Here is a 144,179-nt window from a genome sequence, read left to right on the forward strand (position 1 = left end):
TCAGTCCGAAATAGACACCAGCAATGTAGAGATCAGCACCTACGGCTACAATGGATTACAATGATTTGTCACTTAATCCTTGTTGAAAACAGCATGGGTACAGCTTACTTGTGAAGGAGACACGACTCCAGACCATTTTTGTGTTTTACAAAAACGAAATGTTCCTCCAGCCATGACAGACGCTGTCGTCATGATAACGAGAACAGCCGGGGAACAGCCCCAGCCTGCAGCTCGATACGCACATTAGCTCCAATAGGGAGAGGACTGCCAGGCGCCGTCTCCATGACGACGCTTTAAGTACCAGGAACTATGTTGCGCTCAAACTCATTTGCCTGTTGAGCGCGGCCGTATTGACAGATACATTTTCCAGCTGAGCCCCCACATTCCGAATTAAAGGTAAGACGTAGGCCAGATAACAGCACGAACCTTCAGGCAAACAGTCCCTAAAGTCGCGATCATGCTGCAGCAGATTTAGCTCAGTTGATACAAAGTACAGAGTTTCGGAGCCCAGGGAGCAAAGGATGTATATGTATACATCCCGCCTCCGTAATTTTCAATATATCTGGACCAGCTGCATGTAGCTTGAGCACACTGTTTGTGCAACAATTTAGTTATCCTGGCAACTTGCTTATGTCGTTTTTTATGGCAATACCATTTTGCAAGTCTCAATCTCTGGCCCTCATTACGACCCTGGCGGAAAGTGACTGACCGGACCGCCACAGCGTAAATAGCGTTTCCGCCATTGCACGATGGAGCAAAGTGCGGCTCATTCCGACCCATCGGGCACGAGCACCACGCCATGGCGGAAGTGCAAAGTCCGCGATGGCGGAAATGACCCCAAAACGGCCCACACCGCCGCCGTACGGCGCCCTAGGTGCAATACCGCCACCCATCTTAGCGGACACCGCAGTGAGCGCCAACCGGAAAGTACGGTGACCGTAAATATACGGAAACGGAAGTAAAAACATGGGCCCGGAACGGGAAACATCCCGCCGTACACCTATAAAACCACAAAATCCACACAACCACTAAAAACACTACCCTGAGACACACCCCAACCCGTCATCCACCCTAGCGAAACCAAGAAAAATGGGAAAAGTAGCGAAGAAAGCGTGCGACCGCAAGCGGCAGGTCCACTTCTCCCGTGAGGAACTCACCGTGCTAACAGAGACCCTCCAGAAGAATGCCGCCGCCGTCTTCTCCACGCAAATGACCAGGACGGCACTTGCGAACAAGAAGGCCATATGGGCTCTGGTGGCACAGCGGGTAAGTGCGGTGGGGACCGCACCCCGCAACCCACAGCAATGCAGAAAGCGATGGGACGACCTGCGGATACGCGTCCGTAGCATACTTTCTGCCAACCGCAACATTGCCACAGCCACCGGGGGAGGATCGGAATCACCCATCAAGTTGACCCCCTGGGAAGAAATCTGTGCCTCCACCATTGGAATGGAGAGCATAGAGGGAGTCGGAGGGATGGAGAAAGGAGTGCAGACATCCGAAGAATCAGGTAGGTGGCCCAAATGAAACAAAGCTAAATCCACAATGTCCAATCATGTGAAGTACCATGTGTCCACATAGTGCAACAGAAACACATGTCCAGGAGAACGTCCACACACATTGGCCTGATAGCGCACTTTAAAACTCACAATAAATACATAAATAATTAAAAACCCCAAAAACACCCACTACACGTGCAGCAGGCACACCCTAACTGCAGGCTGCCAAACAACTGCACCCTCACTCCACACACAAATGAAAGCACCTCCAAGGCCCCGACCCAAATCACCCTCAGGTACCACCCCAATGCATGTGATACAATGCCATTCCAATTCCCACAGACCCATAAATAACCCTCGCCCTCCTTTACTCCACCACAGGGTCCGATCCAAACGACGAGCTTCAGGACACCCCTACCAGCACACCTGCAAAGAGGGCCAAGACCAACGGCCAAAGACCCTCCACCTCAGCTGCACGCATCAAGACACGGCAGCAGCACAAATCAGGTGGCAGCACAGAGGAGGGAACATCAACAGGCACCCCAGCAGCCAGCATGCCCACAACAGCAGCACCACAGGTCCCCCCAATGGATGCCACAGAAGGCACTGCCTCTGGTGGCAGCAGCACCATAGGTGACACCCCATTGATGGCAGCATGCACCGACACAGAAGACGGGGATGTCGAAGTCAGATCCATCCATGACCTGTCCCAATCCCCCTGTCTGTCCCATCCCGTACAACATGAGGATACCACGCAGGGGCACCCACAAGACGACGACTGGCCATCCCCCACAAGCCCTGTGGCAGGGCAACATGAGGCGAACAGCCACTCTGTGACACCACCGCAAATGGCCATGGCCCAGCAGAGGCAACAGTCCCTCGACCAGTTAATCGTGCAACAGCAGCAACTGGCCACGCTCCTCAAGGACCATGCCGATGAATGTGGGGGCACTGAGGCAGACATAGAAACATCAACTGAGACAGAAATGGAGAGAAGTACAGAGACACTAAGGGCACAAATGGAGAGTAGCACCGAGAGCCTGAGAGTCCAAATGGAGAGTAGCACCGAGAGCCTGAGAGTCCAAATGGAGAGAAGCACCGAGAGCCTGAGGGGGGAACTGCATGCGACGTCCAAAGACGTATGTGCCGAACTTGCCGCAGTGCGCCGTGTGCTCACTGAGCTCTCACAAACCCTTAGGGACATGCATGGACGTGAGCAGGCAGAGACATCATCCGTTGCAAGTTCCGTCCAGGGCAGCCCCCAACGTAGATCTGGGAGGAACCTGCGCTCCACAGGCAGGGGTGCCCCTGATACCCGCAGAGGGGGCTTGCAATAGCGACTGCCCACTAACAATGAGCTTCTTTGGACACTGGTGTTCGGGGGGGAGGTAGGAGGGTGGAGGGGGTGTGTTGGGCTCACTTGGGTGGCGGGTCGATAGGGTGTTTAACATGATATCACATATGCCATAAACAATGCACGATCAACCAATGAGATGTTTGGACAATGATCTTTGTGTACTAGGCCATCATAGGCGTACAGTCCATATTGTGCATGTACCAGACACACACAGTGCCACGAGTACCGTGTCCATGTATCAGCCACCAGGCGTGAGTGCTAGAAGCATGCATCAATGAGATGCTGACGAATGTCACGGCCCTCCTGTGCCTCGCAGACTCCTTGAGGTGCTGCCACATCCCCACCCTCATCATGACCATCTTCAGGTGCTTGCAGTTCTGCGTCAGGGGGCATGGGCACATTTCTACGTACGCACATGTTGTGGAGCATGACACATGCCATGACCATCTTTGCAACCTTCTCATGGCGGTACAGGAGTGCCCCGCCAGACCTGCTGAGGCAGCGGAAACGAGTCTTCAGTAGGCCGAATGCCTGTTCAATGACTACACGGGTACGTGAGTGGGCATGGTTGTAGTCCTCCTCATGCTGGTCCCGTGGGTTCCGGACTGGTGTGAGGAGCCATCTCTTCAGTGGATATCCAGCATCACCTGTATGTGGACGATAAACGTATAATGTGGAATGCCATTGCTACGTACGCACACACCCCCGCCCCCTTCCTGCCAGGTCATTGCCGAATCACATACCCCACATCATCATGCATGAAATGAGACTCACCGAGTAGCCAGGATCTGTTCCCTGCGTGTCGCTCCATGTAGCGTGGTATTGTAGAGTTCCTCAAGACCATAGAATCATGGGTTGATCCAGGGAATCGGGCACAACAATGTGTAATGATCCTGTTGGAGTCACACACCATTTGTACATTCAGAGAATGAAATTGTTTTCGGTTGCGGTACTGGGCCTCCATGGCATGTGGGACGACCAATTCCACATGGGTGCAGTCGATGGCACCAAGGCAACCCGGTATGCCGGCAAGTGCATGGAATCCCACTTTTGTGTTGGTAATTTCCTGCTCCGAGCGTGGTAGAGAGATGTAGTCGTCTGCGTGCTGCAGGAGGGCATCGAGCACTTGCAATAGTGTCCGTGAGAACAGTGGCTGAGAAATGCCATGCAACTGTCCGACTGTGTGCTGGTAGGTGCCTGTGGCCAGGAAGTGGAGTACAGACACCACCTTCAGTAGGGGTGGGATGGCGGTTGGGCTATCTATCATGCTGACAAGGTCAGCCTGTGTCATGTCCACAATGGCGGCTATGGTGTCCCGGTCCAAACGGTAGAGGGTGTGGATCTGCTCATCAGTGAGGTTGAACGGATGTGCTCGGAGGCGTGGGATTGCGGGCTGCCTGCGTGGTGGTAGTGGCTGTGCTGGCGGCCCTTGCTGGCCCTGCCTTGGCCTCCTCCTCCTGCGTCTCCTCCGTGCGGCCGGTTGTAGTTGGTGTTCGTCTTCTTCTTGGAGTTGGAGTACTTGCAGTGCTATCAGGTCCCCCAGGGCCAACATCGCGAGTCCTGCCGGTAGCATTTCGGAGTGGGTGTGGTTGTGGGAGGAGACTGGGTGTGCAATTTATGTGTTTTCAGGCTGTATGGCCTCCACCTGTGGTGATTCATTCCACCTGTGCAAGCTGCTCTCCCCTTTGGCCGAGCACGTCCCGCACACAACGCTGCAATTCGAGGAATGGCATCTTGCTATTGCAATCATGTATTTGTACCCGATGGCCGTGTAACATTGGTTGATATGTTCATTCGGCTATGGTCCCATTGTTTCACATACAATCTTTGCAGTCGCGAACAGACTTGTGAAGGGTCAGTGGAACGTAGTACTCGAGTAACGGTGGGCCCTCATGCATCACTGTACCGAGTTGCACCGACGGGCGGGGCGTCCCATTTGTGAGTGAAGGCAGTTGCCATTTTCACACACAGCCGCACTAGATGGATTAATTTGTGATTTCAAGCGGCCACAGATGCCTTTTCGACGTGATGTTGCAAATGAGGAATTCGAAGGGCGGCGCTTTCGGTTATCAGCTAGCGGCGAGGAGATGCCCACAGGTCTGACTGCAAATATAACGTTCTATTGTTCAATGTCCTTGAGACAGGGGCCATGGCGAGGATGCAATGATTGATATGAATAGTTTGGGATGCGCAATAGCGATGTGGGCGATGAGGCCGGACGTTCCCAAATACATGTTACTTCACAACACTGGAATTACGGGCTGGGGCACTGTGGATTTTGCAGGCTGCATAACGCACAGACTCAATGGATATTTCTAATGTTATGTGAGTAAATATTCAGGCGTTTTTATACCGGGATGAGGGAATGATGAATGGATGCATGGGCAGATGATTTGATACAGAGTTTGCCATGTACAGGGCTTCTTGGAATCTGTCCGCCTCCCCTGCGCTATGTGATGCAGGGCTGCCATAGTGGGACCATCGTCTATCTGGCCTTGTTGAGCCCTCCCTGTCTCGACACGCCTTCAGACACTTGTGTCCATGCACGTTAACAATCCCATGAGATGGATTCTGTTTTCACAGACGCATGCACAGGTACACTCGTTTGTGATGGTGTTTACACCTCGATATAGATAGTTATGAGTCGCAAGTGGTTTTGGGGTGGTGATGATCCTTTGGAGAGGGCTAGCATGCATATGGCTGTGGATTTAGTGTGATCATTGAAGTGAGTTGTTCGAATGTAGTTCTGATGGCCATTCTGTTCTTTTTCTTTTCTTTTGGTTGACAGGTATCTCCTCCCCTTTTGCCACTGCCATCTGTATGCCACTCCTGCAGATGGCTTTTACTCCCGACACCTGCTGCTTCGTGTTAATCAGTGGAGCAGCATTACGATCTTATGGGACAATCGCCAATGGGCCACATGCCCTTACGCAGTACTAGTGGCTCGGAGCAACATTTCGGCCTTTCAGCTGGACTAGTGCCTCCCCATTGGGACGGCCCTGCGGTTCTGTGCGCTTCCATGTTGCCTTTTCGTACGTGAATGTGGCTCTGTGTACCATGATGGAACAGGGCGTCACACAAGTAGTAGCTGGTCATTTCTTGCGGATGCAGCCCACAATGGTGAAATGTGTTTTGGAGTTCATGGCCTAATGGCTGTGTGGGCTTGGTGATTTTGTTGTGCATTAAATTTCTATTCTGATATGGGCCGTGTAGCGTTCTTCTTTGCAAGTGATGTGGCATATTCCTATTTGGGGAGCGATGTATTGTGAGGAGATCTGCATTGGGTTCCAGCTTCGGAGTATAGTTGCGTGGTACTGTGCTGGGCACGTTTGCCTACGAAGCCCAGTGAGGTCAGGGATGAGGGCTGCCAATATGACTGTTTGAATGATGTCCTGCTCAGGGGCGGGGGATTAGGTTTTGTGTAACAGATGCCGGTCAGCCAGGTGGACTGGTGGAATGATGTGATTTTCGGAATATTGCTGGTCACAGGTGCCTGTGTTTGCGTGCGTTTCTTGGTGGGGGACTGTGGTCATGTCCATTGGAATGGCTTCTGTATTCGTGCCATCTGTGCCCTGCAGCTCCCATTGGCCCCTCTTGTGAATCTTTTGTTCGTTGGCATGCATGGGTGACTTGTACATTTCACTGGTTGCATTGTGACTTCATTGCACCTACGGGGAGTTGTACTATGTGGGCAGGGAGCGGTGTACAGGCACTCAGTGGGACCGTTTACGGTTGATTCGCGATGCCGTACTTCTCACCATGGCGGAATGGTACTTTCCGCCGTGCTTGATGGCGTTAGGTACATGTCCGCTAGGGTCGGAATTCGCGTACCCTTGCGCCATGGTGGTATTTACGGTTTGGCATGGCGCGCGCGCGCGTACTTGGTGCAGTTAGCGTTGGCGTTCACTACGGTGTCGCTAATGGCATCGTACTTTGCGGTGACGGCTCATAGTCGCACCGAGCGCTATTCGATGGCGGTATTGCATTTCCGCCATCGTTTTTCGATTTCCGCCAGGGTCGTAATGAGGGCCTCTGTCTTCTTTACCAGGAGCAGAGACCGCAAGACTCTCCATCAATTGGAGTCCACATCATTCTGCATGAGTCCCGGGAATCATCACTACAGGTAACAAACGGGACTGGCACAACACATGCAATTGCCCACAGCACCACAGATTGCGGGCATGTCCCACAACAATTCTTTGGTTTGTTTCCCCTAGGTATTGATGCACACCATATTTACCTCCCATGTCATGGAGAGGACCTACTAAAATTCATCCATCCATTAGCATCGGCCTGATGGTAATCAGACATGGGCTTCTACATTCTCAGGTAAACTAACAAAACAGTAACACCATCTGTTTACACCACTCCTTGAACTATTTTGGTATCCTTCTCACGGCATGATCTCTCCCCTTTAGGAACCACCCAGGGTCTTCACGGCACATCCAGACTAGACTTTAGGTAGCCACGCAAGGCTCCATCTTCTATCTAATCTATCGTGATTGTCTCCTTTAACTGACCAGCTCTCCATTGAAGGCACGAGCCGTCACTTGGGATCCAAATCCCGGCAAGTAAAAAAAATGGCCGGTGACTAAAGTTCTAATGTATGGCACCAATGCTTAGTAGTCACAGGCATTGATTGAGAGGTCCCACCTACAGTGTTTTTATGTACTTTATTACAGGGTCTTCAAATTGATGCCCTGATGAAGGCGGCCTTAACAATTACTGTGACCGCCAAAACGTGAAGAGTGCAGGGAACCAGAATTCACCACATGGGCCCCTCCTTCCCCTTTAAACTTTGTTTGTCATTTATTATCACGTTAGCAAATAAATCTTTTACACTAAGACCCTGACATAGGATTCACGCAGCCACAGGACTAGGAGGATAAATGGAAATCCTCTAACTACTAATGAGCATTCCATGCACTGGAACAGTCCTTGTAACTGCTGAATTATTGATTCTATGTCACCTTTAAGCATCAAATTGATGTACTGCTGGATGTAAGAATGAAATATGATTACAGAAATTAATCATCCAGCTATATACCACTTTTTAATTTGAGTTCAGACATGTACCAGGAACATCAATGAATCTTAATTGATGGGATACCTTTGACATTGATTCATGTTGTGTTGTGCATTGATATTTGATTTATATTTGACCTCTGTCTTTCTTTGTTTTCTTAGAACAAAAAAAAGAAAAAAACTTTTGAACTGCATGAAAAAGGTCAATTTTAACCTTCAATGTTCGTACATTTAAAGTTAAGCGAGTTTCCTCCTTCAGATTAATCGTCCATAGACCTCCACAAATAAGGAGCCTGGACAATGGGAAATTAAATTGGACATCCATAGTATTCCGGATTGTCTTTACTCTAGGTACGGTACAAGCATATTGAACATGAAAAGAGGACTGCCATTTATTGTGAGCAAAGCCCTGCAGGATTTGTAGTTAAAATATACAGCACTGGGGGTTAAATTGCTGAATTATTTTGTTGGTTCACAATGGTGTTTGGAAAAGCAGAGGATGCCAAGGTTGAGAAAGGAGGGAAGATGCAATAGGGAACTGAAACTGCAAAAACTGCCTTTGCAGGGTTTCAGCCTAGATATGAATAGTTCGTTTTTGTTGATGACATAGTAAAACACACAAAGCTTGATCGACGGGTGACGGGTGCACGCAGTAACATTACCAAGGATACTATAGCAAGATGAACACACCATGCCCCCCATTGTAGAAGAGGTTTAGTGTGCACACAGAAATCACAGTAGCAAGATGAATAAATAAGAGAAGTAGGCCTTGCATATTGGCCCACACCACAATAAGGTAACAATTCGTATTCAATTATATCATGCAACTGCAAACAACAGTGTGTGCCGCCTGGGAGGACATGACAAACTGTCCAAAGTTAGCAAAATGTCTGGAAGATTGGGGCCCGGCGTGAGAAAGCGAGATGAGAGTACATTTATTATCTGCCCACAGCAACTTTTCGATCTCGCCCTGCACACTGAAATATAATTGGGTTGCTGTGGGCAAATGCAACATCCAAGGCTGTATGAGTAACCACTGGCCAATGGCTTACCATTTGTGTAGTAGTATCGGCGCATTGTGATGCCAGCCAATCTAAGATTGTCCTGATGATGTTTATGAAGTGGCGTCTAAGCTAGAGGGAAGAACCATGGGCAGATCCAGAGAGTAGGGACCGACCAATGAACTTTTATGATAAATAGAATGATATAGGTATTTGCTTCCTAACATCCAATTAGCAGGTTGCAGTAGTGTTTTCTTTAGAATTATGACAACGGCTCTCATTAAGAGTGAGCTGGTCTGGAGATAAAGGTGCCAGACCAGCTCACTTCGAGTCTTTGAGTCCACCCACTACCGGCATATTTTTCACTGAAGCACCTGCACTGTTACTATCGGTGCAGGTGCTTCAGAGTTCCCATATTATTGAATTCCTTTGGGACTCCAACGGAATGGGAACTTACTGTTCTTCTGCTGCCTGTGATATCCCGTACCACTGAGATATCAGGCGTCATAAACGGTAAGGTGAGTCTGCCGGTAACCCGCCAGTAGCACTGGCAGGTTACCGGCAGACTCATAATGAGGGCCAATGAACTGTGTTTGGTTTAAAACCCTTGATATAACAGAGGTTTTTTGAGAACATCTTGTACCTTCTACCAGCTGAATTACTTTATGAATAAAGTAATTAAACCTGATTCTTCATGCACTTTAGCCCACTCCATTATGTTTGGATTAGTGAGTGTTTGGAAGTGTGAATTCAATTACACAAACTGCTGATTAGCCGCAAGCAAAGTGGTGAAACACTTGTTGAGGTTATCAATCACGTTTACATTGGATATTGAAAATAGGTTAAGAATTATGTTTACTTTGAAGGACATATACTATATTTCATTTATGGATTAAAGAGCTTATCGCTCTTGTTCTCTGGGATGATGATTTTCCAAATGATCGAAAATCAACCCTGTTTCCTGATCCTATACTAGGTGCAACTGTCTACCCATGGTGCTCATAAATTCAGGTTATAGTAATGTCTGCATTTCCTTAACACTCCTTTTGCTCATCTGTCAACACGTAGATGCTTGTTTTGTTCCTCACAACGTACAATGTATCTATTTGAGAGATAACAAAAGAGAGAGAGAGAGCGGTGGCTTTGGTACCTAGTGAAATGGGATGTATGCAAATGGCCTAGGGTAAGAGTACAGGGTGCAGGATCTTGGCCTCTTCCCTATGGATAACGTACTCACACATTTCTTTCACCAAACCCATAGAAAGCAGATTGGCACTCAGGAACCAAGCACTACAGACCTGCACCCAGCAACAGGTTTTGCATCTGCCTTTCCCACTGATGAAACACACACCCTTTTATCTTACAGAGCCAAGTGCAGTGAGGACACCAATAGTGGCAGACAGGTGCTATATTGAGACCACTTATATTACATTACATACCAGAAAGCCAAAAGAAGCTCCTCGCCTGAAGCCAGCAGTACCATTTAAAACCATGTTTATGGATCGCATTGGCCCCTTGGAACAGTTAAATACAAATACTTGTTAATTGTAGCATGCTTATGTACTAGATTCACCTGGATCATTCCCCATGGGAAAGCTGACCTTAAAGAAGTCATAAAGTGTTTACAATCTAGTAGCTTTGATAATACCCAAAACATTTCAAGCCGACAATGGTCCAGCCTTTTCAGGCAAAGCCTTAAGAGTACTCCTTTCATGCTCGGGATGTACCTTGTAATTCTCAAACCTGGTTCGACCAGAATCAAATGGGATTTTGAGGAGTGAATGAGATTATCCTACATAAATCCGTGCCTCTGTGGTTAACTAGGCAGATCACTTGACCTTAGTAATAAGAGGGGTAGATAATTTATCAGGCCAATCACAATGTGGCTGCAAAACACCATATGGAATGGCACGTGGCATGACAATGCACTTGTCTGACTTATACAATCCTTCCCACACCAGGCCTCACCTGCTTGTTGCCATATTACTGGGACATTCTTCGAAGGTGGAGAAAGATTAAAAGAACATAACTAAGGAGGGGACCTGGGTTTTTGAGAAACCCCATGTTGCAGATATTTTTATTCCTAACTACAGGTTATCACATTTGTGGATACAAGAACATCTGTCCAACCAGCTCTGCCCCCCAAAAAGAAACATGTCAGGTTTCAATTGACCACCTGAAACCAGCTCCAGATGGTTACTCCGCTGTGCCCAAAAGTGAAAATCGTCCCTCTTGAACAACATGAACAGAATGCAAGAGATGGCGGGGACTAATTAATGATGATATATAAAAAGGAAGAAACATCCCATTTTGGCTGTCTTATTGACACACTAACAGAGATGTTTCCAGACCTAAACAAAGGTACATTATTTTCACATACCATTAGCAGTTTGAGCAAAGGATGCAAGATAACTGTTGTGAGTATTGCTCTGTTTTATTTTTTCTTGCTGTGGGTGAGTCTCATACATTTTGTAAATTTGTTTTACCACTGTTTGAGGTGGTACCTGGGGGACTGGTGATTTCGATGGTGGAGCGGGACGCCACATGGGTACCCATGGTAGGAAGACCAGTAGGGCTGGTGAGCCTGTAGGAGGTGCAGGATGCCATGCCTGTGCAGGGCCCATCCATGAGGGTGCATGACGCTGCACTCAAACAGGCCACAGCAGCAGGCTCACTGCTGCCACAGGAAATGAAGGAAACGACATGGGCAGCACAGTAGTCAACGTCGATAAAGGTGCCAGAGCCACGGAAAGGATGAGTGCAGCATGGGATGGGCAAGGAAAGTGTCATGGAGGTCCGTTACTGGGCAGGAATTGGAGAAAAAGGAGGGCAGAGCTAATGTAAACCAGGAGGGGATAATCAAACAAGTGATGACAGGCATGGATTGGTTAAGAACAGACCAATCCTTTATCAGAACTGCTGTACTTGATACAATGTGTCATTCTGGCTTTATACTATTTAGGAAGAAGATGCTGCTGAAGATAGGGCATAACACTACTGGGCTTATTAAGTTAAGAGACCAGAGGAGGAACAGATTGAGGGTTGTTCAGAGTCTTCCCTATCCCAAGACCAGAAGGGAACTCCTCAGAGCTACTGGTGAAGTAACCTAGCAAAGATTGGAGGAAGGTACACTACTGAAGCAAGTAATAAAAGCCTTTAAATCACAACCTTGGTGTCTGAGACTCTCTATTCCCACACACTGGAACATTTGCTACAATTGTATCAAATCATCCTGTAAGCAGTCTAGTTACTTTGACACCAACCTACCCACATTCAGTACACAATAGGCAGTTGCAGGAGAGGGTCCATGCAATCATAGGCATACACCCACTTCCTTTGGGTCAGTTCTGGGTAAAACAATGCAGAACATATAGTGGGCCTACCTTGGAAACTCTGGTGCACACACTATCAGTGATAGATGAATCAAGAATGTTTTCTCCTAGAGTCCCTGTTTCAGAAATACATACAGATATATTAATGGTTAGACTTGAGATTTTTCTTTAAGTAGCTCTGTTAAATCCTGGTGATGACATGAAAGAGTTGCAGATAATGGGTGAACCTACATGTTTTTCTAAATATTTTGACACTGGTTTTACAAAATACCCCAGTACAGTGAATTAACAAGACCCTCTGGGACATTGTGCAGTTCCATTTCCAGATTCTGAATTTAAAGCACAGTTTCCCTATATAACACTGTAACCTCATCAACATGGCGTATACAGTTATAACAACAAGTGTCATTTTACTGCACCACCAAATGATGGTATTTTAAGAACGTTTTATGCCTCTGATTAAGCGGTAGGGACAGTCCACAAACAGATGCAAGAGAATTACAAAGAAAATCCAGTTGCTTACTTTGACAAGACTTTGTCAGAAAGCAAAATAAACTATTCAGTCCTTGAAAAGGAACGGTTAGCAATAAAAATGGCTGCCAAGAATAGAGACACTTCTTGTGCACGCCAAGTACCACAGAAATCAGGACCAACCACTGCAATTTACAGATCTTCGACTGCAAAAGTAGAAGACAAGTCCGATGGGCTTGCTTTTTTTGCCAATTTGATTTCAAACTCACTTACATCCCAGGATCCAAGTACAATGTTGTAGATATACTTACAAGAAAAGAAACCGATGAACACAGAGACCAAAGGACTCCTGAAAAGATGTTCCTGCTTACTAAGTTTGTTATGACGGTTGAAACGTTTCTGGAAAGAGGAAAGATGGCTACTACCTTGGCTCATACTAGCTTCGTCCACAAACTCCAGGATAGTATGGAGACTAAAGACAGGTTTTTGTTTTGTAACAAGAAATTGTACATACCCCTTGGAACTCTGAGTACCAAAATTGTTTTGCTCTGCCATGACAGCTATCTCGCCGGTCACCGTGGTATCGAGACAATCTTCGTTAACCACAAGGACTTGGCAAAGAATAACCACCGATTTTATTGTGGAACCACTCGTATCGGAAGAGATGCAACACCATAATGGTGACAATTGATACCTACGCCAAGATGGTCCATTTACCCCTCTCCCAAAACTACACTTCCTACAGCTACAGAAATGAGCCATATTTTCTTGAGAGATGTATTCCGTCTTCACAGCCTTCCTGAAGTAATTGTGTCTGATAGTGGGTCGCACTATATATTATACTTTTGGACCGCCTTGTGTAACAAACTGGGGATAAAGAGATGCACTGTGGCACCTACATATAAAATGGAGACCAAGTTTGGTTATCATCTCACTACTTACCCAGACATCTGTCCCATGGGTAATTTGCTCCTCTCCACTATGGACCATTTAAAGATATGGCTTACATTAACCCTGTGGCGCCTTTAAGTGCCATCTACCATTACCTTTAAACAAATATATCCCATATTCCATACGTGGCTTCCAAAACCGTATATTCCTCATGTCCAACATCAAGAAAATAAGAGAATACTGACACCAGTGATGATCAATGAACAAGAGGAATAAGAGGCTAAGCAAATTTGCGATTTGAGATATCAAGGCGTACTTCAATATTTCATAAGTCGGTAATGATACCCTGCCAGTGAACGTTACTGGGAACCGGCATCACACATAGATGCCCCGAGAATAATCTGTTCCTTTCATCCGAAACATCCATGGAAACCTGGGGCATGCTGTCAGCATGCACCATACTGGAGACACTTCCTGTCCACATTCTCTGTTAGTAGAACACAATAGCGTTCTAGTTGTTTCCACACTTCCAAGTATGCCGGACTATGCCGACGTCATTATGAGTGGCTCCTCAGTAAGGCTGTGCGTCACAAATCTATTTGCACCTGACATATGTTCCCGGTGTATTCCATTCCCTATAACCTTCTTCTGTTCTTCCTCACTGTACTTGCCACCTCTTGTGACTTCTTTTCTGGCTCCTTTTCTGTGTTCCCCCACACCTCCTTCCTTGCCGCTTAATTTCGCTATGCCTGAAGCTCCAGTACCATCCTATTGACTAAGGAGTTCAGTCTACCCCACTGGAGGTTTTCCTCCCGTTGTTTTATTTTTTTCCCGGTTATTGGTCTCAATAAGCAGCCAGGCTACCCCTATTACCATCCAGAGGGAGTGTCCTGGCTGCCCGAGGGGCAGACCTATTCTCTTACAGAACAAAGACTGCATCAATCCTCCAAAGAAACTTGTTGCAGAGACCTCCCTAGTAAGGGCATTCAATGGAGAAGCTTTGGGCTCTGGAAGGTGAGTGATACTGGGGACAGCCCAGGAGTGTGAATACTGAACCCCAAAGAAATCAACTTGTAAAAACTGCTTTTTGGTCATTTGGCCCTAATTTACATAAAGTCTGCTAAGTAAAGAGACTTTATGAGGCTTACAGGGGACGCCTATTGATTGACGACAGGATTAACATAGTTGCCGGAAGCCTTACTCGCACATGTCAGGTACAACCTGAACTATGCAGGAGAGAAATCCATGAGGGACTTTTTCTTTTGTTTTTCTGACATCCTGATCCAGGGGTCTTGCGCCTGTATTAAAGGGATTCTGGTCAAGTTGTCCAAAGTTGGCCAACACTGGGAACTTGCAAAGGAGAAGTGATAGGGTGAGGAATCCCTTGGGTTAATCTAGTTTATTTTACCTTACTTGTAAAACCTTTAATTTAATTTTCATACCGATTTCTCATTCACTGTATACCCCACTTACACCTTACTGCACCTGTATAGTGGTGTTTTCAATGGCTTTGCAACTCCTCTGTCTATTGTTTATCTATGTATTGATGATTTTAAAGGAAGTACAGTTCATTGGCAGTTCCAAAATGTAAAAAATCTGCAATTGTAAGCCTGTTGCAGATTGGTTATAGAAAAGGTTTGGATACAATATTAAGTGCCCTTGCGCTGAGGGTCTGCTTATCTGACATAGAATCATATTCTGGGCGTACTTTATACATTGCAGTAATCAACCTGTCCTCCGCGTTTGACAACGTTGACATCTCCAGGTTATGGTCGAAGTTGTCAAGATCCATCTTTGCTAAGGATGATCCAACTGTTGTATTCCGACAACACCACCAGAGTCAGATTGAACACAGTGGGCGAGCTATGTAGGAAAATTCTGTTGAAAAAAGGAGTGTGCCCGAGGTGTGTGTTAGCCCCCATCCTATTCAATCTGTACTTGGCCGTCTTGTGGGACACTAGTGAAGAGGGGGGAAGATTTGTTCCAATGTGGTCAGTGCTGAAATTGAGGTGTATTGCATTTCCAGATTACATCCTGCTAATGGACTACACTCTGGCCAGACTTCAATAGCAACTTCTTGGGGTGGAAAAATTACCTCAAAACAAACTCTTTGCAGATCACCACAGGGAAATCCTACGTCATGGTGAGTACAACTAAAAGGAAGTGTAAAGAGTACTCCTGTAAATTGAATAACGTATTAATCCAGAGAGTTGTCTCAATCCGCTCCTTGGGTTTTGAGATCGCAGTCAAGAACCAACGCGAAAAACAAATAGCCAGAATGGAAGAAAGGATTTCTTTGTGTATGTCACTGTTGAAGATGATAAAACCTTTTTTATCTTCTAGAGACAAACATTTTGAAACATGTTCTGGGTCTCCTAATTTCAGTACCAATAAGTATCATCAGACTGGAATTGGGTCTCACGTCCTGGTAGTCCCAGTACATCAGAAGGAGTGTATCCCAGGTTGATACACTAGAGGGAGCCGGTGAACACTCCATTGGGTTTTACTTAAAGGCCTTATTGTTGAAAGACGCAAATCCATTCTTGAAAAAATTAAGAAAAAGATGGGATAACTTCCGCACCATGGTTGATCTAAATGTTTCTGAATACAAGGTGGTCTTTAAGAACAAAATCAAAAATGGGCTAGATCAACAGACTTGTTCCATCTAGGTCACCTGAACTTGTACGTGGGCAATTAACTTTTTCACTTACCACCAAAACATCTAAGAGCGTATCTGTTGAAATTACCGTGCCCTAAATGTCGTGATTGGTACTTAAAATTCCGGCTTAACTGTCTTCCTGCATTAGATGTTATTGGCCCTAGGGTAGCAGTTTTGAGGAGAACTGCGCACCTCTAGAATGTGTGGATCAGATTCCATCTAGGCACTATTCCATTTGGTGATGCTGTGTCCTGCTTTCCTTAATCACAGGGTTCGCAGTTTTGAGCGGTTCATACATTCAACATCCGAGGACCTGATCCAAAACTTATGGCACAGATTGATGACAAGCTCTCAACTTTCATTGTTGATAGCCTTAGTTAAAATGCTAAAAGACATTTTCTTGGACATCAACAAGGTAACAGAGCAGAAAATCTTAATTAAAATATGTGAAAATGAATTGGTGAATTCTATCTAGAATTTGAATGGCGTAGCAATAAGGTATTGATGTCCTCCATTTGTGAATTCTATCATGTGATTCATTGGTTTTACATTTTGATATACAGTGTGATGTCTAGTTTGAATATGTTTGTAGGAGATTTGTGTAAATGTACATTGTGTACAGCGAACACAAATAAAAAAATAAATAAAATAATACATTGTATTTCACCAGGACACTTAAAATTACCATTAATCTGAATATTGAAGCTGCCCCGGTAAGATTGCGAAAGCTCCATGACAGATGTTTTCACCTCCAGCTATCTTGGTGGGTATGGAGGTGAATATCAAATGGATGATGTCCACCAGTTGAGTTACATCTGCCCAGACACTTACTTTACTTCTATTGACACATTTATTCACTCAGAGGAATGATAGATAAGATCTCCTTAAATAAGCTGAAGCCCTTCAAGTGCTGGGTGGTTTGCGATTTCCTGACTTCAGGGTGTAATGGTATGCAATAAGACATTGGGCCTCATTACGACCTCGGCAGTAGCCATGCCGCTATTGGCTGCCGCCGAAATCGCGTCCGGGTTCCCAGAATGGGGAATTACCATTCCGATGGCCATTCCTACCTCCAGGAACCCGGGCCCGGACCTTCCCCATTCCCATATCAGCCCCCATAGGGCTGAATGGGAATGGGAGAGGGAGCAAACAACAGTCTGATTACGAGTGGCCCGTTGTTTGCTCCCTCTACCCCTCGCGGGACCCGGTAACGATGCCTGGTTTTACCAGGCGTTCTTACCGGGTCCCGCGAGGGGACCTCGTAATGTGGCAGAACGGGTTTAACGGGTCTGCATCCTTTTGCAGAGCCCGTTAACCCGTTCCGCCAGGGTCGTAATGAGGCCCATTGTGCTTTCATCAAGTCCTTGTATGTTATGTCATTTGAGATTTGTATAGCGCCTACTGCCATTGTTTTGGCCCGAAAGTGCTGAGGGGTGGAGGCCTTTTGGAAGACTGTGGTCACTGCAAGCATGAAAATGAAACAAGCATTACATTGCATGCGTATAGCATATATAATTGGGTGTCTACTCAACTACTAGCAGAGATGACTAGTTTAAAACATTATAAATTACTATGTTCAGACGCAGAGATGTCTGCTCTGTCAGTGAATATGTGACAGCTGGACCAAATTATTTGTGGGACCCAGCTTCATTCCATGTGTTGGAGTGCAAGAGGGGAAATGGGTATTATAAATAGTCTATCAAACCCTAGGGAAACTCTCTACAGTTGAAGGCTCATCTACACACAGAAGACATGCACACTGCATAACATACACCATAAGTAACACCTTTCATCTTGTTACCTCCTCCCAGCCTCTGTTGGCCTGCCATAGCTGTGCTACTTCTGCTGCCTCCTTCCTGCCTCTCAACCTTTGTTCAAGTTCACGGAAAACATCCTTTCCACAAACTGGTGTGCCTTGATTTCGCTGAACACTCTGCACCCAGGTTTCCAGGCCAGCGCTTGCGCTGTCTCCACTTCACGTTAATCTGGGAAAGCTGTATGGTGGCATGGGGAGTTGGTCTCCGAGGTCAGTCTATATAGAGGAAGGGCACCGGGGTTGGTCCCTGCGTCATCCGAGCAGGCATACGCAGTCTGGATCGCAGAGGAAGTGTGGAAAGCCAAGTTGCAAGACCATGAAGCCAGCAGCGACGAGACCAGTTACTTGATAGATTGAGATACCCGCAAGCCACTGATACCATGAAAGCAGTACAGGAGCTACGGGATGAACTACAAGCTTTGAAATTGAAGTTTAGCAGCCCTGAAACAGAAGAATACCCTGCAATGTGGTGCCTTACATCGGGATCCAGCAGCAGCTTCTGCGGAAAGCACTGTGGCTAATGGGTCATCACTGAAGAATGCCGGGAACCCTTGTAAATTGACAGAGTTCTGCAATCATTGTAAGGTATAGGTAATGTCCCGTCTGCAACATTTTCACCATGACAAGTCGAAGATCGGATTCATCCTGAGTAACCTGACTGACAGTGCACTTGCCTGGGCTGCCCCGTACATCTCTGCTAAAAGCCCCATTCTGGATGATTTTGTGGAGTTCAAAAATGCCTTTTTGGCAGTTTTTAAGTAACCCAACCTTGCTGCTCAGAATCAATTAATGCATCTAAAACAAGGACACTCAGATCTTGTGACCTACCTAAGCCGGTTTCAACAATTAGCTGCCGACTCACAGTAGCCAGAGGTCACACAGTGGACACTGTTTCGAAGAGGCCTCAGAGAAGAGTATAAAGATGAATTAGTGCACTCCTCGGAACCGAAGACACTACAAAGGTTAATTGATCATGTGATCCGGAATGACCATCACTTAGCTGCTAGACACAATGAAAGGAAGAGATCAGGTGAGGACGTTTTTCATTCGGTCCCGTTAGCCCGCCCAGTGTCAAAACAAAACAGAGACATCACAGAGTTACCTATACAGCTGGCCACCTTGAGAGGACCCTTGTCTGAGGCCGATCCGAATAGCTGTCAACTTCACGGTCTATGTATCTATTGTGGCGGAAATGGCCACTTCCTCAGGACCTCTCATTTACAACCTGCTAAACCGGTAGGGAACTAGAGGGCTTGTTGCAGCAACAGAAGGTATCATCAAGCTCAGTCATCAATCAAGAAAACCTTCTGGTTTCCCCCATCTTAGCCATGTCTCCATCAACTCTCTTTTCTCTTGATGTTCGCTTACTCAGAACCATAGATACCATCTCCACTACTGCCTTACTCGACTATGGGGCATCCGACAAATTACCTTGATTAGACGTTCACTTGCAAATCACCTATATCATTAGTTTCTAAAACTGCTGCTTATTTGATTGAAGCAATAGACCGATCTCAATTGGCTTTTTGGACTGGTCCTACAGCACACAGCTCCTGTTCCGTAACTGTATTGAAATGACAATCTCCTTTTTATACCATCATACTGGGATTACCCTGGCTCTGTTGTCACAATCTGTCTATTAACTGGTCTTCCTTATCCTTACGATTTAGGGACTCATAATGTGCTGTACCTTTACAGAAAACATCAGGAAAGCCCCCATTCGAAGCACCTTCTCCGGTTGGAGGATGTGCTCAACAGAAAATACCGAAGGAATATCTCAGTTTTGCTCACGTCTTCTCTCATCCTGAACTTATTCCTCTAGCTCCTCACTGAGTGCATGACTGTGAGATCAATCTCCTTCCAGACAAACCCATTCTTTATGGACGTGTGCATTCCCGGGCCACCCAAAAATTAAGATGGTATCTGGATGACTGCCTCCAAAAGGGATACATTTCTCCATCCAAGTCACCAGCAGGAGCCCCTTGTTTTTTGTGCCCAAAAAGGGCATGCTTCGCCCTTGCATTGACTACCACTTACTACTGCGACATTCTGGAATCCCTACACGCTCAGTGACTTTTTTTTTTAAATTAGACCTACATGGTGCCTACCACGTAGTGCGGATCATAGATGGCGATAAGTGGAAAACAGCATTTAAAACACCATTGTGACATTTTGAGTACCATGTAATGCCATTTGGCCTTTGCAATGCCCCTGCCGTTTTCCAATGTTTTATGGACTCAGTGTTTTCCGATCTAATCAGCATCTCTGTGTGGGTCTACTTGGATGACATCTTGATTTTTTCACCATCACGTACTGAACACATACGTCATGTTTCCGAGGTTCTGTCATGCTTGGCTGCCAACCATCTGAATGCCAAAGAAGGGAAATGTGTTTTTCATCAAGAACAAATTGAATTCTTGGGATACATACTCAGTCCCTCTGGGAACTACATGGACCGACATAAAGTCATTGCAGTTTTGGACTGGGCTGTTCCTAGAGATGCAAACGGCATGCAACAGTTTTAGGGTTTACCTCATTTTTATCAACGTTTTATCCCATGTTATTCACATCTTACGGCTGACATCACCGGTCTTCTTAGTTCCAAGAAAAGCTTCCAATCGGATGATACCGCCAACAAGGCCTTCTTGGCTCTAAAAACTGCCTTCACCAAAGCACCCATTCTTCAACATCTGGATTGTAAGAGGATTCAATTCAACACTACAGCTAAGTCACTGCCTAGTCTGGGATACTGAATGGAAACCCTTATTGATATATCTTTATGTCCAGTTCATGCGTTCTGGATGACTACCCCGATATAACACCCCTCTCTTGGAATCCCCCTGACCCCACTGAGCCAAGAAGTAGTTCTGTTTTGCAAGTTTAAAAGGTTTATTTGATAATTTAAACAATAGATATATATATCACACTTTATACTAATTTAATAATTGAATATCACACCTAATATGAGCAGTAATCAATAATGGATAGTCTGGTACTGGCACACTTGTGAATAGGAACAGAAGAATAAGGTGGTAGAGAATGCTTTATATAAGTTCAGATGGATGTAATGTTGAATGAAAATGCAATACAGAAAATACTCAATATGATTTCAACAAAACAATGTAATCACTTTTCTCCGGCGATCCCCTCCCCCCTTTATGCAATGCAAGGAAATGGAAGGAAAGCACACAGTTCTCAGAAATGCAATCAAATGTAATTCAGTTCACCCCAGCAAGCCTAGACTACAGAAGTTTACAACACAGGCCCAAAACGCTTTTTATATGTGCTGGCAATGAAGTGAAAAATATGCTAAAATGCTTTTAATTCCCTCTAGAGGTTCAGGGTGAGTGAAACATACTTGGGATGAGTTCAGGCTCACTTTAGCAAGGATCTAGGAGTAACTAGCAGGTTAAACGAATTTTTGGCAACTGAAAGCAAGAAAACTGCTGTTTTCACACGTTGAGAAATTTGCAAATCGCGGCAAAATTCGCGAGTGCGTTTTTCACGATTGCGGCAAAACTATCGTTTTGGGGTCCTAGGACAGCCTAGGATCTCAGCTTCCAGATGAAAGTTACTGCAAGTCTCTAGGACAAACGGTCACGGAGATATGAGCGATTAAATAAAGGTCGTTTTTCAGATTTGAAATTTTAAAGTTCAAAAAGACAAGTGCAGCTTGCAACTAGAAAATGACAGGTGACAGCTTTACAAATGACGGGTGACAGTTAGGAGACAGTTCTACTTAGATTAAAATAGGATTGAATTATATTATTTTAACTAAGAGATTGGTTCTGCACAGTTCTACTAGGTACTCACACTATATTCTTGAATTAGAATGGGCCTCGCCACGGATCTGGTCAGGTTTTAGATTGGACTCTGGTCTGGTCTCTGCACTTCACAGTGATCTGGGTCAGCTCTCTCTCTAGCCTCTCTGGATTCTGGAGATTGATGGATTTGAAGTCTGGATCTTTCTGCACAGCTTTCTCTAGAGATTGATGGAGGTAAAGTATGGATTTTCCCGGCAGAGCGTCCCGCAGCAAATGGATTTGAAGGTCCCTATCTGTCCTGTCTGTCTGCTTTTATGTGTTTTGAAAATGGGTGTGTGTGCAGCATCACTAGGCTCTACCCCTCTCCACTTGTCATTGGCCACTTCATCCTATTCCACTTGATTGGGGGAATGAAATGAAGTGTCATCATGATGAGGTCTGTTTATGGTACAGAGAACCCACCCCTGTCAAATTACACACAATCTATATTTTGACCCAAAAGACATATTTCATAGCTACACAGTGGTTTGAAATTACATGCACCCATCATGCATCACAGGAGGTATACCCTGTCCAAATCTGCTCTTCCTGGGAGCTTGCATTCAGAAATGGCGACATTTGCACTTTTTAACTGGTTTCGCAATATCGGACATTAACCCAAATTTACACACATGTGCGCAAGGAGTATGGACATTAGTTGATGAAGTGTCAGATTTTTCACATGCACACATTTTGAGTAATATCCTCTTTTCCGCTAAAACCCCCCTGAACATACCACCGGGTCCTAACACGTCTTAAAATGTGGGCAGAAAAATCACAAGAATTATGGTATCATTTAAATAATTTTCACAAGTCCGCTCTATGAATGATCCATCTTTTTCTAAAACCATATTCTGGCTATAGGGGTGTGTCTTTTCAGGTCACATGGTACAGAAACCGGTCTTTCCAGTTTCTGCCAAGCTCAGAGACCCTGCCCCTCCCAGCTTCTGCCAAGAGGAAGCTGTTTTACGACATCTGCAATAAACCATCTGCCTGGGTGAAGGGGGTTGCATTGTTCAGAGCTCCTGTATTCTGTGGGGGCTCCCCTTAATTCAATTATCAGAGAGATGGCATATCCTTAGTGTGGCCAGCAGGAAACAGCCAGGCCTTGGAAGTTACTTGTGAATCGAATTTCACTCCTGATGGGGGTAGTTGCCAGGCAAAATTGGAATCTCTTTAAGCCAGTTTTTAGCCAGATGTCATTTCTGTTCCCCAGTTTTCTGCATTCAAATAACTAACAATTTTTTTACATATGCAGCTAGAATGCTGATTCTAAGTTTAAAACTATGCCATTTAAACAATTGCAGCCTATGTGACACTCAAAAGTAGGTCACTCATTTCTTTTAAACATTTAGATTTTTAGTGTCTTTCAGTCCAAATTTACTTAAACTGCTGAAATCCACAGCTCAGCCAGTCTTGTGATGAACATTGTTTTAGGCTCATCCTCTTTCCAGATTTTGTATGCCCACAAGACTTTATTCTGCCAGATGTCCGCTGGTGTTCAGTGAGATTTTTGGATGTGTTGCAAATAGGCATTTTGAGCTGGCATTCAGAGAAACAAAAGGTGATTTTAAAGTGTGGTTTTTCTTTTGGCACACATTTCACTCATGGCACCCCGGCCCATCCTGCTCGCACTGGTGGGTGGCAAGTTAGGCAACCATTTTAGTGTGCACAACTGCGCGGTTTTCATAGATTCTGGCGCACATGTGGGCTTTTTCGGCCATCTTGGATTTCCTAAGCCCACAGCACCAAATGTTGTAGCCTAATAGTCCAAACGTGGGTCAGAACACCCAACAGGATGAAACACGTTTGTTTATCCTTAAAGCAGATGCTTGATACAACGCTATCGGGCGGTTCTGTTGCAGCTGGATCCTGTAACTATACTGGAACATCCCATTGCATGTTTCTCCAAGAAACTAACACCTGGTGAAAAAAGCTATTCAGGAATCGAGAAAAAAAATCCTGGCCATTAATGAGGCGTTCCAAGAGTGGAGACATAATTTGTTGGGAGGTTTGCACCAATTGGTAGTACGTACAGGTCATCGGAATCTACAATTCCTTCGGACTCTCCTTTGTACTAATAGTCATCAAACACGTTAGACAATCTTTTTTTCAGAATTCGACTTTGTTATCACCTACATTCTGAGTGCCCAGATCCTGAAGGCCGATGCTCACTCTTGGCTATATGTTCTTGAATCCATTGTCTCTGGACAACGAAAACCCATCTTACCTGCGAAGCACTTTGTGAATACGATTGAGTCTTACCTGCAACAAATTAGGAACATCATTTCTCTTGCTCCAGAAACTGCTAGACTTCAGCAGCATCCCTTGATTCATTCTTCTGATGGGTTGCTGTTCCGGAACGACCGTCTGTATATACCCCCTAAAATCCTTTGTTCTAGTCTTTTGTCTTGTTTCCATGATTCCTAGATTGTCGGTCACAGAGGCATCAAGACTACCATATAGATGGTCCCACGACTGTTCTGGTGGCCTGGAATACATCATCAGGTACCAGAGCATGTCTTTCAGTGTCCGGTCTGTGCCCAAAGTTAAACCAGCAGAAGACACCTGGTGGCCCGCCTTTAACCGCTGGAGAAACCGCCTTACCCCTGGCACACCATGGCCACTGATTTCATTGTTGAACTCCTGGTGTCCAAAGGAAATACTTTTGTGATGTCATCCTGGACTGCTTCACTAAACTGGCACACTTTGTCCCTTTACCGGTGATCTCTATAGCTACTCATATGGCCCATGTTTTTCTCCATGAGGTGTATCGATTGCATGGGCTTCTGGAAAAAAATCATATCAGTCAGAGGACCCCAATTCATCTCCCGCTTTTGGAACGCTCTCTGCAGTCTACTGGGTATCCATCATGCCCTAAGCTCTGGATACCATCCGCAAAGTAATGGCCAGACGAAGAGACAATCAGACCTTGGAACAATACTTACATTGCTACGCGTACCCCTTGCAGTCTAATTGAGCCAACTATTTGGGCACTGCTGAGGTGGCTTACAATAACGCCTGTCATTCCTTCATCAAGACTAGACCATTCTATTGCACCTATGGTTAGCACCCCAAGATTCTGCCCTTGTCTCTTCCTGTACAGAGCACGGTTCCATCAGCTGATGGCTTGGTTCTATGCCTGTCTCATGTCCAGAAACAGGTTGTACAGGAGCTCCAGAGGTTGTGATATGTACAGAAGACCTGCTATTAGATCGGGGACCTGGTCTGGCTCTCCAGCAGAGATTGCTGTTTCGGTATTTGCCTGTCAAGTTGGATCCCCGGTTTATGGGAACTTTTTGTATTTTGAAATTTCACCTGCGGCTTTCCGATTATCCTTACCTGCTGCTTGGTGCGTGCACCCTGTTTTCCACGTCTCTCTGTTGAAACCATACCTGAAGGACTTCTATGGACATTCTCCTTTGTGTCCCCACCCTCTGGAAGTCAACAGTTTGCCTGAATATGAAGTGCAGGAGGTCTGTGACTCCAAGTTTTGTCTGGGTTGTCTGTTTTACCTGATTGACTGGTGGGGCTATGCTGCATGTGACCCCTCCTGAGAGCCTGCATCGGCTGTCCATGCTCCCTGTTTGGTCCAGCATTTTCACCTGTGTTTTACTTGGAAGCCTAGTACCCTGGGACGGGCACAAGGTTTCATGCCCCGGGCCTGTCACAATCACAGCATGCAGCGCGTTACCTGGAGGATGTACCCTTGTTGGCAGCTGTGGCGTAGGGGTACCAGCTGGGGGCACGGATAGGCGGGCGGTATGGGTCAGTGTTCCAAAGGCAGACTTTGCTCCGGCATGTCCATAATGAGCGCCACCATGTTGTCTTGTCCGTGCACATGCGAAGTAGCCCGTTTGGGCTCCCGATGTCATCTGCGCTTATGCAGCATTCCCCGTTGCCATTGGGGATGGTGCCGCTGCCATGAACGCTATGCAGGAGCAGTGGGCTTTGTGGTCTTGTGACTTGGCTTTCCACACTTTCTCTGCGATCCAGACTGCGTCCGGCTGCTAGGATGAAGCAGGGACAAACCCCTGTCCCCTTTCCCTACAGAGAGTGACATAGAAAGGACTCATAGAGAGGACTTTAAAGCCTGCTTAGTCTCCTCACAGACACACCTCAATACGCTCCATTTGGTTTAAGTTTTCATTCCATATGTCGTGTCCTGGAGAGTTCGTCTCGCCACCTTGTTCTGCTCAGCCTAGACTTTCTCTAATTTTGCCGATCCTTCCATCCCTCCTGGCTTACCTTTCATCTTGTTACCTCCGCCAAGCCTCTGTTGCCCTGCCTTACCTGTGCTGCTGCCTCCTCCCAGCCTCTGTTCCCCTGCCGTACCTGTGCTACTTCTGCTGCCTCCTTTCTGCCTCTCAACCTTTGTTCAAGTAGATGGACAACATCCTGTCCACAAACTGGTGTGCCCTGATTTCACTGAACACTCTACACGCAGTCATCCGAGCCAGAGCTAGTGCTGTCTCCACGTCACGTTAATCCGGGAAAGCTGTATCGTGGCATAGGGAGCTGGTCTCTAAGTCCTCTCTTTGTCAGTCTCTGTAGGGGAAGGGGACGGGGGTTGGTCCCTGCTTCATCCTAGCAGCCTGATGCAGTCGGGATCGCAGAGCAAGTGTGGAAAGCCAAGTCGCAAGACCACAAAGCCAGCAGCGATGAGACCAGGTACTTGACAGTTGCCAGATGAGGGGGAAGCCTTAGGTCGTCTGCAAACTCAGTAAATTATCATAAGCAACAGCTAAGGGTTATGGGAGCCACAAAATGCTGGTTAGAGAAAGGGCTACTTGAAATTTGGGACCACAGTCACCCATTTTGCCTTGCTTAGCATGTTGGTTGGCAGGCTGAGAGATGCCTCAAGTTAACTCTACCATGCTCAGGTGCTGTGCTCAGTGGCCTCCTGGGAATTCTGCCCATCAGGGTAGGGCCCTTCTTGGGGAGGACAAGAAAGTGTTTGCCAGGCGTTCATCAGGGATTGGTTTGAGCAGCGGCTAGAATCCCTGGTCATTTAGCCCAGAGGTTTACCTTGCTGTCTACCTCAAGCCCCAAACTCTTCTCGCACAGTTCCCAGTGAAAATACCACCTCCACCACCAACAGACACAACCTCATCAGGTTTTGACTTGGCACCATGACTTCGGTATTAGTGATGCTGCAACCCTGCAGGGGATTCTTCATGATGAAACACAGAGCAGAAAAGATTCAGGGGAGTGTGGGGTGTGAACTGTTCAAAACGGTCCCGCACCCTGGCCTAAAAAAAGCAGGATGGAGCGGCATAGTAGCCGAAGGTTGGTGAATAGCAGTGTGATTGTAGTTACAGATAGGGATTTTGGGCCTGGCGGATATGATGGACTTTCCAATAAGTCTGCAATATTGAGTTTGCAGTCTATCTGGGTCCATACTAGCTAGGCGTCTTAGGGGGTTTTCCTTACTTGTGCCACAAATAAACCGATATAGCTATATTCAGACCAAGGGGAGAACAGTAACACCTGTTTATTGAGCAGGTGACATGGGTCCCTCTCCCTTTGGAATGCTCTTATAGTGGAGCTATTCACTAAAGCGGTTACCCACATAATTTGTTGACATGCACGAATGGCCATTCGCGATTTTATAAAATTCCCCACCCTCCAATCCATTCCATACAGCCCCCTCTGTTACCCTGGATGACACAATCCCAAAGTTAAGCTAGATGGTCATATTGTTTTCTAGTAGGGCTAGATTCTTAGGGGAATTACAAAAATCTAGCAACAAAGACAGGATGGAAAGCTGATATCCTATGCCCAACACAGTCGCACATACAGCTTCCTTTCAGGATTATTTTAATGTTTTTGCAGTTAACCTTGGCAATCAGGCAGGGAGATACTATAAATAGCGTCTCCAACAGACACTTAGTGCTATCTATTTCCACCAACCTTATGGAGTCATGCAACCCACGGCTGAAACTTACTCCCACGTCACTATATTTCAAATATTTCCTGCTGCCATGTCCCGCCCCAGTAAGGAAATAGACTAAGAAGGCTTGGAAGGTTGATCTTAAGCATACCCTTTGGGACAGAGGTTTCCTATTCCACAGAACTCCAGTTACCCCAGTGAAAATATGCAGGAAGCATCATAGTACTGACAATAAATGTTGGTCGTATGATGTGGGAACACGAACATATTTTATATTTTTGCTGCCCTGTAGTGAATGCCTTTAGTCTCATATACAACCCAAAGTGGATGCAATTTTCAAACCCAATCGTCGGGGCTGGGCTTGAGGCTGATGAAATGTTGTCACATGAGCGACATGCATGCATGTGGGAGTTTCGTGAACAGTGGTTGAGGGGTCTGAAAGGAATAGTGGATGTGCCATCTTGTTTTCCCTTCTCCACTGTACCAGGGTCCTTTCCTACAATAAACTTGATTGTTGAACTTACACTGGCTCCTGTCCTCCTTGTAAGATTAGCAACGAGTGGAAAGTGGCGTGACGTCCTCCAAGCCTTTCTGCAGTGAACACTCCTGCACTGCCACAACACTGTGCTAAGCCCTTAGCATGGGCAGTAGGCTCACCTCAGTGGGAAGTGGCGCTTGGGCCAGGCCACTATCTTCCTTTTACTATGCACCAGGGACACCAGACACGGTGAAGGAGGCAGACTTAACTATAAAGTATGGAAAATGCAAAGGGTGCAAGAGGTCAATATGCCCGGGACATGTGATAAGTGCTACCAGTATCCACCTAAGGTAATCTTAGCAGATAGGATAGCAGGTGCCTTACTGCCAAAGATGACTTATGGCCCTTCCAAGGCTTAGCAGAATGCCACTCTAAATGTGTTAAAGACATTGGCCCTCATTACAAGTCAGGCGTTAACCCTTAACGCCTGATTCACACTTTAATGCCTGCTTTTTGCAGGCGTTAAAGTCCAAGGCGCTAAGCGACCTTGGTGCTAATTACGGCACCGTAATTTACGGTGCCGTAATTAGCGCCTTCCCCATCCCCATTATGCCCTATGGGGCAAAAATGGGAATGGGGAAGGGCAAATGGTGAATGGGGAATTACCGCCCCACTCACCTTGGAATGGGGCGGTAATTCTGCCATCCACCATGGTGGAATCCGGCATGGACCATGGTGCTAATAGCTAATAGCACCATGGTCCACCGCCTGACTCGTAATGAGGGCCATTTTGTCCAAATGTGCAACCCTAGCGATAGATAAGCACGAGATATATGTATGGTCGGATTAGTTTGAAACTGCCTTTGCCACGATTATGAAAGATATTGTGGAGGCACCAACACCTTAGGTTTTTTCTGTGGGGTACATCCATTTGTTGTTAAGATTGATCACAAGCCCCAAGTTCATGTTCTCCCTATGTGAGGTGGATGATTCCCTTCCTCTAGGATCAAAGAGTGGACATTGGCCCCAAAGGATTACAATACAGCGCCATACAGACCAGAGCAAAAAACATAGTGGCAGATAGTTTATCCTTCCAAATAGTTTGTGTTAATGGCTGTTCTTTATCCAACCTTACACAATGAAGTAAAAGAAAAACGATTTGCATAAGTAGTCATAAAATTCACCATACAAGTTCAACATAACAAGTTAATTACATGCTACATTAAAAACATATCAGTAGTAGAGGGAGCCCCCTTTAGTCTCATGCTAAATTTTGACAGGTGGACATGCCCCCTGTTTCCGGTCTTAGTCCTGTCCCCTTTGGATGTGCTTTGATATAAACTTAATATAAATTTGATATAAAAATGACATAAAAATATTTGATATTGATGTTATATCAAATGTATATTTTTATAGCAAGTGTTTTCTAATTAATATTAGTTTTGGTATAAGTGAATATCAATTTTATTTCAAATCAATATAAAGATGGGAGTAGCGCTCGACAATGTTGCTCGGTTGAGCGCCGAGAGCGAACTGAGCTTTGAAGATTGGGACTGTAAATCTAGGGTTTTGCAGAGTAACGTGTTGCTAACATTACAGAGGGGTTCCGCTCTGGGGTGATATGAAGCGGATATACATTTTACATCAAATTGATAAGCCCCCCCCCACCATCATTTTTGATAGCAATTTTATTGAACCCCAATCTTTTTTATATGCATTTTACATATTTTAAGAAAGCTTTCCAGGGACTATTTAGGAAACGACAATTATGAACAGCTACAGTTACAATGAGGGGACAACACCCCTGGAAGCCCCAGGGGTTATGACGATAGTCATATTTCTTATTGTTTAATGGTGTATGATGGGATGGAAGATGCCCAGGATTTAATGACTGACTATGAACACGAAGTGGGTTTTTTTATGACGACAATGTGGTTTTAGAGCAACCAGCCACGGCCAATGTGGGCTCCGAAAACAGGGACTGTGAATATAGAGTTTTTCAGGCAGTGAAGATGCCAGAGACTGATCTAACCCCCCAGGGACTTGATGAAGAACAGGGTCCTGTGTGTTGGGTTGAGGAGACCATCCTGTACCAGAGACTATCAATAGTTATTGTGTTTGATGCACAAACCAACTTGAAAACCCGGTGGGTTTCTACAATCACCTATGTAAGGAATGTGTTTTGCTAATATAGAACGGTAGCGTTAAAGACAATGGGCCTCATTACATGGATGGCGGTAAGGATTTACCGGTACCGGTAAAATACCGGTACCGGTAAATCCTTACCGCCTAACTATGAGGTCCCTTTGCGGGTTGGGGGATTTATCGCCTGCTTTTTGCAGGCGTTAAAAACCAACCCACAAATGGACCGAGGGAGCTAATTACGGTACCGCAATTTGCGGTACCGTAATTAGCGCCTTCCCCATTCCCATTATGCCCTATGGGGCAAAAATGGGAATGGGAAAGGGCAATGGTGGAAGGGGGAATTACCACCCCGCCAACCTTGGAATGGGGCGGTAATTCCCCTTTCCGCCAAGGCGGTGCCGGTATTTTACGGGCATGAACCATGGCGCTAATACCGCCATGGTTCTCCGCCATCCGTGTATGAGGCCCAATGTTGTTATTCATTGTGCCTCCTGTTCAAAACGAATTGGGAGCCCGCGGGATAACAGTCTATATAAGAAATGTATATCGCTGATGGAGATCGATACGGACACTCCTGCTCTCTCCCGAGTTGATATTCAAGTGATACAAGGGTTTACAGACATAGTGGCTGGGGCGTGTTTAATACAACACTTTTACAGATGGTACTACAGACATAAAATGTATGATCCTCAGCAGGATGCTCACGAATGTTTGAAGATATCTTACTCATGATTATTCGCTATGTAAAATATGTTATGTGTTGAGCCCTAAACGACCAGTAGATTTGCTGCGCTTGATGCCGCAGCTGACATAAATAAGCATTGGTATGGGGACTGAACAATGTGTGTCTAAAACATTATGGGGTATAGAATCAGCGAATAACCCCCTTTTGAAAATGAAGCAGTTTAGATGTGTGTGTCCGACGGCTGTTAGATACATCATTGAGAAAACAGTTCCCAAGTTGCCGGGGATAAAGGATATTTAATTGAACACCTAATGGAATGTTGACATGTTGTCTTATGAAGACGGTGGAGTGCAATGTATCTGAGCAGTAATTGTATGTACTACGGAGCATATAGCAGGACTGATTGTTCTAGCATTTTAATGCCAATACATTTTGAATAAGATACATGTTTTAAATGTTAATGCAAATCTGTTGTTTATAAAACCTGGTTGCATATTTATGTTGAGTGGTTATCGGTGAACATGTCTGGTCTGAAGTTGTCAAAAATATATTGTGATGAAGGAGGTGTTAGTAGTTACTGCGGGGTTGACAGCCTGGTCCGTAAACTGCAAACCAATGGTGAGAAGGTGTAATGGGGAGGGGGCAACACGTTGCTATCAGGGGACGAGGCCTACACACTACACAAGCTGGCCCGAAAATATTTTAAATGGCGAATGACCGTGATATCTGATGTCTACCAACAATGGCAGACAGATATTATGGATTCGAGCCAGTTCAGCAAAGACAACAACGGGTTCCCCTTCACTCTAGCTCTCATCAACATTCTATCCAAATACGCCTATGTTAAGGCTTTAAAGAACAAGATGGGTCACAGCGTGGTAAAGGCTTTTAAACACATATTTAACAAAGGCTGAGCCCCTGCTAAACTACAGATGGACGCTGGTAAGGAGTTTTTAAATAAGCCACTACAGAGACTTCTAAAGCAACACAGAGTGCATCACTTCGTAACTGTCAGGAATCGAACTCGCATGCAGGGGCTCATTAGGGGTCCTACCAGCATTACTTCCTCTGCAGCAGATTTGCCAACAGAAAATAATATGACTCCTAAAAAATGCAGTTTGACCACATCCAATCGGTTGCAACGGAGAGCTCCATTTTTAATTTGCTACCTGTTGCCATGGTAACGTGTCCAGCCATTCCCAAAACGTCATAACGCCGGCAGGAAATCACGTGATACTGGTACACGTGACAATGGGCGAATAAAGCCTGCCCCGTGCACAATCCGGTGCCGCTGATTGAAGTGCTATGCATTTTGTTTTGCTGTGTTTTGATTTCATTCTCGACCTTTGCCTTGTTCACTGGATTGTCTTGCTCAACCCTCAAGTCCTGGTTCCTTGATCTGGTTCTCTCCACATAATCTGCCAGGCCCATTTCCACATTGCGGACTGCCTTGCATCCCGATTTGAATACCTGCTGCTGCCCGTACGATCTCCGACCCATTTCTGCCTTACGGACTCCCTTTGCTACATGATTTAAATACTTGCCGCTACCCGCCCAAGCTTAGACTCATTTCCGCATTATGGACTGCCTTGCTATTCCCTGTTGTCTCTGCCACTACCTGCAATTTTGGGACCAATTACAACCACCCACTCACCTGGAACAATCCGTTGGGTTCCACTGATCAGGTTTGTTTACCTTCACGATTGATGGTGGGTTGTACCCAATACCTTACATGGTATTGATTGTTCTTTTCTCCAGTTGGCGACTCGTGGGTGTCTGTCTCCTCTTCCAATTATTCGATCCCTCTGTCTGTTAGTATTACACAGCAGAAGGGTACAAAGGTCACAAGAATTCTTCAGCGACTTCCGATTTCATTGTTCAGTGCTCCCACCAGTCTGGTTGCCAGATCAGTGGTGAGTCCTAACAGTAACCCACTGCAAAGTTAAAGCCTCTATTGTAGAACATTTTACACGGCTCTGGCAATTTTTCATGGCTAAAAAACATCTGTATATATGTGGAGGTGTTACCCACTTTTATAAATGTGTATAACAACACGTATCCTAGATCTATTAAAACCACCCCCGCTGAAGCAATGCCACAAGAATTCCCTAGAGGTCTGGAAAAAACTGTACAGTGAAAGACTTTTTAAAAAGGCGACACTTATGACTCTTAAAAAGGGGATCATGTGCAGATCTCAAAACACAAGCCCGTCTTTACAAAGGGCTATGAGTAGAACTACAACAACAAGATCTTTATCATAGATGGAGTGACTCAAATGCAGGGCATCTATATATACACACTACACATATACACACAACGTGTTTTTACAGGGAGGAGATCAAGAAAGACAGTAAAGACAAACAGCGAGTTTATAGAATCAAAAAAGTCATAAAAAGTAAAGGTCATGGAGCCAGGAAACAGTATCTAGTCAAATGGCTTGGGCGGCCTGACAAATTCAACAGTTGGGTGCCCGCCGGACCCCTTGAGGCCACGGGTGTGTAACAGGGTGGCATGGATTCTGCACCTTTCAATATTATGCTCCGCAGCAATCCATCAGCAGAGACATTCCCAGGGAACACAATATCCAACTTTACCGTGAAGCTGGCCAAACCTGTATATTTGCATGGGCAATGGAAGGTGGCGCTCACTGAAGTTCAGTAGGTCCAATCATGGGACACTTTAGCCCTAGGGGAAGCCACGTTTATCATAAAACGAACAAAGCCTCAGAGGCTCTGGCCGGGCGGGTTCCCAGAGGGACATTTACCAAACATACAGGAACTTGTCAGAGTCATCAACAAAGTTGTATCAATCATACCAGAGTACAGTGATATGAAGCTACACCTAGAACTGCACCAGCGGAACTTGTTTTTACAGGATCCGGACGCATCGGTTAGGTTTTCAACAGCAGGAAGATTGCACAACATATTGGGAAGCGTGCAGCACATTTGAAGTAAAGAACCATGGGTCAATACCTGTGCTAACATTAACAGGGGTTTTGAATAGCTTACTGCTTTACAGCGATGTTGAGGGGTATCAAAGGGTGGAGGATAGCTATGCCCCACTGCAAAGAACCGTGGCGATTAAAGGGAATAAAAACAATATTTTGAACATTCAATACAACAAACATGATTACGTTCCCGTATTTAAAAAATAATTCAACACCATCAAAATACAGATAAGGGACGACCAGTGGAGTTTGTATCATCTAAATACAGGAAGGTCTGGCTGCAGTTGCACTTCAGGCCCCTCCGGCTGAAAGACTAATAAACCAACGTTAAAATGGCTGTGATGAAGATCTATGGAGATCCTGTGGCCTGTATGGAATATCACATGAACCAGGCTGGTTACCCCTGTAATGTATGGTGCGAGGCTTGGTGGAATCTTCAGAAGCGGTATCTTTAGAAGTCTTTTTAGATGTGCAATGCCATTCCTACGTCTCAGCTTTGAATAGGCTAAACAGCACGTGTCGGCCAGCATGACAACGGCAGTTACTAAGCGTCTCGCCAAATACAGAAAAAGGGCCAGCACAGATCAGGACTCATTTATAAACCACACAGGAGCGTTAAGAAGAAGTGGTCAGCATCCCTGCTGCGCGGTCCCCCGAAACCCACCAAGAAAAGCAGATCAAAGACTGACGCGGACAGTCGAGTAAGAAGAAGAAGCGTGTTATCTCTAGAATACACAAGGGTGGTGATATCTTTTAAAGAACAATGGTCTTCTAACACTGAGCCTCCGGGGAATGTGTAAAATTGGAGCTTGATCTCTTCACCGTACTCGCGACCCAAACAAGCATTGATAACAGTTTCTACATGGAGATATCCCCTCTGGCGGCTCTATCGCTGCTGGCCCCCACGGAGTCGACCAACATCTATCTGGTTTTGAACGACACGCTGCTGCATCTAACTTGTAAAATAACAATGGCGGATGGGGCCGTCATCGAGGGTACTGCACGGGCGGGCATGATCTCCTACTCGATAGCCACCATGTTCAACCAGGTGTACGTGACGTTGGGTGATCGAATGATAACGCAGAGTGATAATATGTATGCCTACCGTGCCTACATAGAGAGCCTATTAAATCATGGCCATGATGTCCTGGATAAGCAGCTCTTAGCCGGTGTTAGGGAGAATTCTCATTTATGGCTAATTTCCCTTACCTAGTGAGTCGCTCAACAGCTTTGCTGGATTTCTGGGGTTTATTTTTTTCCACCTGGTAAGAGTGTGAGCCTTTTTCCCACTTACAGTGTATTTTTTGTGTGTGTTGTACCTTTTGTGCTCATGGGCTATGGAGTGTCACCTACTGCCTAGGCATCATCCTGTTACTTGTGTGTCACACAGCACCTTTAGTGCAGTGACACAGGGATGTCTTTTTGACTTCCCTTGTGAACTCCATTTCTGGGGATGACTACTGTCCCCCAGAAACATGTAAAGTCACCATTGGCTTTACTAGTCTTTTAAAATACAGATCCAGTACAAACCATCTTACAATGGAGTACTGGAGGGGAATATCTTTCCCCTGTCCTTCTGTAACTCAAGGGGCACTTTTGTGTCCCCCTTCCTGACTCGACATGGCTGGTGGCAGTGGTAACTATCATTTTTACGCAGATTCCTGTGTTAATGTTCTGGTTGTGGTGACAGACCCGAACATAAAACCCGCTACCCCATATTGTATTTATCATGGGTCCTAGCATGGTTTTCTGCCATTTTGTGTTGGAAAGGTCCTTCTTGTTGTTTGCTTTTCGCGCCTAACCAGGTTTGGTTTCTTTGTTCGCCGTCCTTTGGCGGGCTTCTGCACAGAAGCCCTCCTTTGGTGTCTGGGTGTCTAGGTGGGCCGAATGTGAGCGAGGGCTTTAGTAACCCCCTGCACAGGGTCTCCTTGGAGACCCAAGTCGCACTCTGTGTCGATTGGCCGAGGTGGTTGTCCGGGCCCGACAACCCCCCTGCTGTGTGATTGACAGCCAGGCTGTGTGAATGGGGGATTTTGGCATAAAAGGCAGGACTCTTGGGCTGGAGGTCAGAGTCGCCACTGGAACTACAAGAACCGAAGAGACGCGGAGAAGAAGACGGCTGCTGCAACTCCTGGATCCCGGTGAAGCCCTGCGCTATCTACCCTTCGAAGACAGAGAAGATCCAGTCCAGAGTCTTCTTCCCTTGAGCCTGGTGAGATCAAGCAGCTCACCTTCAACAGCCAGAGAATCCTCTTCTGGGTCAAAATCGCTGCACAGAGCTGTAGTGGTCAGGATAGCCATCAGAAGAGCTCTCTCCTGTTTTTAAGGAGCGTACCATTGTTGCTTTGCTGCTGCTGGCTTCATCCCTGGGTAGTGCAGATCGCTCCAGACGTCCTCCTTCTTGTCCCCATGACTGAAGCTTCAGGAACCGTGAGTCTGCAGGAACTACCAGGAACAACTGCCGTAGCACCAGCTTTCTTCATCCGAATAAGGTACTGTGTCCATTTGGTCGTTCTCTTGTCAGGCTTTATCTTTAATCAGGATGTTGTCTGCGGAAGCTGCTGAACCCCCGCAGTCCCCTTTGGATGCTAACCTCTTAATTGGTAACAAACAGTTCATTTGAGAGCATCCCCAAGGGAAAGGGGGAAAATGGGACAAAATAATAAACTTCAGGTTTTGCTCAGCTTCTTTATATCTCTTAACCTGTAGATAAAATAACAACAAATACATGTTAGTCACTAACCTTTCTTTTCCTAGGCTCTGACTTCTCTTTATCGAATTGAGTAAATAAGCACACCACCATACCTGAATATCCTCTATTGATAACTTAGCTGAAGTGTTTGTTTTCTTATTGAAGAAAAAATAGAGTCTCTGATGCTCTTACTAACTTCTTCAATTCAGAATTGGAAAACTATCTTTAGCTCACTCTCTCAGTTCCATGAATTAATCTTCTAGCAGTTCAAATTCCAAAACACACACATACGCCCATCTGGAAATGCTAGGTCCGTCTTTTGTGTGAATCTCTAGCTTTAACACAAATTCCAAATATGACACTCTGGCTTCTTCCTTTTAGAATTGTTTGTGGAAAGAAAGGAGTCTTCACTAATTGGATCTTTTGCTTGCGTAAAAATATCGCTCTTCAATGAAGCGTTCACTTGACTAGAGTTATGCGCATGCGTGAAGATATTCCTTTTCCTTCTAAAATGGTGTGCGCATAGGAACAGAAAATAGAGTTCAAAAATGGCATATGCGCATGCGTAGTAGATCCGTATTTCTCCATCCTTAATTTTATTTGTTCAAGTAGGAAAGAGGAAATTACTGAGCTCTGGACACTGATCCTTGGAGAGACAGCTTAATGAGGTACGTGCGCCAGGTTAGAATGTTTAGTAAATAAAACATAACGTTTCAGGATCGCGTATCTATAACACTGTCACTTGCGCAGACAATGTAAGATTTCTAGCGCTAGCCCGACGTTAAAAGAAAGCACTGTTACCGTAAGAAGGAACAGTGCTCAATAATTTTTATACGGCCGAAAAAACACACAACGCTGAAAAGATGAACAGGCTTCCACATACCAACTTGCCACGCGCTAAATATGTTGCGCAGTTCATTAAATAAGAGTACTGTTCAAGACATCCAAAAAAGTCTTAAAATAACAAAACTACTCTTTAAACAAAGAATAAGAAAACATGAACTAGTTAATAAATTATATAGAAATATAACTCCTTGAATTTCACAAAGTTCAGTTAAAAATTATAAAGTCACTTAACTTGCTTCTTTCTTTTACCGGAACGTTTCTGACTTTCTTCTTAAATTCTACAACACTTTCCTGATGCAAATAACAAATCCTAGGCACAAGGGCCTAGCTAAAGTTTCTAAATCTTCAGAGCTTCAAATATAAGACCTTCCTGCTGGGCTGCTGACAATGAAAGGCAGTTTAGAATGTTCTAACAATGCCTTTCTTTTACTTCTGACCAATCACTGATCCTTTTGGAAGTCTCCATTTTGGCTTGGGAAGCTCTCCACACTCTGCACTAAACGTTAAGGCCCAAACCATAATTTATATTAATCATACACTCATTCCACCACATTCAACCAAACCCCCTGAAACCGGACACACTCCGTCCGACCTTGAGGAATCAGGGTGAACCCTTTTCCTTTCCGAAGGCTTGTCCTTTCTTCCTTCCATCTTATAACTTTTGCTTCCCTTGACAATATCCAGTACTCTTGGCAAACTTTAATCGTGAACTATTGTAACCGTGTGATCCTCGACAACAGAGCCCCTGCTCCATTTGACACTGGCGCAGGCCTACTGACTTTTATCTGCCTCTTAGAAAACATCCTCTGATTCTATTGCCTTGACAAAAGTATTGCCTATGATTTGTATCTACTATTCCCTTGTTTTAATTGTATGTGCTAAGTGTGCTTGACTTTGGGTGTATTTCTTCTTGCGAGTACGCTTTATTTTCGTAAGATCGAACTGTCATTACTGTCAAAAAGGGATCGTGTATTAACCCACGGTAACGTCTTTGGTTCGAAACACTGGTTTGTCAAATTCTAATGTACTTACCTTGAATTAATCTGAACAAGAGGAATCAATTGTGTGTAGTATATTTAGAGTGTGGTTTTATTTAATAGAAGTGAAGTGTTTTGTGAACAGATGATTTATAAATAAATGTACTTATATTTTTTAACCAGAAACCTTGAGTCAGTGTTTGTTTGAGTCACAGTAATTGTAGTCCTTTGTGTAATCTCTATTACTGCTCATTTGCTCTTGAGATAAGTCTGGCTGCTCAGCCATCGCTACCACTTTACTGTGTAGTACAGGCTTGTACCAAAGGTGAAATTGTACTATCACTTGTAGTCTTAATTGTATGTAGTGTTCTCAAATGGTACTGCATATGATTCTGCCTAACAGCCGGCCTCTTTTATCACGACAATGCAGGGCATTTCTACAGCACTGCTTTGGATGTCGATAACAAGGGGTTTGCGAAGAGACCCCTTCACGCCAGAACCAGTAGAGTATTCCATTTACTAGTTTGTCTACACGCTGACCTTTTTCTCCAGGATAAACTATTGATCAGCAGTGTTGACCTTATAGTGAAACTATCCAGAAAAATGGACGCTTTCTGTCTTATGAGCGGAGACGCTGAAGAATATAAACTAGTCATCATATCGGCTAGTTTATTCATCAAAAATGTAGGCATCTTACTGACCATTAGACTGGTGCATGTAGAGGTGCTGCAGATATCTAACGTGAAGTATCCTGTGGAGCGAGTCACCCTTAAGTCTTCAACATTCTTACCAGTAGCCAAGGCACCAGTCGAGACAAGCTGTTCCATGGCCAGCTTCCAAAAAAAATCATCATGGCTATTGTTAAAACAGTATTGATGACCGGCGCATATGTTCAAAATCCTTTTGACTTCAAATATTGTAACATGAACTATGCGGCGCTGCATAAGGGTGGTGTTCTGATCCCTGCCAAAGCATACGCTCCTAACTTTGGAGTTCCGGACATAATCAGGGAATACATGGACCTGGTGGCTGTCAAGGGGAAGCACATGTGTGATGCACCAGTCTCAATCACACTCAACGAGAATGCTCTCGGCTATACCCTACTGGCCTTCGATCTAAGACCCGACAACGCATCAGTGGGTCATTTTAACCTCATGAGGAGTGGAAACCTAGGCACTGGTTTGAAAGAAACCTAACCGCCTCACATTCGCTGCTAGTGTGGAGCGTTTTCGATAGCGTTCTTGAGATCAACGCACAAAGAAACATACTTTTCGATACTTAATGGATACTCTACAGATAAAAGGATCTTTGCATAAGCATAGACACACTCTGAAAACATTTCACGGTGTGTAGGCCAGCGATACATGTCCAAAGCGCCTACCCAGGAATCGGCCAGTTAGCCTGGTGGTGAACACCGATCCGCAGACCCGTGGTGGAACACATTGGATAGCTTTGGGGTTGGAGGGGGATGTGCTAACAGTGTTTGATAGTTTGGTGCACTTCCCACAACACCCCATATATGCCAGAGTTTTAATGGACTATGCGAAAAAGCCTCGCAAAGTATTTGTGTTCTACCACTGTGCCAGTTCAAGACTCTAAAGCTGTGACCTGCGGTCAGCAGTGTATATTCTTTATCAGTCAAATGTCTGAATGGAGATCGATGTCGGCACTTTTGAAAATGTATTCAAGCAATCACAATCAAAACGATCAAATGGTTATCAGATTTGTTAACAAGATGTTACAAAATGTGTATAGATGTCACAAAATGTTCAGTGTGTCAAAAATGTCAATACATCTCGTCTATCCAATGATACGTGTATCAATAAAATAATGTATTTTTTCAAATTCCGCAAGCGTTGTTTGTCATTATGCATAATAAATAATGCAATGAAATAAAGAACCAGTCGGTTTTACGATTTGAAAACATTTATTAATGAAAAATAAAAAGGCATAATACAGAATGAATGAAAGTTATACAACAAACATGCCAATACAGCAAAGAAGAAACGCATACATTCAGACAATGATGGGGTGTGCACTAGTTGGATAACCACATAGATGAAACACGTCTCTGACGCAGCCTAGGCGCTTCAGCGGTTTGGCTGATGGGGCGTTGTGGATTTGTGAGAGAGTGGGTAAAGATTCCTTAAACAAGCTGGTATTCCCCCCTCACCAGGACTGGGGGAACGTGTTCTGCTTGCAGGGCCATCTAGAGGGCTGTGTTGTTGATGAGGAGTAACAGGGGAAACCAGTTTTTAGCCACGCCAGAAGGCGTGGCTCGGTGACATTCCTCACAATGGATGTCGGGATATTTAAATCGGTGACCACCTGATGGTTCTCATTCCAGCTGATGGGGGCATTTATTAGAGACGTGCAGTGTTGGTTCGTAACATCCCATACTAGATTGGTTAAGTTTGAACCCCTTAAAACTCTGCCTCTGTAAATAAACTCCCCCATATCGGTCCAGACGGCCACATCCTTTTTAGGTTCCGTCTTATGTAGCAATAGTTCTGCGTTAGGTTAATAATGGTCTTCAACACATCTGCCGCAACCGGATACAGCCCTGGTGGAGCATTCACACCGCTAGATTCCTCGCGTGGCATGCATAAAGTTAGTCTGTTTCTCTCTGCATCGCCGTGCCAGACGTGGTTTAAGTATGTATGCAGAATATCTATATATATAAAACAAAGTTGCGTTTGTGGGTTTGTATATGGCGTTGATCTTGGGGACGTAACTCCTCATGAACGGTGAGGTCTTATGTCATTCATTTTTCATGGAATATTCTTTATTTCATTGCCGAATTAATGCAACTACTTCTAGTTCAATAGGTCATCCCATTCCCGAGATAATAAATGTTTTGGTTTTTCGGCATTACGTTTTGTGCTGTTCCGCGCAGCATCTACAGGTCATTTGTAGAGTGTGCTCATCATTGCTAAACTGGTCTTGCATTTTTTTTTTACATTTCGTAGGAGACTTAGTGTTTCTTTCTTTTCATTGATTTGTTTTAGAATAAAATCGATACATGTTAATTTCACTAATTAATTGAACACCAAACTTTTTTATCGCTGATTTATATTCTCACATGAATATCATATTTGTATGCTTACTCTGATTATTTACAGTGTGTGTTTAGCAGCGAAAATGTCCACCGCTGCCAACAACACTGCAAATAATCAGAGTAAGCATAGAAATATGATATTCATTTGAGAATTTAATTCAGAGATAAAGGAAAATTTGGTGTTCAGTTAATTAGTGAAATTAACATGAATCACGATTTTCCTTTGTGGCAAACAACAATATCTGTCCATCTTTATTGGTGGAATATGAGAACAAATCTGAGAATGAACATTCTGGGCAAAGGCGGCTACTTAAGCTAATCCATATATATGGCCAATTTATCATGCACCGGTAAATCAGGTCTGTTTAAAACATCCTAAATTTCTGAGTTGAGACGCATGGTGGTGACCGTACATATATCCCAATCCAGCAGAAGCGTGGGGGTCTTCAGACTATCTAACTTCTGGTTGTCCACCAAATACATTTTATGGGTTTGCTCCATCACTGACCCCTAAGCAAGCTGGTAATTAGCGGTAGGGCTATGCCTATCAAAGACCCTATGAAACCGCCAGTCCGCAAGACCGCTTTTCTTTTAGCCCTTAACGATATTTGCTAATTGACCAGCTTCTTGATGACATTCTTTTTCTTCTTTAACACACTTACTTGGACATGTGTTAGGGACACGTGTCCCTTTAAAGTGTTCTGTGCAATCTCTGAAATAGTGGCCACCAGATCGTCAGAGGCCACGGCCTTTCGTTGTTGAGGGGTGGCGTATACAAGCATTTTGAGCAGCTCGATGTTTCTCTGTATGTGTATCGACATGGTGAAAGCACGACCATGACTGACAATGTAATGCGATTAATGTTGTTTTTTAGATATCTTCTTAGGAATATCTCCATTCCATCTATGCTTTCATGGACTGCAAACCTAATTTCTACCTTCGACTCGCTATCGGCATGCAATTAGGGAGGGAAAGGATGCGTTTCCAGAGCTTACCCTCCAATTTCTCCCAATCTAATGGGAACAATTGTGGATTTGTATCTAGACCAAATAGCATTGTGGGTATTACCTTGCCTATATAATATTTAATAACAGGAGAGAGAGAGAATTTACAGGACTTATTTCCCATTTTTTTCTTGTGAGAGCCTAATTGAAGGATTTTTTCCTCTACAGTGGCTGTTAGGTGGACCTTGGTTGAGAAAGATCTGACTACCGAGCCCAGATAAGTAATTTCCTTGGCATTAGGGATATTCCTTTTTAGGAATATACACAGCAGGTAACCCCGGCAGGAATAAATCGGTGCACTAGAGTGGTTGTTTATATATCAACCAGGAGATATCCGTAGGGATTACTGGTCAAGTCTTCAAACACCTCCTTAAAAAACAGATACATCTGGCAGGCTATCATGGCTAGTTGCTGTTTATGCCATTTTTTAAAAAAAATAACACTATATAACTAGCAGTTAGAATTATTGATCTGGTGCTCTTGCCCTTGTTTAACTAGTTCGGTACGATGTAACAAATGCTTAGATTACGGTGGTGGGAATATTGAGTAAAGACTTTTTCTAGCTTGGCATTCTGGCCCCCTCGGTCATCAAATCGTCCATGATGATCATATTAACCAAGCTTGGTGGAAGTAAATAATTGTCATTGAGACTGTTGGGAATACCCACAACAAACTCAAGGTGTTTAAACTGCTGTTGCAAGGTCCCACACAATATTATCGGGAATAAGTGTAATTGCGGTGTGGGCATTTTCTAGCAGTTTTCTGACAACAAAACTCTTGCCACAACGAGAAGGCCCTGCCAGCACACACGCAAAGTTGTTATAGCTTGGTATCCATAATCACAAATATTTGAGTGCTAACAATTCAGGTACAGATATCTACATACGAGCATTCCCGGTGTGGTTAAATCACAGCTGGTGGTTAGCCTTTCAACCTTCTAGGGGTTGGTAAAAAACACTGTTGTATCTGGGCGTGTATATTCAGCTTAAGCGTCACATGAAAACATACAAATTAAATGCATGGTCTCTTCAGCGTACCTAGAAGCTCTGAATAAAAACATGTAACAGTTTTTGCATATTTTCTTCAACAATATGACATTATAGACTATATGAAACACACAGCTACTATATTACACAACGTACCTTTGGATGTTATAATGACTAATCCAACAGATTATTGGGCCACCCCACGGTACCCGCAGGACAATATTTCACACTTAAAAACTGTAGCGGCCACCAGCACATCCTGTAAGTGGTGGTTGTTAGGGTCAAAGTCATTACCTGCAACAGCCCATAATTGGTACTCTTATGGCTGTGGCACTGCCCCAGCTGTATGTCCTCTGATGATGGCAAAACAATAACTGTCATTACAGGCTCTCATGGCTTGCAAATAGTGACAGCGTCCAAAACCACTGACACTTGTCATGTATTTCCATGCCGTTGGTTGTGAGACAGCCTTAAAATGCCCGAAGAGCCATTCTGAAACTGGGGGAAGAGCCCCATCATTCTTTGGTTCTTACTGGCCCCAGAAACAGATGGGGCATGTTACGTTAGATGAATCAATCATCATAAATCCAAAGGCTGCCGGTTGTCAGTTGACACAATTCACATACAGATGTCTCCTACACCCTTGGTAACCACAGCTCCTTCGCTGTATATCCCCTCACAATGACAAAGCAATGGACGCCATCACTCCCGCTATACCTTGTGCTTTCAAACAGCGATGGAGTTCAATAACCCTGCTTTCTTCTCAAGACATTTCCATGACACTGGTTGCTGAAGCCCCATGGTTGCCACAATCCACACCCAGATGCACTGCCGGCTGTGCCATCCATTTGTTGGAAGACATGGCGGTTCTAAATAGAAAGAACATGGAATCAAAATAGACATTTTTTTACACAAAAACAGTCCTCCACCAATAAATGGCACAATGCTAAACATCGCAAGCACTGTGTAACACCTCAGTGCATGTCCCCGTTAAAACAAAAATCTGTTATGCCAGCCGTTTGTACAAAATAAATCTCTGCTATACCATTTGTAACGTCACATTGCACGCATTGTCAAGATTGCGTAAAACACTGCAAAAGGTAGAACCGTATTTTAAATTGCTAGCACACAATTAACAAAGCACTGGTTTAAAAGATATAAAGATGAGGGTCATCACTCTGGTCTTGTCTTGCAGACCGAGCATAAACAGTTTGTTTTACTTTGTGCCACTCTGCATGCAGAATAAAATCAAATGTAGTGCCTACTTGGAAATACAAAACAATTCTGGCACAATCTAAAACATGCACTGACACAGAAGACCAACTTTTACACATCCCCAGACATCACAATCCCGGTATAACACCTTGGCACTTGACACCCTTAAACGTTTCATCAACTCTAATACCTTTTCCCAATAAATCACAGATAAACTGTTTGCACAACATGTGTGATCTTTGGCACAAACTCAGCTACTCAAATACTAGCATCACATTGCATGCTAAGAATATTACATCAACTTTATCAGCTCTGTAAAGCTAAAACACTGCATTGTGCCAATACGCTGCATCACAAAACGACAAGTGCTCCAAAAGTGCAGTCAGGGTTTATTTAATGTTTAATTTAATGTTTGGAACGGCTTTAAGGGCGGGGTCCATGCTTTGATATTGAAGTGTCTGATTGTGTGAGTGTCTGATTGTGTGAGTGTCTGATTGTGTGAGTGTCTGATTGTGAGTGGCTGATTGATTGCATGAGTGTCTGGTTGATTGTGTCAGTGTCTTATTGATTGTGTAGCAGGTAAATACTAAATAGTTACAAAACCTGTTACACATTTTCAGCTTCTTCCAAAGTGTTGTAGTCAAAATTTCAAAACAACACACACACACACAGAGAAATAGAATCCGTTGCTACCGCTATCTATGCACTACCCTGTCCGACATGCATAACCACAGAGCATTCTAAGTAAACTATACATTTTCAAATACGTCATTAAAACAACACAGCTGTTTAGTTAAAAATGCACAGCCTGTCTCAGAAAGAGCCTGTCTCATGGCATGAGTTTGAAAGGTAAGAAAAATACAAAAGCAATACATTAAAGTATTGAAATACCCCCCAAACTCACCTTTTTTAGTTGTTGAAAAATAACTCTGAATAAACAGCAGGCCCAGCTTTCAATTAAAAGGCTCTGCAGGGGTTCCCCCAGTGTCTACAGACCCACAATCAAAGCCAGCCGAGAAGCAAGGCACCCTGCAGAGTTGCAATCAAGTGTCCCAGGTCAATTACCCATGTTTGCAGGGGTGCATCAGGCTGGCTATCTGACAAAGTGGTCTACAGTAGCCCTGCTGGAGTCAGAAGGGTCCTTTTAAGGGGTGAAAGCTCAATGTTGTTTCATTATCAACAATGCACAGATTTATGTATTTCTGTTTAGTTTGCAGAAATGGGTTTCTTATTAACAAAACACCGTATTTTATTTAATGCATTCTGCTTCCTATGTGTTATAGCAACATCTAAAAATAACCTCAGCCCTGCAGATGCTTCCTGGGGCCAATGCCATTTTTGTTATCAACAGAAGCACAGCATTCTATGTCCTGCATACTCAGCAAGAATTAGCAAGTGTCACCATAGCTTGCGAATAGTTAACTTCCTGTATCCTTATAGCAACATCTAAAATTAAGTACCGCTGCTTTCTGTGCCGGCCTTCAGTCATACGTCTAAAATAGCTGTGCTAACTACCATTGGTTTTAGTTGGTAAAAATGTTTTTACATGGGTGGTTTTGTTTATACAGCTGGCACAACCAACCTGTATTCCAGCAAACTAAATATAAAGCCCATCTGTGTTTTCTGCTGATGTGAATAGAATGCTGCTCTGTGTGTCAGCACATTCCAAGGATTCCCCAGGCCTTTTCATAGATATAAAATCGCCTTGCAGTGTTGATTCATAGGTCTTTGCTGGTTCGCAGAGGGACACATGTATGCCACACACGAGATGCATTAGACCCCTTAGAAACAAAAGTTTGACTTTTGTAAAAGCTCTCGGAAGCTCACTTTACTTATAAACTAAACGGCTTTTCATTATTTATACTCCGTATCAACCCCAGTTCACCTAAGATTGGTGTACATTTTTATATCGAAATTGATATGAAGCATTTTTCATATAAACATTTTTGGGAAAGTTTATGTAAAACATGTAAATGGATATTTTATATTTAAAAAAATGTATATACATTCTATATACACAATTATGTTTGATATTAATGTTTATATATATGTCTATATAAATAAATATGATTTTTAATATTATTTTGTATGTGCACTTCTATATCCAAAAATATGATTTTGTATATTGATGTTCATATAAATGAATAGATCAAACAATATTTTTTATATTTTTATATACAGTTGTATAGCAAAAACATATCAAAATTGTTTGATAGCATGTGTGCTTCCTATAAAGTTTATATAAAAATTATTGGGGTTTAATAAAATTGCTATTAAAAACTTTAGGGGAGCTTATCGATTTGATATAAAATGTATATCCATTTCCTATCACCCCGGGGTGCAACCCCTCCGTGATGTCTGCAACGCGTCACTCTGCAAAACCCTAGATTAACAGTCCCCGTCTTCAGAGCTCAATTCACTGTTGGCGCTTGACCGAGCAATATCATCGAGAGCTGCTCCCATCTTTATATAGATTTTTATATAAAATGTATATTCACTTATATCAAAACTAATATAAATTAGAAAACACTTCCCATAAATATATACATTTGATATAAATTTGATATCAAACATTTTTTATATAATTTGTATATCAAATTTATATTAAGTGCATATCAAAGCACATCAAAAGGGGGCAGGCAAAGACCAGAAACAGGGGGCGTGTCCAAATGTCAAAATTTAACATGAGACAAAACGGGGCTCCCTCGACTGCTCATATCTATCGATAGCTAAAAAACAAACATAATAGTGGACAGGGAAATAAAAAACACTAATTCTAATTTCTCACACCCAAAGAAGAAGGAAAGGTCAGATACAAATTATTAGCTAAAAAGGGAGATTTTTCTAACTGTGAGCTAAAGAAAAGGGAAAAAAAGACTCAAAGAATACTTCAGGTTACCACCTTAGTTTCAATAGGCCAGGGAGCATCTTAATTATTGCTATCATGAAAACAGTTTCGTCTCCACTCGACATTCGAATAAAGAAGCTCTCACCATCCAGCACGGACAGGTTATGTATAAATCAACCCAACAGGTGTTCTTTTAGTGCCAGACAATCCATAAGAATATGTTCTCTGTTTTGTACTATATTTAAATCTTTACACAGATTACAACCCATCCTTCCTACAACCCCTTTTGATTGCAACTGGCGTATTTCATCTGTAAGCAGTAGATTCAGTCTGTAACGCAAAAATCGAGATGAGCAAGAGCAGTTCAGGATTGTTTTTAGACATTGTGGGAGTACTCCCATAGGCTTTCCCAAAGGTGACACACTCTTATGTAGCCCATAATTCCTCATTTTTTAAATGGTACTCATCCTATCATCACGAAATAGGACTTTGTTAACCTCATTTGGATGTTCAACGAGGTCTCCCATGGTCCTCTCAATTCTTTTTAACACAAAGGCAGCTCTTCTTTTATACTTGGCCACAGACTCTATATTAGAAGACTTAAAAATAGCTGCCAGATCTTCGGACAGTGGGCCCGCCACTGGTGTTAACATTCTTCGGTACAGGGTCAAGGTTCTCCACTCAAATTTGCAGCCCAACGATGCAAGACCTAATTTGAGTCTTAGTGATGTCATTGGGACGGAATCTGGAAGACTCAATGCTCTTTTCAAAAGGCAGGATTCAATCTTTTCGTAGGCTTAGACTCTCAGGCTCACTGCAATCTCCGTTCCATATAACAACTTAGGGATAACTTTCATGTTATAAAAAGTAATAAGAGGAGAGATTTAATACCAACAGAAACAGGATTTTATTTCTTTCATTTGGGCAGCGGCCTGATTTTCTTTCACTATGATGCAAGATGTAACTAATTTAATGTTGTCTACAGCATCCATTCTGAAACCGAAGTATGTTACTGTGTGGGTATTAAAGGTATCTTTCCTATCTGCCAACAATAACCCATACTTTTTTGGGGCATAATAATGAACCTTATAATACCGTTCTTTTTCTCGTTTATACAAAGTTCATTTAGCAAGTATTCTCATATAGTATTGAGTTTGCTTGAAGGCCAGCCTGGGTCCTATCTAGGAGCAAGACATAATCCACGTACATAAGGTACAGGACAACTATGGTGGAAATTCTTGGTGGTGCAAATGCTGACCTCCCCAGGAAATCACCCAGACACTCCCAACCACTCTAGAGCCAGCTTGCAAGTTATTTTGCAACCCCTTCAATGCAATAAAAGGAGATACGCCCATGAATGAATGTGGGGTTGAGTCATGGGCCAATGCCATGGTTTTGATGCACGTGCAGGCATCCAGCCCAGAGGCTTTGGCAAATGGGTGAGCCCTTAATTACTCTTTTGTATCTCTCTATAAGGAATTTCTACTTAGGGCAATACATTTCAGTGGTTTTATGGTTGACACTTGCTGTTTTCAAGAAATCATGGACATATTCCAAGGGGAACTGAACTCCTGTGTCAGTCTGCAAGTTTGCAGGGTACCATCCGGAATGGATGGTATTGATAAGAGAATGGGATAAGAGATCCCATTATAGATATTATAACAAGCTTCTGCAGACACTATAACATCCATTATCAAGCACAAATAAACAAGATAACAAAATCAACATTTATTATTCTTTCACTGGTTATCTGGTCACTCTTGTTCCAGTGTCCTTCCAGCATCCTCATTGCTCTTTTTATTAGTTTTCTACCTGAATGTCTTTCAGCCTACTAGTCAGACTCCTATGTTCTCTCGTGGGGTATATTCTCATCTGGCACTGGTCATCTACCTCACCTCGTACTAGCAGGTCCTCATGTTCTGCGCTGCCCTTGCCCACTTAATCCAGTGCATGGCTGACACCGCCACCACTATCCTGGAGAGCTGAGTCATCTCCATCATCTCTGCTCGACATTGATTTATGTGTTTGTTGTGGCACCAAACATTTATACTAGTTATTTTACCAGTTACCTCTTCACTCTGCCACCAGGCCATGTCCATGGACCATTTTTTCTGGTTACCATTCACAGAACCACCTCATGAGGAAGATCCAATTGTTGGGAAATGGTCCTGTTTTGCAACAAAGCCATATCTCCCAACTGTATCTGGGATGGCAACAAATGTCTGATTCTGGATTCACTGTAATTTTTAGCTCTTTGCTTGTTACTAACTGTTGACACATCAATGTCCATTGTTTCTCTCGAGCATTATTCAGGAATTGTTGATCTGACCTTTCGTTGTAGTAATTCCTCAGTCAGTGATACTCTGGTAGGCCTGTGAGGCGTTGTCCTATATGCCATCATGAAAGTTGTCAGCACTTTTGCTAGTGATACACCCTCTTCTAGTGTTATTCTGAACATTTTGTTAACTGTGCGCATAAAACGTTCAACATCTCTGTTTGCCCTGGGCCAACATGGTGTGATGCATCTGTGTCCAATGTCAAGGCCCTACAAGAAGTACTTGAAACCATTTTCTTGAAAAGGAGGACCATTGTCTATCCGGACCTAAGGTGGCAGTCCATGAGCTGCAAAGATGTTCTCTATGATAGCTACTTCGGCTGCTTTGGAACTCACAAATCGTACAAAGGGATAACTTGAGAATTCATTAAGGACCACTAACGTGTGTCTGTTCTGTTGGATGGGTCCAAAGTCCATGCTCAGAAGATGCCACAGTGCCTCTGCTATCTCGGGTGTCTGTATCAGTGGAGGCTTTTGAGCATTGCCAGCTGACTGGCATCATTTGCATCATGCCATCATTGAGTCCACACATGCTTCTAGCTCAGGAAACCACACCTTTTCCTGAGTCGCGCTTCTGTTTTAGTCACCCATGGGTGTCCCTTGTGATCTCTCTCAAGGACAGTCTGAATAAGTAGAAGAGGACTGCATATCCTGGTATCACCAACTGAGAGTTATTTCTCTCTATCCAGAGTCCATTCATGAATGCTTGAGTATCGGGCATACACTGGCCAATGTCTGCCAAGGATCTATGTGAATACATTGCATCCATGACTGTGAATGTGAAAACAGTCCATCATTTACAGTGATTTAATGTGAAAATAAAAGTGAGGGAGATACCCATCAACCCCCTTTCCACCTTCCCCCGCTTTAATGAATACCCCAAACCAACCCCCGATTTATATTTTTGCATGAAATCATTGCAAGCAATGCAATGTCTTTGCATTTGCAGTAATGGTCTGCACACTAATGGGGGGATGCCTCTGCCAACAGGGTTTACCACTGGCCACCCTTTAACTGATAAACAACTAGATGTTTACATCTGTTGGCTAGTCGTTTTTGCAATCCCTTCCAATGACATGGAGTTGGTGACCAGACTATCCAGCTCTTCTGTTTCATGTTCGCTGTCGGTTGAGATGTGGCTGGACATCTATCGGATGTCGAGACAAATAACCAGCTGGATTTGTGCTCTTGAGCCTCAAAACATTAAGCGTCCCCATAATCCTGCCGTTGCAACATCCAACGTTCCAGCCTGAAAGGAGTAGGGGGTAGTGCCTAACCGTGGAGTATAGGTAGCAGTGGCTTGTGATCAGTGACCACTGTGATGGGGTCACCAAACACATATGTGTGAAAATGGCGACAGCTGCATAATTCTGACAGCGATAACCGCTCCATCTGTGAGTAATGTCTCTCTGTGGTAGTAAGCAATTTACTGGAAATAGCAATGGGATGTCATACTCCATCTTCACCCATTTGGACCAACGTCACCTCCAGCCCAACAGGGCTTGTGTCGATAAGAATCTCTGAGTAGGGATGCAGATTAAAGAACCTCATGGTAGTGTCCTTTGCCAGCACTGCTTTGGCATTCTCAAAAGCCTTTTGTGTGGTTGTGTTCCACTTCCATTCAGTATCTTTATGAATCAGATTTCTCAGAGGTTCAGTGATTGTAGCCAGATTGGGAATGAACCTCCTACAGAGGTTTATCATCCCTAAGAGGTTTCACACTTGTGCTGGTGATTTTGGAGGAACAAATATTTGGATGGCTTCTACCTTCAGAGGGTCAGTTGATATTCTGGTATCCTGGAATATGAATCTAAAAATAATGAACATTTTGTTGCAAAAATCGATCCTTGTTTTCGTGAAGTGTGAGACTCTCTTCCCTAAACCACAGTAATAACTCTTTTATTATCTTCAGGTGCTAGTTTTCGATCTTACCATATACTCATTCATTCACTCATTTTCATCATTTGTATAGCGCCTTCCACCGTTATCATAGTCCCAAAGTACTGGTGGCTGAATGCCCTCAGAGGGACTAAAGTCCAATGTATGGGTGCTATTATGTGTGTGTGCATTTTGGCCATTAAAGTTATCAGAGGATGGCCAAGACCCTGCTACTCACCCATGTCTGAATGGCATGTGGATGCGTGGAAGGAGGTATACTAGCAGCTAAGCATGAGGGGGTTGTGGTATTGAGCCTCTAATCACCTTAACCCAAAGCAGGCCCATCACTTAAGAAGCGATTGCACTTTTGTACATAAAGCAAGTTTATTGTACAAATTGTACAATCGGCTGGGAGGGGCTGGATGATTCTAGAGTCAAACTAACTGAGTTGCTCCGAACCACACAAGTTGACACATGATATACATTTTTTGCAATAGTTAAAAAACACGCCCATATATTTTATTACAATTCACCCCCCACATGTGATTGGTCAGGAACTATATACAAAAGAAATCCAATCATTCTTCAATTCCCCAGTTCTCATTGGTCACAATTTTCTTAACTACCATCTTCAGCTCATGTGTACAACACATGCCTTTTTTGAATTTGACTGTGTCAGGTTATGACAACATCATACAGTTACATACAAACATTATTTATTACAAGTCCCAGCTGGCCTCAGACCCCCTTAAACCTGAACGTAATTGCACATGGTTTATAAGAGTACTTCAAACAATATGAAGAGGGGAAGAATAAACAGGTTCCCTTTGAACTGACGATAACCATCTCACCCACCCCAACTTGCTGGCGTCATTGGAGCATTCTAATCTAAACAACTACAAATTCAACACACATGGCCTCTGGTCACATCTGAGAAAACAATCGAAAACCTGTGAAGTATCGGTCACTCTGGCCTCGAGCACCACTTCACCCCAAGTTTATTGTTGGTCAAAGTCAATGGCCCTATCCCCATGAACAATAAATAACAAACTCCCACGCACTTAAAAAGATTACATCTGCTTTCTGTGATACTGCCAGGCCATAAAAACACCAGGCTGATGTGTTGGCTTGACCATCTGCTTAATGTTGCTGTTAATCATTACCTCTCATTGACCTCCAACCCTGCAAAACCAGTTTTTCCCAGTCACTTGAAATTCAATTGTGAACGCCTGACTGCAGAGTCTAACCAATTTTTAAAAAAAGAACACACTGTATTTAGATTTGTAAATTCTCTGTGTGTATATCAGTGCATGCATGTTTTATAACTATTGTGTCTTCTTCACAATGGGTTTTTCATGACAAGTCCCCTTACCCGCATGCGCACTATGAAACTCCTCATTGCCCAACTTATAGGCACCTTATAGCCCACCACATGTAGATTGTGTTCATATATCATCAGAGATTTTGACATTTATTTTGCTGCACGTGGTCAAATCTAAAATGTATTAACTTAAACACAAAGTAACACTTAAAGTAACACATCCCATTCACATTAACTATGCTGGATACATATAAAATAACATCGCATCAACTGCGCTGCAGTCACAAATATGGTGTGCACATAACTAATAAACCAAATTCTTGTTCTTTAAAACCATCTTCTCTGGGGAAAACCCCTACAATAATCTCTCACATTGGTCCCAATATGGGCATACTGCTCCGTTAGAAAAACCCAACTCGCCCCCCACCATTTCAGCAATCAACCCACGGCAGCACACAATTGTACCAACTTGGTGGAGGACACAAGACAGCTGTGATATGAAATGTTAGTGGTTCTAGCTTTGAACTGGGTCACAGTCATCATGGCAGCTGCTTTCGGTAAGTGGGCAGAACAACATCATAAGAACATTTGACAGGAAAAATACAAAAATTGGCATTAGAATTTTCACAGCTAGTGTAATCTAAGACGGTACCCTTAGAGAGTCAACCAAGGGTCATTTGTGATTCTTGCCTCGTTCGCCATGATCGCTCTGAGCTTGTGCAAGGCAGCGACAGTCTGAGTCAGGAACCCATTCTCCGAAATCATTAGGAGGTCCAAACGTGCATCAAGTGCTCCCTATTTTATGACAGACCCCTCCCTCCATAACTGCTAGGAGGTCAAGGATATACCTGTTCTGCAAAGCTATGAGCTATGAGCCTCAGGGCCTGCAGTTCTTCCTTGATGGCACTGAAAGCTGATTCTGAGGAATTCACAGATACCAGTAGTTCATATCGGGTCACCTGTAGCCACTTTACATTTGCCACGGCTTGGACACCAGGTGCCAGGAGGGACAAAAAGAACACTTCCATACAACTAAACAACCGATACTGTTCCCGTATGTCCATCAATGCTTTTGAAGATGCCACCAAAAGATAGTGGGGAGTGACAAACTTTTGGACTGGAAAGGCGCTGGTTGGATTTGATAGTCCAGTATTTGTTTGTAGGCAGTTTGCACAAAAAATTAGATGGTCCAGGTTGTTGGTGTGTTAAACATGAGATTTTTAGGTTTATTCCTGAAACGCGCGTTTCAACCTAAGTATTTTTCAAGGCCAATTGGGTTTGGTGGTTGAGTTTCCAGGTGGAATGGGCTGGTCCTCCCAAGTGTGGGTGCCAGAGGGCTGAATAGCCGTACTTGGCCGGGTTCGGCAATGCTGTTGTGTGGAGTCGTGGATCAACCACCAAACCCAATTGGCCTTGAAAAAGACTTAGGTTGAAACGCGCGTCGGCTGTGTAACATATCATCATGTTATGAATATTACATTTACATCCAATGATGTCTTTCATTGGTGCTGATTATAACAAGGAATAAACCTAAAAATCTCATGTTTAACACACCAACAACCTGGACCATCTAATTTTTTGTGCAAACTGCCTACAAACAAATACTGGACTATCAAATCCAACCAGCGCCTTTCCAGTCCAAAAGTTTGTCACTCCCCACAATCTTTCTAGACAGTAGGAACCTCGGAGTTGGTTCCTTGACAAACTATGACTCTGGCTGCAGGTCTAATTCAACTAACAACCGAATAAAGGGTGCGCAGGAGAGAGGGAGTCCCGCCACAAACTCCACTCTTCCAAAAAATGCCACCAAAAGATAGTTGTACCACTTGGTCAGGTGCAATAGTCCCTCCTTTCCATGACAGAGTCATTGATGTGTACATGTGTGATGACACAAGGGATGCAAGGGGGGCAGGGGACAAAGGGGGCACAGATGTGGCTTTGAACATCGGGCAGGCAAGGATCAAGTGTTTCTCAGGAATAACAAGGACAGGCACATGCTATGTGGTGAAACTGTGAACACTTTGCCGGATTGGAGGTAACTGTAGGCGTACCATCCAGAGGTCCAAAAAATATCCCGAAGAGCAGCTGCACCCCCAGCCAAGTTGTTGATGTGAAGTGTGCAGCTGCTGTTCCCATTTCTGCCAACAGGCACCGTGTCATCAGCCTTAAAACATATAGAGAAATGGGTGTCTGTATCGTAACAAGTTTTTCTGGCCCCTTGAGCCATGTCAGATGTTTTAAATATTTCTGCCACACATTTCCACATTCTTGGTTTGCATGTGCCACCCATTCTTCTGAGAATCCCCTCATCCCTCCAGGGCTGCAACTCTTCAGCCCTGATCACATTGTTTATTGGTGTTAATAGCCCCTTTTAAACTCCATTGGACTCTTTGTGTACACTGAACATTCTTCTGCTCTTTTCGATCTGTAGCTGAACATACTTCAACAACAGGTAAAATAGATGCTGGGACTGATTGCCCTTGGAACTGCCCTCGGACCCTGCACAAAGCTAGGTGCACTAGACACAGCGTGTATGCTAACTTTATTATATCCTGAATAAACAACCTAGGGACACCAGAGGCATGGGGGACGAGAGAGCAAATGTAGCAAAATCCTACGGATCTCTCTCTCCCAATTCGCCTCATATGGCTATACCATACATTATCTGCTGTAAAACCATTTGCATCTCCTATTGGGTCTAAATCAACATTGTCCTCATTGTTCAGGAAATCAGAGACCACATGTCTTTGTAACCCCAAATTCCATGATTCTAGATACATTTAAAGATTCACATTCATACTATTTGCCACCTTTGAACATGATGACACAGCGAACAAAAAAGACATATAAACAATCCTTCTAATATACAAAAAAATGTAAACCCCTGATTTTCATTTGCACCCCCCTTGTCCACTGGAATGAACTGCAAATCCTTTTAGAGCATAATTAACTTTGAACCTGGTCCTGTGCCAGTGGAGGAGCACCGTTATCCCTTCGTACTTCACTGATATGGACCCAGCTCTTGCTGCCCTCCACCATCACAGCAGTTGAAGTTGCAAAAATCACTCGGGGCTGCCCAGGGAAACGCTGCTCATTCCAGTGTCGCACAAAGGTACGGATACAAATCCAGTCCACAGAGAACACTATTTACTTGTGCAGATCACCAGATTCTTTGCTGCTTCCTCCTGTAGGCTGTTTGTGAGAAGACACAACCCGTGAAGATATAATTCTTACACTTTTTGTTAAGGCTCTAAGGTACTCCCTACCTCCTCACCCAGGACCTTTGCTGACTTGTGCACATCTGATGCTGTGCATGCAGGTGGGAGTGGTGCATAAAATCTATGCCCTGTAAGGATCTCGTGAGGGCTAAGGAAGTGCTCTTTCCCTGGCTGATTGCTCAAATAAAACAAAATCACATAATCATTAAAATCACTTAAATCACTACACATTTTTGCCAACCAGACCTTAAGAACCCGATTTAACTATTCCATGATCCCATTGGCCTGTGGGTGGTATACCAAACCCCTCCTGTGCTTGATTCCCAAATGCTAAGTGATTTCTGAGAACAAGGCATTCAAAAAGTGGGTTCCATTGTCAGAAATCAAGACCTCACAAATTCCCCACCATGGAAATATCTCCCTCACCAGAAATGTTACTGCAGACTTAGCATCAGGGTCTACGCAACCTGAAGCCACTGGGAGAATGGCCAAACCACGAATATAAGATACCGGTAATTGTTATATCTCACAAGCATATTGACAAAGTCAATATGGAATTCCCGAAATGGCCCAGAGTGCCTAGCCAAAACTCCCCTTAATGACCTGGTGTTTCCTGGATTGAATTTCCTACAAACTGTACAGTTTCCTACAAATCTACTTACCTGTTCCTGGAAGATTGGTATGAACCATTCCTCCTGGAGCTTATTGGAGTTTGTCATTGAGAAGTGTGCAATGGGTATTGTAGTTGCTCTAAAAAAAGCAAAAATCAGTTCTAGAGGCATTACTACCTTCCCCGACAGCTCCTGTCTCCACAGCAAATCCATGGGCGAGAGGTCACCTCCTCTCTTTACCCAATGCTCCTGCTCCTTGTTAGGTGCCTTTCATTGCATTTCTATGATTTGGAGCAAAGGAACTGCAGGGTATGGAGCTGGCACCTGTACCTTCTGGGACACAGTTTCCATTTTATGGGAAACTGTAAATGGCAAATATGCAGCTTCTTTTGCCACCCTGTCTGCAGCATCATTTCTAAGTATTGAGTTAGTACAATTAGTGTGTGGAGCGCACTTTACAACTCCTACCTCTGTCGACTGTTTTAGCTATTCGATTAGTCTGGATAGTAGCACAGCATGCTGGACAGGGGTCCCGTCAAATCTCCAAAACCCTCTTCTCTGCCACCTTGATAAACCTGGATACACAGTGGAGGTTACATATGCAGAGTCAGAATAAACAGTGACTGCCATCCCCTTACTTCTTTCTAGTGCCTCTATACGTTCCACTTAATTCTGCTGCTTGCGTGGAGTAATGCGAAGGCAACCGTTTATTCAGTCTGACCTGGTATTCCCCATCCACAAGACCCACAACGGCGGCACCCGTATGCCTCTCACCACTGTCCTGATTGAATGTTTAGGACCCATCAACAAAATGTACCTCACATTCCTCCAAAAGATCCTCCTTAACACTCAGATGTTGCACAATCATGGACAATGTCATCAAGTTTCAATGGCTCGGCTACAAATGTCTCAGGATTGACTAGGTGACACTGTATGGGATGTATAGATACATTTGATAGAATAACCTCATACCTGACACTCTTTGGGTCATCATAGTTGACTTGAATTTTTCCAAGATTGCAAAGACTGCATGTTCCACATACAATGTCACCAGTGTAACCCATTGTAATGGTTGAAGACTTATTAATTACAAAAGTTGCATCTGCTAAATCTTGCTCACAAGTGAACTGTCCCTGCATCACTGGGTCTAAGAGTCCGCTACAGTATGCTAAAGGTTTATGGTCTAGCAATGTTTACTGGGCAAGGATCTCTGTCATTACCTGCCCGTCTGTCAGGCATTACACTCCTGCCATTAGACCCAAACTGGTCTGATCTTGGTTGTTGCCAGGTAGGCTTTGGCAACCTTCCCGACTAGAAGATATGGTTTGTCCTAACCTCCAAGCCACTTATAAATGCCTGTTTTGACCAAAATTTTTGTTCACTGAATTAGATTCAGGAACCAATTTGGGATTTCCTATATAATACGTGATCGTCATCACGCTCACGTATTTCAATCCCTTTCAATGCGCATTCGGATCCCGAGTTGCAACCGAGGAAGCGTTGCAAACCAAAGAACCCTGTTTTTTCAGTACCTTGCTAAGCTCCGGTGCCCGCCCCCCCCACACCGTTTCCATTCCCTGATGGGATTCTGAACTTTGGATTCACACAACATACCTGTCGTGCCAGACCATTCGAATGCCGGTTATCGGCAGGCGAGTTCTGCAACTCCATGATGTGAGAAACCAAAGTGTATTTTACCCGCTAGTCCTCTGGGACTTGTCATCCAGGTGGCCAGGACATGGCCATTGCTTTTGGATCAAGTTCCTGGGGGTGGACCAGTGCGGGAGGATCATCTAGGTGAGGGGTCATCGAAGATGTGGCGTGAGATAACCGATGGTGATTCCCCCCTTTTTTGTTCATCTACCCCATCCTATTTTTTAGGATTTTCTGAAGTCCCAACTCCCTTCCCCCATTTTACACAAACACTGGGTCGAGGAAGAGGTTGACTGAGATTGACCAGTCTGACTCTCTCACATCGTACTGGACATGTCCCGTTAATCAGGTCAGGTAAAGTCAGGTACTTTACCCTAAGTGCATACACCTGATACCAATGAGCTCTCCTCACACAAATAAAAGGCACCACTTAAAAAACACTCAGAGCAACGCAGAACACGAGAATGAGCAGAACTTCCGGGAAGAAGGCACACCTACTGGAGCAGAGCGATGGACTAAGGGACGAGAGCAGGTGGCTGAAAACCCCAAGGCTTCCCTACTGGAGGTCATTGCCTCTGACAGACCGTGAAAGACACGTGGAGAAAGCCAGATCCCACAAGTGAAGATTACATTCTGTTCCAAGGATGCCAGCGACCCTCCCGGGTGAACAGCAGAGTTGGGGAGGTGAGGCCAAGCCTGTGTTACTAAACTTGAATCGAAAATCATAAAATGCAAAACAAGAAAGAAGCGCACGCAGCCAGTTAGTTGGCAAGCGACCTGAGAGACCGGTGTGTGTCAAAGTAAATGAAGCAGCAATATCATATCACAATGTGAAGGTGTGTGGATGAATTGCAAAGAAAGGCAGACCCGTGATTTAATTCTAAAGTAAAATACAGCTGCAATAGCCCATTCGAAAGTCTCTGTGAAAGTTGCATTGTTTGAAGCTAAAGGGTGAACAAACAGCAAGAGTGAAAGTAAATGGTGAATATTGAGTCGAACTGGTCCTGTGGTCATCTATAACAAAACCCATACACATTCGAAAGACTTCGACATCAGAAAGTAGTCCGAGCCCGATTGAGGGAGACCCAAAATGTATTAATCTCGGGGAAGGAGCCCCCTTGCAACTTTGTGTGAACTGCATCATGAGAGGTTTGAGTCTGGCAGAGGAGGACCTATGAGAACTGTATGCTGAAAGGTCTGAGCCCAGCAGAGGGGACCTTTGTGAACGCTTTGTTTGAAACATTATTTTAAAAGTTAGAGAAAGGAACTTTAATACGTGGAAGGCCAGGCTGGCCTCGATCCACGGTTTTGAACTGTCTACTGTGTTGGAATCTGAGCCAGGGTGTGTCATCCTGCCTACAAGGATTGCCTTACCTCGTGAGGCCTAATGTGGGGAGGAGAGCTGGTTTAGCCACATCATAATTTGAACACTGACTTTTCCTTTTGCATACATGTTCTCCTTTTTACACATTTTGTATAAGAGATGGGACAGGCATTAGGTTGTTGTTAGTATAGGCCATTTTGATTGGACAGACTCCACTATGACTGTTTTATTAATCGTTTGATGGTCGAGACTACTCCCATCTTAGTTATAGGGCAGAATAGGAACTTCTCCAACCCCAACATTTTCAATAAAGGTTTTACAAATTGTATCCATTGCGTCAGTGTCAATACTGGTGATACCATGCCTTCCCTACAATGAACACTCGGGAGTTATCGCCAAGAAAGGATGTCAACGGACATAGACCCCTTTTGCTGCACCCATCCTTATTCTAGGTATTTAGTATTTATTTTTCCTTTTTCTACAAACGCACTGATGACCAGCAAGATCAACAGTGCAGAGTGTTATGTTATTACTGCACCAACTAAGCTTTTGTCTGCATTTGTTCTATTTCTTATGACATTAGCCTTCCAATAATATTCCCACGTGTTTAACCATTTCTTTCTGGGCATTTCATCAACTGCAGAAGCTGCAGAAGAGTGTCTCCTATCCTTCTCCCTAAATCTTCCAGTGTGATTGGCTTGGCACAGTATTTCTGTTGCATTGGTGTGCAGTTTCCCATTTCCAAACGGGTTGACTCCCCATTTCAGGTAACAACCACATTCAAAAGGATTTCCAGACCGGGGGGGGGCTGTTATACCTACATATACTCATGTGTTCTATCTTTTTCTCCACATTACTGCAGCTCTTCTGACTGAAGACCTGCCCACCCAAAGGTTTTGTCGCATCCTGGCGTGGAGGGGAAGAGGTTCTGACATACCTTTCTGGTCAGGACGTCCTTCCGCTCTTTGCCTTGGTGTATTTTCTCCATTGGTTCCGAAGGCCAGGTCAGTACTAGGAGCTAACAGATTGAAAGACCTGTTTTCCTTCCTGAACCATGGAGAACATGCTAAAAGAAATGATGGAATGCTGTAGAAACTCCAAGCCGAGGTTACAACCTCTAGATAGGAAAATGCAGTATTGTATCAGTCTCTTACTGTACTACAAAACAAAGCTGAAGCCATGGTCAGTAAAAGCCCCGCTACCAATCCCTGGGGTCCCTCAGGAGGGACCACTACTCAAGCCGGTGAATACAAAATCCCTAGTTCTTCACAGCCAGTGTTGAACCCAGCCACGCTGCCATCTCCTGGCGCAGGTCCCAACATTCCCAACTATTCTATGCCCCATAGGATCGTCAGGGACCCTAAAGAGTTTAAAGCGGTCACAATGCAATGGAAGATACACTTCCTCAATAGAACAGGGCTATATGCTTCATACCAGGCAAAGGTAGTTTTTATCTTACTTAATCTAGATAGGACCGCATTGCCCTGGGTAAACCCCTATTTAGATTCCAATGATCCTATATTAGGAAGGTATGACAAGTTTACTGAGGATTTCCAAGCAATGTTCAGCAAGCAATATCCTAAGCAGTCCCTTCATAATGAGTTCATGCATCTCCGTCAAGTAAACAAAGACCTTCTAGCCTTTATAGCCCATTTCAGAAACCTGACGTCCCAAACCACATGGCTCGAAGATGTCCAGTTGACCATATTTCAGAGTGGTTTAAAAGAAGTGCTCAAAGATGCTCTCAGGCAAGACATCAACCCTCCCATTTCCATACAAGAATGCATAAAATTGGTGGTAAGACTCGACCAACGATGGCAGGATAGGAAAGGAAAACAACGTCACTTTGAATGGCAAAGAAACCCCAATCCAGCGCAAAGAATAGCCCTCGCTCAACCACTCAAACATGAACCTATACAATTGGGGAGTACTAGAGGATCAGTCACACAAGAAGAAAGAGAGCGAAGAAGGAAGGGAAACCTTTGTTTCTACTGTGGTGATAAAGGACATTCAGTACGTTTATGCCCAAAATGACCCCCTTTGAAATCAGAAAACTAGTGAACTCGTTGATTGTCAGGGAGGAATCGAGGAGTGTGCACTCAATCTCCTCCACCTTCCCCCCAATAGAACAAATAAGAGAACCCCAATTGCATTTCATGATCTCGGTCACCTTGAGAGGAACCCCTCAGGGTGGACGGCCTGTCTATGATAGACAGTGGGGCCACAGGCAATTTTATTGATACCGCCTTCGTCCAAGAACAACTAATTCAGGTAGTCATTAAAACCACTAAATAACCCATCAATTCAGTAAATGGGTCGCCTGATTTCAGGACCTATTACAACCCAAACAGCGTATTTACAAATGATCTGCTCCCAAAGACATCAAGAGCGAATCCAGTTCAATGTCACGGCAGCCCCACATTTCCGAGTTATATTAGGCATGCCGTGCTTATGATACATAATCCTTTGATAAAATGGACTCAAAGGAAGCTTACATTTAGAGGAAATCAATGTCCCAGCTCATGTCTAACACCAATGAGCAGCATCCAACGCAAAACCACCAAGAATCCATGTTCAGCTACTACACATATACATGATATACCCATGGAGTACCAAGATAACCTTGATGTTTTCGACTCTGTGGAAGCCAACAAGCTTCCCCCACATCGACCCTAGGATTGTCAAATTCAACTATTACAATGAACCCATATACCGTATGGAATTACATATGCCCTTTCGAATAAAGACTATCTTGTTCTGAAACAGTACATCAACAACAGTCTAGCCAAAGGATTTATCCGCCCATCCACTTCTCCAGCAGGCACACCGATATTTGTTATCCCTAAAAAAGATGAAGCAGAGTTAAGACCATGCATTGTATCGGAAACTTAATGATATCACAGTCAACAACTGCTATCCATTGCACTGATTTAAGTCCTACTAGGCCAGGCTTGCCAAAGCAGCATCTACACTACACTGGATCTGATGGGGGCATACAACCTGGTTAGGATAGCTATGGGAGATGAGTGGAAGACTGTGTTTCATACCAAGTATGACCACTATGAATATCTAGTGATGCCATTCGGGTTTTGTAACGCCCCTGCGGCCTTCCAATATATTTGGAATTATGTCTTTTGAGATATACTCGACAACTATGTAGTCATCTACTTGTATGACATCTTGATATTTTACACCTTCAAGAAAGAACACATCCCACGTGTAAGGGAAGTACAATCCAGACTTGTGACAACAGAGCTTCTATGCCAACGCATCCAAATGTCTGTTTCATCAGGACAAAGTAGTCTATTTTGGTTACATTCTCTCTCCAGGTGAAATAGAAATGGATCCTAAGAAAATTGATGCAATCCTGGATTGGGCTATACCTACTACAGTCAAAGAGTTACAATGTTCTTCTTCCATTAACAATCTTGTTACATAAGGGAGGCAACTTTTCATGGAACCAACATACGCAAGATGCATTTGAACTCCTAAAGTTGAAATTCACCTCAGCTCCAGTTCTAAGAAATCCTGACCCAGACCTACCCTACATCGTCGAAACCGATGCATCTGATTATACTGTGGGAGCTGTACTGTCTCAGACCGACCCTCGCTCCTGGTTGGAGCACCCTATAGCCTTCCATTCTCACAAACTTAACATGGCGGAATGCAATTACAGCATTTTCGACAAAGAATTGCTAGCCATTAAAGAAGCCTTCATCAGATGGAGGCCTTATCTGGAAGCAGCAAGACATCCAGTGCTTGTCATAACGGACCACAAGAACCTGGAATTCTTGTGAACCACCCGATCTGTGAATTAAAGACAAAATCGCTGGATACACTTCTTTTCCAGGTTTAATTTCAAGGTCCCCAAGGCTGATGTATTATCACATAAAGACCCGACACCTTTCGCCACCTGTGAAGGGCTCCTGTTCATCGCACCATCACAAAAAATGACCACACTCTAATCTGAACTAGAAGGATATGAAGAAAGGTTACATCTTACCTATACTAAGAACCAGAGAAGACGCTTCTTAGATGCCAGCTCCTCTCATCATGAACGTCAGGGATTCCTGTTTCTGGGTGATCGGCTATGGTTGCCAACTAAAGAGAGCCCGTCTCGTTTCCTTCATTTATGTCAAGGTAATACAGGGGCAGGGCATTTCAGTGATTTGAAAGGACTAAAGAAAGTAGAGATATATGAATGGTGGAAAGGCTGGGCTACGGACGTTCAAGACTACATTCAGGGATGCAGTGTGTGTTCACGGTCTAAAACCAGCCGGCAATGGACTATGGGTTTGTTGCAGGCCATAGCAGTAGCTAAAGGTCCATGGACTCAGTGTTCCAAGGATTTCATCACTGACCACCCCCTCCTGGTACAAGGACAAACAACAATCCTGACAATTGTGGACTCCATCACAAAGATGGCACACTTTATTGCTCTTCTTCAGAGTCCCTCAGCAATCACTCCGGCAAAATTATTCATAGAGCACCTATTCAGACTCCATGGGCTGTCCAGGATTGTTATCACGGATTATTTGGGATCTGCATGTCCACACAGATGTGGCTGGCTCCTGGCTGTTTACATTTTTCACAATGACTATTGGCGACATCCAAAGTGTGGCGCCATCAAGCCTTTCAATACTGTCAGCCAGCTCCAGACAATCTGATCTCCTCTTGCACTTTTGTTCGTCAATGAAACGGTATACATCTATGCTGCAGTGTAACTGGTTGTATTGTTTCATCTATATGCAAACGCACCTTTTGACTTCTCAGCCATCCAATTCCTTGGAAGATGTTACAGAACTCACCACGGAGACTGTCCATATCATTTGCATATACATTCACAGCGAAATGTACTAATCCCAAACCCTCTGCCGTGTTACAGCTCAGAAGAGTATCGATGGCCGCCGATGTGATATAAAGCATCACCGGAATGGATATGCGGTTGTGCATAGCTTGCGTGAAGAATGCCTCTTCCAACGGTAATGAATGCTTCCTGGCGGATAATATCTGAACGGCACAGCATGGTTGTCTCCGCTTCCCAGGTGGCTCATCTGAGATGGCAGAGATGAAGAACATATCTACATTGTCAAAGTTGACTTCCACCATCTCTTTTTCTGGAATTGGGGGAGGAGCGTTCACATGCTGGCATAGAGAGTTATCTTGCTACATCTTTCACAATGCCTTTGCGTCGACTAACATTCCGGGAGGTGCGGAAGTGCCCCACTACATTGTTCACATGAGGACTTCAAAGATTCCTGGCGCAGATGTTGCTGCAGACAGGACCTCGTCTTTCCTCTGCCTCTAGGTTGCTTAGAAGGTGTCAATTTGTCCAAAGCTGCATGCCTTTCATTGCATCCTCCATGTGCGTCACCCTTGTATTGGCCAGTTCTTGCACCCTACCTAGTTCCAGTATACGTATTAGAGGCAGGCTTGGTTACTTAAGTATTTGTTTTCGCAACTGTGAAGAGAGACAATTCTGGATTATCTGGCCTGTACCCTACCCTTCTTTGTCCTGGAACGTGCATGTGGAGGCCAGGTGACATAACTGGTATAGAAAGCATCCTATGACTCCATCAGAATATGTTGCTCTTCACGCAACTGAAAGTATTCATAGTCACTGTTGACTAATGGAGTAGCCTTCGTATGTGCATACGACCAATTGTCTTGAGGGAGCATTGTAAAAAGGCGATGAGCCTCACTGCCAGCATAAAATAACCGCATTGATTGTTTGATATAGTTACCTAAAACATTGGCAGCTGTGAGAAGCATGTCCAGCCGTTCACGTCAGAGTGCCCAGCTTTGTCCCAATGTGGCTGGCGAGCAAGCTATTTCAAACTCTGGGACTGGGTTACTATGAAAAGGCTGGGGTACCTGTTGATGTCCAGTAATGGATCAACGGCCTTGATGCCAATGGTTCTTTGATCAGAGGAATTGCTAGTGGGGTTCGGGGGGGGGGGGGGCTGTAGCCCCAGGTTTTTGGTTGAAGCCCTGGATAGAAGCTCAGGGGCTAAACCAAAAGGATAGCTAGCCCCGAGTCCCGACAGTCCCGACAATCCTGACATTAGCATAGCCCTGGATCTTTTCCGGACCTAGCAACAGCCCTGCCTTAGATGATGACACATCATCCTCCTCTTCACCTTCTCTATTCCTCACATCACCCCTCTATCAGAACATGGCTGATGGTTTGCTGGCAGTCAGTGTCGCATGAGCACTCACCTAAGACAGAGCCGTTAACACTGCCACCTGTAATTAAGACACTCCAGAACCCAAAGGCAGTTCACTAGTTACTACTGTCAATCACAAGTCACCTATGGCAATCCAGCCGGACTCAGAAGACAGGAGTCCTAGACCTCCAGTGCATAAGTGGCACCACCCTGCAGGCCACGTCTGAGGGCCTGTGTATTCCACGGATATTAGCTTCTTTTCAAGATTGGTTGGAGTGTTGTGCACATGTAGCGGGGTTTTGTGCACAAAGAGCTGCACTTGCTCCTTTTCCACTGGAGCGGGCAGTACTCCGAGTGTTGTGCACATGTAGCGGGGTTTTGTGCACAAAGAGCTGCACTTGCTCCTTTTCCACTGGAGCGGGCAGTACTCCGATGTGTAGTGAAAAGGATCTCTACCCTTCTCCCATCCCACGTCGGGCCGGCATGTGCACTTCAGTGCCTCTAGGCAGCAGGATGGCACACGCTGCTCCGTAATGAGTACTGACGCTCCCGGTGTGACAGGCGGTTTCTGTTCACTCTGGACACCGAACAGGGGCACTTTTGCCGACGGGTGTGGCCACCTTATCTCCAAATGTTATAGGCCTGTTATCCGCAGGCAAAAAAAGTACACACACACGATCAGTTGTGTCGCAAGTGACCCCGCCTCAGAAGAGGCGTGCCCTTTTATTCAAGCCCTTGACATCATGTCCACCCTGCATTACATCACGCAGAGGGCGGACACCATAACACCTAGGTAATCATGCCATTTTGCACATGTTGCCATTTTATTCCAAGTAGTAGTCCGTTATGGTAGTGCCTGGAAAATGCCTATCCCATTAGGGTGGCCAACCATCCCATACTTTGCGGGACTATCCAGTTTTAGTGGACTTTGTCCCATGCTGGACGGTAAAAAGTCCTGCCTATGTTCATTTAGCAGGCTTGACCACACCTCTCAACTGACACGCTTTAAATGAATGCCTTCACCTGCCTAGCATCCTACACATCCATTTATTTCAATGGGCTCTCACCCACCCAAAACAAAATTCCCCTTTCTCAACCGCACTGGGAAAGTAAAAGGTTGAGAGGTATGGGCTCGACTCAGGCCTCCTTTGTGTGTTTTCTGGTTGAGCTGCAGCCTCTGCTCTTCCAGTCTTGCTGACTGTTAACACCTGGGTGGGTTAAATACAGAATTGGCCAAAAAAGACAAAAGTCAGAATGGGAGATTTGGCTGAAATGTTTGACCAAATCCTCCATTCAGTGGCAGGGGCTGCGGGGGTGTCCCCTGCACCCTTGCTCACTATATTGTGAGGTGAGTTGCGGCCGGTCCTGAATAAAAGGAAAGGACCCTGCCGGCACTGGTTCCCGATCACAGAAGTGAAAGGGAACAGGCGTCACAGGGACAGAGTGAGTCGGCAGCAAGGTAAGTAGGCCATAGTGGGTTGTGGAATGGGTGGGGGCGGGGCCAAGTTAGAAATGTTCAGGGGAGAAAAGACCGAAGGTTATTTCAGAAACATAATCTTCAGTCTTTTCTCGCTCGAACATTTCCATCTCAGGCTTTCAAACCTGATACTCAAATACAATGGTAATGCTTTGTTTATGGGGTTGTGATGGTCATGTTTAGAGCTAAAAAAAATGACCATCACCTCCAAAGGACAAACCATTAGCATCAGAATTAAGCTGGGTGTCACAGTGTTAACAGCCCATTTACCAATTGCCTAACAATTGGGGGCTGGCCAAAGGTTAATGACAATGTGACATGATCATTGCTGCAGTGTTTGACAGTATACCTCAAAATGATTTTAGAAAGTTGGCCACACTATATCCCATGCATACACAAAAGAAAAAAACGGTTTGCTTTGTCGTTTCTGTGAGCTTCTGTCTAGGAGCCATGATTCCAGCCCACCACACAGCGCCTCATTCACCACAATGAAGACGCAGACACGGGCTTCTTTCTACCAACCCCCAACCCCCCATCCGCCCACCCCGCTCCCCTTGCCTTACTGCGCCCTCCCTTCACGTGACACATCACACAGAACACTACAGCCCCCTCCCCCTTTTAAACATGAGGGTATCTTAAATCAGTCTCTTTGTCTGAGTCCTGGTTCGTTGGGGTCGCCCTGAGGAGGCTTTCAGCTTTTTCTCTGGGCTGCACTGTTCAGCAGGGTTCCAGCACCTATCATCAGATTCTTCTCCATCCCCATCATAAGGTTCTTCAGGACTCGGTGCTGCGACATCCTCCATTCACCTTTTTCCTTCCAGCATTTCAGGGAACTTGCGAAAGTGCTAGGAGTATCTTGTTATTTGCCACTGTCCATCTTCTGCCATTATTAACGGCCCCTTGACATGAGTAACAGTTGGAGGAGCACTTCTGAAAGATGCAGTGTGTTTGTGGGTGTGAGGGTGTCTTACCACTACAGTATCATCTTCTTAGATTTTCCACTCACGGGCCTATCTTCTGTCATCCGCGTTATGCTTCATGTTTGCCTTAGCATGGGCATCTTGTTCTCTCATCTGCCGATCATGCAAGTACCTTTCCTCTGGCAGAATGATGTGGGGCAATCGTGTTCTGATGTTTCACCCGAACATGACCATGGGTGGAGTTTTCCCTGGGGTACTATGTGGGGTACTTCGGTAGTCTCTCAGGAGTTGATAAGTATCTTCTCTACCGGTTCTCCTGTCAAATGAGCAATCTGGACGGTCCACTTGACGTTGCTCATGAACCGTCCAACTGTTCCATTGGTTTCAGACAACAACGGGGTGATCTTCTGAAACCTGATGCATTCAGCACATTTTTTGAAGTCCTGGCCCGTGAATAGGGGACCATTGTCAGATTTGACTAACCAGGGCACTCTGTATGCTGTGTCCATTCTATCTATGGCTGGTATGGTGTGATGGGCCACTGTAGACGTCGCTATCTGCATGTCTGGATATCAGGAGTACTCGTCCATGGCCGCAAGTATGTGTTCACCTCCCGCTATGGGCACAAAAAAGTCTATTGCCACTACATCCCATTCATGTTCTGGTAATACAGTCTTCCGTAGGGTTTCTGGTCGGGTGTGAGGATTCAGGACAGTGAGTGTGGGGCAGTATTTGAGTAGCGTTTCCACTTGGCCATCCATGTGTGGAAACCAAATCTTTTGGCGGAATAGTCGCTTTGTGGATATGATGCCCCTGTGTTCCTTTCAACAGCAGGCCATGTCAATTCTTCCCTCAGCAGCAGTAAGCCTTGAATCTCTCTTTGCATTTCCGGACAGGTGCTCTCCCCCATCTGTTGGGATTCACGTCCACCGTCCAGATCGCATACAGCGCAGGATGATTTGAATGGCTGGGTGATTTTCTGATTCGTGTTCAATCTGCATAACATCTACCCCTTCCGCAGTGGCCACCTTGACTACATCTTGTATGTACTGATCCGCAATTGTCGCATTCGTGTCTGCCGATGGGACCGGGTGACAGGACAGGAATTCTTGTCTGTGCATAATGCGGAATTGGTAGTCCTGAAGGCAGAGGCCCCACCTAGCGATTCTAGGAGGCATTTTTGACAGTGGGCTTCCAAATATGAATAGAAACGCTTGATGATCTGTCACCACTGTGAATGGCTTCCCATATAGGAGCAAATTAAAATGTTCACAGGCCCACACAACTGTTAACCACTCTTTTTCAGCCTGTGAATATGCCTGTTCTGTGGGAGAGAGACTCCGGCTGGCATACGACACATTATGCCTTTTCTCAGGTGCCTATGTGTCTACTTGAGACAAGATGGCTCCCAATCCCACTGGACTGGCATCCACTGTGAGTTCGGTTTCTCAGGCTGTGTTAAAATATGCAATGTTGTCTGCAGATGAAATGCAAAGTCAAATGGTTTCGAACGCCTTTTGGCACGTTTCCGACCACACAAACGGCACTTCCTTCGTGGTGAGCATGCAGAGAGATTCACTCACCGACGGACATTTTATTATGTATCTTGTGCAGTGATTGGCGAGACCTAGAAAAGTGCACAATACAGATACATTGCAGGGGGCTTGGCGTTTGTGAGCACAGCCACCTTCTCGGGGTCTGGCATCATTCCCTGCGCTGAGATGAGTCAAAATAATTGTAGCTGTCCTTTTCGAAACTCACACTTATCCTTATTCAGGGTGAGATTTGCTGCCTCCTATTCCAGGCACACTCTCGCCAGTGTGTTGTCATGCTGGGCATTTCCAGACACTAGTATATTGTGACTATAATTAAGACAATTTGGTATGTGATTGATGATGTTGTAGATTTTCTGATTGAAATATTTCAGCAGCCAATGACACTCCAAAACACAATTGCTGATATCTGAAAAGTCCCAAATGCGTGATGAATGTGGTTATGTATCTTGACTCTTCACTTAACTCTAACTGATGATACCCCTTGTTGAGGTCTAGTTTGGAGAAGATTTGAGCACCACTTAGCAGGTGTATCATGTCCGTAATTCTTGGGGCTTGAGGTCTCTCTCTCATGATTGCTTCATGGGTCTGTGCATAACAACACTAATTCTAATGTTGTCCAACCCTTTCTTGGGGACTAGTGATATGGGCGAGACGCATGGAGTGGGACCATTTGCTGGTTCAATTATGTCTTGTTCCAGTAAGTGATTCAGTTTCTCCTCTACCTGCTTCTGAATGATTATCGGAATTCCCCAATAGTGCTGTGCTACTGGCCACACTTCGTGGTGGATGTGCATGCTTATCCGTCTGTTCTTTAATTTGCCTAACTCCTTGAACAATTTGGGGAATACCTGTTCTATTTTGTCAGGTGCATCAATATACTTGTGGGCCATGAGCCGATACAATATGTGGATTAGACCCATGTCTAGGGCGGCTCTGAAACTGAAGATGCACCCACTTTCAGTGGCAGCTTCCAGCACGTGTATGGGCAGCATCTTGGATTGACACTTGTATTTGCATTCTGCCATAAAATAGCCTTTGCATGGTAATGGCATTCTTGATCCGTACGGGTATATGTTTACCTCTGCCGGTTTGAGTCTCGGGACGTTGGGATTTTGCCATATACCTCTTCACTTATGACATTCACGGTTGCCCCCATTTCTATGAGGAATTCTGCTGACAGTCCTTGTATTTGAAGTAGTAATATGCGGCTCTGTTCTTTGGCCATGGGGTTTCCCAGGGCATATAGATAGCCTTTTCTATTGGGTTCTTCTTGACTGGTTTGTTTGGGCTTTTGTTTTTACCGATACTCTTCAGTCGACAAAAAACTGGAGCCATTATCTGAAGTGGACTGTTCTTTCAGGGATCTCATGTATCTCCTGGGCATCCGTTGGAACCTTGACCTGGAGGGTCAATGAGTGCGCCATTCTAGTGCAGGTTTATAATGTCTACGACTCTCTTTTCCACGCTCCTTGTGGTGTCTGTGTGGGGTTCATATGGTGCAGGTATCTGCGTTTGTGGACCAGTCGACTTGTCTTTTGCCCTGTGTGGCCCCACTTGCGTATGCTCTTCCCTTGCCTTGCTGTGGGACATGCAGCATACTGCTTTAAATTGGTTCTCTCACCTAGACACTGTGCACTGTTGCCCCAGAGCAGGACTTGCACCTTCATGTGGAAATTCATAGCCACGGCCGTAGCAAAAGGGGTCGACATTCCGTTGAGGTGCTGGACATGTGGCCATCTTGTGAATGATTTCTGATGACGGTGCTGATATCTTGACGTTTCCCATGGCTTCCAACTGTAGCTCCAGTGCAGTATCGGACCTAGCCAACTTCAAGATCTCATTGAGGGACTGTTGCTTCTGTAAACAGCGTTTGCGGAATATGGGGGATTCACAGCTGGCAATGATTTGCGACCTTAGGGCCTGTTCATTGGAGTAGTTATTGAAGTCTTAAAGCCTCATTACACGGACGGCGGTAAGGGTTAACGGTCACCGTTAATGGTACCGGTGACCGTTAACCCTTACCGCCTTACTACGAGGTCCCTTTGCGGGTTGGAGAATTTAACGCCTGCTTTTTGCAGGCGTTAAAAACCAACCCGCAAAGGGACCAGGGAGCTAATTACGGTACTGCAATTTGCGGTGCCATAATTAGCACCTTCCCCATTCCCTTTATGCCCTATGGGGCAAAAATGGGAATGGGGAAGGGCAATGGGGGAAGGGGGAATTACCGCCCCACCAACCTTGGAATAGGGCGGTAATTCCCCTTTCCACCAAGGCGGTGCCGGTATTTTACCGGCATGGACCAAGGTGCTAATAGCACCTTGGTCCACCGCCGTCCGTGTAATGAGGCCCTTAGTGTTTCATTCTCACACGCAATCGCATCACAAGTGCGTCCATCGATTCCCCTTTATTGTGTGAACAATCTAGGCAGTGGAGGCACACTGTCAGTCTTCATGGAGTCTCTCCACCGTATAGGTGTAAAATGAAAAAAAGTAAATGCACTTGTCCTCTTCCTCCAGCTTCTCAGACTGCAACTGCCCACAACCTCATGCTGCCTGGGGTGGGGAACTGCTCTCTCTCTACACTGCACTCCAGCGTGACTTTAAACATCCTAAGCGTGTAGGGTGACTAGACTTCCAAAACGAAAAACCGGGATGACAAACAACATAAAAGAGGGACTACCCCATTACAGCCCGCCAATTACCACCCCTCCCCCAACACGCCCCCACAACCACCACCCAATCATATTTCCAGCACTTATCCTTTCTATAAACTGTATATGATCTCATTTGTGCAGTTTTGTCTGTGAATCTTGGCATGTTAATTCAAAACAAGCGTTTGCTCTCATTGATATTACATGACTTGCTGTACAACCATTTCCAAGCCAGTCTCTGTGGTACAGTCAGTACTTGTATCTTAAAGGTTGGGGTTTGAGCCACTGCTCCAACTCCAATATTCTGAAAGTGTTGTGAAAAGAAATTACAATTTTAATTGCCGTAGCCACCCAAACCTGCAAACCCCGGACGGGGTTTCTAAAATGAAAAATCTTCCGGGACCCTGGGATGGAGGGTGATTACCCCGGACTGTCCCGGGAAAACCAGGACGTCTGGTCACCCTATAAGCGTGTCATACAGTCTTGGACACGGTTCTGGCGGGCGAACGCGCCGAAGGATGAGGCATGGCGGGCGCCGCCCCTTAGTGGGGGTTGCCCAGCCAACCTCCTCCCCCCCTCTCCAGTGATATGGAGGGCGCGGGTCCTCCAACGGTAAACTATGGGTTAAGATGGGGTGGCAACAGCGCGATTTGGGACATCGGGTGGTGCAGAGATGGGGGGTTTCATTTTGGGGGAACGTTTCCTACGTTTCCTACCGTATCGCTTCTATATCCACAGGCTTCAGCTTTATACTCCGAAAGGGTGGTAAGAGAGGTGCGGGGAAGGTGTTCCTACTTGGTAAACTAATGCTAAGGAAGATGCCACGGGCTCGTTATGTGAAACGGTTTGCAGCTTCCTGCGCAAAGTATGGGGCTTCATAGATAACATATGGGCCCCGTATCTTGCTAAGATCCCCATGCCTTTGGTCTCACTGGTGTTTGTTTACAGCCTTCCCAGCGCTGGGGGGGGGACTGTTTACTGGAAGTATGGCGGTAGCCGGCCCTTGGCTAGGCACGACTGGGATCATCGCAATAAGTTAGGGGACGATGGCGGGCACAAAGGGGGCAGTCACTGGCATAGGGAGACGCCGCATTACAACAAGTGGCGGACAAGCACGGTGCGGGGCCTTTGCCGCTTACGGTGAGGTGATGTCTCACATCGGCAGCAGCCCAGATATAGCATTAGTTCGAAGAAAAAAAAAAAAGGGGGAGGGCATGCATCAGCTTTGTGGCCTGCCCGTCTCACAACGGCCGTTGTCAGACCATGCTTCGCAATACAGGGTGGGACAGGGATATGGGGCCACCAAAGCCAATTCAAGAGCGGAGACCCATCGATTTCGAATTACTGAAACAAATCATGTCTGCCACGTCCGGTGTCTGTTACTCACTGCACGAATGTACAATGTTCAAGGCATGTTTCGCTTTTGCAATTTTCGGGGCGCTACGGATTAGCGAGCTGGTGGCTAAGGCCAAAGCGGACCACGAGCAAAGGGCACTGCTATGGGGCGATGTGGCCATTAGGGATGGGACGCTACTTGTCACGATCAGGCTATCCAAAACAGATCAGGGGGCAAAGGGCTGCGCACTGACTTTGGCGAGACTGGGGCAGGAGGCGTTCTGCCCAGTACAGAACATGGAGGCATACCTAAGGGTTAGGAAGGGCGCTGCAGGGTACCTGTTCACGCATGAGGATGGCTCCCCCTTACACAGTTCCAGTTCCGCAGGGTCCTTGGGGCAACGCTGGGAAGATCCGGGGTGAACCCGGCCCAATATTCCACACACTCATTCCGCCTAGGCGCGGCGACAACAGCCAGTAGAGAAGGCCTGGGAGAGGACATGGTCAAAAAGATTGGGAGGTGGGAATCGGACAAATACAAACTTTACGTACGCTAAACCGGCACAGCGTGCCTCATTTGAGGGGGGGGTTGGTCCGACGCGGTGCAGGGGGGCACCTATTCACGGTGGGTAATTGATCGCAAATGTCTCCACAGATTCCACCCGGGTATGGATCGTGGGACATTCTTTCATGGCCAGGGCAGCGGCAAGAGCACGGAAGGCACACAGGGATGGTAACCTAGGATTTTGAAACACGCAGATCCAGTGGATCGCCAAGGCAGGACTCCAAAGCAACCATCTTTGGGCCACGATCGAACAAGCAATACATCAACACAGTATACCTGATGTTTTGTTGGTGCACATTGGGGGCAACGACCTAGTGGGAAAAGGCAGAAAGGAATTATCAGAGACACTCAGATCGCTATTCACCAGGATTGGTAGGGTCTGCCAGGTTGCCGAGATCATGTGGTCAGAAATAATCCCAAGACTGGAGTGGAGGGGGGCGCTACGCCATGGGGCAATAGAGGAGGCCAGGAGAAAGACCAATTGCAGGATGGGGGGTTTCTTGAAAAGCAGAGGCATGACATGGATACGACACCCCCTGATCACTCTAAAGGTACCCGGTTATTTCGAATCAGACAGAACGCACCTCTCGGAGGTGGGTACCGCGTTCATGTGCCTAGAATGGAGGGAGGCTTTAAGGAAAGTGGGTTGCACATAGTAGACCTGAGGAGGTCCCTGGCCAACGGGAGCAGGGGGGGGGCACACACCGAGGGTGAAGACTGGGGGCGGTGAACAGGAAAGAAGCTCGGGAGAGCAGGGCAGCCTGCGCTGATTGGGGGGGGGGACTCTCTGCCGCCGGCAGCCAGCAGAGAGTCTTGGAGGAGTTACAGGGCGATCCCTTCAGCAAAGCACTGGCAGGCCCATAGGGGGATGCACAGCCAACAGATTAGATCTTACGGCGCCCTAAGAGTCCTAGACTCAGGGGAGGCCCTGGGTAAAAGGGGAGGGAGTTAGGGGACTTGGAAACCATTTCCGAACCCAAAAAGTGCGGGGCGGGGGGGGGGACAAAAGGAATGAAACACAAACCTACAAACAAAGGTCTTCAAGGGAAGTCGGTCGGAGGGGGAGCAAGAAGAGACTACGGGGGCTCAGGTAACATTGACAGACAAAACTGTAGGGGGAAGTAAGTCTTTACGGAAGGAGGGAGACACGAGGACGAGGGGGGGGCCTAAGACAGGGCAGGAAGGTGACCCTAGGGAGCAGAAGGGGGGGACTCAAGGTTTAGGAGGGAATGGGGGGGTCAGAAAATGATCAAGGCTGGGGGGGTAAGGGACGGGGGGACGGCAGACCGGGGCAGGGGAATCCGGCCTTTAGGGGGATGAGAGAGCCTAGGCTGTGCAGGGGGGTTGGGGGGGGCACGAGGCATAGAATACTGGGGACAGGAGAGGTGACGAGCAAGCCAGAGATAGGAATGGTCTGGGAAGGGACAGGGCTCTGGGCTAGATCCGGTAGGGAGGCTTGGGGGAGAGAGGGCGCAGGGGGTGCAGGGCCCGGCGAAGCTCGGGCTGGGGGACGGTAGGCCAAAGGGGGACACCTGGGGCTGGGCCAGTTGGGGCGAGAGGCTTGCAGCAGAAGCGGCACGGTAGGGGATGGGGGGGGCAGGTTAGAGTAGAATGGTGCGATAGGATAGCTGGACATCGCAAAGCGATGACTGTATAGGCAGGGAGAAAGGTGTGAGTCGGCACCGGAGGGCGGTGTCGGCTCGTGTGTAATGTATGTGGGGCATGAGTTGCATTGGGACACTGAAGGTGGTGTCTGTATAGGAACCTGCTATTAGCGAGGCTCCCTGTGGCTGCCTGTTTTAGATAGAAGCGGTCATTGGACACATTGGGGGGTGTCGGGTGGGGCTACACACCGGTCCTTAGAGCAATTGTAGGGGATAAAGCACGAAGTATGAACAAGGAAACCAAACTTGATGGCCAAGGGGTAGAGACAAGTTAATAGCAAGGGCCGGGCTCCACCGGAGGCGTCCACCGGACGCCGACGGGAGGGGGGGGGCGTACCTAGGTAACTTCACATGGAGTAGAAGAACCTGTGGTGTGGTGAATTACGGATCGCCTGTAAGATAACTCCAAGACTTTATGCAAATAAAGCTGCTGAGGCATTTACTCTTCCAAATGTAAAAATGTGTCTGCCTCGTTATTTCAGGACACGATCACTGCCACGGCAGGCTGGCAGCGGAACAGGGGGGGAGAAGGCAGAAAGGCCGCCAGGGGTGGGACAGAAGTGCCGGCCTGCACGGCCGGGGTGGATGGATCAAGGGAGGAGGGGGGGAGACATGGCGATGGGATGCCCCGCTAGGGGTTTATGCAGTTCCAATCGATCACGCTGCTCCTTTGCATAGAGCATTTCCACACTGCACTCCAGTGTGACTTTAAACATCCTAAATGTGTCATACAGTCTTGGACACTGTTCAGGGTTTATGCAATTCCATTTGGAGTCACAAACGCAGGGCTTGCGTGTGACCACCAGCTCTCACAGCTCAATCACGCTGCTCCTTTGCATAGAGCATTTCCAGGTCCTTGAACTTTGGGCACGTCTGTGCTTAAGCACCGCCTCACAGCAGCTCAAAAGCATGAACCAGAGCTTTCCGGCTCTCCACCGTGAACGGGCGTGGTGCGCCCCCGGCGTGTGCAAGACACTGGCGGACATGAGTATCCTCATCGCCAATGTGGGCTCTTTCTAGTAGCCGTGATTCCAGCCCACCACACCGCCTCATTCACCAAAATGAAGATGCAGACACATGTTGATTTCCTCCCCATCCACCCACCTCGAGCCATCCAGCGCCCTCCTGCCATTTGACACGACATCATGCAGAACACTACAGCTGCTTGTTTAATGTGGCTTTAATATTCATGTCACTTTAATACTCGTCTAATTTCCTTTTGAGCCAAATACAAGTAATGAATCTAGAGGTGTAAATTGAAACTATGAGCTGACCAGCATGACCAGTTTTCGTATTAAGTTAGCAATTAACTATTTGCATAGATCAACACATTCTTTATACAGATCATCGGCACATAGAAAGGTACACGGCAAAGGTTTTCCTCAGGACACCGATTGCTTCAGGTCCTAATTCTATGTTCAGTCAATACGCTGCGTGGTTTACGCAGATGTCCGCCAGCATAGGCCGCGCCGGAAATGCTGCGTCATAGGGAAGTCACGCACGCGCGTGCAGGCGGGTCCGAAGTGTTGCATTCCGCTCCCTCACGACAACTCCGCAGGACAGGGAGAGCTGGTAAGTGGGTAAGAAAGAGGTGTCCAGGCATCCGTTACAGTGGGTAATAACCAAACATGCAACGCCTGTGGCCGCCATTGGAAAAATAATGCGGCGAAGGAAGTGTTGGTGAATCTCTGCTGAAATATAAATGGTGGTAGTACTCTATACTGCGTGAGGAACGGCAAAAGAAAAACATGTGTAGTGCAGGCCTAAAATGCGTGCGATGGAGAGCCGGCAGTAATTAGCCACAGGACCTCATAATTCATGTACAATCCTGTTTAAATGTAAATGTTGTCTGTCCGGTAGAGCCTGTAACCTCTTTGCCATCTCCAATGTCTTAAATGAATGCGAGAGTGGCCTGCCACTGCCAGCTTCGTGCTGTTGTGTTGGTCGTCTGATGCACCGACAGTGGGTGGCTGGCAGTCCCTGGCAGTGTTCTCTGCCTGACAGAAGCGGTTCCCGAGGCATGGGGCAGTATTTTAGCCGTCTTTGTTGGTCTTACTCGATGTTAAAAGCAAGCCGAGCCCGAAAGCCCCCACTTACCGCCTTATATAAAAAAAAATACCTGAACATTATTTCCTCTTTAATGGTGCATATTTAATGTTGATCAATTTTGCAAAATATAAAGCTGAGTAGGTAAACATTTGATATCTGTGAGGCAAGTGATCAGGCAAATAACTTCCCTTACCAACTGTCTGTCTACTATAGGGGCCACTTCGGGGCCTTTTTAAATACGTGGAATCTGGCCATTGATTCCTGAATTTCCTTTAGCCAAGTCCCAGCAAAAGGACATTACCTCCACGTCCACTCTTCCTCGTCCCAGTACTTACTTCATGAGGCCCCTGCCTCCGACACAGGACCTTCTTCTATTTCTTTAAATTCCTATAACTCCTCCCCCACATCCACATCACTCAGTTTAATTTTTCCTGACTCCGGCAGGTTGGACTTTTTCTTCCCAGTGCGGGGCACTGGGGAGCACCGATTGCTTGCCCCCTGGGGGGGGCTGTGTGGCGGGGCCCTCGGCTCCCTCAGGTGCGGCGCTGCTCCTGGGCCACCTGCGGGGCTTGGGGTCACAGTTGAGCGGGATTGCCTCGCTCGGTTCTTTGCTGGGCTCCGGACCGCAGCGTGAGCATTGTGTCCCGGGTCCTGCATGGCCCGGGGGAAGGTAAGGAGAGGGGAGGACTGGGCTTGATGTTTTTCCCCTCTCCTCCTGTTTTGGCCATCTTGATTCGACAGGCCTTTTTCCTGGTGCTCTGTGTACACATCTTTATTGGAAATGATGGCAAGCACTTGGCAGTATGGGCTAGCCTTCCCTTTTGTTGTGTGGCCTCTCTGCTTCTTGTCGTGGGGTGACAGTGGCAGAGAGTCTTTGAAAGTGCGGGGGCTCTGTTCTGTCGCAGGCATGTCACATACCTGACAGACACATACAGCACAGGATGCACCGGATGTTAGCTGCATTCTCTGGGGGAAGGTAAGGAGAGGGGAGGACTGTGCTTGATATTTTTCCCCTCTCCTGCTGGTATGGCCATCTTGACTCCTTCAACATGCCGTTTCCTCGTGCTTTGTGTACACATCTTTGTTGGAAATGATGGCAAGCACTTGGCAGTATGGGCTAGCCTTCCCTTTTGTTGTGTGGCCTCTCTGCTTCTTGTCGTGGGGTGACAGTGGCAGAGAGTCTTTGAAAGTGCGGGGGCTCTGTTCTGTCGCAGGCATGTCACATACCACCCGCTCCTCAGACACACACAGCACAGGATGCACCGGATGTTAGCTGCATTCTCTGGGGGAAGGTAAGGAGAGGGGAGGACTGTGCTTGATATTTTTCCCCTCTCCTGCTGGTATGGCCATCTTGACTCCTTCAACATGCCGTTTCCTCGTGCTCTGTATACACATCTTTATTGGAAATAATGGCAAGCACTTGGCAGTATGGCCTAGCCTTCCCTTTTTGTTGTGAGGCCTCTCTGCTTCTTGTCGTGGGGTGACAGTGGCAGAGAGTCTTTGAAAGTGCTGGGGCTCTGTTCTGTCACAGGTATGTCACATACTACCCGCTCCTCAGACACACGCAGCCCAGGATGCACCGGATGTTGGCTGCATTCTTTGCGTGCAGCCTGTGAAAACGGCGCATATTTGGACGCGTCTGCAAGCGGCCTGAAGGGTACCGGCCTGGCATAGTCTACACTTTGGGTTCGAGTCTCTGCAGTGCTGACTCGGCATTTCATCCTTCCTAGACCGACGCATTGGAACAATTTAGAGCTTGGGCTACCAGCTACTAGATACAGGGCTCAAGCCACCTCTCAGTAAAGTGGCGAGTTAGTGGTGTGTTTGCGTCTGTGCTAGCTATGGACGCAGACTCCTTGTCCTCTTCCTCTGAACTGCACCAGGGAAGGTCAAAGGAGATGATTTTCTTTTCCCTTGTCCGGCATTGAATTATAGAAAATGCATCATGGAAGTAATGGCCATTCAGAGGGTTCCCAGTGTCTCTTCTTTTAGGGCCTAGGTCCTCCGGTGCTGACGTGTTGCTTTCACGCCTCCTCTCAGACTTGTGGGAAGTGATATGGCACATGTCTGTGCTTAGAGAGGGGTTCTCAGAGCCCCTGGTGCCTGTGGAGGGGGATGTCACTTCAGTGGGTTTTTCCAGTGTAGGAATACCCCAGGTGGGGGGTTGCCTTTGATGTCTGCTATCCGGGATGGATTGCTTTGCCCTGCTTTGTGACAGTATTCTGCCCTTTTGACGCCAGCCTAGTGGCTCCTCTGTCGGCTGGGGGGGCCCTGGTCTGCTGGACTTCTGGGCTGTCCTGTATCTTCCTTTTGATAAGTCGGAATTTTTTGTTGGCTGACAAGCATGCTGTTATATTGTGGCGCAGGCATGCTTCAACGTCCTGTGATTTTCCTCTGGTGCAAGTGCGGTGACTGGCGGTTTTCCCTGGCTCCTCGTCTCTATCTTCTCTGAGGTGTATGGGACCGGTGGGGTTCGGCTTCCTGGGTAATGGGCTCCTTCCGGAGGGGGGTATCGGTTGCAGTTCCTGTCTCCTCCTGTCCAGGTTTGCATGGTTAGGACTTTGGTACCCAGCTCACTGTCCAAGTAGTTGGCCATGGGATCCGTTCTCTAGGAAGGATTGTTGTGGGTTACCGTCTTGCCCGTTCCTCTCCCTGTTCAGGGTCAAGTTTTCTACTTGCGGGTGTTCCTGGTCCCTATGCCTTCTAGGATGTGTCAACTGCTTATGGGTCTCAAGACCCTGCACTGCTTGTCCGGATGTCTGGGGAGAGTGTACTCTGGATGTTGTGCAGAGGGGGGCGCTTGCTGGCTGGTCTGGGCTGGGTTCTCAGAAGGCAGTGTGTCTCGGCTCGCCTGTTGCTGAAATTACGGGGCACGTGACGTCTTGCGTGTTTTCCAGTTCTGTGAGCCCGTCTTCGGTTATGTCCCCTGGTGTCTTATTCTCTCTCCCACTCGCTCCAGATGTCTTGGCTTTCGTAGTTTTGTTTTCGGTGTCCCCAGCGCTGCGAGTCTCCCCGCTGTGGTGGCGGGGGGTTTCAGGTCTACATGCTGAGGTGTGCATGGTCCATCCTCCTGTGGCCTCTCTTACTACCGACGCCAGCAGAAAGGGTCTACATTGGGGGTCCTCTCAGCTCAAGGGTTGTGAGATCTGGGGAGAGCCGGCGATCATCCAATTGGCAAGAGTTGTGCCATTGTCCAAGCTCTGGTGTACTACAAGGAGTTGCTGGACGGTCGGCAGTTTTGATCCGATCGGGCAATACGACGGCCTTGGCATATGTCAACTGCAAAAGGGGTTCCGGCTGTTCCTTGAATGCTCTGGCAGCGCTGATAGGCACCTGGGAGAAATCTCATCTGGTGTCTCTGGTGGCCTCACGTATCAGAAGGGTGGGCAATGTTCAAGCGGATCTTCTCAGATGCCGGTTTTCACTCCTCGGCGGAACTGGTCCTGTTGGCCCAGGTCTTTGCAGTGACCTGTATCAGATTAGGGTCCCCGGTTCTAGACCTGTTTGCATCCCCGGCATCAGCAGAAGTTCGCCTCTTCTGCTCTCGGTTTCAGGCCGGGGGGATTGGGGAATGGATGCCCTCTCTGTACAGTGGCCTTGGGGTCTTCCTTTATGCCTTTCCGCCTATTCCCCTTCTGCCCCGGGTAGTTTGGCGCATCAGAGTGTCCAGGGTGACTGTGTTGTTGTTAGCTCAGTTCTGGTCCCGTCGGAGTTGGCTCCCCTCTCTGTTGGAGCTTCGGTCCTAGGAACCTTGGCTGATTCCAAGGTGGCTGTGTCCCCTTCAAGGGGATCTGCGGTTGGAATTCCACTGGATGCAATGGGCAGTGTGGCTATTGCTCAGTCTAGGTTGACATCTCAGGGGTTCTCAGATCCTGTAGTTGAGTACATAATGGATGTCTTAGACCCTCCACTCTGAAGGTGTTCTGATAAAGGGCTTCCCCCTTGGGATCACCCTCTTGTATTACGGTTCCTTCAAGGGCCTCCTTTTGAGCCCTTTTCCGAGATTGATATCAAACATCTTACACTGAAATCTGCTTTTCTTATTGCCTTCGCTTCTGCCCGTAGGCTTGGGGAGATTGTGGCGCTCTTATGTCACCCTCCTTTCCTGAGGGTGCTGCCAGACTCGGTGCTGCTGAGGTGTGGTCCGAAGTTCCTCCCTTAAGTTGTATCTCGGTTTTCATACCTCTCAGGATCTGGTTCTCCCTGACTTCTTTTATGATCCGAGAATGCATGAGGAGGTGGCTTGGCTTAACATTATGTCCGGCGGGACGTGTTGGAGTATTTGGCTAGGTTTGCTTTTTCCCACCAATCTGATAGTCTTCTGATTGCTTGTGGTCCGGCTGGGGCTGGGCAAAACGCATCTGTGGTTTCCATTTTCCGATGGTTCCGGGTTGTGATCCCTGTGCCTATATGGCTTTTGGCCTGCCTGTGCCTGCACACGATCAGGGGCGGTCCGCCAGGGGTTTGGCGGCTTCCTGGGCCGATGCAAGGAGGGTTTTTCTCTGTAAGAGATTTGTATGGCTGCCGCCTTGGCTGGTCTAGGGATTTCCATCAACCGCTATGGGTTGAGTTTCTCCCACTCGGGGGGTTGGTTCCTTCGTGGTTGGAGTTTTATCTGTGGGGATGTGAATTAAGAGTTATTGTGGGTGTGTTTGCTGCACTGTTTTTAGCTCTGTTTCTCATTGGGACCTTTTCCCCGTTGCTGCTTTGGTATACCTCATGAAGTAAGTACTGGGACGAGGAAGAGTGGACGTGGAGGTAATGCTCTGATTACTTACCGGTAATCTTCATTACTCCTAGTCCTACTCTTCCTCGTCACAGTACTGACGACCCTCCTCAACCTCCCTGCGGGGAAGGTCCCATGCTCTGGCTTGGTAATATGAAACTGAGTGACGTGGATGTGGGGGAGGAGTTATAGGAATTTAAAGAAATAGAAGAAGGTCCTGTGTCGGAGGCAGGGGCCTCATGAAGTACTGTGACGAGGAAGAGTAGGACTAGGAGTAATGAAGATTACCGGTAAGTAATCAGAGCATTATGTTTTAATACAAAATATCCACTTGATATAATGAGCACAGTACCAAACACTGAAAACGTGGCATAGTGACCTTTGGGCTTCAAGTTCGCAAGACATGTAGCATCCATGTGATTTGAACGCCAAAATACTGAATAGCCATCCAGAACTGACTGACGAAATAATGTTTTGAATGCCCGCTTTCTAAATTCCCGAATACTTGCAGTGTTAATCAGTGTGGAAGCAGAATTCTGACCGCATTAGAATGCTCTGATTACTTACAAGTACTCTTCATTACTCCTAGTCCTACTCTTCCTCGTCACAGTACTTACCTCATGAGGCCCCTGCCTCGGACACAGGACCTTCTTCTTTTTCTTTAAATCCCTATAACTCCTCCCCCACATCCACGTCACTCAGTTTCATATTACCAAGACGGAGCATGGGACCTTCCCCGCAGAGAGGGTGAGGAGGGTCGTCAGTACTGTGACGAGGAAGAGTAGGACTAGTAGTAATGAAGATTACTGGTAAGTAATCAGAGCATTACCTCCACGTCCACTCTTCCTCGTCCTAGTACTTACCTCATGAGGTATACCAAAGCAGCAACAGGGAAAAGGTCCCAATGAGACACAGAGCCAAAAACAGTGCAGCAAAACACACACCCACAATAACTCTTAATTCACATCCCCACAGACAAAACTCCAACCACAAAGGAACCAACCCCCGAGTGTGAGAAACTCAACCCATAGCGGTTGATGAAAATGCCTAGACCACCCAAGGCAGCAGCCATACAAATCTCTTGCAGAGAAAACCCTCCTTGCATCGGCCCAGGAAGCCGCCAAACCCCTGGCGGACCGCCTTTGGTCGTGCACAGCCATAGGCAGGCCAGAAGCCACATAGGCCCTGGAGATCACAACCCGGAACCACCGGAAAATGGAAACCACAGATGGATTATGCCCAGCCCCAGCCGGACCACAAGCAATCAGAAGACTATCAGATTGGTGGAAAAAAGCAAACCTAGCTAAATACTCCAACACGCCCCACCGGACATAATGTTAAGCCAAGCCACCTCCTCAGGCATTCTTGGATCATGAAAGAAGTCAGGGAGAACCAGATCCTGAGAGGTGTGAAAACCGAGATACAACTTGCGGGTGGAACATCGGACCACACCTCAGCACCACCGAGTCTGGCAGCACCCTCAGGAAAGGAGGGTGACATAAGAGAGCCCCAATCTCCCCAAGCCTACGGGCAGAAGCGAGGGCAATAAGAAAAGCAGATTTCAGTGTAAGATGTTTGATATCAATCTCGGAAATGGGCTCAAAAGGAGGCCCTTGAAGGAACCATAATACAAGAGGGAGATCCCAAGGGGGAAGCCCTTTATCAGCACAAGGACGGGAAGAAGAAAAACCCTTGAGCAACTTCCCCACCAACACCTCCCCATCCAAGTGACCATCAGAGTCCCCCAAAAGAAATTTCATGGAGGCCCACTGAGAGCGAAGCCTGGAAAAAAACTGCCAGGCCCATGTCAAAACCCCTCCTGGAGGAATCGAAGGATAGCAGAGAGGCCAGAACGCAGGGGAGGGATCCCAGACCACCCATACCAGTCTCGGAAATGGCCCCAATGCCTGCCAAACACCTTCAGAGTGGAGGGTCTAAGAGAATCCATTATGGACTCAAGTACAGGATCTGAGAACCCCTGAGATAACAACCTAGACTGAGTAATAGCCATACTGCCCATTGCATCCGGTGGACTTCCAACTGCAGATCCCCTTGAAGGGGGCAGGGCCACCTCGGAACCAGCCAAAGTTCCTAGGACCGAAACCCCAACAGAGAGGGGAGCCAATTCCGGCGGGACCAGAACGGAGCTAACAACACAGTCACCCTGGACACTCTGATGCGCCAAACCACATGGGGCAGAAGTGGAATAGGCGGAAAGGCATAAAGGAAAACCCCAAGGCCACTGTACAGAGAGGGCGTCCATCCACCAAGTCGCTTGGCCTGAAACCGAGAGCAGAAGAGGGGAACTTCTGCTGAGGCCGGGGATGCAAACGGGTCTAGAACTGCGGACCGTAATCTGACACAGGTCACCGCAAAGACACAGACTGACAGGACCAGTTCCGCAGAGGAGTGAAACCGGTGTCTGAGAAGATCCGCTTGAACATTGTCCACCCCTCTGATACGTGAGAGCCCACCAGAGACACCAGATGAGATTCCTCCCAGGTGCCTATCAGCGCTGCCAGAGCATTCAAGGAGCGGCCGGAACCCCTTTTGCAGTTGACATATGCCAAGGCCGTCGTAATGTCCAATCGGACCAAAACCGCCGACCATCCAGCAACTCCTCGAAGTACACCAGAGCTTGGATAATGGCACAACTCTTGCCAATTGGATGAATGCTGGCTCTCCCCAGATCTCACAACCCTTGAGCTGAGAGGACCCCCAATGTAGACCCCCTCAACCCATTCTGCTGGAGTCGGTATTAAGAGAGGCCACAGGAGGAAGGACCATGCACACCTCAGCCTGTAGACCTGAAACCCCCCGCCACCATAGCAGGGAGACTCGCAGCGCTGGGGACACTGAAAACAAAACTACGAAAGCCGAGACATCTGGAGCCAGTGAGAGAGCATATAAGATACCAGGGGACGTAACTGAAGACGGGCTCACAGAACTGGAAAACACGCAAGACGCCACGTGCCCCGTAACTTCAGCAATGGGCGAGCCGAGACATACTGCCTTCTGAGAACCCAGCCCAGAACAGCCAGCAAGCGCCCCCCTGCACAACATCCAGAGTACGTTCCGCAAAGCCCCCACGTTGAAGTGTTCCGTCCGGACAAGCAGTGCAGGGCCTTGAGACCCATAAGCAGATGACACATCCTAGAAGGCATAGGAACCAGGAATACCTGCAAGTAGAAAACTTGACCCTGAACAGGGAGAGGAACGGGCAAGACGGTAACCCACAACAACCATTCGGAGAGAACGGATTCCATGGCCAACTACTTGGACCATGAGCTGGGTCCCAATGTCCTTACCATGCAAACCTGGACAGGAGGAGACAGGAGGAGACAGGAACGGCAACTGATACCCCCCTCCGGAAGGAGCCCATTACCCAGGAAGCCGAACCCCAACGGTCCCATACACCTCCAAGAAGATAGAGACGAGGAGCCAGGGAAGACCGCCAGTCACTGCACTTGCACCAGAGGAAAATCACAGGACGTTGAAGCAGGCCTGCGCCATAACATAACAGCATGCTTGTCAGCCTACAAAAAGATCTGACCTATCAAAAGGAAGATACAGGACAGGCCAGAAGTCCAGCAGACCATGGCACCCTCAGCCGACAGAGGAGCCACCAGGCTGGCATCAAAAGGGCAGAGTACTGTCACAAAGCAGGGCAAAGCAATCCATCCCGGATAGCAGACATCAAAGGCAACACCCTACCTGGGGTATGCCTATACTGGAAAAACCCACTGAAGTGACATCCCCCTCCACTGGCACCAGGGGTTCTGAGAAACCCTCTAAGCACAGACATGTGCCACCATGTGCCATATCACTTCCCACAAGTCTGAGAGGAGGCGTGAAAGCAACACTTCGGCACCAGAGGACCTAGGCCCTAAAAGAAGAGACACTGAGTTCCCCCTGCATTGCCGTTACTTCCATGATGCATTTTCCATAATTCCATGCCGGACAAGGGAAAAGAAAATCATCTCCTTTGACCTTCCCTCGTGCAGTTCAGAGGAAGAGGAAAAGGACAAGGAGTTTGCGTCCATAGCTAGCACAGACCCAAACACACCACTAACTAGCCACATGACTGAGAGGTGGCTTGAGCCCTGTATCCAGTAGTTGGTAGCCCCATGCTCTAAATGGTTCCAATGTGTCGGTCTAGGAAGGATGAAGGGCCGAGTCAGCACCGCTGAGACTCGAACCCGAAGTGTAGACATGCCAGGCCTGTACCCTTCCGGCTGCTTTCAGACGTGTCCAACTCTGTGCCGTTTTCACAGGCTGCACGCAAAGAATGCAGCCAACATCCGGTGCATCCTGGGCTGTGTGTGTCTGAGGAGCGGGTGTTATGTGACATGCCTGCGACAGAACAGAGCCCCCGCACTTTCAAAGACTCTCTGCCACAGTCACCCCACGACAAGAAGCAGGGAGGCCTCACAACAAAAGGAAAGGCTAGCCCATACTGCCAAGTGCTTGCCATCATTTCCAATAAATATGTGTACACAGAGCACAAGGAAACGGCCTGTCGAATCAAGATGGCCAAAACAGGAGGAGAGGGGAAAAACATCAAGCCCAGTCCTCCCCTCTCCTTACCTTCCCCCGGGCCGTGCAGGACCCGGGACACAATGCTCACACTGCGGTCCAGAGCCCAGCAAAGAACCGAGCGAGGCAATCCGGCTCAACTGTGACCCCCAAGCCCTGCAGGAGGCCCAGGAGCAGCGCCACACCTGAGGGAGCCGAGGGCCCTGCCACACAGCTCCCCCAAGGGGCCAGCAATCAGTGCTCCCAGTGCCCCGCACCGGGAAGAAAAAGTCCAACCTGCCGCAGGCAGGAAAAATTAAACAGAGTGACGTGGATGTGGGGGAGGATTTATAGGGATTTAAAGAAATAGAAGAAGGTCCTGTGTCGGAGGCAGGGGCCTCATGAGGTAAGTACTGGGATGAGGAAGAGTGGACGTGGAGGTAATGCGTTTTAATTAGTATTTGGGTTTGGTTAATCAGAATGTTTAATTTACAATTAAAATCCAAATGTTCTCAAACATTCAACGCTCCACATGCATCTGAATATGCCAACATGTCATTCCTTTAGAGTGACTAATTTGCAGTTTACTCTTACTTAAAATGCAATGTCCCCAGCATGAGTGTCCTTGGCACGGCTACCATCTCTACAGCGGTGCGCAAGCTTTGGCTCCCTATATGTTTGGTATTACATCTCCCATCGACCTTAGCCAGCAAAGTCAATAGTGAGGTTTCAAGGGTGTGGTAGTCAGAAAAGTCTGGAGAGTCGCAGGTTGCAGACCGCTGCCGTGGGATAGAATGGAGTGCTTGGGCCAAAAACATTACTCAGAGTGATAAACAGAGAGTGGCAGACTGATGGTATATAATACTCACAAGACGAGTAGACAACCACAATAAGAGACAGCTCAACAAAAAGCGTTGCTCACAATAGTATGAGTCAGTGTTACCCTTCTGGCAGAGTTTTCATATTTAGAGAATTGACTGGTTAGATCCAAGTTGCTGGTATGGGCCCCAATTAAATAATTGGCTACACGGTTTCAAGACAATCCTACAGATTCCAGCTTGCAGGGGAGACTTAGCTCCGGCCACTGACTTCCCTCCAAGGTAAGACATACGTACTTGATGTGAATTCTGAAAAACAAAAGGAAAGTCAATTCAATTCAGGCCACAATAATGCATAGATTGTTGTGGTTTTTACACATGTGGCATTTATTTTATTTATTTATTGTTTGCTTGTTAGGCGCTTATACAGGAAGTAAATACTGTTTCAAAGCGCGCACAGGGCAACAGGGCGGGGACCAGGGGATGTGAAAAACAAATGAAATAAATACAAATATTAAATACAGTGGGAGGGCACAGGGTACCTGCTATACCTTGTGAGTGTTCAGAACATGTAAGTGCAGAAGGGAGGGGGAATGGGATAGGTGCTGTGGCACTCATGGTTGAGCAACAAGTGAAGTGCAATGCAAGGTAAGTGCGTGCCTCCAGGGTGGAGTGTGAGCTTTGGCAAGTGCTAAGGTTAGACAGAAGCTGGGGGCGATTGGGTATGGGAGGTCGGGGCCCGAGGATGCATAAGGGCCTAGAACATCAAACAAGCAACTGTGAGATTAGCAGAGGAGACTGATAAATACTTATAATTTGCTGACTATCATTGAATTATATCAGGTTACTGGTGAAAACAGAAATAGCCAGTCATAGCTTATTACTAACAAGTTCTTAAGAGATGTTAATTTCATTTCAAAGATCCTGGGGCCTGAGGGCAAGTTTGAAGCTGTGACACCATTTCCACATAGGGAGGTGTGGCCCTGCCCCAGCAATATACGAAGGTGCTCAGTGCAGAAAGCAGCCTCAGCCTCTGAGCATGGTACCTGTGTATAAGCTGACACTGCTTGCCATAAGGTCGTGGTGAGGGTATCTAAGTATATGATTACATTACCTGGCATGTGGATGCAGTCCTGGGCCAATGCAGAATTTAAATCACAATGTTGAAATGGGCATGAGTTTATTTTAGAGACAATGTAAAACTTTCATGGCCTTTTTCAGTGCATAATGTAACACGCATTGAACAGTGTGGGCTTTTGTGGGCATCTAAAGCAGTGCCTGACAAATGCCTAACACCTATACACATGAGCAGTTAATGGGTGGGCAAATAACCAAACACCTGCAAGGTTTGTGTCCCTCCTCTTATGCCATTTCTCCCTATCTGTGCTAATGCAATAGTTTCGGCTTATAGGTGGCACTTAGCCCATATTAAAAAGGAGCAGCCCCTATAAGTATCTGTCCAGCTAGCTCAGCAAGTTAGACACTTGCTGCTTGCATCTCAACATGAAAGCACAAGTCCAAGTCCCCAATAGAGCAGTTTGAGTCACATATTCTAGTATTATTAAGCGGCTTGTATCAACACCGGTTATTTATAATACTAGTAGACAGAAAACCAATCGGCAAAAGCCATATTTAAAAAAAGGATTAGCTGAAGTTGAGCACTGCACACAAACCCAACTAGCAAAGTACCCTGGCCGGCTTTCCCCTACAGACATCCAAACTGCCCGAATTTGGCCATGTACAGAGATGTGGATAAAAGGTTGTCGTCATTGTACACAAAGGATGTTCCCCAAGGCCAAATATGCTTTCTGTCACATAAAAAGACATCAGTCCAAGACCACCCCCCATTCAGACAACACACACCATACACTTCTCAGGACATGTTGATGCACGTCACTGGGTTTGAAGTAAGTACTGCTACTGTAGGTCAGCTCAGGCAGTTCAGGTGATAGGCTTTCAAAGCCAAGTGCACCAGCACACCTAGATGCAGGATTGTGGTGTGGGCACTCCGTATCATCACTTATGCCTCCTTTCAACCCACTAAAGCCACCATATGTAGAAAAGAGAGCCTATTCCGCATGAGTGGTTCGGGAAACCCCTACTGGAATGATGCCAGTTCTTGTGTGCAGGAAGGGGGGAATCCCCTCAGTGGTGTGAGGCAACTAATCCCTGCGCCATCCCTTGGCTCCTCTCCTGCATACCCATTTGGGCTGAAATTATTCTAAGTGTATTTCTTCTTTGCATGTCCTTTAATGGTTCACAAGCCCGACTAACATTTGGAGAGGCTGCTCTGGTTTCTGACCCAGCAGCATGTCTGAATCCTTATACTTAATGCTAATGTTAGTGCTTTGCACATTTTAAGAAATGCTTTCACAACTCCCCATTTCAAAACCTCTTCAGGCGCCAGGAGGTCCCATGTGTTCCAAGAAGACATGAAATTGTAAGTCAATGGGGTGCCAAATTAAACAGTTTCTGAGAGCGAAACTGCCTCAGGGTGTCTTAAACCACCGTACAACCTCTGCTGCTCGCTGATTCCCCCTACCTGCCAAGCAATAGGAATATCTACCCAACTTCAGAATTGCTAACAATTTTCCCTTGCCATTCACCAAGTGCAAAATTATGTATTTGCTCCTGAGAACACATTTCACTGTCTCTGAGCCCATCCTTCTGGAGTGAATCCTTACTTATGCATTTTATCTTATATGAATGTGCCAAGAGGCCCCACCCCCCATAGTGGCAGAACTGGCCCTATTTAAGACCACTTTATGTTACATTGTAAAACATGAATTCAACACCCAATAGTTACTGAGGGCCGCCTATGAAAAGTGTGGAAGTAAATGCAGGATTATTTATTTTGTATTCGGACATAAAATCAGGATGCATTTTTAAAATGTCACACTACCCCACTCATGCACACAGAGCATTCAGACACTCCCATTCACATCCCACCCAACCTACGTCCTCCACCCTCGCACCCTGAGTCCCGAACACACTTCACACACACAACTCCTTGTCACCTCCGAGCCACACTTTCGAAGCCCAAACTCCTACCGCCCCTTCGCCACCACCGCTCACTGCACACCCTCCAACTCGCTGACCAGAGGGGCTCCCTCGTCCAGCCTGAGTTGCCCACAGACCACCCCCGTGTGGTGTCACGTGTCCCGAGACGCAGGGTCACGTGACACACGACAGCAGGAAGTAGAAATAAAGGTATCACCGGAACTGGCGTCTTAACGCCAGTCCGGATTTATGCATCTACGAACGTAGTCGTGTGTTTACTTTGCTGCGCCGCCTCCGCGCACTGCGACCCCAGCACGATCCCTGCGCGAGGGCCTTGCTCCGCATCTGCCACGCCTGCCGTGCCGGCAGGCGAACATCACACCCCGTATGTCCTATTTCACTGCCCCTCCCAATCAACCATCTCATCACCACCAACACCGACCCTCCGAAGACCATGACCATCCCAGCCAGGACAACCCCGGACACTTGTATAATCACCACCACCTCCACCTCTCACAAAGTCACCTGGCTCCTCTTCAATGCTCGCCCCGAAGCCAATAACAAACACAGCATCTTTGATCTCCTAACCTCTGAGAACCCGATCTTATCTTCATCACTGAAACCTGGTTCTCAGACAAACTCATGCCAATTGCTCAGAAAGCATTCCCACTTGACTACTCTCTCATCATCCAGCCGAAGATCATCATGACAGGAGCCCTCTGGAGTACCCTCCCACACCCAGGGCTGCAGGAGCAGCGCCACCCTTCCTAGTTGCGCGACTCCAGAGCAGCATCCATCGCTGCAGGTCAGTGCAACGCACCCGCAGGTACTCTGCTTGCTGTGCTGATTTGTGATCAATTCTACTAGGCTGGCAACTTCTACTGTGCCTGTGCCCACGCGGTGCCGAACCAAAGCACCTTCTCCCTAAAATGGCCGCCGCATTCACAATCTGCTTTTATTTTTTAATTGTTGCCTAGCAACATTGCGTTCACTGGCAATATAGCCAATAGGCTATAACCGCGGTGGAAGCCGGTCTTTCGAGTCCAAGGCCTTTAAGAATAAGGCTGACACCTGTCTATGCCTGTCCGCGAATGGAGACGGAATCTGTAAGTAGATCATATGAGACAAGCATTTTATAGTATCTATACATGTTAATTTACGCTATGAGCCTTTGACCTCAATTAAGTATCCCTACCCTGGATTGTGCAGGGTAAGCCCTTCAGGCCCCCTTGCACTGCCCCTGCCTGCTCAAGGAATACTAAGAGGCACCTCCTCTGATCTTTTCGCACGGCATCACAGCATCGTATATATCTACACATGGCCGAGAATCATAAAATGGCCGGCGCTCCTTTGTTGATGTTTGTAGGTTGCTAAGCAACCGTGAGCGCTACTCCTGATTGGGCGCACCATTTCATTTACGCCCCTGACCACGACCGGAAGGCGCTAGCCGGCACTCTGTGCCTATCCGTGACTACACGGGACACTCAGCACTAAATACCTTTGACTCTGCATACTGCTGTGGACCGCCCACTCTGCCTTCTTCAACCTACCTCCCTTACGAGAACTTTCTAGTACCCTTCGGCCTCATGCTTTGGATCTTTTCATTATAGAAGAACTGTAATCATGTTGCGCTACCTCACATACTGGTAAGCTACTGCCCTCAGCCTCCGGTCACAAACTACTTTGTCTCCTTTATGTATGGTATATATACCGCATTACAGCATAGTACCAGCAATGACCAAATCTGCATGTATCACTAAGCGCTCCTTTGTGCACACTTCTGTCTCACCCTAAGTTGCGCTAATTCACTACATTCTGGCAATGTCCTTGCGCATTGAAGCTTTTTGCCTGCATACCTGCATAATAGTCTCCTTATCTCTACTCTAGCTATTAGCCTCTGTTACCTGATAGGTACCATTTACTCATGTTTGTTGCACACCTCAATGTATTAACTAGCATATCAATTGCCTAGCCGCTAGCTAAACTCTGACTAACTACTAGCCATCCTACCTACTACATTATTATATGATCAACCCCACATATATGAGATCAGAAACTTTCGCTGCACATTATAACTGAGACAAACTACTGTAGACATTGGTGCTAACTGTTGTACTAGCCTAACCTTTGGTCATTGAACTCGTAATCATTGGTTTGTATTTACCTAACTATGTACTGGCTTCTCCACACCCTTCGGCTATTCATCCTGTACTTTGTAACCTCAGGATTCTTTGCCCACTATCGATCTGGATTCGATGCCTACTCATACCATCCTATCTTAATTAAGCATAACAACCCTGTTTACACCTGTCCTCTCCCCTTGACTCACCTTACCTGCATTTTACATAGTGCGCTATTGTACAGCTCTGAACCTAAGCACACCATGCCATGTACCAATCCATATATGAAGTCGCCAGCTCTTTGGCTTGCACACTTTGCACGTAAACCTATACCTAACCAACTTTGTACTACCAGCCTTAGAAATGATAGACTAGGCTCTAGAATCATTAAAAATACTTGCCACCCTCTTGCCACTAAAACTAAAACCATAGCACCTACCAATGCCTTCACCACCACCATTCCAACAAATGCCTTTCTACAATTTCCCTCAATGGCGGGCTCCCAACCACGGGAGGAGACAGAGGAGAACCTGAAAGAAATTCCGATCTTCAACCTGTCCGGCATTCTCCTGACTGAGGCAGAAAACAGCCTCCTCGCTAAGGGACTTTCGTTTGTACCAACAAATCGCACGTACTGGTTCAAATTAGATCAAGAACTAACTAATCTCTACAGGACCATTCGGAGGAAAATTTAATTCCAAAATCTTGAAATACCAACACAAGAAGAGGGCTCTGGCCTCAGGGTAAAATCAGATTTTACCCCCAAAGATAGTGAAATGCCACCAACAGTTCTAGCATTTGAAAAATGCATTAAAGAGGAAATGAAAAAAATTCAAATGACCTCCGCATCTAAAAGACAGAATCTGACTATCAATGAACAGAAAGCTCTTAAAAACCTAGCTGACAACAAATCGATCATTATTAAGGTTGCTGATAAGGGAGGAGGTATTGTAGTCCAGAACAAAGAACAATATAAAGAAATGGTCATGACCCTCCTTAATGATGGAAAAAATTACAAAAAACTTAAAAAAGACCCTTCGGACACCATCAAAAGCAACATTCGGGAGATGACTGTAACGCTGACCTCTCTCCCACGGAGGAGCTGACCTGGTCTGGATTGCTGTGACCTCTTCAAGCGTGATGCGCAGGATTCGAAACACCGACTGAACTGGACCCCCAAATCTGGCTTGTCTGGCCCGTAGAAAAATCTTTCTGTAGGTGGAGAAAGGGGATTAACTGACTGCAGAGTATTGTGATTGCTTCCCACCTCCCCTTTGCTCTTCTCTGACCACCTCCGAAATCCCCAATCAAGGCTCACCTTAATGTTTGAATGGATGAGCTCTCCATCCTGCTTCTGGTGCAGGGGCGCGTATTTGACCAGTTACTTCACTGGTTTCGGAAGGCGAAATGCCGCAAGTACGCAGTTTAAAAAGTTCCAGAGTAGAGTCTTCTCTTTGTTTGCTTTTCTTAACCTGCGATCTGTCCTTATTTTCAGGTGCAGAGTGGAAGTGATGCTTCGAGGGATATTGCTGGAGATAAACTCAGGTGAGTTTGTGATAAAATGATCCCTTTAAATGTCTTTGAATCCCTCTAGTGATGTCTTTCTTTTTTCCCCTTAGGGGCCGGGGTGCGGTACCAGGCCAAGAAGTGGCGCCGACCCTAAATGAGTAGTGGTTCCGTCAAATATGGCCAGGTAAGTCTTGTGACGGAAAATCAGGCTTTCCTCATTTGTTCCTCCTGCTCACCTTTTGTCTCTTCTTCTCCCCTGCAGGTGCAGAGATGTGGCGGAATGCCCAGAAGGTCGCGGTGGATATTGAAGAGCCCACGAGGCAGGTGAGTGATGCGCGGCGCTGCTACAAGTAGCGCGATGCTTTTAAAGAATGTCTATCTTCAGGATCGCTGGCGTGATGATTCCGGAGACAGGTAAGAAATTAGATTAAGTTCTTGGTTTTCACCTTTTCTCTTCCCTTCCTTCCTTTCAGGTATCCCAAGATCGAGGCGGGCGTGGCTGGAGGCAAGATGCAGGAGCAGGCACGGTGAGCGTTCAGCTGCTAGATGCAGAGCAACGCGAAGCACGTGTGGCAGTCCGGGCGTGGTTTAAATAGCCTTGGAAGAAGTTCCAGGTAAGTAGTATTCCACGGTCCCCACCCAAGTAAAATAGTTCCTTTGAGAAAATAGTCCCTCCTAAGCCTCATTTGGCTTAAGGCTTCATGCAGCATGGTCTGCGTCAGGTAAGTGCACCAAACACCCTCTTTTATGAGCCTGGCGCCTATGGCGCCAGGACTGATGTCCAACATGAGCCTGGCGCCAAAGGTGCCAGGACAAAGTCCAAAGAGCCCCTATTAGGGGCCACTGGGCTTTTACCCGAGGGCATGATGCCTGCTCCCGGGGGTGCTGGGCCTGTCCTGGTGCTCCGGGGGTAGGCATCATGACAATGACGCAGTTTGCAGCAGCAAAAAACTGGATTTCTGAGAAAGAGGAAGTGTTCCTTAATACATCGGAGGGTAGGACTCCGGCTTTTTATGCTCTACCCAAGCTGCATAAAAACCAAACATCCCCTCCAGGAAGACCCATTGTCTCGGACTGCGGCTCTATTTTAGAACCCATTGGAAAATACATTGACTTTTTTCTGAAACCTCTCAGTCAGGAAACTCCTACCTACCTCAGAGACACTATGGCCACAATCCTCAAGTTTGAAGACCAACCATTTAATCCGGCGGAGGACCTACTGGTAACTATGGATATCACTAGCTTATACACCAGTATACCACAAGACCTAGCGGTGGAGTGCATTAGAATGCATTTAACACCACATGAAACAAAAGAGAGTGCCCACTAACTTTATAGTGGAATTGTTAGACCTAGCTCTCACACATAATTTTTTCGAATTTGATGGAACATTTTACATGCAGATCTGTGGCACCGCTATGGGGGCAGCATTTGCACCCAGCATGGCCATCATTTTTATGGCCGAATATAAAAACAAATTTGTTCTGAACATAACCAATCCCTTCCTGGACAGTATCATACTATGGCATAGGTACATAGATGACATTATTTTCATCTGGAGAGGAGATAATGAGAAACTGGTTGAGTTCTTCAATTGGATTAACAATTGCTCTGAAGAAATTAAATTTACCATGATTCATAACTACTATGAAATAAATTTCCTGGATCTCACCATCAAACACCGGGACAATAAATTGGAATGTACCCTGTTCAGAAAAGAAACTGACCGTAACACCATCTTGCATTACCAAAGTTACCACCCACAAAATCTTGGAGACAACCTACCCTATGGACAACTCCTGCGCATTCGCAGAAATTACACAGATATTAATGAATTCAAGACACATGCCTCGCTTCTAAACAACAAACCAGCAGCCAGGGGTTACCCAAAAAAACTTCTCCGCAAGACTCAGAAAAGAGCAAGATACTGTCACAGGGGTCTGTAATATCCTCTTCTTCACAAGAAGACTCCATCTCACCACCCTCCCCAAGCTCCTCACCTTTGTCCTTCTTCTTGGTTTTCCTCTTCTTGTCGCTTTTGGGTCTCTCCTTTTTTTTATGTAGATGGGGACGTCCACGGAAGGATGCCACCGTGCCACCGTAACAGGTGTGACGGGGGTTAAACCTCCGTGAATGTCCAGATAGGGGAAAAAGCCAACAGCATAAAAAACCCCTTGAGAGACTTCGACGCAGTGGTCGTGGAACAGGCTTGAGTGAACCAGTAGATGAAGTGTAGATGAAGTGTAACCAACGGTAGGATGAAAGCGGCAGAGGCAATCCGAAGAGTCAGGCAGAGGTCTGGTACATGGGCTGGCTGATGAGTACAAGGTACGTGGCAGAGGCAATCCGAAAAGGCAGGCAGAGGTCTGGTACATGGGCTGGCAGAAGAGTACAAGACGGTAGACAAGGGTAAAGGAAAGAAGGAGGAAGAAAGCAGAAAAAGAGGAAGGGACTAGAGAGGGGGCAAGGACAAGGAGGCAAAAAGGGAGAAAAGTGTAACGCTCACCTGATTCCCACGGAGGCGCAGGTCTGGCTTCGAGTGCTGATGCTTCTTCAATGGTGAAGCGCAGGACTCTGGAGATGGACAGGAAGGGCCCTCTACTCTGGCTTCTCCGGCTTGCAGGAATATTCCCCTGTGCGTGAAAAGGGAGTATTACCTACTGACTGAGTTATGCTCAAGCCTCCCACTCTCTTCCAACCCTCCACGATACCCTTCCACGATTCCCCGTGAAGTCTCACCTTAGGGTCTGAAAGGACGAGCTCTCCATCCTGCTTCTGACGCAGGGGCGCGTTGAACCCAGTTACTTCACTGGATTGAGGTTGGATGGGAGCTCAGGTAAGCTTGATTATACTGGTAAGGCACTGTAAAAGTTCTGTTGCAAGTTCAAAAGTTCAAGCTTTAAATAATAATGTTCATTGTCTTTTTTCAGGTGATGAATGAAGATTCCTTTGGAGACTTCTTGCAACAAAGCGCTGATGTTGATGTCTTTTCCCCATAAGGGCCGGGGTTCGGAATGCCGGAGATATGGCGCCGACCCGAAGTGAAACGTGCAGTTCCAGTAAAGATCTGGTAAGTCTTAGATGAGCGCTCAGGTAATGTTTTTGCATTCGCTCATCTAATGTCTTTGTCTTTTTTCCCCATAGGGGCCGGGGTCCTGCTTGGAAGCAGCAAGACCCGAAATGAAATGGGAATGACCCAACAGGTAAGTCTTAGAAGGAAACTGAGCTTTTCTTATTCCCTTCCTTCTCTCACCTCTTATTCTTGTCCTTTTCTCTAGGCTCTGGGAAGTAGCTGTGTATCCGGATGATCGCTGCTGAAGATGGAGGAACCCAGGAAAGGTGAGTGAAATGCAGCGCTGCAGCGATCGTAACAAAATGCTTTTAAAAATGATGTCTTCCCTTTCAGGATCGTCGGTGATGTCTCCGTGGTGCAGATTAGCTGGTAGGTCTCTTGTCTCCCTTTGCAGGTGACCCAGGATGCTGACAGGCGTGGCTGAAGTCCAGATGCAGGAGCTGACACGGTGAGCGTCCAGCTGCGAGGAGCAGAACAACGCGAAGCGTGAGTTGCTGATCGGGTGTGGTTTAAATAGCTTTGGAAGAAGTTCCAAGTGTGTATCCTTCCTCCGATCAGGTATGTATCCTTCCCCGACCACACCCGAGTGGAAAGTAGTCCCACAGGTGAAGTAGTTCCTATTCAGGCCTCAAGAGGGCCTGGATGTGGCAGCATGGTCTGCATCAGGTAAGTGCAAATTAAAACACTTGAACACATGTCTAGCTTTATGAGCCTGGCGCCTAAGGCGCCAGGACAGAGGTCCAACATGAGCCTGGTGCCTAAGGCGCCAGGACTGCGTCCAAAGGGCCCCAGCTTGGGCCCGCTGGCACTCCCCTGGGGGAAATGATGCCTGCCTCTGGGGTTGCTGGGTCGGACCTGGCTCCTTGGAGGTAGGCATCATGACAGTACCCCCACCTCAAGGCCCCTCCCAAGGTTCTTCCCTCCGGGGGTTTTGGCTTGTTCGGAAATCTCCGGTGAAACCTTTGTACTAATTGAGGTGCGTGGACATGGTTACTAGGCTCCCACGATCTCTCCTGAGGTCCATATCCCTTCCAGTCAACAAGATAGAAGAGTTTCGACTTTACCACCTTGGAGTCTAAAATGTCTTTAACTTCGAATTCTAATTCCCCTTCAATTTGAACTGGATCTGGAGGCTTGGACAATCGGGTTCCAGGTTGTACTGGCTTCAAAAGTGATGCATGAAAAACTGGATGAATACGCATGTTGGACGGTAGATCCAGTTTAAAGGCCACTGGGTTGATTATAGCTTTGATGGGATAAGGTCCTATGAATCTGGGATTGAAGGTTTGCGGGCCCTTGAGGGGTAAATGTTTAGTTGCTAGCCATACCTGGTCTCCTACTTGGTAAGGAGGAGTTTTACTTCGGTGCAAATCTGCGTTTTCTTTATACTTTTTCTTGGCTTGCTGTAAATGAGTTGCAGCTTCTTTGAAGGCTCGGGTTATTGTGGAATGCAGATGATTTACTGCGGGCATTTCCAGGGTCAGAGGTGGATCTAGATCAGAGGTCCAAGTATGGTGACCATACAAAGTATAAAAGGGGGTTTGTCCGGTTCCAGAATGCACTGAATTGTTGTATGCATATTCTGCGATCCAAAGGATGTCTTTCCAATTTAACTCGGATTGGTGTAACATGCACCGAAGATATTGCTCGAGAGTCTGATTGGTTCTCTCGGTTTGTCCGTCGGTGTGGGGGTGGTGGCTGGTGGATAACCGCACATCTATTTGTGCTAGTTGGCAACACTTCTTCCAAAAATGTGAGATAAATTGACTTCCACGATCCGAGACTAAAATGGAAGGGAAACCATGTATGCGAACTATATTCTCCAGGAATTCCTTGGCCAAGGTGGAAGCTGAAGGCAAACCCTTTAAAGGGATAAAGTGGGCCATTTTGGAGAATAGGTCCACAATTACAAGGATTGTGTTGTAACCAGCACAAGGAGGCAGATCTGTTATAAAGTCCATTGACAGGGTGTGCCATGGTGCCGGTGGAATATCCGAGGGTTGAAGTAGGCCGGCTGGCCTTTTCTTTTGAGCCTTGTTTTGGGCGCAAATTCCACAAGACAGTACAAAAGACTTTATGTCTTTTCTCCAAGAAGGCCACCAGAAGTGGCGTTTGATTTTTTCCTCCGTTTTAGCGATACCAGGGTGTCCTTCCATTAAAGATTCATGATGATGGGCAATAACAAGTTCTTGCAATTCTTTACTTGGCAGAAACAACCGCTCCTGGAAGTAGGGTAAGTCATCCTTAACGGTGTAATGAGGACCCTTTTGACTCCATTCCAGTAAGGTTGAAGAGTCTAGAAGTTGTTTTACTTGCGTTTGGATATCTTCAATAGATTGCAATGAAGTTAAGCCTAAGATTCTTTGCTCAGGTATGATGGGCACAGGTTCTAAGCTCGAATTAGGTTCTTCCATGCCAATCCGGGATAAGGCGTCTGCTTTTCCATTCTTGCAGCCAGGGCGATAGGTAATTACGAAATCAAATTCCGCAAAGAATAGAGCCCATCGGAGTTGTCGTGAAGATTGAGCTTTGGCCGTCTTTAAATACTGTAAGTTTCTGTGGTCCGTAATTACGGTGATGGTGTGTCTTGCCCCGAGAAGGTAGTGACGCCAAGCCTTGAAAGCAGATTTGATGGCCAGTAACTCTTTATCGGTAATTGCGTAGTTGATTTCAGGAGGAGAAAAATTTCTGGACCAAAAGGCCACCTGGTGTAGTTGGTTAGTTTTTGGGTCTCTTTGCGACAGGACAGCTCCCATGGCCGAACTGGAAGCATCGGTTTCCACTATGTACGGGAGATCTGGGTGCGGGTGCTTCAATACAGGTGCATAGGTGAATTTGGTTTTCAGGTCCTGGAAGGCTTGTTCGGCCTCAGGAGTCCATTCGAAGCGTTTGTTTTTCTTTAGGAGAGCGGTGATGGGTTGGACTGTTCGAGAAAATTCCGGGATGAATCTTCGATAGAAATTGGCAAAGGCGAGCATGCTCTGAACTCCCTTCACCGAGCTTGGAGATGGCCATTTGAGGATGGCGTCCACCTTTCGCGAGTCCATTCGGACTCCTTGAGGTGTCAGGATGAATCCGAGAAACTCAACTTCTGTGGTATGAAAAACACATTTTTCGAGTTTTGCAAATAGTCTGTGCTGGCACAGTTTCTCAAGAACTGCCCTAACATGTTTTCTGTGATCAGATTCTGAAGAAGAGTACACCAGGATGTCGTCAATGTAAACAATGACGCAGACATCGATAAGTTCCCGAAGAACATCATTCATAAAGTACTGAAAGGCGGCAGGTGCATTGCACAAACTGAAGGGCATCACCTGATATTCGAAGAGCCCAAATTTGGTGCGGAATGCAGTCTTCCATTCGTCGCCTTCTTTTATGCGCACCAGGTGATAAGCTCCTCGGAGATCCAACTTGGTGTACACACAAGCGTCTTTCACCTGGTCGATAAGCTCAGGGATCAAGGGCAGAGGATAACGATTCTTAATCGTTATTTGATTTAGGGCGCGATAGTCTATACACGTTCTAAGGTCGCCTTCTTTTTTTGGCACGAAGAACAGAGCTGAAGAGACAGGAGACTTGGACGGGCGAATAAAACCATTGGCTAGGTACTGATCTAAATACTGACGCAAATGCAGGTTCTCAGGTTCCGTAAGAGCATAAATCCTACTACAAGGTAGTTGAGCATTGGGTACCAGATCGATCTGGCAATCATAAGACCGATGGGGAGGTAACGTGTTAGCCTGTTCTTTCTGAAAAACGTCTTGGAATTCTTGGTATTCCGACGGTAGCTGTACAGGGGTGGAAGTTGCTGTGGCTAGACCCATAGCTGGATTTCTTGGATAACAAGTTGGTTCACAATTAGGAAAACTTATCTTCTTTGCTCGCCAGTCAATTCTGGGATTATGTGTTTCTAACCAAGGAATTCCAAGAATTACTTGAAATTGTGGGGCCTTGATCACATCAAACACGATTGCTTCCCGATGTCCATCCTGACCCACCAGTGTCACTTCAACAGTGGAATGCGTTACAGGCCCTGAGGCTATTTCGGTTCCATCTACTGTAGTAATGACATCTTGGGTTACTTTCGGGCGGAGAGGAAGCTTAATCCTGGAAGCCAATTCACGGTCCATGTAATTTCCAATAGCTCCACTGTCGATGTATGCTTTTATAGCATGCAACTGCTGAGGCTGTTTTGGGTCCATGAGCACCTTTGGCATGACGAAATGCGAGGTCAAAAAGTTAGTTTTCAAGCTCGGCAAGGGGACCCCTACGCTTGCCGGGCTAGTTCGTTTCCCGAATCAGGTGTCACTAATTCGTTATCAGTAGCTCCAACCACCTTCTTAAGTGGTTTAACTGGACAATTTCGAAGAAAGTGACCGGAAGTCCCGCAATACAGACAAAGTTGCATTTGCCGCCTTCTCTCTCGTTCTTTCTGCGTTAATGGTCCTTTAACACCACCGATTTGCATAGGTTCAGATACGTCGGTACTCTTGGAGGTAGCGTGGGTTTTGATCGGTGCTCGGTTTTCATACTTGAACCGATCTGCTTTTCTATTTTGAAGTCTGTGATCAAGTTGAACCACCAAGTCAATGTAGTCTGCGAAGACCTGGGGTGGGTTTACTATCTGAGCTAGAACATCCTTAAGCTCTCCGCGCAGGCCTCGATGAAACAATGTGATCCTTTTGCTTTCTGGCCATCCAGTTTCCACAACCAGTCTGTTAAAGGTGGCTATGTAGGACAGAAGATCCTGATTACCTTGTCGTAAGGATAGCAGTTCGTTATCAAGGGCCTGTCCTTGAGAGTGTCGAGCGAACAATCTTTCCATGCTGGCCTGGAAGCCCTGAAAATTCTGGAGAATGGGATCATCCTGATTTACCAATGGAATAGACCAATCGGCAGCACTGCCACTGAGGTAAGATAGTATAAAGGCTACCTTGGTCTGGTCGTTAGGGAAGGCTCCGGGTCTGCATAGAAAGTGTAAACGACATTGGTTCATAAAGACGGCATATTTCTTGGGATCCCCCGCAAAACGTTCAGGCGGGGCCAAAGGCATGTGTCCAGGTAGATTAATTTGTACCGGGTTACTCAAACCCATTGATGTGGAAATGTCTCTGGAATTAGGTAAAGGAGTGTGCCCTGCCTGGGCCTGTAATAACCTTTTGGCTAGGTCATCAGTTCTTTCCTTAGATAAGATCAGTTCTCTTTTGAGAGCGTTAGTCTCCTGGCGGGCTGAGTGCACCTCTGCCCGTAATTCCCCCAAAAGCTGGGCCAGCTGGTCAGTCTCGGAAGTCTCCATAGCGCCCGGGTGAGAAATTGTGGGTAGGCTTTGCGTTCTGTAACGCTCACCTGATTCCCACGGAGGCGCAGGTCTGGCTTCGAGTGCTGATGCTTCTTCAATGGTGAAGCGCAGGACTCTGGAGATGGACAGGAAGGGCCCTCTACTCTGGCTTCTCCGGCTCGCAGGAATATTCCCCTGTGCGTGAAAAGGGAGTATTACCTACTGACTGAGTTATGCTCAAGCCTCCCACTCTCTTCCAACCCTCCACGATACCCTTCCACGATTCCCCGTGAAGTCTCACCTTAGGGTCTGAAAGGACGAGCTCTCCATCCTGCTTCTGACGCAGGGGCGCGTTGAACCCAGTTACTTCACTGGATTGAGGTTGGATGGGAGTTCAGGTAAGCTTGATTATACTGGTAAGGCGCTGTAAAAGTTCTGTGGCAAGTTCAAAAGTTCAAGCTTTAAATAATAATGTTCACTGTCTTTTTTCAGGTGATGAATGAAGATTCCTTTGGAGACTTCTTGCAACAAAGCGCTGATGTTGATGTCTTTTCCCCATAAGGGCCGGGGTTCGGAATGCCGGAGATATGGCGCCGACCCGAAGTGAAACGTGCAGTTCCAGTAAAGATCTGGTAAGTCTTAGATGAGCGCTCAGGTAATGTTTTTGCTTTCGCTCATCTAATGTCTTTGTCTTTTTTCCCCATAGGGGCCGGGGTCCTGCTTGGAAGCAGCAAGACCCGAAATGAAATGGGAATGACCCAACAGGTAAGTCTTAGAAGGAAACTGAGCTTTTCTTATTCCCTTCCTTCTCTCACCTCTTATTCTTGTCCTTTTCTCTAGGCTCTGGGAAGTGGCTGTGTATCCGGATGATCGCTGCTGAAGATGGAGGAACCCAGGAAAGGTGAGTGAAATGCAGCGCTGCAGCGATCGTAACGAAATGCTTTTAAAAATGATGTCTTCCCTTTCAGGATCGTCGGTGATGTCTCCGTGGTGCAGATTAGCTGGTAGGTCTCTTGTCTCCCTTTGCAGGTGACCCAGGATGCTGACAGGCGTGGCTGAAGTGCAGATGCAGGAGCTGACACGGTGAGCGTCTAGCTGCGAGGAGAAGAACAACGCGAAGCGTGAGTTGCTGATCGGGTGTGGTTTAAATAGCTTTGGAAGAAGTTCCCAGTGTGTATCCTTCCTCCGATCAGGTATGTATCCTTCCCCGACCACACCGGGGTGGAAAGTAGTCCCACAGGTGAAGTAGTTCCTATTCAGGCCTCAAGAGGGCCTGGATGTGGCAGCATGGTCTGCATCAGGTAAGTGCACATTAAAACACTTGAACACATGTCTAGCTTTATGAGCCGACAGAGGTCCAACATGAGCCTGGCGCCTAAGGCGCCAGGACTGCGTCCAAAGGGCCCCAGCTTGGGCCCGCTGGCACTCCCCTGGGGGAAATGATGCCTGCCTCTGGGGTTGCTGGGTCGGACCTGGCTCCTTGGAGGTAGGCATCATGACAAAAAGGGAAGAAGCGGAACGAGAGAGAGAAAGAGAGAGAGAGAGAGAAGGAGGAGCAAGTGGGTGGAAAAGAAGATAAGAGGGCTCCTGGAGGAAAACGGGAGAGGTGCGGGAGATAACGGACGTGAGGTCCGAAACGGGAAAACAAAACACAGCGAGAGCGACGGCAACACGGGTGGGTAACCAGGCAACGTTACAACGCGCCCATAACCCGGAAGCGGCTGAATAAATACCTCTGGTTACGTGCGCGTGCAAAAACTAGACCGGTTACACCCGCAAGAGGAAGAACGTAATGGAACTATCTATGGCGGACCATAGCGCCAGTGGTTCCAAATCCGCCACCCTCGCCGAGACATGACAGTATGCCCCCTCCTAAGGTGCCCTCCCCCGGGCTTGCCGGGATGATGGAAATGAAATTTACGTACTAGGAGAGGGGCATTGATATGAGAGGTAGGTTTCCAGGAATTTTCTGACCAGGGATATTCTTTCCACCGCACAAGATACTCCAGTCTACCTCTGCGATACCTCGAATCACAGATCTGGGCAACTTCATACTCCTCCTGGGTGGAATCTGAGGGTAAAGGAGTACTCTTGGGATGACGAGACCACGTATCCTCATGGAAAGGTTTCAATTGGGAAGCATGGAAGACCGGGTGTACCCTACGAAGACCTATGGGGAGTCTTAATCGAAAAGCTACCGGATTGATCACCTATGTGATCTTCTATGGTCCTATGAACCTAGAGGATAGCTTGGAGGGGTGAGTCCATCTAGGTAAGTATCTTGTAGACAGCATGACCCGAGATCCTACTTCCCACCCAGGGACAGGTCGTCGGTGCTTGTCGGCTTGTTTCTTGTAGCGCTCTTGTGCTTCACTGAGACCTTTCCTAGCCTTCTCATGGACTTCTCGAATGAGGGCGATCCACAGAGGTGCAGGTTGGAGGGAAAGTCAGAAATTGGCAAGATAGAACGTGGGTGATAGCCATAGGTGCAGAAAAAAGGACTTATACTAAGAGCAGAGTGAACAGAGTTATTATAAGAAAACTCAGCTAAGGGTAATAGTGAGAACCAATTGTACTGTTGGAGGTTTACGAAGCATCGTAGATATTGTTCAAGGGTTCCATTGAGACGTTCTGTCTGTCCGTTTGATTGAGGGTGGAACCCAGATGTCAAAGCTCTCTCTACTCCCAACCTTCCACAGAAGTCTTTCCAAAACCGGGAAGTGCATTGACTTCCCCGATCCGAGATGATTTTTGTAGGTATCCCGTGAAGACGAAAGATGTCTTTCAAGAACACCTCTGCACCTCTGCCATTTTGGTTGCAGACGGCACCCCCGGCAAGGGGGAGAAGTGAGCCAGTTTGGTAAAAGAATCTACCACCACCAAGATGCATGTACATCCTTGAGATCGGGGCAACTCAACGATGAAATCGGTCGAGATGGTACTCCAGGGACCGACGGGAACCGCACAGGGTTCCAGGAACCCAACAGGCTTTTGGTGTGAAATCTTGTTACGAAGACAAACTGCTTAGGACTGTACATAATGAACGACATCTTCTTGCTTATCAGGCCAGTAGAAATGTCTTTGTAGATACTCTAAGGTGCCCTTGCCACCTCTATGTCCTGCTATCTTGGAATCATGACACCAAGTTCTGGTTACCGGGTATGTAAGTGATGACAAAATCAAATTGAGCAAAAAAGTGAGCCCATCGTGCTTGACGAGTGTTGAAGCATTCAAACTGTCTTAGGACTTGTAGGTTTTTGTGGTCGGTCCGGATGGTGAAAGGGTGTTCGCCTCCCTGCAGTAAATGGTGCCACTCAAGACAGGTCGATTTCATGGCTAACAATTCACGTTCAATAACAGAATAATTCTTTTGGCTGGCATTTAGAGTTTTTGAAAAATATGAGATGGGATGTTCCACGCCTTGATGTTCCTGCAATAAGACCGCCCCAATCGCCGCAGCAGACGTATCCGTCTCTTAAGATAAAGGGTCGACCTTGATCCAGCTGGAGGAGAATGGGAGCGGTACAAAAGGCTTCTTTAAGACTGCGAAAACTGTCTTCTGCTTATGTAGACCATCTGAAAGGGCCCGATGACTTCTTGAGAAGAGTCGTGATAGGTATGAGCTTCTGAGAGAAATTGGAGATAAACTTCCAATAAAAGTTCGATAGGCCAAGAAACCTTTGAATCTCTTTGACGGATTTAGGTGACGGCCACTCCAAAATCGAGGTCACCTTGCAGGGGTCCATAGAAATTCCTTGACTGGAGAGGATGAATCCCAAATAGGGAATGGAAGTGGCAGAGAACACACATTTGTTGAGTTTGACAGAGAGATGATTGTCTCTTAATCTTCAGAAGACTTCCTTTACATGTTCTTCGTGTTCTTCTGATGTGTTGGAAAACACCAGAATATCATCGAGGTATACAATGGTGGTATGACACAGCAAATCCGAAAAAAGACGGTCCATAAAGCGTTGGAAGAGTGAAGGGGCGTTGACTAACGCAAAAAGCATCACCTGATACTCAAAAAGCCCAAACGGAGTCCTGAATGCCGTTTTCCACTCGTCACCAGTCTGAATGCGGAGCAGATGATAGGCATTCCGTAGATCAAGTTTGGTGAACATGGTAGCACCCTGGACGGCTTGAATAATCTCTGTTATCAGGGGCATCGGGTAACGGTCCTTAATGGTTACCTTGTTCAAGCCCTGATAGTCTATACAGGGATGCAATTCCTGTGTCTCTTTCTTAGGGATAAAGAATAATGAGGCTCCTGCTGGAGATTTCGAAGGCCTGATCAGTCCATTGGCTATGTTGTTATCCAGGTACTCTCTGAGATAACGTCTTTCTTCCAGGGATAGAGGAAACATCCTACAGAAGCGCACCAGGGCTCCGGGAGTGAGGTCGATGCAGCAATCTTCCGGTTGGTGTGGAGGTAGTTCTATGGGAATCTTCTCGGTAACTACCTCAGCAAATTCCTTGAGATGGTGCGGTAGACAATGGACGGCTCTGGGTTCACAGCTACTTGTGGTCTTAACTGTTTCATATCTTGGCTCCGGTAGACATTCCGTCTTGCAGAATTTAGATTGAAAGCTTAGTAGGTTCTTTGTCCAGTCAATGTGAGGGTTGTGTTTTCGTAGCCAACCTATCCCCAAAATGAGGGGAAAGTGGGCTGCACAAATTATGTCAAAGACAATTTTTTCAGAATGCTGTTGAATAAATAGGGTGAGTTCTTCCGTGGTGTGGGTAATCAACCCAGAACTTAAAGGTTCCCCATTGACACCTTCCACCTTCTGGTCTTCTTGTTTGGCGACACAGTTAATACCCTTTTGTTCCACCCACAGGGTATCAATAAAGTTACCGGCCGCTCTGCAGTCGAGTAAGGCCTGAGAGGTTATTTCAGTGGTTCCTAGTTTGAGGGTTACAGAAAGTACCATGAGGCGAGAATCTTCAGGTATCTACGAGGAGGATACCGAAAGGGTTGTGTAAGGACTTGGAATGGCCCCTGAGTCCTAACACTTACCGAGGGCGATCGTTTCCCGACCGTCTGGGAGGGACGTCTGGACAATCCCGTAATAAGTGAGTGGATTCTCCACAATACATGCATAAACAGCCATCCCTACGTCTCTTATGTTCTTCCGAGGTGAGCGGCGCTCGAGCGGTACCTGATTGGTTCTTCTTTTCCTTGGCGTGAGGAAGGCACGGACGTAGGAGGATGGGTTTCCAGGGCAGGGGGCCCAAAGAACCTTGGTCTTCTTCTTTTCAGCCTGACGTTCTGACAGTCGGAAGTCTATCCGGAGGGTAGCAGTGATGAGGTTGGCAAACGAGGTTGGTCGAGCGATACGGGCCAGCTCATCCTTGAGATCCTCTCTCAATCCCCGCCGGAAGATGGCATATTGAGCCTGCTCCTGCCACCCTGCTTCAGCTGCTACTTGTTTAAAGGCGATGATATATGTCAATAGGTCGGAATTCCCTTGTCAGATGTCCAGAAGGTCTTCCGATGCTAGAAACGTACTTCCTGTGCGCAAAAAGGTTTGCTGTAAGAGGGTCTTGAAAGTGCTATAATCCTGCAGAACTGGATCGGGCTGATTTACAAGAAGGGTGGCCCATGCCAGAGCGTTACCCGTCATATGGGTAATCATAAACCCCACTTTGGCATGGTCAGACGCAAAGGTTTGGGGACGAAAAGAGAAGTGAAGGTTACAGGCATCCAAAAATTCTTTAACTCTCTTTGGTGATCCATCAAACTTGCCAGATACTAAAGGGAGCGAAGGAAGGTCTGTAGAGGGTCGTTCTCTCTCCGTCATACGTTGCTGTAACGCTGTATTAGCGGCCTTGAGATTCTGTACTTCCAAGTTCAGTCCTTGTACTGTAGCAACCAGTTCCTGAACTTCTTGTGGTGTTGCCATACTGGGTTCTTGGTGGCGTTGCAAACTGTCACAGGGGTCTGTAATATCCTCTTCTTCACAAGAAGACTCCGTCTCACCACCCTCCCCAAGCTCCTCACCTTTGTCCTTCTTGGTTTTCCTCTTCTCGTCGCTTTTGGGTCTCTCCTTTTTTTTTATGTAGATAGGGACGTCCACGGAAGGATGCCACCGTAACAGGTGTGACGGGGGTTAAACCTCCGTGAATGTCCAGATAGGGGGAAAAGCCAACGGCATAAAAAATCCCTTGAGAGACTTCCACGCAGTTGTCGTGGAACAGGCTTGAGTGTACCAGTAGATGAAGTGTAACCAACGGTAGGATGAAAGCGGCAGAGGCAATCCGAAGAGGCAGGCAGAGGTCTGGTACACGGACTGGCTGGTGAGTACAAGGTACGTGGCAGAGGCAATCCAGAAAAGCAGGCAGAGGTCTGGTACACGGGCTGGAAGAAGAGTACAAGGCGGTAGACAAGGGTAAAGTAAAGAAGGAGGAAGAAAGCAGAAAAAGAGGAAGGAACTAGAGAGGGGGCAAGGACAAGGAGGCGAAAAGGGAGAAAAGGGAAGAAGCGGAACGATAGATAGAGAGAGAGAGAGAGAAGGAGCGAGGGTAGGAGGAGCAAGTGGGTGGAAAAGAAGGTAAGAGGGCTCCTGGAGGAAAACGGGAGAGGAGCGGGTGATAACGGACGCGAGGTCCGAACCAGGAAAACAAAACACAGCGAGAGCGACGGCAACACGGGTGGGTAACCAGGCAACGTTGCAACGCGCCCGTAACCCGGAAGCGGCTGAATAAATACCTCCGGTTACGTGCGCGTGCAAAAACTAGACCGGTAACACCCGCAAGAGGAAGAACGTAATGGAACTAGCTATGGTGGACCATAGCGCCAGCGGTTCCAAATCCGCCACCCTCACCGAGACATGACAGATACACCCCCAGGGAATCCCTGCTTACCATCAAAGAGAAAGACCACTCTGAAGCAGAAAACATCACTTTTGTGACAACATTTTGTCCAGATACGACCAAACTAAAAGGTGCCATAAAGAAATTTCGGCCACTCATCCAACTTAGCCTACCAGGGGAACAATTACCAAGAATGGCCTTAAAGAGATCCAAAAATCTGAAGGATATATTAACCCATGCTAGAATTAGCAAAACCAGTACACGATCTGCCCTATGGAACCTTAGAGAAATAATAGGGCACCACCCATGTTGTAGTTACTCGGCATGCACATTTACTCACAAAATAACTTCCTTTCCTATAGGAAACAAGGACTGGCAGCTGCGCCACTTCTCAAACTGTAAATCCCCCAACGTGATCTATGTAATTGAATGCCCATGTGGCTTGCGATATGTGGGCCAAACCTCCAGGCCAGTACACAACAGGATAAGTGAACATAGATCGAGAATAAGGTGCAAAAATATGTCTGCACCATTGGTTCCGCACTTTGTTGAATCCCACCATGGCCTTGACAATCTTCTCTGGTGGGTAGTGGACAAAGTACCACAAAGAAACAACCCAACCAACTCACTGAACTACAAAGAAGCCTGGTGGATGCTCAAGCTAAAATCAATTGCATTGGGGCTCAATGAGGCAGGACCATTAGGCTCACTCACATGAAATAACATACAGATCATTTACTGCCAGATAGCTCTCTGCACTACACCTGCTACATGTCATTTCATGTAGCCGTGGGCTCATTTGCCATGCATTTCGCACCTTATTGTGCCCCTATTTAGAAGACCTGGATAATTAACCCCCAAAAAAAACCTCAATTGGATGCAGCCACTTACTGCACAAACATTCTGGCATCTGATAGGCACACAATAACCACTAACAGGGTGTTTATCTACTCACTGAAGCATGACCAATATCTGACATTTCTGTTTGCACACCATCTTCAGTGGATTAGAACATACCACATTATGCCCCAAGTAAAAGGGGCCGCTTAAAAAACGGTAGACATCTCGGTCATGACCATCAATTACAGGACCACCCAGGGTAGTGTCCCCAGTCCACCCTTATTACATTTACATATATACTGATCCAGATACTTTGGAGGGGCATCCACCTGATTGTGTCTGGGCTCTGTATATATCTTTATTACATGAGTATACACCGGGCTTTCTCCCCTTCGCACTGCCGTAGATGTGTACCTTTATTCACGCAACAGCATCTGCTCTTCATGATTCGTCAGAGACACTTCCTGCCGATACAATGTGCTTCCACCTGCGCATGCGCCCGAGAACAGCATTCTAAACTCAGCACTTACGCCTGTCCCTATTACGACATATGCACATCCCTTCGCGCATGCACTAGAGAGCAGTGTCTCACCAACGACACATTCTCTTTTCTATTTAAGTATACCGCTCCATCGGGATACACATCTCAGCTGTATCCCGTGGGAACAGCAACTTGCCGAACCAATGCGGACACACTTCCTGGGTCCCAGCGCATCGTGGAAGTAAGTTCTTCATCACTTGCCCCCCAGCCCTTTACCAAAGGCTTCCACTTACCATGAGTTTCTTAAAAAAAAAATGTTCTCCAATAAAGTCCTTACAGGGAGTATTTTCTGCCTTTTTTCGATTCTGCCTCTATTAGATTCCCAGCCAGCACTACTTTATCTGCGTGCTACAAACCCAATACTGGGGAGTAAGAAGAGTCCACTTTTCTCCACTACCTACTCCATCTAAAGGACACTAAGGTACACTAACATTTTTTCTTTAATCAGAGTGTGACCTCTAGTGCTGTGCAACCATGGTCATCCATGGACTCATGACTTTAAAAATGCACTATTGTTTATTCTTTCTCTCTTTTTTACTTGCTTTAGGGCCACTATTTGATCGTTGGGTGTTGTGTTAACTGCAGCATTTCGCCTGACATGGGCCCCTTACCCTGCCATTCCAATTCTACAAGCCAGTATAGCAACTGTATTGGTTGCCATTACCATTAAGGTCAGTACCAGTTTGGAACTGTGCTACTTAGCAAACTAGTTTTTAATTTACTGTTTTAGTATGTGTACATATTGCTGCAATACTTAACTAAGGTAGTCATACACAATAGCTTTACCTTTATGAATTAGTCTCTCATGGTCCCTTCTGCTTGTTGCAGGGACTCAAGTGCCTTGGCTCCAGAAGAAGGCTTTACTACACTACACGCCGAAACGTCTATGAACCTAAGCGCAACCTTGCAGGTGCCCTCTGGTTTCTCCCCTCATCGGGGTTTTGATTCAAGATCTAGATCTCGACTTGTTACAAGGTCACACCCTAGCCTGGCGATAATTGACTTTTGGTAAAAAATAGACCTCCTAAAGGTCTTACCTCCTAGATGGAATACATTGAATAAAGTTCCACCTAAGGAAGATATAGAATACCTCCTAACATTTGGAGCTTCTATCTACATGAAGTAATGTACTCATTTTTGTTTTAGGAAATTTCATGTTCACACAGGAAAGCAATGAACACTTTGATGACTACTGTATGTTTCCCAAACTATGGGAAAAGTTGTAAAAGCATGAAACAATACCTATGTTCGGTACAGTTATGAAGATTAGCATGAAGTAAATGTCTGATGTTCACTAGCTGTACCCTATACATCATTTGTAGAATGTCTAGATTCATGAGATGATATGTATTGCACTCTGTGAAAGTCTAGCTGCGCACTCTTCCATATGTTATATAGTGCTCTTATTTTAAGTTTGAATATATTTCATAAAAAGTTGGCCAGTCACTAATAATAAACTGAACTCCAACTTTACTGAGTTTCTCATAGCAGTTTCTGTACACAACTAGGCAGTGCATGCCAGTTAATGATATGCTGACAGACAGCCTTACAAGAAATAATAGTTGCATTAGAATAAAGTGCAAAGGAATAGTAATTATATAGGCAGGAATCCACCCCCTTTGTTTGTAGCCTTCACCACTTGTGATGACATTAAAGTACAAAACAAATCATTATCTCTGCACTCCCCAGCAAAAAAATTAAAGGGGCTTTAGTCAATGCCAGATCTATTCCAGCGCATGCCCTCGACATCGCTGACCTCATTACAACGGAAGACTTAGATTTCCTAGCCGTTACAGAAACCTGGCTTCATGCAGCCTCTGGTCCCGCACTGGCCCTAGTGATACCTGATAACTATGCCATCATTAGATGCGATAGAGACACAAATCAGGCTAAAGGAGGAGGAGTAGCCTTCATCTTCAAAAATACCCTAGAATTTATACATATCCCTGATAACCAGATCCCATCTGCTGAGTTACTATCAGTCAAACTAGCATTATCACCGAACCAAACTGCTACAGTGCACCTCATCTATCGACCGCCAGGACCCATTTCTTCCTTCGCTGAGGATATCTCAACCCTACTCACTGTCAATACTAAGCCTAACACAAAAATAATACTTCTGGGGGACCTTAATCTTGGATTCCAAGACCCTAATGATACTAATGCCCTCGACCTTGCCACTTCACTGAGCAACTTAGGATTTAATCATCACATACGCAAGCCTACACATACTAAAGGGAGAACCCTTGACTGGCTTGCCAACGTGAACTGTAACATCAACCTGTTATGTTACCCCTTGCATTTGGTCTGATCATCACAAGATAACTTTCACAGTCAAAGCAACCGGCAAGTACTGAAAAGTACTGTTTACTGTGGGAGAGCTCTGCTGGTCTTGTTAATCTTCTCTACAGTTGCTGTGATCGCTGTGGCTGCGCGGCAGAACCCTGCCTGGAGGATTCCTTTCGCCGTGACACTGTTCTGCCCTGGCCCCTTTAAGGACTAGGTGGTTCTCTGGATGGTGACTATGCCCCCTGGGACCTGCATCACTGCCCTGCTTCCTATATTTACCCATAATCCAGCGCACCAGCAAGTACTGAAAAGTACTGTTTACTGTGGGAGAGCCCTGCTGGTCTTGTTAATCTTCTCTACAGTTGCTGTGATCGCTGTGGCTGTGCGGCAGAAACCTGCCTGGAGGATTCCTTTTGCCGCAACACTGTTCTGCCCTGGCCCCTTTAAGGACTAGGCGACTGTGTACTTTTTACCACTGATTGCGTGTCTCTTGGTGGACACTGAATTTTAAGTGCCTCATTTTTTATTGAAGGTGGTTCTCTGGATGGTGACTCCGCCCCCTGGGACCTGCATCACTGCTCTGCTTCCTATATTTACCCATAATCCAGTGCACCCGCGCGCTCACCGGCAAGTACTGAAAAGTACTGTTTACTGTTACGGTGCGTGGCACGGGTGCGGGATTCCACATCAATATTATTATTTGCTGTTGGTGGAAATCGGGGAGGGCTGTACCCTACCCGGATATAGGTGGTAAGCGCCCTGGAAAATTGATTGTTGGTAAATTGTAAAAGCTTATTTACCTCATCATGTGAAAAGGTGACATATGATTCTCAGGGCACAGAAAGTTCTACCTGTAAAAAGCCCTGGACGTAGGAAAAAAGACACGATGGCGATAAAGAACAGGTCGTCTTCCCTTGCATGTTCTACCCCTAGGCCAGGTTCTTCTATGAATGGGACACTGGGAAATGTTGATATCCGGCAATTTTGTAATGGATCACTATCTGCATTCAGAGCTAAAACAGTTACTTTGGCGGGTGTGCGACCCGAAATGATAGAGCTTGACACACAAGCTTCGGAGTCTGGCATAAATAGCTCCCCAATTCCTGTCGAAGGGGTAGGAAATTATCAGTTTAGGGCTGGTAAGGATAAGACTCTTCTTAATGATAAGTCCCTAACTGATACTGCTATTTTGAAATCCCTGCCTGCCACTTGAGGGTAATCCTCAAGAAAAACCGGATGTAGCAATCATTGATTTAGAACCAAATGATTCTGCGTTCTCCAACAGCTTGATGTCAGAGAACCTCTCAAGTACTCCTGTAATGTTTTCTAACAGTGAGCAAATGGGTGAAGAATCTCTCGCTAGAGATGCTCCCCACTCGCCAATAAATATGTCTCCACTACCTATTCATGTCTCGATGCTCAATCATAGCACAAATACATCTCTAGTCTGTACCCAAGAGAATAATAACATGTTGAATATAGCTCTAAACTCTATGAATGTAACAATGCATGCTTTATTTAAAATGTTGAGATTATGTGAACGTAAACTAACTGCATTGGATGGAAAATGGGACAAAATACCTCAATGGCTAAGTGAAAGAGATGAGGCTATCAAAAGTAATCAAACCAAGAATGATACAAATCAGTCAGGCGTTGCTCTAGTAGCCACTCAAACTGAACCCACTGTAGAGTCTTGTCAATTGTGTAAGAACTGTATCGCTGAAAAATCATTTGAGGTGATTCCACCTGTATTAGCCTGTTTTCCTGAGATCATTTATGACAGATCTATGAAACGAACATCAGGCCCAGATGAGACCCCTGAATTAGAGGAGCAAAACAATATTAAATCAAGCGACAAAATAGTCAAAAAGAAAGCTCCTGTAGTAGTTCCACCGGGGGTAAAAAGTACAAAGAAATTAAAAGAAATACCTAAAAAGCTACCCAAAAATCAACCAGCCTTAAAGAGTAGCGGTAAGGCGTCAGTGAAACACTTTTTTAAAACCATTTCCCTGCCCAAACGAAATACTCTAACAACCTCGCAGGCAATTAAAGAAAAATATCAGTTATTTGCGCAGTCCAAAAGACTGGATACCCTTAAGGTTACCCCAGTTCAGGCAATGGATTATTCACCATTGGATGAGCTGGTAGAAATAATGGATGGTGAGAATGTTGAGCGAGAGAATGAACCTAGTCAAGAGCAACAAAGCTTCGAAGAAACACATAGGCCCTCACTTAATCAGGGAAAGGTGAAAAATGATGTTCAACTAATGGCCCAAAGAGTTGAAATAAGGAAAGCCGTTGATGCCTACATGTCTGAGACTCGTAACCCTGTGGCGGTCACTTCGGGCGCATTTGCCTGCATTGAAAAAGTGGTTGACCCTATTCAATCAGAATGCTCCATAGCCAATAAAAAAAGGTGCTAGGTAGGGAAGCTGTTCCCGAAAGAAGCTGTGGAAGCAGGGAGTTACTGAGTAGATTGGATGGGGTAGATAGAGAGAAACAATGGCTGGGCTTGCCTCCTGCTGCTATGCCTGAGGCCTTGAACATACCAGCCCCTAATTCACTTGATGACTGTGAAGGGTCTCAGCAAAATTTCTCAAACTCCATTATGGCTTTGATTGAAAATGCTGTTGGTAAGGCGATAGCTAAGAACTTGCCACCAAAGCAACCAACTACCAATATAAGCGTACCCAATGGAGCTGAGAAAATAGCAAAGAGTGCGAATAGAAAGCTCCCTGCGCGTTACTCCTAAGTATTATCCTGCAAGCCCCCTCCGACCAAACAATATGATCTAAATAGGAGACCCCTGGGGGTTATATTTTCAGAGATTCCACAATTAGAGGATATTGTGTCTTCTGATTTCGCATTGGTCGAGTTTGTAACAGAGGGGCCCCTGAACTCGGTAAAGCTCTGGATTAACTCTATATTTGTCCAAATTTTAATCTGACAGAACAAAGAAGAGCTTGTCAAATTGGGGTTTAGTCTAATGTTGGAAACATTTGAGAAAACTGATATACCCATGAAAAACCGAAGTGTAAGATTTGAAAGCCAGCCCCCTGTTCAGGCTATGATCGGTACTAAAAATATCCCTAACAATACTACATGCGTATGTAATAATCATCGTACCAGAATTAACAAAGAATAGAGGGAAAAATATCCCTTGTGAGTTGGAACACACAAGGGTTTAAACATTTGATTAACAATGATCAAAGTAATCTAAATAATTGGGACATAGTACTCTTACAGGAGACGTGACTTTCGGAAACACCACTTTGGGAAAATCATGAACTTCACACAAATGCTGCCATTAATTCATCTATTGGGCGGCCGAGTTCTGGTCTACTAATAGCAGTGAAAATGGGTCGAGGTTTAACCTCGCAATTTTGGGCCGCCCTGAATAAATATATGCTTTTAGCAAAAGTGAAATTTGAGAAAACCGCGATGGCAGTTCTAAACATTTACTGGAACCCGATTGCCATGTCTGACGACAAATTTTTCCTTGACCTAAATTCTTTGCTAGATCTAGTCTCGGCTGACCCTAGAGTTAGTGCCTTAATATTGGCGGATGATCTAAATTTGAGATGTTTCGAGCATCCCGAGATTAAAAAGCAAAAGAGATATTGGAGATGGGACACCCTAGTTAAAGCGAGGGGGTTGTTTATGCTTAATGGTGCACTAGCCCCGGACTTACCACCAGTGGAGACATGGCATAAGGGCCGACAGTAAGTCGATTATCGATTACATATAAGATCAGCACAGTACCGCCCAGGACGCCGGACAGAACACACAGGGCCCAACAGGAGCCAGGATTGCCATAAGGACAGTCCTTAATACAACAGAACCCCACTGAGGGCACACAGCAATCAGTACATGCCTTGAGAAAGACCCTTTGGGTCGAAACACGTGTCGGCTGACCAAACTTGCACAGCAAGTCTCAAACAGTGTTTCTTAAAACACAAATATTTCAAATATTTCTTATGAATGAACCTCACAAGAAAACACCAATAAAAAAAGATTTTTTTTCGTACTAACCACAGTGTTGGAAATAATTATTTCGGATAATCCAAACAAGATACCCGGTAGTAAAAAGACCTTTTGTTTTACATATATGTAAGCAGAGAACTTTGGCCTTTAATGACAAAGTTCTCTGTATTAAGAACAAATGTACACTGACGCTATTCAAGCTATAAAACAGCATAGAGCTAAAGTAACTCCGAAGCGCACCCATCTACACTATTTTGACCCTGAAAACAAAGTCCGTAAAGCTCAACTCAGAGCTGATTTTAGGCATTTGAGAAATGCGCCCTCACCTCAATGTCAGCAATTAACAAAGGCCCTCATTACGACCCTTGCGGAAATCAACCGACCGGACCGCCATAGCGTAAATAGCGTTTCCGCCATTGCACGATGGAGCAAAGTGCGGCTCATTCCGACCCATCGGGCACGAGCACCACGCCATGGCGGAAGTGCAAAGTCCGCGATGGCGGAAATGACCCCAAAACGGCCCACACCGCCGCCGTACGGCGCCCTAGGTGCAATACTGCCACCCATCTCAGCGGACACCGCAGTGAGCGCCAACCGGAAAGTACGGTGACCGTAAATATACGGAAACGGAAGTAAAAGCATGGTCCCGGAACGGGAAACATCACGCCGTACACCTATAAAACCACAAAATCCACACAACCATAAAAAATACTACCCTGAGACACATCCCAACCCGTCATCCACCCTAGTGAAACCAAGAAAAATGGGAAAAGTAGCGAAGAAAGCGTGCGACCGCAAGCGGCAGGTCCACTTCTCCCGTGAGGAACTCACGGTGCTCACGGAGACCCTCCAGGAGAATGCTGCCGTCGTCTTCTCCACGCAAATGACCAGGACGGCACTTGCGAACAAGAAGGCCATATGGGCCCTGGTGGCACAGCGTGTAAGTGCGGTGGGGACCGCACCCCGCAACCCACAGCAATGCAGAAAGCGATGGGACGACCTGCGGATATGCGTCCGTAGCATACTTTCTGCCAACCGCAACATTGCCACAGCTACCGGGGGAGGATCGGAATCACCCATCAAGTTGACCCCCTGGGAAGAAATCTGTGCCTCCACCATTGGAATGGAGAGCATAGAGGGAGTCGGAGGGATGGAGAAAGGAGTGCAGACATCCGAAGATTCAGGTAGGTGTCCCAAATAAAACAATGCCAAAACCACAATGTCCAATCATGTGAAGTACCACGTGCCCACATAGTGCAACAGGAACACATGTCCAGGAGAACGTCCACATACATAGGCCTGATAGCACACTTTAAAACTCACATCAAATACATAAATAATTAAAAATCCTAAAAACACCCTCTACACGTGCAGCAGGCACACCCTAACTGCAGGCTGCCAAACAACTGCACCCTCACTCCACACACAAATGAAACCACCTCCAAGGCCCCGACCCAAATCACCCTCAGGTACCACCCCAATGCATGTGATACATTGCCATTCCAATTCCCACAGACCCATTAATAACGCTCGCCCTCCTTTACTCCACCACAGGGTCCGATCCAAACGACGAGCTCCAGGACACCCCTACCAGCACACCTGCAAAGAGGGCCAAGACCAACGGCCAAAGACCCTCCACCTCAGCTGCACGCATCAAGACACGGCAGCAGCACAAATCAAGTGACAGCACACAGGAGGGAACTCCAACAGGCACCCCAGCAGCCAGCATGCCCACAACACCACCACCACAGGTCCCCCCAATGGATGCCACAGTAGGCACTGCTTCTGGTGGCAGCAGCACCATAGGTGATACTGCATTAATGGCAGCATGCTCCGACACAGAAAACGGGGATGTCGAAGTTAGATCCATCCATGACCTGTCACAATCCCCCTGTCTGTTCCATCCCGTACACCATGAGGATACCACGCAGGGGCACCCACAAGACGACGACTGGCCATCCCCCACAAGCCCTGTGGCAAGGCAACATGAGGTGATCAGCCCCTCTGTGACACCACCGCAAATGGCCATGGCCCAGCAGAGGCAACAGTCCCTCGACCAGTTAATCGTGCAACAGCAGCAACTGGCCACGCTCCTCAAGGACCATGCCGATGAATGTGGGGGCACTAAGGCAGACATAGAAACATCAACTGAGACACTTAGGGCAGAAATGGAGAGAAGTACAGAGACACTAAGGGCACAAATGGAGAGTAGCACCGAGAGCCTGAGAGTACAAATGGAGAGTAGCACCGAGAGCCTGAGAGTACAAATGGAGAGAAGCACCGAGAGCCTGAGGGGGGAACTGCATGCGACGTCCAAAGACGTATGTGCCGAACTTGCCGCAGTGCGCCGTGTGCTCACTGAGCTCTCACAAACCCTTAGGGACATGCATGGACGTGAGCAGGCAGAGACATCATCCGTTGCAAGTTGCGTCCAGGGCAGCCCCCAACGTAGATCTGGGAGGAACCTGCGCTCCACAGGCAGGGGTGCCCCTGATACCCGCAGAGGGGGCTTGCAATAGCGACAGCCCACTGACAATGAGCATCTTTGGACACTGGTGTTCGGGGGGGAGGTAGGAGGGTGGAGGGGGTGTGTTGGGCTCACTTGGGTGGCGGGTCGATAGGGTGTTTAACATGATATCACATATGCCATAAACAATGCACGATCATGCAATGAGATGTGTGGACATTGATCTTTGTGTACGAGGCCATTATAGGCGTACAGTCCATATTGTGCATGTTCCAGACACACACAGTGCCACGAGTCCCGTGTCCATGTATCAGCCACCAGGCGTGAGTGCTAGAAGCATGCATCTATGAGATGCTGACGAATGTCACGGCCCTCCTGTGCCTCGCAGACTCCTTGAGGTGCTGCCACATCCCCACCCTCATCATGACCATCATCAGGTGCTTGCAGTTCTGCGTCAGGGGGCATGGGCACATTTCTACGTACGCACATGTTGTGGAGCATGACACATGCCATGACCATCTTTGCAACCTTCACATGGCGGTACAGGAGTGCCCCGCCAGACCTGCTGAGGCAGCGGAAACGAGTCTTCAGTAGGCCGAATGCCTGTTCTATGACTACACGGGTACGTGAGTGGGCATGGTTGTAGTCCTCCTCCTGCTGGTCCCGTGGGTTCCGGACTGGTGTGAGGAGCCATCTCTTCAGTGGATACCCGGCATCACCTGTATGTGGACAAGAAAGGAATATTGAGGAATGCCATTGCTACGTACGCACCCCCCCCCTTCCTGCCAGGTCATTGCCGCATCACATACCCCACATCATCATGCATGAAATGAGACTCACCGAGTAGCCAGGATCTGTTCCCTGCGTGTCGCTCCATGTAGCGTGGTATAGTAGAGTTCCTCAAGACCATAGAATCATGGGTTGATCCAGGGAATCTGGCACAACAATGTGTAATGATCCTGTTGGAGTCACACACCATTTGTACATTCAGGGAATGAAATTGTTTTCGGTTGCGGTACTGGGCCTCCATGGCATGTGGGACAACCAATTCCACATGGGTGCAGTCGATGGCACCAATGCAACCCGGTATGCCGGCAAGTGCATGGAATCCCACTTTTGTGTTGGTAATTTCCTGCTCCGAGCGTGGTAGAGAGATGTAGTCGTCTGCGTGCTTCAGGAGGGCATCGAGCACTTGCAATAGTGTCCGTGAGAACAGTGGCTGTGATATGCCATGCAACTGTCCGACTGTGTGCTGGTAGGTGCCTGTGGCCAGGAAGTGTAGTACAGACACCACCTTCAGTAGGGGTGGGATGGCGGTTGGGCTATCTATCATGCTGACAAGGTCAGCCTGTGTCATGTCCACAATGGCGGTTATGGTGTCCCGGTCCAAACGGTAGAGGGTGTGGATCTGCTCATCAGTGAGGTTGAACGGATGTGCTCGGAGGCCTGGGATTGCGGGCTGCCTGCGTGGTGGTAGTGGCTGTGCTGGCGGCCCTTGCTGGCCCTGCCTTGGCCTCCTCCTCCTCCTGCGTCTCCGCCGTGCGGCCGGTTGTAGTTGGTGTTCGTCTTCTTCTTGAAGTTGGAGTACTTGCAGTGCTATCAGGTCCCCCAGGGCCAACATGGCTAGTCCTGCCGGTAGCATTTCGGAGTGGGTGTGGTTGTGGGAGGAGACTGGGTGTGCAATTTATGTGTTTTCAGGCTGTATGGCCTCCACCTGTGGTGATTCATTCCACCTGTGCAAGCTGCACTCCCCTTTGGGCGAGCACGTCCCGCACACAACGCTGCAATTCGACGAATGGCATCTTGCTATTGCAATCATGTATTTGTACCCGATGGCAGTGTAACATTGGTTGATATGTTCATTCGGCTATGGTCCCATTGTTTCACATACAATCTTTGCAGTCGCGAACAGACTTGTGAAGGGTCAGTGGAACTTAGTACTCGAGTAACGGTGGACCCTCATGCAACACTGTACCGAGCTTCACCGACGGGCGGGGCGTTCCATTTGTGAGTGAAGGCAGTTGCCATTTTCACACACAGCCGCACTAGATGGATTAATTTGTGGTTTCAAGCGGCCACAGATGCCTTTTCGACGTGATGTTGCAAATGAGGAATTCGAAGGGCGGCGCTTTCGGTTTTCAGCTAGCGGCGAGGAGATGCCCACAGGTCTGACTGCAAATATAACGTTCTATTGTTCAATGTCCTTGGGACAGGGGCCATGGCGAGGATGCAATGATTGATATGAATAGTATGGGATGCGCAATAGCGACGTGGGCGATGAGGTCGGACGTTCCCAAATACATGTTACTTCACAACACTGGAATAACGGGCTGGGGCACAGTGGATTTTGCAGGCTGCATAACGCACAGACTCAATGGAATTCTCACATGTTATGTGAGTATGGAAACAGGCGTTTTCATTACGGGATGAGGGAATGATGTATGGATGCATGGACAGATGATTTGATACAGAGTTTGCCATGTACAGGGCTTCTTGGAATCTATCCGCCTCCCCTGCGCTATGTGATGCAGGGCTGCCATAGTGGGGCCATCGTCTATCTGGCCTTGTTGAGCCCTCCCTGTCTCGACGCGCCTTAAGACACTTGTGTCTATGCACGTTACCAATCCCATCTGATGGATTCTGTTTTAACAGACGCATGCACAGGTACACTCGTTTGTGATAGTGTTTTCACCTCGATATAGATAGTTATGATTCGCAAGTGGTTTTTGGGTGGTGATGATCCTTTGGAGTGGGCTAGCATGCATATGGCTGTGGATTTGGTGTGATCATTGAAGTGAGTAATTCAAATGTAGTTCTGATGGCCATACTATTCTTTTTCATTTCATTTGGTTGACAGGTATCTCCTCCCCTTTTGCCACTGCCATCTGTATGCCACTCCTGCAGATGGATTTTACTCCCGACACCTGCTGCTTCGTGTTAATCAGTGGAGCAGCATTACGATCTTATGGGACGATCGCCAATGGGCCACATGCCCTTACGCAGTACTAGTGGCTAGGAGCAACATTTCGGCCTTTCAGCTGGACTAGTGCCTCCCTATTGGGACGGCCCTGCGGTTCTAGGCGCTTCCATGTTGCCTTTTCGTACGGGAATGTAGCCCCTGTGTACCATGAAGGAACAGGGCGTCACACAAGAAGTAGCTGGTCATTTATTGCGGATGCAGCCCACAATAATGAAATATATTTTGGAGTTCATGGCCTAATGGCTGTATGGGCTTGGTGAATTTGTTGTGCATTAAATTTCTATTCTGATATGAACCGTGTAGCGTTCTTCTTTGCGAGTGATGTGGCATATTCCTATTTGGGGAGCGATGTATTGTGAGGAGATCTGCATTGGGTTCCAGCTTCGGAGTATAGTTGCGTGGTACTGTGCTGGGCGCGTTTGCCTACGGAGCCCAGTGAGGTCAGGGATAAGGGCTGCCATTATGACTGTTTTGATGATGTCATGCTCAGGGGCGGGGGATTAGCTTTTGTGTTACAGATGCCGGTCAGCCAGTTGGATTGGTGGAATGATGTGATTATCGGAATATTGCTGGTCACAGGTGCCTGTGTTTGCGTGCGTTTCTTGGTGGGAGACTGAGGTCATGTCCATTTGTATAGCTTCTGTATTCGTGCCATCTGTGCCCTGCAGCTCCCATTGGGCCCTCTTGAGATTCATTTGTTCGTTGGCAGGCATGGATGACTAGTACATTTCACTGGTTGCATTGTGTGACTTCATTGCACCTACGGGGGGTTGTACAATGTGGCCAGGGAGCGGTGTACAAGCACTCAGTAGGGCCGTTTACGGTTGGTTCGCGATGCCGTACTTCTCACCATGGCGGAATGGTACTTTCCGCCGTGCTTGATGGCGTTAGGTGCATGTCCGCTAGGGTCGGAATTTGCGTACCGTTGCGCCATGGTGGTAATTACGGTTTGGCATGGCGCGCGCGTACTTGGTGCAGTTAGCGTTGGCGTTCACTACGGTGTCGCTAATGGCATCGTACTTTGCGGTGACGGGTCATGATCGCACCGAGCGCTATTCGATGGCGGTATTGCATTTCCGCCATCGTTTTTCGATTTCCGCCAGGGTCGTAATGAGGCCCAAACACTCTTAAAATGCGCTACAGAAATTGGCTAAAGTCGCACCAAGCTTCCATGCTACAAGAGGACGGATCTAGTATGTTAAAAACGCTAGCCAGAAAGAATATTGCGAGAATGTGGGATATGATAAATCAATCCATCTCTTCCCCACAGTTAGTTAGACAGTCGACGGCGGTTTCGTCACAACTATGGGTTGAACATTTTAGCATACTGTATGCTCCAGTGAAGGGAGAGATATTAATAGATAATATGAAATTACTCCCCCCTTTCCGTTTAGAATATGAATGGTTGGAAATTTTAAATCTCATTCTGTTTAAGATCTTCTCCACAGTGAATTTGACTCAGTCCCTACCCGAGTTCTGGACTCAAGCAATTATAGTCCCGATATATAAAAAGGGAGAGAGAGCGTCACCTTCCAGCTATAGACCCATCTCCCTTTTAGACATTCCGGGGAAACTATTTGCTAAGATCATCCTTAAGCAGTTGCAGACTTGGGTGAGAGGAAAAGGGCTGATTGACCCTTTTCAAGCAGGTTTCATGGCTGGGCTAGGTACTATCCCGAATATTATTTCGATAAATATGATTCAAGCCCAACAAATAAACCAAAATAATCCACTATATCTGGGGTTTATAGATTTTCGAGCTGCATTTGATTCAGTGGATAGAAATTTGCTGTATAAAAAATTGAAGAAACATGATTGCCCAGATTTCCTTCTCTCATTGATAATTTTACTTCACTCAAACAAGTCTGTGAAAGTCAGGATGTCCCTTGATGGGTTGAGGGTTCTTGCCAAGAGAAAAAGGCTACTGGGATCAACTAGAGTCAGGTTACTGGAAACAGATCCTATGCCTGCCTAACTCTGTGCCGATGGCTATTTTGCGTTATGGACTGGGATTGACACCCATGTACGCTGAAGTATCCTGGAAACGGTGTACTTTGTTACACAAATGTTTCCTGGAAAAGGGAAGTAACAATATATTGAAAGTGATTGCGCATCATTTGCTGAAATCTGTAAATCCCTTCGCTGCTAAATGGAGGAAACATGTATATAATGAATTAGCCCATGCTGATACCACGTTACTATCAAAGCCTGTTAGAGCAAAGGAAAAAGTACATCTGGCTGATTGGGTAGCAAACATGACAAGGTGCTCCAAATACAAGGACTTTGACAACTTCTTATTTGGTATCAAAAAATATGGGCTGATGTCAGACTACTTGTTGAAAAGTCCTTCTCCTAAAGCAAGAATGGGATATATAAGATTCCGGTTAAACCTATGGTACACAAGGGATGTCCTTTGAAAAGGAAAAAGTTGGCAAAAGAACAAAATTACTTTAGATATTGTATTGTGCCAGCACAAAGAGAGACCCTACAACATCTGCTCGTGGAATGTGTAGCAATCTGCGATGTACGAACCAGACGTTTTGCACATACCCAGGTAGTACAAAGACCAATGGAGAGTGATGAAAGATGGCATGAGCTGTTTTCTAGTACCCGCCCGAAAATTCAGATCGCCATAGTGCAATTCTTTCAAATTGTGCTCCCTCGGTTAGAGGCGTATAACGGGTAATGTATTATCTATAAGGCTATTAGGTAACTGGTTGGTTGAAAGAGGTAAAGTTGAGTCAAGTAGCTTTTATGTGGAATCCTTGTAAATAGTATGAATTAGTGGGATTATCTCTATAAAATTAATTGTTATTAATTATGTCATAATATGGGTATTGCAAGAATGTATCATCTTTTAGCCTTGTAAGATTGAATATCATTGTGTTTTGTATATAATTGTTATTTATATGTAATTAAATTTGAAAAGTTATAACACAACTATAACAAATAATAATAATTTTAAAAAAACAGTCAAAGCAACTCCACTTAAACCCATACCTAATATGGCACCCCCTACTCAAACCCGCAACAAGAAGAACATTACTAAGGAGAGATTACTACCAATCATCCTCCCCATACTCAACAAAGCTGTTGAGTCCTGCTCTGACCCTACTGCCCTGGTAGACGCATATAACCAAACGTTATTAAAAACATTACATTGCATAGCTCCATCTAAACTACGCAAACCTAAACAGTGCGCACACCTCAACTCTTGGTTTACACCCCAGCTGAGAGACCTACGCAAAGCCAAAAGATGTGCTGAATCACATTGGAAAAGTAATCTAGTAGACTCTAACAAAATCACCTTGATTTCCGCTTCAATCAACTATAAGGAAGCTATCCATGCAGCGAAAAAATACACTTATAATAAACGGATTCTAAAGGCTGAATCAAATACCAATAGAGTTTTTCAAGATCCTTAAAGAACTTGAATATCCAATAGCCCCAACAGACAAGTCCATTACTAATGCTGCCTGGTGCACTAGTATACAAAAAGCACTTCTGCATAAAATCACTACCTTCAAGAATAAAATCAACACAAAAAATATAGCTTGCTGACAGACCCCTTCTTGCGATACCTATCATTAGCCCGTCAGTTCCTATTCATCCCTGTAAACAATTCAGCTTCTCTCCTTTATCCATCTGGGAAGTCGAAAACATAATAAAAAAATTAAAACCTTCCAACTGTCAAGGCGACTCATGCCCAGCCACCATCATCAAGGAAGCTGCCCACAAGCTAGCCCCATTTATTACCACCTTTATCAATGCCTCTTTTAAAGCTGGCACTGTCCCTGACAATCTCAAGGATGCTTGGGTCAACCCTCTCATTAAAAAACCCACACTCGACCCCAGTAACCCTTCTAATTATAGACCAATTACCACCGTGCCCTTCCTCCTGAAAATCTTAGAGCGAGCAGCCTATTTACAAATTCAGGATTTCCTTGAGACCAATAGACTCCTTGGTCTCTGACAATCAGGTTTCCGTCCGAAACATGGCACCGAGACAGCCCTCTTAGACCTTAAAACACAAATACAGGACAGTAAAGACAAAGGCAAGATAGCTTTACTATTACTACTTGACCTTTCTGCAGCATTTGATTTGGTCGACCATTCAACGCTTTGTCGTCATCTAAAAACTGCTGCCCACTTCTCGGACAAGGCCACATCTTGGATCATGTCATTCCTTGCAAGCAGAAGCATGCGTGTTTTCTCCCCAACGCCATCATTATATAATGTGTTCACTAAACCATTGTTCGATATTCTGGATTATCTGGGTGTCACCTACACCAACTATGCCGATGATACCCAGATACTCATTCCTATCACAGGGGACTACGCAACTGACTCACAAACTCTTGATGTTGTCTACACAGTCATCCAAGCCTGGATGGCACATCACAGACTATGCTTAAACGACAACAAGACAGAGTTAATTTTCCTCAGCTCCCACCAAAGACTTAACAAACTGATCCTGTGTTCAAAGCTTTCAACATTGATGGGAACACCATCCAGGTGTCAAATAACACCAAAACCTTAGGGTTCCATTTAGACTCTACCCTCTCCCTGACTTAACAAACCAAATCAGTGGCGTCCGCCTCAGCCTACACCTGCAAATTGCTGACAGCCTGTAAACCCTTCATATCCACTCCTAACTGCATCATCTTGGCAAGAACCTTGGTTATGGCAAACATTGACTATTGTAATGCCCTATATCTAGGAACTAGCCAAAAGAACATTAATAAGCTCCAAGTAACTCAGAACAATGTGATCAGAGCGACCCTTAATATCCCTAGAAAAATGCATATCTCAGACACCAGAAGGAGTCTCCACTGGCTCCCTGTGTCACAAAGAATCTCCCTCAAAGCTCTCGCACTTACACATAATTGCCGAGCATTTCAAGCCCTGAATATCTTTCCAGTCGTTTAACGGCACACACAGCTACATGACCACTAAGATCCGCACAAGCACATTCTCTTGACATACCTAGATTTAAATCCCAGAACGCAGGGGGGGTCTAGTTTTCCTGTCCTTGCTTCCAAACTCTGGAACACACTCCCCAACTCATTGAGATCTGAACCCCGATACTTCACCTTCAAGCACATATCCAAACTCTGGCTTACGGAGCAAGATCGAGTCAACTCTAGTACATAAATGTCTCTTACCTGCTACGCTACAGTAATGTCCATGTGTACTTGTATCTCATGCCTGTTCTGATAGTCTCTGTCTCTTATGTCCCTCCTCTACTTGTACTATGTATTTATTCACGATTATGTGTATTTCTCGATTGAGTCTGTAATATATGCCTCTTATGTGCCATTTCAACTGTAGTTGTACCTCTAAGAATGTAACTTGAAATTGTTATCTGTAACCTTTGTATGATATGCGCGCAGATGCCCCTGGGCAATATAAATAAACCAAATACAAATACCCACAACAGACCTTCCAGAGGTGGCGGATTAGCCATCCTGCACAAACCTCACATCTCTATCACCTCCACTTAAACACAACCCATCACAGCCAATTGCAAAGCCCTCCTTGTCAAACCTTCTCGCTTGCTTACATTCTCACATGGCTTCCTACTCGTATACAGGCCCCCCGGGCTACCACAGACACTTTGCCAACAGCCTATGTGTCACGACCCTCAGCCCTGATCCCCACTGGCAAGCCCATTGGCCAGGTGGAATCAGGACTCTGATCGCTTATAAGGCCTGGCATCCACTTCTCAGGCCCTCTTGGGGCCAGGCTCATAAACAAAGATAGACATCTGCTTGTGGAACAACTTTTTAGGGCTTTCAGCCAACATGGAGGCATCCAAATAGCTTGATTCCTAGAACCAAGCTATGCGGTCTAGTGTTTTGGGTGTGGTGGCCTAGGGACTACTTTAGCTGGACTACTTTGCAGTGGCTATTTAAACCACACCCGAACAAGACAACACGCTTCGCGTTACTTTGCTACTAGCAACGTGACGCTCACCGTGTCCAGCTTTCTCACAAGCCTGACGAATTCCGGACTTGCAGAAAACAAAGAACATCGTTAGCAGCAGAATCTTACCTGCAATCTCCATCCTTCACTGCTCGCAACTCCTGGGCAGCTCCGTTTGAAGAGTTTGCCGTCCGGATCGAAGGACCTGAAAAAAGGCAGAAAGACATTATTAAAGGAGGTAAAAGAGACATTACAACCACAAAGCGCTTAGAGACTTACCTGGCTGGCTGATTTTCGACCGGCATAGCTCCGTAACTACATCTGCGCTGGGAGCACACCGCAACCTATGAAAAAGAGAAAAGCACAGGTCAGTGAGGACAAGACATTGCTGCGCAAAGCGCCTCCTTACCGCAGCATAGCGCTATTGTGCGCCATCATCTACCGGTGCGAACCAGCCTACCCAGTTCTCCAGCGGATACTCTGCGCACCTAAGGGAGATAAAGAGAGACATTTTAGAACAGAGAAAAGGCATGCAAGAATAACAATGCCATCAATCGCAATAAGACCTACCTGAAAGACACTACAAGGGCTGCAGTCAGTGAAGTAACTGGACCGCCCGCGCCCACAAAAGACAACGCGCCCCTGCCCAGAGAGCAGGACGGAGAGCTCACCAATTCCGACAGCCAGGTGAGAAGAGAAACCGGAGGGGCTGAAAACACAAGGGAGGTGGGGAAAGACTTACCTTGGTCGTCCCGTCCTAATATAGTCTTCATTTCCAGGTGGAATCCCATCGACACCGAGAACCACACCAGGGAGTCATAGAGAAGGGCACCAATGACCACCTGGCTGGGTGGCATCCCCGTGGATACAAGGTGAGCGTAACATAACACGAAGCCTCACATAAATAATCCACCTGGGCGCCATGGAAACATCGTAAATCAACCAATTGGCCCAATTGTTGGGGGACCTTCGTGCTGAGGTTCATTCAGCCCGACAAGAGACTAATGCACTCCCAAGAGACCTAATAGTGACCAAGGAGCACGCCGACGAAATCGGCAGACAGTTCTTGCAATCGCAGGCAGGTCAGAGAGGCGCCTGGAGGAAATCCACTGATTCAAAATCCTATCTCACCATTTTATACCCCCTCACCAGAACAGTTCCCCTGGCACCACCAGAAAGGTTTTCGGGCGACCTACGGAAGTATGTAGCATTCATAAATCAGTGTCGCCTTAATTTCCTTTGTCGCCCTGGGGCATTTCCAAATGACCAAGCTTGGGTAGCTTTCATCCTATCATACTTGAGTGGAAGTGCAGCGGATTGGTCAGTGTCGTTGGTGACCCATAATGATCCATTGTTACAGGATGATGGGGGGGTTCCAAAGAGAAATGGAAAAACTGTTTGCTCGCCATACCCAGTAACAAGCAGTGGATAAGAAACTCTTATCCCTCCAGTAGGGGAACCAAGACTTGTTAACATACATAGCGACTTTCAATAGACTGGTTGCTGAAGCCAGGTGGCCAGAAAACAAAAGAACCATGTTATTCCATCGAGGCTTATGAGGCGAATTAAAGGACGTCTTGGCCCAGGTAGTTGATCCCCCCCAGAGACTGTACCGAATTCATAAATCTGTTCATGCAGCTAGACCATCGGTTGCAGGACCGAAAAGCAGACCGGTCCAAAGCAGACTCTCGAGTAGTTTATGTTCGGCCTAGAGACAATGCACCACGGGTGCCAGACAACGCTGTAGAACCTATGCAGATCGGAGGGATACGATCTCCATTAACACAACAAGAACGGGATAAATGTAACGCTCACCTGGTTCCTACGGAGGCGCTGACTCAGGCTGGACTGCGACCCTGAGTTCGGGATGCGCTCAGGGTGAGACCTCTGAATACGAACTGCCTGGTTTGTGAGGTATTTTTCTGTAGATGGGAAAAAAAGGGGTAAATACCCAAGTGATAGGATGAGGTTCCCCCCCAGTCTTGCTTCTCCCACTTCTAGGCTTTCAACAAGTCTCAGCGAGCTCCTACCTTTGGCTTGGTGAAGGTGAGCTCTCCATCCTGCTTCTGGTGCAGGGGCGCATGGAGTCCAGTTACGTCACTGGATGAATTCAATGTGCAGGTTAGAGTCCCTTTGCAATAGTCTTTAGATGCTGAGACTCCGTTGGGCGATGCTGTTGCAGTTGCACGTGCGGAGACACGTGAGTATAATTGAACTATGGTCTTTTCCAAAATGGCACCTGTAACAATGCCTTTTTCCGTTTCAGGTGCTGGGATGCTGTGGACGATGCCGCCGTTGCTGCACGTGCGGAGTCCGGTAAGTATAACTGAAACGTGGCCTTATCCTAATGGACGCCTTTAAACAATGTCTTTTTCCCTTTCAGGTGCTGGGATGCTGTGGACGATACCGCCGTTGCTGCACGTGCGGAGTCCGGTAAGTATAACTGAAACGTGGCCTTATCCTAATGGACGCCTTTAAACAATGTCTTTTTCCCTTTCAGGTGCTGGGATGCTGTGGACGATACCGCCGTTGCTGCACGTGCGGAGTCCGGTAAGTATAACTGAAACGTGGCCTTATCCTAATGGGCGCCTTAAACAATGTCTTTTTCCCTTTCAGGTGCTGGGATGCTGTGGAGGATGCCGCCGTTGCTGCACGTGCGGAGGCCGGTAAGTAATAGTTAAACTGTATCCTTATCCAAATGGGCGCCTTTAACAATGTCTTTTTCCCTTTTAGATGCGGGGATGCTGCCTGAGTGAAGGCCGCGGTGAGCCTTGGAGTGATCAAGGATGGATAAGGTAAGCGAGCGCGGCTGCGGGCGTTTTGCACGTTTTCTAACCTTGAACTTTTCTTTGCAGGTCTCGGAGACTGGATTCTGGAGGTTGAATTCAGGTACGTATGAATTCCGGCGTGTTTTCTTAACCCCAGGTTGCTGCTCGGGAAGCTGAGGATGTATCCGGACCAGGAATGCAGGAGCCGACACGGTGAGCGTCCTGCTGCTGCTGCAGAATAACGCGAAGCACGTGAAATCCATCAGGCGTGGTTTAAATAGTGTAGCAGAGCTTTGGTGCATTTTCTTCCTCCAGCCCCACCCATGGAAGAAAAGAGTTCCTGATTTGAGGAAGTAGTTTCTCTCAGCCCTGCTGGCTGGGAACTTCAGCCTGACTGGGTTGCTCTGGGTGAGTATGCAGCATGGTCTGCCCCAGGTAAGTCCACCCAAGCATTATGACATGGTTTACCCATATGAGCCCGGCGCCTATGGCGCCGGGGCTGAAACTCTTTATGAGCCTGGCGCCAAAGGCGCCAGGACACGGTCCAGAGGGCCCCTGTAGGGGCCTGCTGGGTCCGGAAGAATGAAAGGCGGGCCTGCTTCCGAGGATGCTGGACCTGTCCTGGCTCCTCGGGAGCAGTGCTCATGACAGTACCCCCCCGCAAGGCCCCTCCCAAACTTGTCCTTCCCAGGAGTTTTGGTTTATTGGGAAAAGTCCGGTGAAATCTTCTGACTAAAAGAGGAGCATGGACGTGGTCATAGGGTTCCCATGATCTCGCCTGAGGTCCGTAGCCTTTCCAATCGATATGGTTGAATAGTTTTGATTTGATGATCTTAGAGTCCAAAATATCTTTAACCTCAAATTCGGGTTCTCCATTCACTTGAACAGGCTCTGGAGAACTGGTCAATATGGTTCCCGGTTGCATGGGTTTCAAAAGAGAAACGTGAAATACAGGATGTATTTTCATATGGGTTGGCAATTTTAATTTGACAGCTACCGGATTAACTATGGCCGTAATTGGATATGGTCCCAGGTATTTGGGGTTGAAGGTGCGAGGCCCTTTAAGCGATAAATGTTTGGTGGACAGCCAAACTTGATCTCCAACCTGGTATTGAGGGGCATCGCTTTGGTGTTGGTCTGCTCCCTTCTTGTACCTTTCTTTGGCTCGTTGAAGATGTGCAGTCGCTTCTTTAAAGGTTTGGGTGATAACAGTATGCAATTGATCCACGGCGGGTGTTCCAAGATCTTGAGGTGGGTCAAGGTCGGAAGTTCGAGGATGAATACCATAAAAAATGTAGAAGGGACTCTTCCCGGTTCCTGAATGAACTGAATTGTTGTATGCATATTCTGCTATCCAAAGGATGTCCTTCCAGTTGCTCTCCGACTGTTGTAGCATGCATCTTAAATATTGCTCGAGAGCCTGGTTGGTTCTCTCGGTTTGTCCGTCGGTTTGGGGATGATGGCTGGTTGAAAGTCTTACATCGATTTGAGCTAATCGACAACAGCTGCGCCAAAAGTGAGAAACAAACTGGCTTCCCCTATCTGAGATTACTATCGATGGGAAGCCGTGTAATCGGACGATGTTTTCGAGAAATACTCTGGCTAGGACTGAAGCTGAAGGCAAACCTTTTAGCAGAATAAAGTGGGCCATTTTAGAAAACAAGTCTACAATAACAAGAATGGTGTTGTACCCGGAACAGGAGGATAAGTCTGTGATGAAGTCCATGGAAAGGGGATGCCAGGGACATGGTGAAATGTCTAATGGTTGCAGAAGACCAGCCGGCCTTTTCTTCTGACCCTTGTTTTGAGCGCATACACCGCAGGACATCACAACATTTTTAATGTCTTTTCTCCACGAGGGCCACCAGAAGTGTCTCTTCACCTTTTCAGTGGTTTTGGCAATGCCAGGGTGACCATCAATTAAAGAATCATGATAGCAGGAGATTACCAGTCCTTGTAAATCGGTGTGTGGTAGAAATAATCGTCCTTTGAAATAAGGCAAATCATTGCTTACGGTGAAATCTTTTCCTTTTTCTAACCAATTCTGTAAGTCAGATGGGGTCACAAGTTGTTTTGTTTTTTCCTCAATATCCTCGATGGATTGTGAAGAAATCAGGCCCACGATTCTTTGCTCAGGAATTATTGGTACAGGTTCTGGATTGGCAATGTTATCTCCCATTCCAATTCGGGAAAGAGCATCCGCTTTGCCGTTCTTGTGGCCTGGGCGATAGGTGATTACGAAGTCAAATTCAGCAAAGAATAGAGACCAGCGAAGTTGTCTGGAAGATTGAGCCTTGGCGGTTTTTAAATACTGCAGATTTCGATGATCTGTGATCACTGTGACGGTGTGTTTGGCCCCAAGAAGATAATGCCGCTAGGCCTTAAAGGCGGATTTAATCGCTAGAAGCTCTTTATCTGTAATGATGTAGTTGATCTCCGGCGCCGAGACGAGAACTTTCTAGACCAGAATGCCACAGGATGCAGCTGGTTAGTCTCTGGATCTCTTTGTGATAAGACAGCTCCCATTGCTAAGCTGGAGGCATCGGTTTCAACGATATAGGGGAGGTCTGGGCGTGGGTGTTTCAAAATTGGCACTGAAGTCGAAAACATAATAAAAAAATTAAAACCTTCCAACTGTCAAGGCGACTCATGCCCAGCCACCATCATCAAGGAAGCTGCCCACGAGCTAGCCCCATTTATTACCACCTTTATCAATGCCTCTTTTAAAGCTGGCACTGTCCCTGACAATCTCAAGGATGCTTGGGTCAACCCTCTCATTAAAAAACCCACACTCGACCCCAGTAACCCTTCTAATTATAGACCAATTACCACCGTGCCCTTCCTCCTGAAAATCTTAGAGCGAGCAGCCTATTTACAAATTCAGGATTTCCTTGAGACCAATAGACTCCTTGGTCTCTGACAATCAGGTTTCCGTCCGAAACATGGCACCGAGACAGCCCTCTTAGACCTTAAAACACAAATACAGGACAGTAAAGACAAAGGCAAGATAGCTTTACTATTACTACTTGACCTTTCTGCAGCATTTGATTTGGTCGACCATCCAACGCTTTGTCGTCATCTAAAAACTGCTGCCCACTTCTCGGACAAGGCCACATCTTGGATCATGTCATTCCTTGCAAGCAGAAGCATGCGTGTTTTCTCCCCAACGCCATCATTATATAATGTGTTCACTAAACCATTGTTCGATATTCTGGATTATCTGGGTGTCACCTACACCAACTATGCCGATGACACCCAGATACTCATTCCTATCACAGGGGACTACGCAACTGACTCACAAACTCTTGATGTTGTCTACACAGTCATCCAAGCCTGGATGGCACATCACAGACTATGCTTAAACGACGACAAGACAGAGTTAATTTTCCTCAGCTCCCACCAAAGACTTAACAAACTGATCCTGTGTTCAAAGCTTTCAACATTGATGGGAACACCATCCAGGTGTCAAATAACACCAAAACCTTAGGGTTCCATTTAGACTCTACCCTCTCCCTGACTTAACAAACCAAATCAGTGGCGTCCGCCTCAGCCTACACCTGCAAATTGCTGACAGCCTGTAAACCCTTCATATCCACTCCTAACTGCATCATCTTGGCAAGAACCTTGGTTATGGCAAACATTGACTATTGTAATGCCCTTTATCTAGGAACTAGCCAAAAGAACATTAATAAGCTCCAAGTAACTCAGAACAATGTGATCAGAGCGACCCTTAATATCCCTAGAAAAATGCATATCTCAGACACCAGAAGGAGTCTCCACTGGCTCCCTGTGTCACAAAGAATCTCCCTCAAAGCTCTCGCACTTACACATAATTGCCGAGCATTTCAAGCCCTGAATATCTTTCCAGTCGTTTAACGGCACACACAGCTACATGACCACTAAGATCCGCACAAGCACATTCTCTTGACATACCTAGATTTAAATCCCAGAACGCAGGGGGGGTCTAGTTTTCCTGTCCTTGCTTCCAAACTCTGGAACACACTCCCCAACTCATTGAGATCTGAACCCCGATACTTCACCTTCAAGCACACATCCAAACTCTGGCTTACGGAGCAAGATCGAGTCAACTCTAGTACATAAATGTCTCTTACCTGCTACGCTACAGTAATGTCCATGTGTACTTGTATCTCATGCCTGTTCTGATAGTCTCTGTCTCTTATGTCCCTCCTCTACTTGTACTATGTATTTATTCACGATTATGTGTATTTCTCGATTGAGTCTGTAATATATGCCTCTTATGTGCCATTTCAACTGTAGTTGTACCTCTAAGAATGTAACTTGAAGTTGTTATCTGTAACCTTTGTATGATATGCGTGCAGATGCCCCTGGGCAATATAAATAAACCAAATACAAATACCCACAACAGACCTTCCAGAGGTGGCGGATTAGCCATCCTGCACAAACCTCACATCTCTATCACCTCCACTTAAACACAACCCATCACAGCCAATTGCAAAGCCCTCCTTGTCAAACCTTCTCGCTTGCTTACATTCTCACATGGCTTCCTACTCGTATACAGGCCCCCCGGGCTACCACAGACACTTTGCCAACAGCCTATGTGTCACGACCCTCAGCCCTGATCCCCACTGGCAAGCCCATTGGCCAGGTGGAATCAGGACTCTGATCGCTTATAAGGCCTGGCATCCACTTCTCAGGCCCTCTTGGGGCCAGGCTCATAAACAAAGATAGACATCTGCTTGTGGAACAACTTTTTAGAGCTTTCAGCCAACATGGAGGCATCCAAATAGCTTGATTCCTAGAACCAAGCTATGCGGTCTAGTGTTTTGGGTGTGGTGGCCTAGGGACTACTTTAGCTGGACTACTTTGCAGTGGCTATTTAAACCACACCCGAACAAGACAACACGCTTCGCGTTACTTTGCTACTAGCAACGTGACGCTCACCGTGTCCAGCTTTCTCACAAGCCTGACGAATTCCGGACTTGCAGAAAACAAAGAACATCGTTAGCAGCAGAATCTTACCTGCAATCTCCATCCTTCACTGCTCGCAACTCCTGGGCAGCTCCGTTTGAAGAGTTTGCCGTCCGGATCGAAGGACCTGAAAAAAGGCAGAAAGACATTATTAAAGGAGGTAAAAGAGACATTACAACCACAAAGCGCTTAGAGACTTACCTGGCTGGCTGATTTTCGACCGGCATAGCTCCGTAACTCCATCTGCGCTGGGAGCACACCGCAACCTATGAAAAAGAGAAAAGCACAGGTCAGTGAGGACAAGACATTGCTGCGCAAAGCGCCTCCTTACCGCAGCATAGCGCTATTGTGCGCCATCATCTACCGGTGCGAACCAGCCTACCCAGTTCTCCAGCGGATACTCTGCGCACCTAAGGGAGATAAAGAGAGACATTTTAGAACAGAGAAAAGGCATGCAAGAATAACAATGCCATCAATCGCAATAAGACCTACCTGAAAGACACTACAAGGGCTGCAGTCAGTGAAGTAACTGGACCACCCGCGCCCACAAAAGACAACGCGCCCCTGCCCAGAGAGCAGGACGGAGAGCTCACCAATTCCGACAGCCAGGTGAGAAGAGAAACCGGAGGGGCTGAAAACACAAGGGAGGTGGGGAAAGACTTACCTTGGTCGTCCCGTCCTGATATAGTCTTCATTTCCAGGTGGAATCCCATCGACACCGAGAACCACACCAGGGAGTCATAGAGAAGGGCACCAACGACCACCTGGCTGGGTGGCATCCCCGTGGATACAAGGTGAGCGTAACATAACACGAAGCCTCACATAAATAATCCACCTGGGCGCCATGGAAACATCGTAAATCAACCAATTGGCCCAATTGTTGGGGGACCTTCGTGCTGAGGTTCATTCAGCCCGACAAGAGACTAATGCACTCCCAAGAGACCTAATAGTGACCAAGGAGCACGCCGACGAAATCGGCAGACAGTTCTTGCAATCGCAGGCAGGTCAGAGAGGCGCCTGGAGGAAATCCACTGATTCAAAATCCTATCTCACCATTTTATACCCCCTCACCAGAACAGTTCCCCTGGCACCACCAGAAAGGTTTTCGGGCGACCTACGGAAGTATGTAGCATTCATAAATCAGTGTCGCCTTAATTTCCTTTGTCGCCCTGGGGCATTTCCAAATGACCAAGCTCGGGTAGCTTTCATCCTATCATACTTGAGTGGAAGTGCAGCGGATTGGTCAGTGTCGTTGGTGACCCATAATGATCCATTGTTACAGGATGATGGGGGGGTTCCAAAGAGAAATGGAAAAACTGTTTGCTCGCCATACCCAGTAACAAGCAGTGGATAAGAAACTCTTATCCCTCCAGTAGGGGAACCAATACTTGTTAACATACATAGCGACTTTCAATAGACTGGTTGCTGAAGCCAGGTGGCCAGAAAACAAAAGAACCATGTTATTCCATCGAGGCTTATGAGGCGAATTAAAGGACGTCTTGGCCCAGGTAGTTGATCCCCCCCCAGAGACTGTACCGAATTCATAAATCTGTTCATGCAGCTAGACCATCGGTTGCAGGACCGAAAAGCAGACCGGTCCAAAGCAGACTCTCGAGTAGTTTATGTTCGGCCTAGAGACAATGCACCACAGGTGCCAGACAACGCTGTAGAACCTATGCAGATCGGAGGGATACGACCTCCATTAACACAACAAGAACGGGATAAATGTAACGCTCACCTGGTTCCTACGGAGGCGCTGACTCAGGCTGGACTGCGACCCTGAGTTCGGGATGCGCTCAGGGTGAGACCTCTGAATACGAACTGCCTGGTTTGTGAGGTATTTTTCTGTAGATGGGAAAAAAAGGGGTAAATACCCAAGTGATAGGATGAGGTTCCCCCCCAGTCTTGCTTCTCCCACTTCTAGGCTTTCAACAAGTCTCAGCGAGCTCCTACCTTTGGCTTGGTGAAGGTGAGCTCTCCATCCTGCTTCTGGTGCAGGGGCGCATGGAGTCCAGTTATGTCACTGGATGAATTCAATGTGCAGGTTAGAGTCCCTTTGCAATAGTCTTTAGATGCTGAGACTCCGTTGGGCGATGCTGTTGCAGTTGCACGTGCGGAGACACGTGAGTATAATTGAACTATGGTCTTTTCCAAAATGGCACCTGTAACAATGCCTTTTTCCCTTTCAGGTGCTGGGATGCTGTGGACGATGCCGCCGTTGCTGCACGTGCGGAGTCCGGTAAGTATAACTGAAACGTGGCCTTATCCTAATGGACGCCTTTAAACAATGTCTTTTTCCCTTTCAGGTGCTGGGATGCTGTGGACGATACCGCCGTTGCTGCACGTGCGGAGTCCGGTAAGTATAACTGAAACGTGGCCTTTTCCTAATGGGCGCCTTAAACAATGTCTTTTTCCCTTTCAGGTGCTGGGATGCTGTGGAGGATGCCGCCGTTGCTGCACGTGCGGAGGCCGGTAAGTAATAGTTAAACTGTAACCTTATCCAAATGGGCGCCTTTAACAATGTCTTTTTCCCTTTTAGATGCGGGGATGCTGCCGGAGTGAAGGCCGCGGTGAGCCTTGGAGTGATCAAGGATGGATAAGGTAAGCGAGCGCGGCTGCGGGCGTTTTGCACGTTTTCTAACCTTGAACTTTTCTTTGCAGGTCTCGGAGACTGGATTCTGGAGGTTGAATTCAGGTACGTATGAATTCCGGCGTGTTTTCTTAACCCCAGGTTGCTGCTCGGGAAGCTGAGGATGTATCCGGACCAGGAATGCAGGAGCCGACACGGTGAGCGTCCTGCTGCTGCTGCAGAACAACGCGAAGCACGTGAAATCCATCGGGCGTGGTTTAAATAGTGTAGCAGAGCTTTGGTGCATTTTCTTCCTCCAGCCCCACCCAGGGAAGAAAAGAGTTCCTGATTTGAGGAAGTAGTTTCTCTCAGCCCTGCTGGCTGGGAACTTCAGCCTGACTGGGTTGCTCTGGGTGAGTATGCAGCATGGTCTGCCCCAGGTAAGTCCACCCAAGCATTATGACATGGTTTACCCATATGAGCCCGGCGCCTATGGCGCCGGGGCTGAAACTCTTTATGAGCCTGGCGCCAAAGGCGCCAGGACACGGTCCAGAGGGCCCCTGTAGGGGCCTGCTGGGTCCGGAAGAATGAAAGGCGGGCCTGCTTCCGAGGATGCTGGACCTGTCCTGGCTCCTCGGGAGCAGTGCTCATGACAGTACCCCCCCGCAAGGCCCCTCCCAAACTTGTCCTTCCCAGGAGTTTTGGTTTATTGGGAAAAGTCCGGTGAAATTTTCTGACTAAAAGAGGAGCATGGACGTGGTCATAGGGTTCCCATGATCTCGCCTGAGGTCCGTAGCCTTTCCAATCGATATGGTTGAATAGTTTTGATTTGATGATCTTAGAGTCCAAAATATCTTTAACCTCAAATTCGGGTTCTCCATTCACTTGAACAGGCTCTGGAGAACTGGTCAATCTGGTTCCCGGTTGCATGGGTTTCAAAAGAGAAACGTGAAATACAGGATGTATTTTCATATGGGTTGGCAATTTTAATTTGACAGCTACCGGATTAACTATGGCCGTAATTGGATATGGTCCCAGGTATTTGGGGTTGAAGGTGCGAGGCCCTTTAAGCGATAAATGTTTGGTGGACAGCCAAACTTGATCTCCAACCTGGTATTGAGGGGCATCGCTTTGGTGTTGGTCTGCTCCCTTCTTGTACCTTTCTTTGGCTCGTTGAAGATGTGCAGTCGCTTCTTTAAAGGTTTGGGTGATAACAGTATGCAATTGATCCACGGCGGGTGTTCCAAGATCTTGAGGTGGGTCAAGGTCGGAAGTTCGAGGATGAATACCATAAAAAATGTAGAAGGGACTCTTCCCGGTTCCTGAATGAACTGAATTGTTGTATGCATATTCTGCTATCCAAAGGATGTCCTTCCAGTTGCTCTCCGACTGTTGTAGCATGCATCTTAAATATTGCTCGAGAGCCTGGTTGGTTCTCTCGGTTTGTCCGTCGGTTTGGGGATGATGGCTGGTTGAAAGTCTTACATCGATTTGAGCTAATCGACAACAGCTGCGCCAAAAGTGAGAAACAAACTGGCTTCCCCTATCTGAGATTACTATCGATGGGAAGCCGTGTAATCGGACGATGTTTTCGAGAAATAGTCTGGCTAGGACTGAAGCTGAAGGCAAACCTTTTAGCGGAATAAAGTGGGCCATTTTAGAAAACAAGTCTACAATAACAAGAATGGTGTTGTACCCGGAACAGGAGGGTAAGTCTGTGATGAAGTCCATGGAAAGGGGATGCCAGGGACATGGTGGAATGTCTAATGGTTGCAGAAGACCAGCCGGCCTTTTCTTCTGACCCTTGTTTTGAGCGCATACACCGCAGGACATCACAACATTTTTAATGTCTTTTCTCCACGAGGGCCACCAGAAGTGTCTCTTCACCTTTTCAGTGGTTTTGGCAATGCCAGGGTGACCATCAATTAAAGAATCATGATAGCAGGAGATTACCAGTCCTTGTAAATCGGTGTGTGGTAGAAATAATCGTACTTTGAAATAAGGCAAATCATTGCTTACGGTGAAATCTTTTCCTTTTTCTAACCAATTCTGTAAGTCAGATGGGGTCACAAGTTGTTTTGTTTTTTCCTCAATATCCTCGATGGATTGTGAAGAAATCAGGCCCACGATTCTTTGCTCAGGAATTATTGGTACAGGTTCTGGATTGGCAATGTTATCTCCCATTCCAATTCGGGAAAGAGCATCCGCTTTGCCGTTCTTGTGGCCTGGGCGATAGGTGATTACGAAGTCAAATTCAGCAAAGAATAGAGCCCAGCGAAGTTGTCTGGAAGATTGAGCCTTGGCGGTTTTTAAATACTGCAGATTTCGATGATCTGTGATCACTGTGACGGTGTGTTTGGCCCCAAGAAGATAATGCCGCTAGGCCTTAAAGGCGGATTTAATCGCTAGAAGCTCTTTATCTGTAATGGTGTAGTTGATCTCCGGCGCCGAGACGAGAACTTTCTAGACCAGAATGCCACAGGATGCAGCTGGTTAGTCTCTGGATCTCTTTGTGATAAGACAGCTCCCATTGCTAAGCTGGAGGCATCGGTTTCAACGATATAGGGGAGGTCCTGGCGTGGGTGTTTCAAAATTGGCGCTGAGGTAAATTTAGCCTTTAGCCCTTGGAAGGCTTGTTCTGCTTCCGCAGACCATTCGAAGCGTTTATTCTTTCTTAAGAGGGCGATGATGGGTTGTACCACTCGTGAAAACTCTGGAATAAATCTGCGGTAAAAATTGGCAAAGCCAAGCATGCTTTGAACGCCTTTCACCGAAGTAGGAGATGGCCATTTGAGGATAGCGTCAACTTTTCTTGAGTCCTTGTGGACCCCTTTTGGTGACAGAATGAATCCCAAAAATTTGACTTCCGTGACATGAAAAACACAATTTTCAAGCTTGGCAAAAAGTTTATGTTGGCGAAGTTTTTCAAGGACCGCTCTGACATGATTTCGATGGTCAGCTTCTGAGGATGAGTATACAAGAATGTCATCTATATAGACAACAACGCAGACGTCAATGAGTTCTCTGAGGACATCATTCATGAAATACTGGAAGGCGGCCGGTGCATTGCATAGTCCGAAGGGCATAACTTGATATTCAAACAGCCCATACTTGGTACGAAATGCCGTCTTCCATTCGTCCCCTTCCTTGACCCGTACCAAGTGATAAGCTCCCCGGAGATCTAGCTTAGTATAAATACAGGCGTTTTTCACTTGGTCAATGAGCTCTGGGATCAGAGGCATTGGGTACCGATTTTTTACAGTTATCTGGTTCAGAGCGCGATAATCAATACAGGCTCTAAGGTCACCTTCTTTTTTTGGTACGAAGAACAGAGCCGAGGATTCAGGGGACTTCGACGGACGGATAAAGCCATTGGCCAGGTACTGGTCTAAATACTTTCGCAAATGAAGATTCTCAGGCTCGGTAAGGGCGTAAATTCTACTGCAAGGGGGAGTGGCTCCGGGTATCAGGTCTATTTGACAGTCATAAGATCTGTGGGGAGGCAGGGTATTAGCCTGTTCCTTCTGGAAGACATCCCTGAATTCTTGATACTCTGGAGGCAATTGCGGTCCTTCGGCCGTTGCTACCGCTAGGCCAATACTAGGTCGAGGATAACAAGTGGTTGCACACTCTGGGAACTGTATCGTCTTTGCTCGCCAATCAATCTGAGGATTGTGTTTCTCCAACCAAGGAATCCCTAGAATTACCTGGAATTGAGGAGCCTTGATCACGTCGAACACGATTACCTCCTGATGTCCGTCTTGGCCTAGTATCGTCACTTCAATAGTGGTATGGGTCACTGGTCCGGAGGCAAATTCCGTCCCATCCACCGTGGTAATGACGTCTCTAACCACCTTTGGACAAAGAGGTAGGTTCATCCTGGAGGCCAATTCGCGATCCACATAATCCAACTGCTCCGCTATCAATGTATGCCTTAATTGCATGCAAGCGATCCGGTTGCTCTGGGTTTATGAGGATCATTGGCATTATGAAATGCGAGGTCAAAGAACTGGTTTTTACGCTTGGCAAGCGGACCTCTACAACTTGTCGGGCAAGGTCGTTTCCCGGCTCAGATTTTTCAGAACTCTTATCAGAGACTCCCACTGTCTTCTTAGGTGGTTTCGTCGGGCAATCTCGAAGAAAATGCCCAAGACTCCCACAATAGAGACATAGTTGCATTTGTCGTCTCCGGTCACGTTCTTTCTCGGTTAAGGGCCCCTTTACAACCCCAATTTGCATCGGTTCGACGGCTTCTACTCCCTTGGTGTAACTTTGATACTTAGGGAACACTCGTGTTTCAAACCTGGATCGATCCACCTTTCTATTTTGTAGCCTGTGATCCAACTGGACCACCAAATCAATGTACTCTGAACAATCCTGCGGAGGATTCACTACCTGGGCAAGGACGTCTTTGAGTTCGCCACGCAAACCTCTGTAAAAAAGCGTGATCCTTTTGTCCTCGGGCCATCTGGTTTCCACGATTAGCCTATTGAATGATGCAATGTAGGTCAAAAGATCTTGATTGCCCTGTCGTAGGGAAAGGAGTTCATTGTCCAGGGCCTGCCCCTGGGAATGCCTTGCAAAAAGTCTTTCCATATTGGCCTGGAAGGCCGGGAAATCACGAAGGATTGGATCGTCCTGTGTAACTAGAGGGATCGACCAA

General features: G+C 46.5%; 2 long non-coding RNA genes across 2 annotated transcripts; one reads left to right on the top strand and one right to left on the bottom strand.

Annotated features, from left to right (window-relative positions):
* Nucleotides 1–41,751: 41,751 nt before the first annotated feature.
* LOC138503208 (uncharacterized) lies at nt 41,752–111,520 on the bottom strand. Its single transcript, XR_011279585.1, has 3 exons — nt 111,458–111,520; nt 88,515–88,719; nt 41,752–44,434 (listed from the first exon to the last, which is right to left on the bottom strand). It is a non-coding gene; the product is annotated as an uncharacterized lncRNA (long non-coding RNA).
* Nucleotides 111,521–111,640: 120 nt separating this feature from the next.
* Nucleotides 111,641–113,057, top strand: LOC138503209 (uncharacterized). Its single transcript, XR_011279586.1, has 4 exons — nt 111,641–111,765; nt 111,903–112,005; nt 112,132–112,255; nt 112,413–113,057. It is a non-coding gene; the product is annotated as an uncharacterized lncRNA (long non-coding RNA).
* The last annotated feature ends 31,122 nt before the right edge of the window (nt 113,058–144,179 follow it).

This window comes from Ambystoma mexicanum, chromosome 11, assembly GCF_040938575.1.
Source record: "Ambystoma mexicanum isolate Mex_15411 chromosome 11, UKY_AmexF1_1, whole genome shotgun sequence".
In the NCBI taxonomy this organism is placed as follows: domain Eukaryota; kingdom Metazoa; phylum Chordata; class Amphibia; order Caudata; family Ambystomatidae; genus Ambystoma; species Ambystoma mexicanum.